The sequence below is a fragment of the Passer domesticus genome, unplaced genomic scaffold, assembly GCF_036417665.1.
Source record: "Passer domesticus isolate bPasDom1 unplaced genomic scaffold, bPasDom1.hap1 HAP1_SCAFFOLD_67, whole genome shotgun sequence".
NCBI lineage: Eukaryota > Metazoa > Chordata > Aves > Passeriformes > Passeridae > Passer > Passer domesticus.
The window spans coordinates 212,521-351,950 of record NW_026990168.1 but is presented as its reverse complement, the minus strand read 5'-3'; the positions used below and the strand labels follow the sequence as shown (position 1 = coordinate 351,950).

At 50.0% G+C, this 139,430-nt stretch overlaps 3 protein-coding genes and 5 long non-coding RNA genes across 16 annotated transcripts; 2 read left to right on the top strand and 6 right to left on the bottom strand.

Annotated features, from left to right (window-relative positions):
* Positions 1-4,492: 4,492 nt before the first annotated feature.
* On the top strand, positions 4,493-8,326 carry LOC135293072 (zinc finger protein 541-like). Its single transcript, XM_064407080.1, has 5 exons — positions 4,493-4,603; positions 4,938-5,026; positions 5,557-5,643; positions 6,503-6,618; positions 8,308-8,326. The coding sequence occupies exons 1-5, from the start codon at positions 4,540-4,542 to the stop codon at positions 8,324-8,326; spliced, it is 375 nt and encodes a 124-aa protein (XP_064263150.1). The 5' UTR covers positions 4,493-4,539.
* A 25,084-nt stretch (positions 8,327-33,410) lies between these two features.
* On the bottom strand, positions 33,411-55,337 carry LOC135293090 (serine/threonine-protein kinase PAK 3-like). Of its 2 annotated transcripts, XM_064407088.1 has the most exons (18): positions 55,183-55,337; positions 54,249-54,380; positions 51,298-51,432; positions 50,696-51,031; positions 50,279-50,410; positions 48,491-48,622; positions 45,536-45,670; positions 44,928-45,071; positions 44,288-44,455; positions 43,813-43,984; positions 42,151-42,214; positions 41,813-41,861; positions 40,934-41,046; positions 40,162-40,279; positions 39,236-39,335; positions 38,588-38,784; positions 35,370-35,507; positions 33,411-34,013 (listed from the first exon to the last, which is right to left on the bottom strand). In XM_064407088.1, exons 3-18 carry the CDS (start codon positions 51,388-51,390, stop codon positions 33,912-33,914), a joined length of 2,193 nt encoding a protein of 730 aa, XP_064263158.1. In that variant the 5' UTR covers positions 51,391-51,432; positions 54,249-54,380; positions 55,183-55,337; the 3' UTR covers positions 33,411-33,911. The 2 variants fall into 2 exon arrangements, with proteins under 2 accessions (XP_064263158.1, XP_064263160.1); XM_064407090.1 differs by lacking the exon at positions 48,491-48,622.
* A 4,885-nt stretch (positions 55,338-60,222) lies between these two features.
* LOC135293091 (serine/threonine-protein kinase PAK 3-like) lies at positions 60,223-66,557 on the bottom strand. 5 transcript variants are annotated; one of them, XR_010355225.1, is made up of 5 exons: positions 65,208-66,107; positions 63,126-63,243; positions 62,338-62,437; positions 61,690-61,886; positions 60,223-60,361 (listed from the first exon to the last, which is right to left on the bottom strand). XR_010355225.1 is itself a non-coding variant. In XM_064407093.1 (5 exons), the coding sequence occupies exons 1-4, from the start codon at positions 66,155-66,157 to the stop codon at positions 61,852-61,854; spliced, it is 285 nt and encodes a 94-aa protein (XP_064263163.1). In that variant the 5' UTR covers positions 66,158-66,557; the 3' UTR covers positions 60,223-60,361; positions 61,690-61,851. The 5 variants fall into 5 exon arrangements, 3 of the variants coding, with proteins under 3 accessions (XP_064263163.1, XP_064263161.1, XP_064263162.1); XR_010355226.1 differs by having other exon boundaries at positions 65,724-66,107; XM_064407093.1 differs by lacking the exon at positions 65,208-66,107 and adding an exon at positions 66,126-66,557.
* Positions 66,558-72,600: 6,043 nt separating this feature from the next.
* Positions 72,601-82,518, bottom strand: LOC135293080 (uncharacterized). The gene is made up of 3 exons (XR_010355212.1): positions 82,377-82,518; positions 75,973-79,004; positions 72,601-75,560 (listed from the first exon to the last, which is right to left on the bottom strand). It is a non-coding gene; the product is annotated as an uncharacterized LOC135293080 (long non-coding RNA).
* A 7,305-nt stretch (positions 82,519-89,823) lies between these two features.
* On the bottom strand, positions 89,824-98,529 carry LOC135293081 (uncharacterized). Of its 2 annotated transcripts, XR_010355214.1 has the most exons (3): positions 98,376-98,529; positions 96,258-97,052; positions 89,824-89,970 (listed from the first exon to the last, which is right to left on the bottom strand). It is a non-coding gene; the product is annotated as an uncharacterized LOC135293081 (long non-coding RNA). The 2 variants fall into 2 exon arrangements; XR_010355213.1 differs by lacking the exon at positions 89,824-89,970 and having other exon boundaries at positions 96,231-97,052.
* A 113-nt stretch (positions 98,530-98,642) lies between these two features.
* On the bottom strand, positions 98,643-101,503 carry LOC135293104 (uncharacterized). Of its 2 annotated transcripts, XR_010355240.1 has the most exons (4): positions 101,206-101,503; positions 100,527-100,651; positions 100,025-100,115; positions 98,643-98,726 (listed from the first exon to the last, which is right to left on the bottom strand). It is a non-coding gene; the product is annotated as an uncharacterized LOC135293104 (long non-coding RNA). The 2 variants fall into 2 exon arrangements; XR_010355239.1 differs by lacking the exon at positions 101,206-101,503 and having other exon boundaries at positions 100,527-100,868.
* A 699-nt stretch (positions 101,504-102,202) lies between these two features.
* LOC135293086 (uncharacterized) lies at positions 102,203-107,239 on the bottom strand. Of its 2 annotated transcripts, XR_010355220.1 has the most exons (5): positions 107,011-107,239; positions 106,132-106,271; positions 104,019-104,143; positions 103,796-103,886; positions 102,203-102,468 (listed from the first exon to the last, which is right to left on the bottom strand). It is a non-coding gene; the product is annotated as an uncharacterized LOC135293086 (long non-coding RNA). The 2 variants fall into 2 exon arrangements; XR_010355219.1 differs by lacking the exons at positions 106,132-106,271; positions 107,011-107,239 and having other exon boundaries at positions 104,019-104,165.
* Positions 107,240-138,127: 30,888 nt separating this feature from the next.
* On the top strand, positions 138,128-138,559 carry LOC135293102 (uncharacterized). The gene is made up of 3 exons (XR_010355236.1): positions 138,128-138,201; positions 138,290-138,370; positions 138,458-138,559. It is a non-coding gene; the product is annotated as an uncharacterized LOC135293102 (long non-coding RNA).
* The last annotated feature ends 871 nt before the right edge of the window (positions 138,560-139,430 follow it).

Genomic DNA, 139,430 nt, shown 5'->3' with positions numbered 1-139,430 from the left:
TGTTCCATTTTGCCTTCTTGTCTGTATTAAATTCCTGGAGGCAGTATTCCTTACATTTCCTTGGTGTTGGAAACTCGGCATTTGCCCTGAGAGAGCAATGGGGGCACATGAGTCCCCCCCAGGCCCAGCCCCTGGCTCAGCTGGCAGCACTTCCACAGGCGTGTCCCCATTACTGCCAATGAAATCATGGTGGAGCTTCCTCCTTTGATTCCTGAACATCTCAGCTGGGAGTGGCTGGGGAGGCTTTGCTGAATTCAGTGCATTGGATCTAAAGGAGTGCCCTTGTCTCACTGTACTTGCTGGGATAAAAGTAGTGGGTTGAGGCCATTTTGTTGCCCAGCAACATAACTTTGTTTCATTTTGGGGGACAGATGGACTTGAGCACCTTGGAGGACTTTTCTAACCTCTCTGATTCTAGAAAAGAAATATCCACATGTACCACAAAGACACCAGGAGTTCAGATTCAGTTTCTCTTTAAAGGACCAGGCTCTGAGCCTCCAGTAATGTCCTTAGCTAAAGCAGAGCGGCTGTGAACCTGATCCTCTCACTTCTCACAGCTTTGGTATTTGCGCCAAAGAAGAATCCAAGTCACTCTTTTACCGAGCCCAGCAAATGGCTCTGCCTAGCAAGGCTTTGGCAGCAGGGGCTGTGGAGGATGGCGAGGGGGCGAGGCAGGGGGGAATGGCCAGGCTGCTTCTGGGAAGCGACCAAAGCTTGCCCTTGCCTGCTGGAGCCAGTGCAGGTGGGATCTGGAGCCTACAAAGTATCTGCATTGCAGTGGGCCTTGTTCCATATGTTTTCCCAGCAGGTGGCTGGTGTGGGTGTAACATGCAGGCTGGGAAGGAAGCAAGATTTGTTTTTGCTTAAACCTTAGGCAGGAAAGCAGTACAAGTGGCTGGGTTTTGCCATATCTGGCACCTAAGTATTCAAAGAAAGGTGAAGGCCATTAGTGTGGAAAAGAAATTCTCTTGGTGTTCCTTCCTTAGAGGAATGCCAGAGTAGTAGAGATGAACATTCCCCCTTCTTCAAGGGAGCTGGAAGAGAGACCTAGAAATTCTGCATGACCTGTTGACTACAGCAATGCTGGTGCACTGCCCCAGTGTGTGTGTCCCCATCAGCTGCCCTGAGAAACATCCCGTTTCTCCAAGTTTCAGGGAAGGAGTGTTGAGGTGAGAGACCAGCTCAGCTGGCCAAAGGAGGGAAAACATCAAGTGACATTATTGGGCACCAGACAATTGAGAAAGGGGGCAGGATGAATGCCGCCACTTGGAGAGAAAGCTTTGCACTTGGTTCTGCACGGAACAATTTGCAAGCTCTAGCTCCTCTCAGAGCCAGAGGAAAGGCAGCGGCAGGAGTCCTTGTGGTTCTGCAGTGCAGGAAATGTGGAATGGGCCCTTGGACAGAGCCAGCCTCCACTGCCTGTTCAGCTGCAGGCACCTTACAGAGAAGCACAGAGGAGAGCCAGAGCTGTCCCGGCTCTGCTTTTCCATGTCCAGAGGACTGAGGGGAAAAGCCCCAATGGGGAGCTCCTCAGAGCAAACTTGCAGCAGAAGAAGTAGAAGGGGCAAAGGTGGCCTGTCCCTGTTTCTGTCCCATGGTTCCCCTGGGGTTCTGCATGGAATGTTGGGCTGTGCCCGTAGCAACTGCCCTTGTCTGCTGCTCCTGCGGCCGTTGGTGGAACACTGGTGGAGCAGCGCTGGAGCAGCAGCTGCAGCATCTGCTCCTGGGCTGTCCCTCAGCAGCCACCTTCTGCACTCGGCGCCACAGCTGGCCTCTGCAGCGACATCCTCATCTCCTCGTCTGCCGCCAGGCATCCCCACAGCACTTTGGCACTGTGCAAGGTAAGAAAATCCCCGTGGGCCCCCAAAGCACTCACAGAACGGCAGGAGGCTCCAGCTGGCTCTGCCACCAACCACCACAGACACGGTGCGTGGTCACTTTCCCCAGAAGAGGTTGCACATGAAAGCAGGCTGCAACTTCTCCAGGAATAATGCTGCCTCCAGGGGAAATACAGACCTTTCCATAGAGGACGTAGGGAGCTGTCACGGTGCACTTGTAGATTCTCCTTTACCGATCGCCTGATTAGAAGTTCGTGGCACCCATTTAAGTCCTAAAACTACGTTGTGGTGACCCCAAAACCAACTGGTCATTCCGAAGGAATTCAGGGGTTCAGTGTCCACAAATCCTGTTACGCCCTCACTCTGGTCACACCTGCTGCAAAGTTTCAAAAACCAGAAGGATGGGACTTCTCCTCTGGGATGCCTGCCCATCAGAGCATGCAAGGAGTTTGCTGGGCTTGTCCTGCAATACTGGCTTTCATCCTCCAAAATGATCTGGTTGCAGCAATTCTTTTGTACTCACATACTTACATCACTTCCAGACACTGGAACAATATTCTATTTTCATAGCTTTTTTGATTTTTTTCCACCTGCCTTGCATCTCTTTTCCAGAGAGATATTGCCATAGATTTGTCTGTGTTGTTCAATGTGTGTAGGGCTGGCTCTGCCTCACGGTCAGAGGCAGCTGTGAGATGCCCTCTTGAGTGGTGCTTCTCAGGAACACAATCACAGTGTCACAGCATTTTCTGGGCTGGAAGGGACTCCCAGAGATCATGGAGCCCAGCACCTGGGCCTGCTCAGGACAGCCTTAAGAATCCCAGCCTGTGCCCAAGAGCAGTGTCCAAAGACTTTTGGAGCTCTCTCAGCCTTGGTGCTGGGAGCCCTTCCCTGGGGAGGCACTTCCAGTGCCCAAGCCCCCTCTGGCTGAAGAACCTTTTCCTTCCATCCAACCCAAGCCTGCAGTAGTGCATCTTCCATGCATCCTCTTGGCTCTTCTCACTGACCCCAAGACTCACGGCACTCTAGTGCCTGCCCTTCAGCTTTCCTTCTTCAGGAAGCTGCAGACTGCTAGAGGGACCTGCCTCAGACATTCCAAGTGAAAAACACAGCAATGACACCTAATGGAGAGGAGCTGGGACAGAGGAGCTTGGGGTTTTCAGTGGTGAGGATGAGAAGCAAGGCTACCGACACATCTTGGCAGAATGAGTTTCATCTGGAGCGTTGTTTTGATCTCTTTCAGGTGGAAAGGAGAGGCACAATGAAGAGGAAAGCAAGAGTCCTCACTAAGCCGTGAGTTTTGGCCTAGGGTTAAAGGACAGCAAACTTGAGGGATGGCGAGCAGGACAACTGCTCCTTCAGAGTCACGGTGGGATTGGTCCAAGGCTGTGGCTGCACACCAGGTGTCTCTTGACCACTTGCCTTTCTTACGTCCACCTCCTTCTTCCTCTAGACACATCAATGTTGGCAGTGACTTTCAGGCTGAGCTCCCCGAGGTGCAGACCGGGCCGCCAAGTGAGGATGAAGAGCCTGCAACCCTGGTCTGGAAGCCCTTGGAGGAAGACGACCCTGACCTGGAAAAACCGGACAGAGGTAGCTGTCTAGCTTTCCTTCCACTCCTGAGATAGTCAGGCATGTAAAATGCTGGTTTTTGGGTAAAAAGGCAGCTTTTGGCAGGCTCTGCTTCTCTCCTTGTCATGCCCATCTTCCCTTGTGGAAGTGGTAGGCGTAAGGACAATGCTCTGCTTCTGCAGCCGAGCAGGAAAAAGAGCAACTGTGCTGCTATCGAAATGGTTCAGAGGCATGTGCCACTGGAAGAGGGGAGATTGGCCCCCACTCCTTATGACAAAAACTGCTTGGAAGGGAGAGGCAGCACTAGGTGGGCCCTTGCTTCAGCTGCCCCTTGCTTTGCTCTCCCTTTCGTGCTCTCCAAGCTGCAGGCTTTAGCTCTTGTGCTTTCCTTCTGCCTTGTATGGAAAGCCTTCCACTTTGCTGGCTCAAGACTGACTTTGGGTGGGTTTTTCTTGTGCTTGCAGTCAGAGAACTGTTGGACATGGCCAGCTCCCGTGGCCTTCCCGGGGCAGCAGCTCAGCTGGAGCTCACCCTGCACTGCCTGCACCAGGCTGGCGGCAGCGTTCCGGTAGGAAGTGGCTGTTTGGGTGCGGGCAAGAGTGGGCAGGGAATTGATAAGGCCCGGGCAGCGGGACAGCCTTTCTTGACTGCTCCTTGAAGAAGGGAGTTCACAAGCAGCAGAGCACTCGCTGCCTGCTGTGTCTCGTCCAGCTGCGGCAGGGCTGAGCCCAAATGGCTCCAGCAGGGACAAGATCTCTCCTGGAGGCAGCGGCGCAGGGTCCTGCAGCCTGCTGCCTTGAAAACCTCCTGGAGATCTGTGTTCTCAAAGACATTTTGAGGGACAATTCCCAGAAGCCGCAGTCAGCTGAGGCAATTTGGGGTGCAGGAGGAGCAAAATCATGGAGTTGGAGAGGAAAATGCTACCCTTGGGGAGCAGGAGCCAAGGGCTGGGCAGCAGAAACAAGGGACTGGGAGCAAAGCACAATCTTTGACCCATATGAGAGGCAGTGGCCTCAATCCTCAGCTGAAGAGGCAAAGCGGCTGAAAGCAGCATGGGTGGGGTTTGGCTCCTTTTTTGTGTTGTGGGGCAGCTCAAGCCTTTTTCCCTTGCATCTTGCAGGAGGCTCTGGAGATGTTGCTCTCGGGGGGGCCTCCAACAGCTCAAGACCATCCCTTGGCTGATTATCATTATGCAGGTAACCTAAGCCCAGCTTCTTCCTTCACTGACACATGCTGCCGTGCCCTTAATGGCCGTGTCAAGCATTTCTGCTTCAATTAGTTGTGCTTTGAACCAGCACAAGATCTCGCCTTCTCTGGGGATGGGGAAAGCACCAGCATCTACTCCTTCAGCTTGACTCGTTTTCCATGCTTTTTTCCCTGGGGAATGCCTGCTCTCGTCTTCATCACCTTCTGAGGGAGCAGACATGCACACACGTGAATGATGGCTGGTGCCAGCTTGCTTTCGGCAGCCAGTGGGATCTGCTTCAAGTGGCTAGAGGGATCAATTCAGCTGCTGCTTTTTCTTGCCAGGCTCTGATAGATGGACAGCTGAGGAGAAGGAGGCCTTCCAAAAGGCTTTCCACACCTACGGCAAGGATTTCCATCTCATCCAGAAGCAGGTAAAGCCACAGGACATACCTCACCTTGGCAGATCATCAGAAGGGACATGTTAATTATTGCTGGTACCAAATACTGCACCTATGTCCCTCTCTTCTCAAGTACCAAAACTGTTAAAGTAGTCACAGAACAGGACATGGAAGGCCTGCGTGAAAATGATGATCCTGCCTCTGCAGCCCTTCTCTCCAGGCTCTTTTGGAAGACAAAGCTCTGTTCTGTCAGACTTGTCTCCCAGGTGTGCTGTTGCTTCCACAACACCTTGTGCTGGGATAACTGCAGTGAACAGGGCAAAGAAGAACTCTGCTAGGGGGACTTGGTGTTGATCTGTGCATTATATGTGTTACCACGTAGCATAAGACTCGGTTTATTACATTGCATAATGCCTCTCTGACTCCTGCATATTGATTTCATTTTACACCCTCCTCAATTTTCTCCATGACTTTAATTCCTACTTTACTCTGTATTCTCATTGTTCTCCAATGCACCCTACAGGATGGCCATTTCAGATTCCTTCTTTTGCTTTTCACAACAGATCCCAAGTAAGACCGTGGCACAGTGTGTGGAGTACTACTACTGCTGGAAAAAAGAGCAGAAACTTGCCAGCAGCACTCTTGCTCAGGTGAGTGGGAAGAAAATCCAGACATGCCAGCAGGGTCAAGAAACTGGCAGAAGGGCACAAACCCTGCGGCAAGCCATGCCAGACACCGCTTTGCCTGGCTCCCTTGGTCCCACGCAGCAGAAGAGGCGCAGCAGGTGCTGCCCGGGGCTTGCTTGTGCTGCTGCCCTGAAATACGGAATTGTGGAGCATAACCTTGACCAAACGAAGCAGCACCGCCACCAAAATGGGCTTTGACTCTCTACAAATCGATTTCTCAAGGGCTGGCACCCTCAGATTCCTATCAGACCCTTCATTCCCCACTGCTTGCTAACATCAGCCATATGGGCCGCCTTCATGGAGATGCTGCCAAATTTTAGAGATCTTTTGTAGCACCCCAGCGTATCCTCAAGAAGGAGCTGCTGGTGCTATGGCACCTTTAATACTTTCCTTACCAGCAAACAGCAATTTGCTTCACAGAGAGAGACAGAGAGAGGGAGAGAGAGAGATTATTTTGGGTAGCAGAAAATGGGTAATCATGTGTCTTCACTAGTGTGATTGAATGTAAAATCCATGCCCTAGACATGTGGGGTGGAAAACCAGAGATAAATAGATGTTAGGCAGAGAGGTAGAAATAAGACATGTAGAACTAGAGATAGCCACGTATTTATCCCACCCCCTTAGAGCTGTAGGAAAGGGGAGTATTTTCCTCCAAGTGCTGGGTTGGCAGCCTGCCGCAGCCCACTACCATATCCAGCCCTTTTCTCAGCTCTTCGGGGTTTGGAAGAAATTGCTTAGGCCGATAGATTTTTGGGGTGGACGCTGTGAGCGTCTCAGCTTTCTGAGAGGAAGGAAGCACTGATAAGGATTCTTTGATTTCCAGACTGCGGGCAAACGGAAGAGGAGCAAAAGCCCTCCCAGGAAGGAGACAGGGGAGACCGGGAAGAGAAGCCGCAAGCGGGCTGGCAGCGCGGAGTGTCCCTGCTGCCAACCGCGCCAGCCGCCCCAGCCGGCGGGAGGCCCCTTTCCGTGCGGGCAGTGCCAACGGTGCGCAAGCTCCTCCTCCTTCTGCTCCCAGCTGCCCCTTTGGCCTAAAGCACGCTGACCCTTTCCAAAGGCACCACAGGGCAAGCTGAGGCCACTTGCAGGATCGCCCCTGGCAGCCCTGCTCAAGCTTACAGCCCACTTGGAACCCAAACAGCTTCGTTCAAACCCAGCATTCCCAGTGAAACCTTGCCATGCCCCAACAAGACACAGTTCGTACAAGCAGGAACACATGCATCAAAGCTTGCTTTGATGCTGCTGATCCAATTAAACCTAGGATCAAGCAAAAGGAGGAAGACATTTCAAAGAATTGAAACCAGAAAGATCAGACTCATGGTGCTGATCAATTTAATAAACACGTAACAGCCTGAAAAGATGGAAATTCATCCAAAAAGGGAGATCTCGGCGCTTGGCTTAATGGTGTGTGTGAAGTTAACAATGCATGGTTTGTTTCCTGTCTTCCAGGGAGTTTGAAACCATCAAGGAAAAGAACAAGCACAGGAGAAGACATCGCCCACGCAAGGATGCACAGCCTCTCCCCAAGAAGAAAAGGCCAAATTAGCCCTGCATTTGCCCCAGGCTAGCAAGAGTCAGGCGTCAAGAGGACTAGATAGAAATAAGATTGTTTTTCAAGTTTTTAGGATTCTTTATTCTTCTTTTAGTTTACCTGTTAGGAATCTCTCTGTTTATTAGTTAAGATACATTAGTATTTTAAAGATGTATTAGTAGTGTTAGATTTAGCAATAAATGTAAAAGGTTTGGTGTTTGTTATGCTTCAACTTTCCCCTTTTTGTCTTTGTTGAGGCACGATCTGTCTATATCATTAAACCAAAGTTTGTTCCATTTTGCCTTCTTGTCTGTATTAAATTCCTGGAGGCAGTATTCCTTACATTTCCTTGGTGTTGGAAACACGGCATTTGCCCTGAGAGAGCAATGGGGGCACAGGAGTCCCCCCCAGGCCCAGCCCCTGGCTCAGCTGGCAGCACTTCCAGAGGCGTGTCCCCATTACTGCCAATGAAATCATGGTGGAGCTTCCTGCTTTGAGTCCTGAACATCTCAGCTGGGAGTGGCTGGGGAGGCTTTGCTGAATTCAGTGCACAGGATCTAAAGGAGTGCCCTTGTCTCACTGTACTTGCTGGGATAAAAGTAGTGGGTTGAGGCCTTTTTGTTGCCCAGCAACATAACTTTGTTTCATTTTGGGGGACAGATGGACTTGAGCACCTTGGAGGACTTTTCTAACCTCTCTGATTCTAGAAAAGAAATATCCACATGTACCACAAAGACACCAGGAGTTCAGATTCAGTTTCTCTTTAAAGGACCAGGCTCTGAGCCTCCAGTAATGTCCTTAGCTAAAGCAGAGCGGCTGTGAACCTGATCCTCTCACTTCTCACAGCTTTGGTATTTGCGCCAAAGAAGAATCCAAGTCACTCTTTTACCGAGCCCAGCAAATGGCTCTGCCTAGCAAGGCTTTGGCAGCAGGGGCTGTGGAGGATGGCGAGGGGGCGAGGCAGGGGGGAATGGCCAGGCTGCTTCTGGGAAGCGACCAAAGCTTGCCCTTGCCTGCTGGAGCCAGTGCAGGTGGGATCTGGAGCCTACAAAGTATCTGCATTGCAGTGGGCCTCATTCCATATGTTTTCCCAGCAGGTGGCTGGTGTGGGTGTAACATGCAGGCTGGGAAGGAAGCAAGATTTGCTTTTGCTTAAACCTTAGGCAGGAAAGCAGTACAAGTGGCTGGGTTTTGCCATATCTGACACCTAAGTATTGAAACCAAGCTGAAGGCCATTAGTGTGGAAAAGAAATTCTCTTGGTGTTCCTTCCTTAGAGGAATGCCAGAGTAGTAGAGATGAACATTCCCCCTTCTTCAAGGGAGCTGGAAGAGAGACCTAGAAATTCTGCATGACGTGTTGACTACAGCAATGCTGGTGCACTGCCCCAGTGTGTGTGTCCCCATCAGCTGCCCTGAGAAACATCCCGTTTCTCCAAGTTTCAGGGAAGGAGTGTTGAGGTGAGAGACCAGCTCAGCTGGCCAAAGGAGGGAAAACATCAAGTGACATTATTGGGCACCAGACAATTGAGAAAGGGGGCAGGATGAATGCCGCCACTTGGAGAGAAAGCTTTGCACTTGGTTCTGCACGGAACAATTTGCAAGCTCTAGCTCCTCTCAGAGCCAGAGGAAAGGCAGCGGCAGGAGTCCTCCTGGTTCTGCAGTGCAGGAAATGTGGAATGGGCCCTTGGACAGAGCCAGCCTCCACTGCCTGTTCAGCTGCAGGCACCTTACAGAGAAGCACAGAGGAGAGCCAGAGCTGTCCCAGTGCTCTGGCTTTTCCATGTCCAGAGGACTGAGGGGAAAAGCCCCAATGGGGAGCTCTGCTTTTCCATGTCCAGAGGACTGAGGGGAAAAGCCCCAATGGGGAGCTCCTCAGAGCAAACTTGCAGCAGAAGAAGTAGAAGGGGCAAAGGTGGCCTGTCCCTGTTTCTGTCCCATGGTTCCCCTGGGGTTCTGCATGGAATCTTGGGCTGTGCCCATAGCAACTGCCCTTGTCTGCTGCTCCTGCGGCCGTTGGTGGAACACTGGTGGAGCAGCGCTGGAGCAGCAGCTGCAGCATCTGCTCCTGGGCTGTCCCTCAGCAGCCACCTTCTGCACTCAGCGCCACAGCTGGCTTCTGCAGCGACATCCTCATCTCCTCGTCTGCCGCCAGGCACCCCCACAGCACTTTGGCACTGAGCAAGGTAAGAAAATCCCCGTGGGCCCCCAAAGCACTCACAGAACAGCAGGAGGCTCCAGCTGGCTCTGCCACCAACCACCACAGACACGGTGCGTGGTCACTTTCCCCAGACGAGGTTGCACATGAAAGCAGGCTGCAACTTCTCCAGGAATAATGCTGCCTCCAGGGGAAATACAGGCCTTTCCATAGAGGACGTAGGGAGCTGTCACGGTGCACTTGCAGATTCTCCTTTACTGATCGCCTGATTAAAAGTTCGTGGCACCCATTTAAGTCCTAAAACTACGTTGTGGTGACCCCAAAACCAACTGGTCATTCCGAAGGAATTCAGGGGTTCAGTGTCCACAAATCCTGTTACGCCCTCACTCTGGTCACACCTGCTGCAAAGCTTCAAAAACCAGAAGGATGGGACTTCTCCTCTGGGATGCCTGCCCATCAGAGCATGCAAGGAGTTTGCTGGGCTTGTCCTGCAATACTGGCTTTCATCCTCCAAAATGATCTGGTTGCAGCAATTCTTTTGTACTCACATACTTACATCACTTCCAGACACTGGAACAATATTCTATTTTCATAGCTTTTTTGATTTTTTTCCACCTGCCTTGCATCTCTTTTCCAGAGAGATATTGCCATAGATTTGTCTGTGTTGTTCAATGTGTGTAGGGCTGGCTCTGCCTCACGGTCAGAGGCAGCTGTGAGATGCCCTCTTGAGTGGTGCTTCTCAGGAACACAATCACAGTGTCACAGCATTTTCTGGGCTGGAAGGGACTCCCAGAGATCATGGAGCCCAGCACCTGGGCCTGCTCAGGACAGCCTTAAGAATCCCAGCCTGTGCCCAAGAGCAGTGTCCAAAGACTTTTGGAGCTCTCTCAGCCTTGGTGCTGGGAGCCCTTCCCTGGGGAGGCACTTCCAGTGCCCAAGCCCCCTCTGGCTGAAGAACCTTTTCCTTCCATCCAACCCAAGCCTGCAGTAGTGCATCTTCCATGCATCCTCTTGGCTCTTCTCACTGACCCCAAGACTCAAGGCACTCTAGTGCCTGCCCTTCAGCTTTCCTTCTTCAGGAAGCTGCAGACTGCTAGAGGGACCTGCCTCAGACATTCCAAGTGAAAAACACAGCAATGACACCTAATGGAGAGGAGCTGGGACTTTTCAGTGGTGAGGATGAGAAGCAAGGCTACCGACACATCTTGGCAGAATGAGTTTCATCTGGAGCGTTGTTTTGATCTCTTTCAGGTGGAAAGGAGAGGCACAATGAAGAGGAAAGCAAGAGTCCTCACTAAGCCGTGAGTTTTGGCCTAGGGTTAAAGGACAGCAAACTTGAGGGATGGCGAGCAGGACAACTGCTCTTTCAGAGTCACGGTGGGATTGGTCCAAGGCTGTGGCTGCACACCAGGTGTCTCTTGACCACTTGCCTTTCTTATGTCCACCTCCTTCTTCCTCTAGACACATCAATGTTGGCAGTGACTTTCAGGCTGAGCTCCCCGAGGTGCAGACCGGGCCGCCAAGTGAGGATGAAGAGCCTGCAACCCTGGTCTGGAAGCCCTTGGAGGAAGACGACCCTGACCTGGAAAAACCGGACAGAGGTAGCTGTCTAGCTTTCCTTCCACTCCTGAGATAGTCAGGCATGTAAAATGCTGGTTTTTGGGTAAAAAGGCAGCTTTTGGCAGGCTCTGCTTCTCTCCTTGTCATGCCCATCTTCCCTTGTGGAAGTGGTAGGCGTAAGGACAATGCTCTGCTTCTGCAGCCGAGCAGGAAAAAGAGCAACTGTGCTGCTATCGAAATGGTTCAGAGGCATGTGCCACTGGAAGAGGGGAGATTGGCCCCCACTCCTTATGACAAAAACTGCTTGGAAGGGAGAGGCAGCACTAGGTGGGCGCTTGCTTCAGCTGCCCCTTGCTTTGCTCTCCCTTTCGTGCTCTCCAAGCTGCAGGCTTTAGCTCTTGTGCTTTCCTTCTGCCTTGTATGGAAAGCCTTCCACTTTGCTGGCTCAAGACTGACTTTGGGTGGGTTTTTCTTGTGCTTGCAGTCAGAGAACTGTTGGACATGGCCAGCTCCCGTGGCCTTCCCGGGGCAGCAGCTCAGCTGGAGCTCGCCCTGCACTGCCTGCACCAGGCTCGCGGCAGCGTTCCGGTAGGAAGCGGCTGTTTGGGCGCGGGCAAGAGTGGGCAGGGAATTGATAAGGCCCGGGCAGCGGGACAGCCTTTCTTGGCTGCTCCTTGAAGAAGGGAGTTCACAAGCAGCAGAGCACTCGCTGCCTGCTGTGTCTCGTCCAGCTGCGGCAGGGCTGAGCCCAAATGGCTCCAGCAGGGACAAGATCACTCCTGGAGGCAGCGGCGCAGGGTCCTGCAGCCTGCTGCCTTGAAAACCTCCTGGAGATCTGTGTTCTCGAAGACATTTTGAGGGACAATTCCCAGAAGCCGCAGTCAGCTGAGGCAATTTGGGGTGCAGGAGGAGCAAAATCATGGAGTTGGAGAGGAAAATGCTACCCTTGGGGAGCAGGAGCCAAGGGCTGGGCAGCAGAAACGAGGGACTGGGAGCAAAGCACAATCTTTGACCCATATGAGAGCCAGGGGCCTGAATCCTCAGCTGAAGAGGCAAAGCGGCTGAAAGCAGCATGGGTGGGGTTTGGCTCCTTTTTTGTGTTGTGGGGCAGCTCAAGCCTTTTTCCCTTGCATCTTGCAGGAGGCTCTGGAGATGTTGCTCTCGGGGGGGCCTCCAACAGCTCAAGACCATCCCTTGGCTGGTTATCATTATGCAGGTAACCTAAGCCCAGCTTCTTCCTTCACTGACACATGCTGCCGTGCCCTTAATGGCCGTGTCAAGCATTTCTGCTTCAATTAGTTGTGCTTTGAACCAGCACAAGATCTCGCCTTCTCTGGGGATGGGGAAAGCACCAGCATCTACTCCTTCAGCTTGACTCGTTTTCCATGCTTTTTTCCCTGGGGAATGCCTGCTCTCGTCTTCATCACCTTCTGAGGGAGCAGACATGCACACACGTGAATGATGGCTGGTGCCAGCTTGCTTTCGGCAGCCAGTGGGATCTGCTTCAAGTGGCTAGAGGGATCAATTCAGCTGCTGCTTTTTCTTGCCAGGCTCTGATAGATGGACAGCTGAGGAGAAGGAGGCCTTCCAAAAGGCTTTCCACACCTACGGCAAGGATTTCCATCTCATCCAGAAGCAGGTAAAGCCACAGGACATACCTCACCTTGGCAGATCATCAGAAGGGACATGTTAATTATTGCTGGTACCAAATACTGCACCTATGTCCCTCTCTTCTCAAGTACCAAAACTGTTAAAGTAGTCACAGAACAGGACATGGAAGGCCTGCGTGAAAATGATGATCCTGCCTCTGCAGCCCTTCTCTCCAGGCTCTTTTGGAAGACAAAGCTCTGTTCTGTCAGACTTGTCTCCCAGGTGTGCTGTTGCTTCCACAACACCTTGTGCTGGGATAACTGCAGTGAACAGGGCAAAGAAGAACTCTGCTAGGGGGACTTGGTGTTGATCTGTGCATTATATGTGTTACCACGTAGCATAAGACTCGGTTTATTACATTGCATAATGCCTCTCTGACTCCTGCATATTGATTTCATTTTACACCCTCCTCAATTTTCTCCATGACTTTAATTCCTACTTTACTCTGTATTCTCATTGTTCTCCAATGCACCCTACAGGATGGCCATTTCAGATTCCTTCTTTTGCTTTTCACAACAGATCCCAAGTAAGACCGTGGCACAGTGTGTGGAGTACTACTACTGCTGGAAAAAAGAGCAGAAACTTGCCAGCAGCACTCTTGCTCAGGTGAGTGGGAAGAAAATCCAGACATGCCAGCAGGGTCAAGAAACGGGCAGAAGGGCACAAACCCTGCTGCAAGCCATGCCAGACACCGCTTTGCCTGGCTCCCTTGGTCCCACGCAGCAGGAGAGGCGCAGCAGGTGCTGCCCGGGGCTTTCTTGTGCTGCTGCCCTGAAATACGGAATTGTGGAGCATAACCTTGACCAAACGAAGCAGCACCGCCACCAAAATGGGCTTTGACTCTCTACAAATCGATTTCTCAAGGGCTGGCACCCTCAGATTCCTATCAGACCCTTCATTCCCCACTGCTTGCTAACATCAGCCATATGGGCCGCCTTCATGGAGATGCTGCCAAATTTTAGAGATCTTTTGTAGCACCCCAGCGTATCCTCAAGAAGGAGCTGCTGGTGCTATGGCACCTTTAATACTTTCCTTACCAGCAAACAGCAATTTGCTTCACAGAGAGAGACAGAGAGAGGGAGAGAGAGAGATTATTTTGGGTAGCAGAAAATGGGTAATCATGTGTCTTCACTAGTGTGATTGAATGTAAAATCCATGCCCTAGACATGTGGGGTGGAAAACCAGAGATAAATAGATGTTAGGCAGAGAGGTAGAAATAAGACATGCAGAACTAGAGATAGCCACGTATTTATCCCACCCCCTTAGAGCTGTAGGAAAGGGGAGTATTTTCCTCCAAGTGCTGGGTTGGCAGCCTGCCGCAGCCCACTGCCATATCCAGCCCTTTTCTCAGCTCTTCGGGGTTTGGAAGAAATTGCTTAGGCCGATAGATTTTTGGGGTGGACGCTGTGAGCGTCTCAGCTTTCTGAGAGGAAGGAAGCACTGATAAGGATTCTTTGATTTCCAGACTGCGGGCAAACGGAAGAGGAGGAAAAGCCCTCCCAGGAAGGAGACAGGGGAGACCGGGAAGAGAAGCCGCAAGCGGGCTGGCAGCGCGGAGTGTCCCTGCTGCCAACCGCGCCAGCCGCCCCAGCCGGCGGGAGGCCCCTTTCCGTGCGGGCAGTGCCAACGGTGCGCAAGCTCCTCCTCCTTCTGCTCCCAGCTGCCCCTTTGGCCTAAAGCACGCTGACCCTTTCCAAAGGCACCACAGGGCAAGCTGAGGCCACTTGCAGGATCGCCCCTGGCAGCCCTGCTCAAGCTTACAGCCCACTTGGAACCCAAACAGCTTCGTTCAAACCCAGCATTCCCAGTGAAACCTTGCCATGCCCCAACAAGACACAGTTCGTACAAGCAGGAACACATGCATCAAAGCTTGCTTTGATGCTGCTGATCCAATTAAACCTAGGATCAAGCAAAAGGAGGAAGACATTTCAAAGAATTGAAACCAGAAAGATCAGACTCATGGTGCTGATCAATTTAATAAACACGTAACAGCCTGAAAAGATGGAAATTCATCCAAAAAGGGAGATCTCGGCGCTTGGCTTCATGGTGTGTATGAAGTTAACAATGCATGGTTTGTTTCCTGTCTTCCAGGGAGTTTGAAACCATCAAGGAAAGGAACAAGCACAGGAGAAGACATCGCCCACGCAAGGATGCACAGCCTCTCCCCAAGAAGAAAAGGCCAAATTAGCCCTGCATTTGCCCCAGGCTAGCAAGAGTTAGGCGTCAAGGGGACTAGATAGAAATAAGATTGTTTTTCAAGTTTTTAGGATTCTTTATTCTTCTTTTAGTTTACCTGTTAGGAATCTCTCTGTTTATTAGTTAAGATACATTAGTATTTTAAAGATGTATTAGTAGTGTTAGATTTAGCAATAAATGTAAAAGGTTTGGTGTTTGTTATGCTTCAACTTTCCCCTTTTTGTCTTTGTTGAGGCATGATCTGTCTATATCATTAAACCAAAGTTTGTTCCATTTTGCCTTCTTGTCTGTATTAAATTCCTGGAGGCAGTATTCCTTACATTTCCTTGGTGTTGGAAACTCGGCATTTGCCCTGAGAGAGCAATGGGGGCACATGAGTCCCCCCCAGGCCCAGCCCCTGGCTCAGCTGGCAGCACTTCCACAGGCGTGTCCCCATTACTGCCAATGAAATCATGGTGGAGCTTCCTCCTTTGATTCCTGAACATCTCAGCTGGGAGTGGCTGGGGAGGCTTTGCTGAATTCAGTGCATTGGATCTAAAGGAGTGCCCTTGTCTCACTGTACTTGCTGGGATAAAAGTAGTGGGTTGAGGCCATTTTGTTGCCCAGCAACATAACTTTGTTTCATTTTGGGGGACAGATGGACTTGAGCACCTTGGAGGACTTTTCTAACCTCTCTGATTCTAGAAAAGAAATATCCACATGTACCACAAAGACACCAGGAGTTCAGATTCAGTTTCTCTTTAAAGGACCAGGCTCTGAGCCTCCAGTAATGTCCTTAGCTAAAGCAGAGCGGCTGTGAACCTGATCCTCTCACTTCTCACAGCTTTGGTATTTGCGCCAAAGAAGAATCCAAGTCACTCTTTTACCGAGCCCAGCAAATGGCTCTGCCTAGCAAGGCTTTGGCAGCAGGGGCTGTGGAGGATGGCGAGGGGGCGAGGCAGGGGGGAATGGCCAGGCTGCTTCTGGGAAGCGACCAAAGCTTGCCCTTGCCTGCTGGAGCCAGTGCAGGTGGGATCTGGAGCCTACAAAGTATCTGCATTGCAGTGGGCCTTGTTCCATATGTTTTCCCAGCAGGTGGCTGGTGTGGGTGTAACATGCAGGCTGGGAAGGAAGCAAGATTTGTTTTTGCTTAAACCTTAGGCAGGAAAGCAGTACAAGTGGCTGGGTTTTGCCATATCTGGCACCTAAGTATTCAAAGAAAGGTGAAGGCCATTAGTGTGGAAAAGAAATTCTCTTGGTGTTCCTTCCTTAGAGGAATGCCAGAGTAGTAGAGATGAACATTCCCCCTTCTTCAAGGGAGCTGGAAGAGAGACCTAGAAATTCTGCATGACCTGTTGACTACAGCAATGCTGGTGCACTGCCCCAGTGTGTGTGTCCCCATCAGCTGCCCTGAGAAACATCCCGTTTCTCCAAGTTTCAGGGAAGGAGTGTTGAGGTGAGAGACCAGCTCAGCTGGCCAAAGGAGGGAAAACATCAAGTGACATTATTGGGCACCAGACAATTGAGAAAGGGGGCAGGATGAATGCCGCCACTTGGAGAGAAAGCTTTGCACTTGGTTCTGCACGGAACAATTTGCAAGCTCTAGCTCCTCTCAGAGCCAGAGGAAAGGCAGCGGCAGGAGTCCTTGTGGTTCTGCAGTGCAGGAAATGTGGAATGGGCCCTTGGACAGAGCCAGCCTCCACTGCCTGTTCAGCTGCAGGCACCTTACAGAGAAGCACAGAGGAGAGCCAGAGCTGTCCCGGCTCTGCTTTTCCATGTCCAGAGGACTGAGGGGAAAAGCCCCAATGGGGAGCTCCTCAGAGCAAACTTGCAGCAGAAGAAGTAGAAGGGGCAAAGGTGGCCTGTCCCTGTTTCTGTCCCATGGTTCCCCTGGGGTTCTGCATGGAATGTTGGGCTGTGCCCGTAGCAACTGCCCTTGTCTGCTGCTCCTGCGGCCGTTGGTGGAACACTGGTGGAGCAGCGCTGGAGCAGCAGCTGCAGCATCTGCTCCTGGGCTGTCCCTCAGCAGCCACCTTCTGCACTCGGCGCCACAGCTGGCCTCTGCAGCGACATCCTCATCTCCTCGTCTGCCGCCAGGCATCCCCACAGCACTTTGGCACTGTGCAAGGTAAGAAAATCCCCGTGGGCCCCCAAAGCACTCACAGAACGGCAGGAGGCTCCAGCTGGCTCTGCCACCAACCACCACAGACACGGTGCGTGGTCACTTTCCCCAGAAGAGGTTGCACATGAAAGCAGGCTGCAACTTCTCCAGGAATAATGCTGCCTCCAGGGGAAATACAGACCTTTCCATAGAGGACGTAGGGAGCTGTCACGGTGCACTTGTAGATTCTCCTTTACCGATCGCCTGATTAGAAGTTCGTGGCACCCATTTAAGTCCTAAAACTACGTTGTGGTGACCCCAAAACCAACTGGTCATTCCGAAGGAATTCAGGGGTTCAGTGTCCACAAATCCTGTTACGCCCTCACTCTGGTCACACCTGCTGCAAAGTTTCAAAAACCAGAAGGATGGGACTTCTCCTCTGGGATGCCTGCCCATCAGAGCATGCAAGGAGTTTGCTGGGCTTGTCCTGCAATACTGGCTTTCATCCTCCAAAATGATCTGGTTGCAGCAATTCTTTTGTACTCACATACTTACATCACTTCCAGACACTGGAACAATATTCTATTTTCATAGCTTTTTTGATTTTTTTCCACCTGCCTTGCATCTCTTTTCCAGAGAGATATTGCCATAGATTTGTCTGTGTTGTTCAATGTGTGTAGGGCTGGCTCTGCCTCACGGTCAGAGGCAGCTGTGAGATGCCCTCTTGAGTGGTGCTTCTCAGGAACACAATCACAGTGTCACAGCATTTTCTGGGCTGGAAGGGACTCCCAGAGATCATGGAGCCCAGCACCTGGGCCTGCTCAGGACAGCCTTAAGAATCCCAGCCTGTGCCCAAGAGCAGTGTCCAAAGACTTTTGGAGCTCTCTCAGCCTTGGTGCTGGGAGCCCTTCCCTGGGGAGGCACTTCCAGTGCCCAAGCCCCCTCTGGCTGAAGAACCTTTTCCTTCCATCCAACCCAAGCCTGCAGTAGTGCATCTTCCATGCATCCTCTTGGCTCTTCTCACTGACCCCAAGACTCACGGCACTCTAGTGCCTGCCCTTCAGCTTTCCTTCTTCAGGAAGCTGCAGACTGCTAGAGGGACCTGCCTCAGACATTCCAAGTGAAAAACACAGCAATGACACCTAATGGAGAGGAGCTGGGACAGAGGAGCTTGGGGTTTTCAGTGGTGAGGATGAGAAGCAAGGCTACCGACACATCTTGGCAGAATGAGTTTCATCTGGAGCGTTGTTTTGATCTCTTTCAGGTGGAAAGGAGAGGCACAATGAAGAGGAAAGCAAGAGTCCTCACTAAGCCGTGAGTTTTGGCCTAGGGTTAAAGGACAGCAAACTTGAGGGATGGCGAGCAGGACAACTGCTCCTTCAGAGTCACGGTGGGATTGGTCCAAGGCTGTGGCTGCACACCAGGTGTCTCTTGACCACTTGCCTTTCTTACGTCCACCTCCTTCTTCCTCTAGACACATCAATGTTGGCAGTGACTTTCAGGCTGAGCTCCCCGAGGTGCAGACCGGGCCGCCAAGTGAGGATGAAGAGCCTGCAACCCTGGTCTGGAAGCCCTTGGAGGAAGACGACCCTGACCTGGAAAAACCGGACAGAGGTAGCTGTCTAGCTTTCCTTCCACTCCTGAGATAGTCAGGCATGTAAAATGCTGGTTTTTGGGTAAAAAGGCAGCTTTTGGCAGGCTCTGCTTCTCTCCTTGTCATGCCCATCTTCCCTTGTGGAAGTGGTAGGCGTAAGGACAATGCTCTGCTTCTGCAGCCGAGCAGGAAAAAGAGCAACTGTGCTGCTATCGAAATGGTTCAGAGGCATGTGCCACTGGAAGAGGGGAGATTGGCCCCCACTCCTTATGACAAAAACTGCTTGGAAGGGAGAGGCAGCACTAGGTGGGCCCTTGCTTCAGCTGCCCCTTGCTTTGCTCTCCCTTTCGTGCTCTCCAAGCTGCAGGCTTTAGCTCTTGTGCTTTCCTTCTGCCTTGTATGGAAAGCCTTCCACTTTGCTGGCTCAAGACTGACTTTGGGTGGGTTTTTCTTGTGCTTGCAGTCAGAGAACTGTTGGACATGGCCAGCTCCCGTGGCCTTCCCGGGGCAGCAGCTCAGCTGGAGCTCACCCTGCACTGCCTGCACCAGGCTGGCGGCAGCGTTCCGGTAGGAAGTGGCTGTTTGGGTGCGGGCAAGAGTGGGCAGGGAATTGATAAGGCCCGGGCAGCGGGACAGCCTTTCTTGACTGCTCCTTGAAGAAGGGAGTTCACAAGCAGCAGAGCACTCGCTGCCTGCTGTGTCTCGTCCAGCTGCGGCAGGGCTGAGCCCAAATGGCTCCAGCAGGGACAAGATCTCTCCTGGAGGCAGCGGCGCAGGGTCCTGCAGCCTGCTGCCTTGAAAACCTCCTGGAGATCTGTGTTCTCAAAGACATTTTGAGGGACAATTCCCAGAAGCCGCAGTCAGCTGAGGCAATTTGGGGTGCAGGAGGAGCAAAATCATGGAGTTGGAGAGGAAAATGCTACCCTTGGGGAGCAGGAGCCAAGGGCTGGGCAGCAGAAACAAGGGACTGGGAGCAAAGCACAATCTTTGACCCATATGAGAGGCAGTGGCCTCAATCCTCAGCTGAAGAGGCAAAGCGGCTGAAAGCAGCATGGGTGGGGTTTGGCTCCTTTTTTGTGTTGTGGGGCAGCTCAAGCCTTTTTCCCTTGCATCTTGCAGGAGGCTCTGGAGATGTTGCTCTCGGGGGGGCCTCCAACAGCTCAAGACCATCCCTTGGCTGATTATCATTATGCAGGTAACCTAAGCCCAGCTTCTTCCTTCACTGACACATGCTGCCGTGCCCTTAATGGCCGTGTCAAGCATTTCTGCTTCAATTAGTTGTGCTTTGAACCAGCACAAGATCTCGCCTTCTCTGGGGATGGGGAAAGCACCAGCATCTACTCCTTCAGCTTGACTCGTTTTCCATGCTTTTTTCCCTGGGGAATGCCTGCTCTCGTCTTCATCACCTTCTGAGGGAGCAGACATGCACACACGTGAATGATGGCTGGTGCCAGCTTGCTTTCGGCAGCCAGTGGGATCTGCTTCAAGTGGCTAGAGGGATCAATTCAGCTGCTGCTTTTTCTTGCCAGGCTCTGATAGATGGACAGCTGAGGAGAAGGAGGCCTTCCAAAAGGCTTTCCACACCTACGGCAAGGATTTCCATCTCATCCAGAAGCAGGTAAAGCCACAGGACATACCTCACCTTGGCAGATCATCAGAAGGGACATGTTAATTATTGCTGGTACCAAATACTGCACCTATGTCCCTCTCTTCTCAAGTACCAAAACTGTTAAAGTAGTCACAGAACAGGACATGGAAGGCCTGCGTGAAAATGATGATCCTGCCTCTGCAGCCCTTCTCTCCAGGCTCTTTTGGAAGACAAAGCTCTGTTCTGTCAGACTTGTCTCCCAGGTGTGCTGTTGCTTCCACAACACCTTGTGCTGGGATAACTGCAGTGAACAGGGCAAAGAAGAACTCTGCTAGGGGGACTTGGTGTTGATCTGTGCATTATATGTGTTACCACGTAGCATAAGACTCGGTTTATTACATTGCATAATGCCTCTCTGACTCCTGCATATTGATTTCATTTTACACCCTCCTCAATTTTCTCCATGACTTTAATTCCTACTTTACTCTGTATTCTCATTGTTCTCCAATGCACCCTACAGGATGGCCATTTCAGATTCCTTCTTTTGCTTTTCACAACAGATCCCAAGTAAGACCGTGGCACAGTGTGTGGAGTACTACTACTGCTGGAAAAAAGAGCAGAAACTTGCCAGCAGCACTCTTGCTCAGGTGAGTGGGAAGAAAATCCAGACATGCCAGCAGGGTCAAGAAACTGGCAGAAGGGCACAAACCCTGCGGCAAGCCATGCCAGACACCGCTTTGCCTGGCTCCCTTGGTCCCACGCAGCAGAAGAGGCGCAGCAGGTGCTGCCCGGGGCTTGCTTGTGCTGCTGCCCTGAAATACAGAATTGTGGAGCATAACCTTGACCAAACGAAGCAGCACCGCCACCAAAATGGGCTTTGACTCTCTACAAATCGATTTCTCAAGGGCTGGCACCCTCAGATTCCTATCAGACCCTTCATTCCCCACTGCTTGCTAACATCAGCCATATGGGCCGCCTTCATGGAGATGCTGCCAAATTTTAGAGATCTTTTGTAGCACCCCAGCGTATCCTCAAGAAGGAGCTGCTGGTGCTATGGCACCTTTAATACTTTCCTTACCAGCAAACAGCAATTTGCTTCACAGAGAGAGACAGAGAGAGGGAGAGAGAGAGATTATTTTGGGTAGCAGAAAATGGGTAATCATGTGTCTTCACTAGTGTGATTGAATGTAAAATCCATGCCCTAGACATGTGGGGTGGAAAACCAGAGATAAATAGATGTTAGGCAGAGAGGTAGAAATAAGACATGTAGAACTAGAGATAGCCACGTATTTATCCCACCCCCTTAGAGCTGTAGGAAAGGGGAGTATTTTCCTCCAAGTGCTGGGTTGGCAGCCTGCCGCAGCCCACTGCCATATCCAGCCCTTTTCTCAGCTCTTCGGGGTTTGGAAGAAATTGCTTAGGCCGATAGATTTTTGGGGTGGACGCTGTGAGCGTCTCAGCTTTCTGAGAGGAAGGAAGCACTGATAAGGATTCTTTGATTTCCAGACTGCGGGCAAACGGAAGAGGAGGAAAAGCCCTCCCAGGAAGGAGACAGGGGAGACCGGGAAGAGAAGCCGCAAGCGGGCTGGCAGCGCGGAGTGTCCCTGCTGCCAACCGCGCCAGCCGCCCCAGCCGGCGGGAGGCCCCTTTCCGTGCGGGCAGTGCCAACGGTGCGCAAGCTCCTCCTCCTTCTGCTCCCAGCTGCCCCTTTGGCCTAAAGCACGCTGACCCTTTCCAAAGGCACCACAGGGCAAGCTGAGGCCACTTGCAGGATCGCCCCTGGCAGCCCTGCTCAAGCTTACAGCCCACTTGGAACCCAAACAGCTTCGTTCAAACCCAGCATTCCCAGTGAAACCTTGCCATGCCCCAACAAGACACAGTTCGTACAAGCAGGAACACATGCATCAAAGCTTGCTTTGATGCTGCTGATCCAATTAAACCTAGGATCAAGCAAAAGGAGGAAGACATTTCAAAGAATTGAAACCAGCAAGATCAGACTCATGGTGCTGATCAATTTAATAAATACGTAACAGCCTGAAAAGATGGAAATTCATCCAAAAAGGGAGATCTCGGCGCTTGGCTTCATGGTGTGTATGAAGTTAACAATGCATGGTTTGTTTCCTGTCTTCCAGGGAGTTTGAAACCATCAAGGAAAGGAACAAGCACAGGAGAAGACATCGCCCACACAAGGATGCACAGCCTCTCCCCAAGAAGAAAAGGCCAAATTAGCCCTGCATTTGCCCCAGGCTAGCAAGAGTTAGGCGTCAAGGGGACTAGATAGAAATAAGATTGTTTTTCAAGTTTTTAGGATTCTTTATTCTTCTTTTAGTTTACCTGTTAGGAATCTCTCTGTTTATTAGTTAAGATACATTAGTATTTTAAAGATGTAGTAGTAGTGTTAGATTTAGCAATAAATGTAAAAGGTTTGGTGTTTGTTATGCTTCAACTTTCCCCTTTTTGTCTTTGTTGAGGCATGATCTGTCTATATCATTAAACCAAAGTTTGTTCCATTTTGCCTTCTTGTCTGTATTAAATTCCTGGAGGCAGTATTCCTTACATTTCCTTGGTGTTGGAAACTCGGCATTTGCCCTGAGAGACCAATGGGGGCACAGGAGTCCCCCCCAGGCCCAGCCCCTGGCTCAGCTGGCAGCACTTCCAGAGGCGTGTCCCCATTACTGCCAATGAAATCATGGTGGAGCTTCCTCCTTTGAGTCCTGAACATCTCAGCTGGGAGTGGCTGGGGAGGCTTTGCTGAATTCAATGCATTGGATCTAAAGGAGTGCCCTTGTCTCACTGTACTTGCTGGGATAAAAGTAGTGGGTTGAGGCCTTTTGGTTGCCCAGCAACATAACTTTGTTTCATTTTGGGGGACAGATGGACTTGAGCACCCTGGAGGACTTTTCTAACCTCTCTGATTCTAGAAAAGAAATATCCACATGCACCACAAAGACACCAGGAGTTCAGATTCAGTTTCGCTTTAAAGGACCAGGCTCTGAGCCTCCAGTAATGTCCTTAGCTAAAGCAGAGCGGCTGTGAACCTGATCCTCTCACTTCTCACAGCTTTGGTATTTGCGCCAAAGAAGAATCCAAGTCACTCTTTTACTGAGCCCAGCAAATGGCTCTACCTAGCAAGGCTTTGGCAGCAGGGGCTGTGGAGGATGGCGAGGGGGCGAGGCAGGGGGGAATGGCCAGGCTGCTTCTGGGAAGTGACCAAAGCTTGCCCTTGCCTGCTGGAGCCAGTGCAGGTGGGATCTGGAGCCTACAAAGTATCTGCCTTGCAGTGGGCCTCGTTCCAGATGTTTTCCCAGCAGGTGGCTGGTGTGGGTGTAACATGCAGGCTGGGAAGGAAGCAAGATTTGCTTTTGCTTAAACCTTAGGCAGGAAAGCAGTACAAGTGGCTGGGTTTTGCCATATCTGGCACCTAAGTATTGAAACCAAGCTGAAGGCCATTAGTGTGGAAAAGAAATTCTCTTGGTGTTCCTTCCTTAGAGGAATGCCAGAGTAGTAGAGATGAACATTCTCCCTTCTTCAAGGGAGCAGAAAGAGAGACCTAGAAATACTGCATGACGTGTTGACTGCAGCAATGCTGGTGCACTGCCCCAGTGTGTGTGTCCCCATCAGCTGCCCTGAGAAACATCCCGTTTCTCCAAGTTTCAGGGAAGGAGTGTTGAGGTGAGAGACCAGCTCAGCAGGCCAAAGGAGGGGAAACATCAAGTGACATTATTGGGCACCAGACAATTGAGAAAGGGGGCAGGATGAATGCCGCCACTTGGAGAGAAAGCTTTGCACTTGGTTCTGCACGGAACTATTTGCCGGCTCTAGCTCCTCTCAGAGCCAGAGGAGTGGCAGCGGCAGGAGTCCTTGTGGTTCTGCAGTGCAGGAAATGTGGAATGGGCCCTTGGACAGAGCCAGCCTCCCGTGCTGTCGGAACCCAGGACATCTCTCTGGATGCCCTGGATGTCTCAAAGCCCTTACAGGAGCTCAGAGACCCTGTCAGGAAGGCAAAGACCCGTGGAAATTCAGTCTTAATTCATGGAGCAAATTGCTAACCTTATATGAAGAATTACAGGTCACAAAATTTAAGTAGCAATCACAGGGTGAAGGGAAAAATTTTGGAGCACTTTACAGGGGGGTTTTGATTCTTGTACAGGGGGTTTGGAATTCTGTATGTGGGGGTCAGGGGTTCCAAGATGGAAGGATTTGGGCATGCCCTGTCCTTCTTCTTTCTTCTCCCTGGCATCCATGTTCAGGATGATATTTGCTACATCTAATCAGACCATGCTTGTGCAACAGAAAAACAGGGGAAGTGTGGAGGATTTTGTGGACAGTTAGCTAGCTGACAAAGGTCACACTGCTATAATAGCGTTAGTTAAGGAATAAGGAGACAGGTATAGGAGCCAGCAGTCAGTGTCTAAATCAGGCACGGGCACTGTGCCCTTGGTGCAACATCAGGATGGGGGAGAGGATCGTTAGTTAGAAATATGAAGGAAAGCTGAGAACAGCTGCAACATAGTAGCCACAAGAATGCTAAGGTAGGCGTAGTTAGCTGATAAGTAACTAACCAATATTGAGCTTGTCTTTTGCAATATGTATTAGCCTCATTAACACCAATATAAATGTGTGTGCCTATCAATAAAGTTTTGAGATTTGCTGATCACTCATATTGAGTGCCGCATTTCTTCTTCCGATCTCAACAATTTAGGCTGAAAAAGACTTCTGAGATCAGGATATTTTGCAGCTTCTAATGGAACAGCTCATGGGATCAGATTGTGAAGCTGATGCATTTCTCAAAAATAATTTTAATTAAGCTGTTTGAATTTTGAATCAAAAAATCTATTTGGAGAACTGAAGGAAATGCAGTTTTGGCTTCCTGAGTTTGGTGGGGGAATGTGTGGGCAGCAGTGTCTCTTGTGTCAGTCAGTGCTCATTTAGCGTGTGAGTACAGGTGGGTCAGAACTTGCTTCCTCTGGCACCCAACACACAGAAAGCTCACAACACCCTTCTCCCCCAACAGCTCACTGATTTGAAGTTTACAGCTCCTCTCTTTTTAAATTTAATTTTAAAATTAAATATCTTGAAATGTATTGGCCAATGTAATAAAATTTCAGCAGTAGCCATGCATGAGTGCAAGAAAGAACTCCCAAAAGAACTCAGGGAAACTTTAAAGTTAGCCACAAAACTGAAAAATAAAAATTTCAAGCAATGCTTGCTACAAATTCTCTTGTTTTGCTACTAGTAATTTAGAGACTCATTTGCTGTTTCCTAAAATATATGAGAAACTACACAAGTAAGGGCTTTGCAAAATGGAAGTTCTGCCAAAGCATCATCAGTTGTGTATTTATATCCCTGTGTGTCTGCAAAACTGGGGAGTCAGGATTATCATGCCTGTTTCAAGCAGGACATAAAACTTACCCTGAGTTCTTAGTCAATATCTGGACCTCTGTATGTGTTGACAGTGGATATAAGAAGTGCTGATGATCATGCAGAGGAATAAAGTTGTTCTAAATTGGGGTTAGAAATGACTCCTTCACACCCCCTTTCAGTGTTTGGTATCAAAAAAGAATCTGGTAGAAGATCTCTTTGCTCATTCTGTCCCAACAAACCACAAGAAGAGAAGCTGTTTTTAACTAGATGACATATTTAGTAGTTGCCTTGCCAACAATTGTTTTTCCTTTCAAACTGGAAATAGTTTTTTGTTCTGAAATAATGATCTTTATTATCTGCATCATTCTTTTTTTCTCTGAAGCTGGTCCCTTTTTCGTGGAAGTTTATTTTTGTAAGGCTTTTCCAGATTTAGGAACTGCATTTGATGACTGATAGGATTTTTTTTTTCCTTTGCTTTCTGCCAGGTAGCAGCAGCTGTATACTTGGTAATTAACTTACTCTGCTTTTGCTTAACCACTGTGCTTTGACTGTATTCTGGCTGAGGAGGGAAAATGCTGCATTTTTCTCCTGTTTGTTTTTTGTGTTCAGTCTACAAAAGCCAGTTTTACCAAGCCCTTGAAACAGACAGAATATTTAAATAGAGCATCAAAGTAAAAGGAGGGTTGTAGAACTGCTGTCAATAATTCTTTTTTTCCTCCCCCCCGCTCTGTGTTCACTTTTTCTGAACATGGTCATTCTGGACAGTATTGTAAGAGCACAGAGGCAACAAAAAGCCAATGGTTACTATCGTTTCAGTGAATGGAGCCAGTTTTACTTGGCTGAAGGTATTTTCTAATTCCTGTCCTCTTGCCTAACATTCATGAAAGGCCTTTCTGAACGCATTAAAGTCCTGACTGTTTATTAAGTTCTGTTTTATCGGGCCAGGCTTTTATGAGCCCTTAAAAGGGAACTTAATACACCCAAGGATAGCTTAGCTATTACCTTTGGAGGCAAATAATGAGCAGGATGGCTTCTGCTGCAGTGTTAGAAACAAAAAGGTTTAATAAAAGGAAAAACAATAAACAGAAAACCCGATCCAGGTACAGTGGTTTGCCCCTGGTAAAAACACCTTCACAAAAGCCTCGTGGTTTCTTTGTCCTCTCCTTTTCTACCTTATGGCCCAGGCAGGACCTTTTGGCTTCCATCCAATTAGGTGACCCCAAGGTTTTACTGAAGTCTCTGGGGTCCTATAAGGTGTCTTTTCACCTGATCGTTGGGAGAAACTTCTGGGCTTCCTTCCTTTTTTGGGGGACAAAGGCTAGTTTGTCCCTCTCTCATTGGGGGCATCCCCCTACACTCCTTCAACTGTTTTCATATAACATTTGATTTCTTTTACCTATAAAAGCACAAGGACCATCTCTGATGTTTTTAAGTACATCCTTATGCCCAGGGTTTTATTGCCACTGTGGTTGACTTACATCTGTGGAGAAGCACAACCACTTTCCTTATGCTTTGTCCAGAGAAGCTGTGGCTACCCCTGGATCCCTGGCAGTGTCCAAGGCCAGTTTGGATGGGGCTTGGAGCAACCTGGGACAGTGGAAGGTGTCCCTTCCATGACAGGGGTGGCACGGGATGGGCTTTAAGGTCCCCCTAACCCAGTCCCTGGTTCTGTAATTCAGTGACAAACAACACCTGTAACCATGGGCAGAGTTGGATACATTTGAACTTCAGCAAACAAAGCAGCAGCCACAGCTTCCTCGTGCTTTGCTATGGCAAATTAATTGGAATTGAGGAGGAAGTGATTAGATGACGTTTGCAGGAAGCTGCAATATGTCTGTGGAAATCTAGTGGATGGTGGTGAGGATGAACTTGTGTTATGATTAAATAGACACTTGAAAATGTGCAAGATTGCTGCTATTTCATTAAATGAGCAGCTGTCGCAACTTTGTTATTTTAAAGCTCATTACAGTGTTTAAATTTGATTTTTATTTTTTTTTGTCCATATGTGGCTTCTTATGTTGTGAGATTGTAATGTCTTTTGTGTGAAACTTGCTGTGTCCTGCCCCAATACTTTGTCAGGTCTGTGACAGCCGATTTGGTAGCTGTGAACAGCTGTGAACCCGACTGAAATTCCTGTCACTTGAGGGGCTCAGGAGGAAGAATACTCAGCAACAGCCTCCCCTCCACCAGGATGAAGCACCTGCACAAACGTCAGCCAAGGAGAAATTGCAAGAGATGGCCTTTGCAGTATCTGACACATTTGCTTTTGCTTAGTGTTTAATATTGAAGCCTGAAATGGGTAGAAGAGGTTCTGCAGAGCATAGGGGCTGACAGCAGCATCCCCAGGTGGGTCTGTGCATTTTGGCAGAGTCAAGCTCCAGCAGCAGGGGGCTCCCAGAGCAGACAGCAAAGGAAAGGTGGCTTTGCTGCACATTCTCCAGCTGGAAGCAGAAGGAAGAAGGGAAGGGAGTCCCTGAATTCTGGAAGGCTTGTGGCTGGAAGGGACCCTGCCCGTGGTTCCATCCAGGGTTAAGATGCCATGAGGGAGAGGTGTCTGTCCCCCAGTGAAGGCACAAATGAGACCATAGGAGAACAAAACCAGATTTTATTTGACATGGATTTTATTGAACAAGAAATGGGAGTTAGGGAGCTAGAAATAAGAAAGAGGTCTTGGAGAGCGAGAGCTGAGAAGATGATCAGTTGGAAGTAGATACTTTTTGAAGTCCTCTCCTGCCTTCTGAGATTCTAGAAGATGTGCGGATGTATATTTTTATTTAATATTCTTATTACTATTCCTTCTTCTTTCCCTTCTTTCTTCTTCCCCTTCTTCTTAAATGCTACTCTTCTTTCTTCTTCTTCATCTTCTTTATAATATTCTTCTTATTCTCATTCTAATTAATCTTATTCACTTCTTATGCTTACTATAATTCTTATGTTTTAATATTCTTATATTAATTACTATTTTTTCATCTTCATCTTCTTATTCCTATTCTCATTCTTCTTATTAAACTTATTATTTTTATCCTGTTCCTTTGTCTTCCTCTTATCTACTACTACTACTTCTTCTTCATCTTCCTATCACTTTTTTTTTTTTTTTTTACTACTACTATTTATTAAACTCTTAAACTATTTCTTAAATGGGAATAATGGTATCAGTCCAAGTCCTGCAGTCACATCCATGGAGCAACATCTCTTGTTTGTGGCATTCTTCAGGGATACAATCCCAAAAGACCAGCATGGAGTCCTTTCGGGGTGAGAGGAAATGGCCATTGATTTCCAGGGGAGGTTCCAATTCAATATCTGAAGCAATTTTTCTCTGACAGAGGGGCATTGGAAGAAGCTGCCCAGTGAGGCGGAGGAGTCACTGTCTCTGAGGCGTTGAAGAGTTGTGCAGATGTGGCCCTTGGGGACGTGGTTTTGCGGCGATGGTGGTGCTGCCAGGGTGCCAGTGGCCCTGGATGACCATCAGGGTCTCTTCCCACCTTGATGACTCTGTGGGATTCACTGCTGAGCGCCCTGGCTCCAGTCGTGTCCCACGCGTGCTGTGTGGGGCTGGCCACTGTGGTGACTGTGGGTGTTGGGGAGATGCCCCCAGGCCGCTCCAGGGCTGCCGGGGCAGCTGAGGCTGCGGGGCCATGTCCAGGGCTCCCTGGGCCCCGGGCCGGCCGCCATCTGCAGGCCCGGGCTGGGCAGGCGCGGGCGCTACTCCTGCGGCTGCGGCGCCAGGCAGCAGCAGCGGAACAGCGCCCGCAGCGCCCGCCTGAGGCGGCCGGGCCGCTTGCTGAGGGCAGCCGGCTGCTGCCTGGGGGCCTGCGCTCCCGGCTGGGGAGCTGAGGCCTCGAGAGGGCTGAGCGGGGCAGGCTCCGGGCTCTGCGGCCCTGCCTCGGAGCCCTGCTGGCCCTCGGAGGCTTCGCTGTGCAGGGAGGGAAGCGAGGCGCACGGTGACTCCGGTGCCCGGCTCTCAACCCAGGCCTCCAGAGGGAGGGGCACTGGCAGCTCGTCTGCCTCAGGAGCTGACAGCCTTTGGGCGCTGCCTTCTGCTTCGTACGGCTCGAGGACGCTGACTTTGTCCCAGTCGTCCTTGTAGTCCTCCCTCAGGAAGGGAGTGGGCCTGAAGCTAAAGTTGCTCATGCTTTCATGGCTGTCCTGGGTGAGGTCTGCGCCGCTGCTGTTGTCTTCCTCCGTGGAAACGTCTTGGAGGGCTTTGAGCTCTGGCTCGCTACAGTCTTCCCACTCGGAAGAGCTGCTGACCTCTCCTTGGGACAGCTCTGGCTCTGCCTCACCTTGATATTCTTGGGAATGCTCAGTCTGGGGGTAGTATTCCCAGTCTTCATCATCCCCAGCTGAGGTCCAGTCCTCACTCTCTCTCTGAGCCAGCTGGTACAGCTCTTGCTGTGCTCTGTCTCCCCAGGCCGCCCTCACAGCCCCCTCCCACTGGTGCAACTCTTGGGGACTCCCAGCTCTGCGTGGCGGCGCTGCCTTCGCTGCCATTACTTGTACCAACTGGTACAATTCACAGCCTGTCGCTCCTTCCCAAAGGCGATACTCTCGAGCCCCAGTGTCTCCCCACTTGTCATCTGTGTCAGGTTTGTTCTCGTCTTCCATGATGACAAAGGGCCTCTCCTCCTCCTCAGTGCCTGACTGTGGCCAGGCTGAGGCACCCACTGCCCCAATCAGGTGCCCGCTGAGGGCCTGGTCTTGCCCCCAGCTGGGCAGGGGGCTGGGTGATGGGAAGCAGTTGAGGTTTATCTTGTTCACTTCCATCTCTGCAGTCCTGTAGCATGGACAGATCCCGGGAGCCGCTTCCTTCTGCAAGAGTGGCTCTCACGGGACTGGGCACCCCAGGGCTCTGCACCCCTTATATACCCCCAGCTATGGTGGGACCCTCTGATGTCACAATGGTCTGTGGGCACCGTCATGTCCTGCATCATCAAGGGCTCTCTGATGTCACAATGGTCTGTGGGCACCGTCATGTCCCGCATCATCAAGGGCCCTCTGATGTCACAATGGTCTGTGGGCACTGTCATGTCCCACATCATCAAGGGCCCTCTGATGTCACAATGGTCTGTGGGCACCATCATGTCCTGCATCATCAAGGGCCCTCTGATGTCACAAAGGTCTGTGGGCACCGTCATGTCCTGCATCATCAAGGGCCCTGTGTCACAAAGGGCCACACCCAGCGCCCCATCCACAGCGGAGCCCACTGGAAACTGCATGGAGGAGCCCCCGGACTTGGGCACTTGTAGTCCTTGGTGTGCCCAGGCCCCTCCCGCAGTCCCACAGTGTGCCCACTGTGCCATGGTCCCACTTGACAGCCTGACGTGCCCCCTGCAGAGCCCTGGCTTTGGAGAGTGGGCTACTCTGGGCACCAGCCATTGGCCAGATGGACACAGCCAGGGACTTGTGGGCAGTGGCTCCATGTGCAGCTGCAGGCTGGGGATGGGGGGTGTCCCTCAGGGCTCTGCCTTGGCCCTGGGGCTCTTTTGTGGCTTCCCCAATGGCACAGGCAGTGGATCAATCTCCCCCTCAGCATGTTTGCAGGGGATGGGGGAGCTGAGACGGGCAGGGGCACCATGGCAGGATATGGCCATGCACAGGAACCTGGACAAGCTTGAGAAGTGGGAGACAACCTCATCTGACAGCTTCATGAGGTCCCACAAGGCCAAGTGCCAGGTGCTGCAACCTGGCCCAGAGCAATTCCTGAGTCCCGGATTCATCCGGGGCAGAAGAGACCTTCAGATGTGTCCATTTGGTGCCGGCTCCCTGGCTGCTCCCAGCACCTCCAGAACCAGCACTTGGCTGGGTTTGGGCCTTTCCCATGCCTACTTCCCGCAGGGCTGGCCAGAGGGGAGCACCCCCAGCCTATGCCTCTGCCCCCCAGCCCCTGTGGGCTGCTGTGGGTGGGAATGCTCCAGAGGGGAATGTCCTTGCAGCAGAAAGTGCCAGAGAGAGCCCAGAGCCAAAGAGTCTCTCTCCTGTAGGCACTGCTTCTTCATTGCATTGAAATATTTCCAGGGCTGGAGTGGGCTAATGGGTGTTCCTCATCCCACCCAAAAAGAAGCTGATGGTTGGCTATTATTTGAGAATTTCTCTCAAGTTGAGCCTGGCAGGGGGTTATTTACCTGGAGAAGCTGCTACAATAAATACCCTGATGCCTCCCCCAGGGTCTGTGTGTTTCAACACTCTTGGCCTTTCCAGATGTAATAATCACAGAACTGAGGTCATTTGATATTACAGAAAGGTTAAAAAACTATGCATGGGAAGGTCATAACGAAAATTTCTAACTAACAAAAACTGGTTTGCCCTGCAGCCTTGAACTCATGTCCTTATACCCTTCCCAAAAGAAAACCTATTCACTGAAGATGCATCATCATCCCAAAAACATGTTGAAATTAGGCTCATGATTCTCTCAGGGAGCTAGGAGGTCATATTTTGCTGCAGCCAAAAGGTTATTAGAAAAAAGAATGAAAGCTGTTGGTGCTAGGTGGTGTTAGTTCTGGTTTGCATTTGTTCCAGTTAATTTCTTGGGTGTTGCTGTGAGCTGGAAAAGGAGCAGGGTTGAACACCAGAATAAAAGAGAGGTAGGAGAAGAGGAGAGGGGACAGAAAAGTAGGCTGTCAGGAGAGAATGTAAGTTGCCTAGCACCCAGCCAAAGGGGAAGGGGACAGGGATCACCCAAGGCTGTGAAAAGCAATGAAAAACAGCATTGTGTTGGTGTGTGTGTATGTTCAGCTCTCAGGAGACAGAGATACACAGCCGGCTCAGTTGAATCCTTATTTAAGAAGAAGGTTCTTGTTTGCTTTAATGACTTTGTCTCCACTTAATGGTAACTAAGAGTTTGTTTATTTCTAACACCTCTCTCCAAGCAGCTCAGAGCTGCATTACACAGTGCTTGCTGTGCTCCAGAGAGCACAAAGCAGGCTGGCCTGGTGGCCCTGAATATTTCTGCAGAACACTCTGCATTTCACACCTTTGCTGTGGCTCAGGGCAGAACTGCAGGCCTGCAGGTGCTTCCTGGCAGAGCTGTGGGAGGCAGTGGCTCCTGCAGATGGGAGCTGCCAAGCTGTCAGTGCCTCAGGCTGGCCTGGCTTGCCCTGGCACAAGTGCCGTGCCTGAAGGACGCTGCCCTGTGCTCCAGCCTGCCCAGCAGCCCGGCTCCCTGCGCCACTGCCCAGAGTGCTGCACACACTGCTGCCCTTTGCCAGGAGTCACAGGGCAGCCGGCAGAAGAGTAGGAATCCTCAGCCAGGCCACCGGCCCTGGGCTGCCCCTGGCCTTCCTCTGCTCCTGGGCAGACTCCAGACGGCCAATGCCTCCAGTCTGGGCTGTGCCCAGCACGGCTACGCTTCCCCTCGGGAGCAGCCAGCTGCCACCTGGGCTCTGAGAGCAGAGGATTCGCCCGCTGCCAGGAAGAGGCACCCAGGGCCCGGCTGCTGCCTCGTGCAGCTCCAAGGGCCTCCTTCCAGCCTGCCTCTGCCCAGGCTCAGGCTGCTCCGGGCTCTGCCAGGCCTCTGCTGGGGCTGCACCCCGGCCAAGGCCGGGCCCGCTCTCACCTCACAGGCGCTGCCAGCTCTGCACCAGAGGAGACCTTTCAGAGCCCCCTCTCTGATCCTTCTGCTTTCTCACTTGAGCAAGGCTCTCCTTCCGCCAAAGAGATTGCACTTGGGGATACAAATCGAAGTGGCAGGAACTCGAATGCTCCTGAGTCACAGCAGAGAGCCTGTATCCACATAGACTATTTGGGCTGCCCCATTTCTCCTTTGTTTTTTCATGCAAATGCCATTGCCCTTTCTACCTCAAATAGAGGTACCACAGCTGACCAAAACCAGACAAGTGGGTCATATTCCAAAAGCAGCATGGTCTGGAGAGGATAAATGAAGATGAGCATTCCCCAATTTGACACCATGCCAAAGACACTGTAGGGGTGACTTCCACCTTTAAGAAACAACAGACAATTTACAAGGAAATCATGAGCTTATTCACAGAGTGAGAAGGAAGGAAATTACAAGGAGAGTTGTGGTTTGAAATATTTTATTAATTTCAAATCCTACTTGGCAGACCTATTACACAATCATACCCTAACCCTAGCCCCCTAAGACTAGTTGTAACCCTAACACTAAACCTAAACCTAAACCTAGTCATAACACTAACTCTAACCGTAACCGTAGTCCTAAACCTAGTCCTAAGCCTAACCCAAAGCCTAAGCCTAATCCTAAACCTAAGCCTAAACTTAAGCCTAAACTTACGCCTAAACTTAAGCCTAAACTTACGCCTAAGCCTAAGCCTATGCCTAAGCCTAAACCTAAGCTTAAATTTACGCCTAAATCTAAGCCTAAGCCTAAACCTAAACCTAAGCCTAAGCCTAAACCTAAGCCTAAACCTAAGCCTAAATCTAAGCCTAAGCCTAAACCTAAGCCTAAACTAAGCCTAAACCTAAGCCTAAGCCTAAACCTAAGCCTAACCCTAAACCTTACCCTTATCCTAACCTACAATCCTGCTCTAAGCTTGTTGATAACTAAGTGGTGCTGATGTCTTGTCTTGTCTCTTTCCTCTTCTTCACTGCAACAAGCAGTGGCACCAGGCTGGACACAGGCTCAGCAGATGTTACAAATGGATGCTGCACCAAGGAAAACAGAAAATCAAGAGAAGTCAATGAACCATGATGTTCCAAGCTCAGTGCTTCACAGGATTCACAGGGCTCCTAGAAAGATCCAGAAAGATGTATCATCTGCACCTCAATCATCATGTGTAGGACCTTGCCATCACAGGCAAACCTGGCCCAGAATCCCACTCATCCATTTATCCAGGTGTCTGCATCTTGCTGGGATTTTTGCCCTGCCAGTGCTCTAGAAATGGTGCTTTCAGTCCTTGGAGTTTCTTCTTTTCAGGAAACTCCAAAGCCTCACATTGGTCCCTCTCTTTGAACAACAGGCACTGGGCTGATTCCCACAGGGAGACAGAGCAGTGTCTACCTTTCCATGCCCTGCCCCTCCTGTGCTGGATGGCACCTTCCTTCCCAGCAGGGACAGCCCAGTGGCACTGGCTGCTGCACTTCCCTCTCTGCCACACAACCTGGCAGTAACCCTGGGGCAGTTCCTGTCTGCTTGAGCGTGCCAGGCAGCAGATGGGGCTGGGACAAGTCCCTCTAAGCTCTCTCTGTTTGCATGCCAGAAACCACGAAGGGTGGGCTGGGGGCACAAACCAGGGCCCCTCAGAGGCTCACAGTGAGCCCCCCACAGCCCCTCCTGCCCACAGCCAAATCTCTGACCACTCGGCCAGGCCTGGCTTCCTTGGGTTCCTGCACCACCTTGGCATGTCTCTGTGCCCTGCATTGCTCTACTTCAATTCTTTTGCCATTGGATAAAATGGAGCACCCCACCAAATTACAAATCAGGGCAACAGAAGCAGTCAGAGGACAGAGCACGTCTCTTCTGAGGACAAGCTGAGACACCTGGAGTTATTCAGCCTAGAGGAGAACAGGCCCCAGGGAGACTTCATTGCTATGTTCCAGTATTTCAAAGGGGATTCTCAGGAAGTAGGGGACACCTTTTTTAACAGTTGCAATAGGACATGAGATAATATTTATAATATATAATGGGGGTTGAGTCAGATTAGGTCTAAGGAAAATCTTGTTTACTCGGAGCATGTTGCAACCCTGACACAGATTGCCCTTAGAGATGGCAGGTGCCCCATCCCTGGGCAGGGATGGGGCAAACATTCCATGGTAGGTGGGAAGCGCTCTGAGCAATGTGATCTCTTTAAAGATGTCCCTGCTCGTTGCAGGACACTTGCACCTGATGACCTTTACAGGGCCCTGCCAGCCCAGCCCAGTCTAGGACTCCTCACCATTTTCATTTCAAGAGCACCAAGAGTGGAGTTGAGGAGGAAGGGGCTCATCTGATGCCTTGGACTTCCATAGAGGAGGAGCCCATCCCTCGCACCCTGTTTCACCTGCAGCCCCTTTGCATTTTACCTGCAGGAGCTCCTTGGCAGACCAGCGCCGCGCCTCGTCTGCCTGCATGCAGATGCTCAGGAAGTCACGCAGGCAAGGTGAAAATAGGTTGGGCTGATACAGCCTTGGTGTCCCTCGTATGTCTATCACGAGTCGAGGCTGGGGAAAAAGGAAACACGAGGCTCCACCTGCTCCTTTCCCATCTGTAATTGCTGTGCCTGAGCCCATTGTTTAAGCTCCATTCTGCAGTGGCAGTTTCTGCCCAGGCAGAGACCCAGAGATGACTTTCCTTCACCAACCAAAAGCCCAGACCCTGATGCAACCACAGCTTTTCCAACATCCCTCAGATCTTGCCTTGGCAGCTGATTTCATTGACTGACCTAGTTAGTGGGAACTACATCACCAAAAAGCATGTTTTGTTTCTCTTATGATTCACACCTGCCTGGCAGGCAATTTGGAAGGGGGAGTTTGCTCTATCTATACTATTTCCAAGAATTATTGCATGAAAAGAATCTCTGCTGTGTTTGTTGGTCCCTTGAGCACAGCTGCCATAAAACAAAAATCATCAAGTTGGTTTTTTTTTCCTCCTCTTGAAAAAATGCAGATGCAGAATTGATCTAAAATAGACAGAAATAATGAAAAGAGGCCTTGGAGTCTCCATGAATATGCCTGTGTCGCAGGTTAAGAAGGAAGTGAGATTTTTAGGAGGTTGTGGTCAAACCAATCACTGCTTGGATTTGAATATTGGCATCTGGTTTGGCCACTGAAGGTATGGATGCCTCTGAGAACCCAGGGGGTTAAAATCAGAAAACTGCCAGCAGAACTCTCTTGGTTCTGGCCCGTGAAGGAGGTCAGAGCTGGGGCTGGCTGGGGAGGGGAAGCCCTGCGGCCGGGTGAGGGAGGCCGGAGCCTTGGGCAGAGGAGGGGGGTGAAGGCCTTGCAAGATGGAAGGGTGGAGAAGCCCTGAGAAGCATTGGGCCCCCTCCAACAGCCCCTGGGAGAGAGACAGAGAGAGAGAGCCAGTGCCTGTGATGCCTTGGGGTCTGATATTGTGCTGGCAGCACGGCCGGCCAGAAGTGGGGGATGTGGCACTGGGAACCAGTGTCCGTGGGAGTTCTGGGCAGACAGAGGCAAAGATTTTAAACCCTTTCTAGAATAATGGAAGCCTTACAAATACTGATTCTCCTGAATTTGAATGAGGAGAGAGAGATGAAGCAAGAGAAGTTGGACGTGAAGTTGGTGCACATGAAGAAAGTCAGAAGAAGTGAGAAGAATCCTAGGTTAAGAGATGATGGACTGGCCTTGGGCTGGACTTTTTTCTTGTATGGCCATGGACAAACCCATGTTTTTCCTGTGACCCAGAGACTGCATTTAGGGGGAGGTAATGTCTTGAAGCCAAAGAGAGTGGTGCAGTGAAGCAGTGGTGTGAACTGAGACGGCTGAGGAGGGCATGGAATGCCCTCTGTCTCTAGTGAAGAGGAAAATCTCTGTTCACGAGGCCCCTCAGCCCCAGGGGGTGAAATCTGCGGGGGACTGGTGTCCCGAAGCTGAGAGACTGCTGCTTTTTTGGAACTGGATGAGGCATCCTTAAACGGGGAACCCTAAAAGCAGTCCTGGTCCATGTGCAGTGGTGAGAGCACTGAACATAGAGGGAAAAAGTCACGAGGGCAGATGTTCTCTGAGCGGTGCCACGAGTGATATGAAAACATAAGAGGTTTCAGTTGTGTTCCTGGGGGAAGCCTATGGGGCAAGGGGGGACTCCTCTCTCCCTGACAGACTTGAGAGTTGACTACTGAAGGGGTGGTGATGGACTGAAAGTTGGTTATGTGAGAGATGGTGACTGGGTGGAAATCTAAGGTGTTATTTCATGCTGTGGAGGAAATGGGGGGAAGAGGAGGAATGTATTTAGAGGGTTTTCATTCTTAGTTCTGTGTCTGTTCCTTTTTAGATATTGTAGTTAATAAAGATTGTTTCCTTTACTCCTAAGTTAGAGCCTGCTTTACTCTGTTCCTGATCACATCTCACAGAAGCCACTAGAGAAAGTATATTTTCATGGGGGCACTGGCATTGTGCCAGCCTCCAACCATGACACAATAGTAAGAGCTCTATGCTGTGGCACTGAAATAAATGGTGACCAAAGAGACTTTCTTGTTCAACCCAGAGGAAAATTTCCTTCACTTTTCCCACACCACCAGAGGTCACAAAGAGGGTTTTATCCTGTCCCTCTGCAGCTGAGCTCAGCCACTGGACATGGTGGGGAGCTGGAGTCCTCACTGCCATTAGAACTGTGCAGCCCAGGGATGGCCCTGCTCCTGTGCTGCAGAAACACAGCACCGGCGCCGACTGCCCACGGTGGATCCCAGCCCAGGCACCTGGCTGCAAGCTCACCAACTTGTTAAAGCACCAAGAAACAGCCAAGGGTTGGCATACAATTCCAACTGCAGTCAGAGCAAAACACATCCTAAACTTCTCCAGGCCACCCACCCACATGACTAAACAATGGACAGATGATTTGAAAGCCTGAAGATTTTGAAGACCCACAGGATTTGGAAAAGATGCTACAGAATGGAAGAAAATTGATGTGCTTTAGTTAATAAAGAGCAAAGCAAGCAGAACTGCTTGGACATTGCTTTGGTGGTTTCTTTTTCTTTCTGTTTTTTTCTTTTTCTTTTTCTTTTTCTCTTTTTCTTTTTTCCCTTGTCCTTTTCTTTTCCTTTCTTTCCCTTTATTTCTTTTTCTCTTCCTTTTCCTCTTCCTTTCCCCTTTTCTCTGACTTTTCCCTTTTTTCTTATCCATTTTCTCTTCCTTTTCAATTTCCTTTTTTCTTTTTCTTTTTAACTTTTTCCATACAATTGAAACTAGGATGATTGAACCTCCATTTTGAAGGATATTTATCACACATCCAACCATTCCACTGAAAAATTTTTGTCCTTCAGAGACAGAGCTCCAACATTGTTCAAAAAGCAAATGAGACATGTCAGGCATGCCTGGAGGCCTAAATGGCAGGTTCCTGAACTGGTTAGGTGTCTGAACTGCTTAGGTTTCTGAACTGCCACTTCCCTTCTGATGGAAAGGGAAATCCAAATCTACAGCAGATGCTGATGTGCTGCAGGGACATTTTTAGGAGGGGATCTTGGTGGAAGTGGTGCCAGCAGATGGCAATGGGATTTTGTCCAATGGCACACAGAACACGGGACAGGTGAGAAAGACAGCGGGATCAGTGAGCATTTGCTCCTTACCATGCCAGAAGTTTCTTTCCAGTAAGGAACTTGTCGTTCCACCATTTCAAAGCCCACGATTCCAAAAGACCATATGTCCACTTTGGGGCCATATGGTTGACCTGTCACCACTTCAGGCGCCATCCACCCCGAAGTGCTGGCCACGGAGCTCTGTCTACTCTGCTCAGGAGTGAGCTCAGCAAAGAGGCCAAAGTCAGCTGTGGAGAAAACAACAAACATCAAAGCCAGCTCCAATTAGGAAAGCAAGGAAAAGAATTCCCCACTCTCAGTCTAAGTATGCACTGTGTCGTCTGCTGGAAATCCGTCCCTGCTCTATTTCCTCAGGGCTTTAGCCAAGGAAATAAGGAATTGTCCACTTAAAAAAAAAAAAAAATCATTTTTTTACACTACCTCCAGCAGTGGCCTTTCTTTTCCTGAAGCTTGAGACTTATAGCTCCCTCCCTCTGGAAGGGACACACACAGAGCAACACCACTCTTGACTGCTGGTGGTTCCTTGTCATGCCTCTGAGCACATTGCAGCCATGTCACCAGCTCACAGAGGGGTCCCTGCACTGTCACCAGCACCATTTCTGGGGAGCTGGCAGCCACTCAAAAGCAGTCCCACACCCACATCCCTGGAATGCTGCACCTGACCAAGAATATACTGACCCAGCTTGACAGAGCCGTTGGTTCTGAGAAGGATGTTGCTGCTCTTCACATCTTGGTGGATCACATGGTTGGAGTGAAGAAAATCCAGTCCTTGCAGGCACTGAGAGAGGAAACAGAAACAGGAGGGCAAAACTAAGTGATGTGATTTCATCACACAATAAAGGAAACCGCTCTAAAAGATTCCCTTTCCCCAGGGGAATGGGGAGTGATGGCAGAACACAGTCCCACTGAGAGGAAGAGCTTGTTGCAACACTTGCAGAGCAGGACCTTTCCTAAGGAAAGGCATGTCAGCCTTTGAAAGAGCAACAGCACCTGCTGTTGTAGACTGTCCCCTGCAAACCAGCCAGGATGACTGCTGCTGCAGGGGATGTGCTCTCTCCAGACAAGGGTTTGCCAAGAAATAAAAAACCCCTGGGGTGTGAAGTGGATCACTTTTGGGTGGGAGGCTGCATGACAAAGGTTTTATTGCTCTCCTCAGTGCAGACTTGGAAGTATTACATCAGTCACCTTCCTGAAACAAACACTAATTTGTGTGACTACTATCCTTTTCAGTTGAGGACTGTGAGAAATTAGTGTCTTTCTCCTTGCCATTAGTTTCAAATCCTGCCCCCAGCACCTTTGCTTTTACAGGCAAGAAATGCAGTGCAGACAGGCTCAAGGTAAAGGTTTAGAGAGGCAAGGTGGGGAACAGCAAATACAAATATGAGGCAGAGCCAGAATACAACAGCAGGAGATAAGAGTACAGGAACACAGTACAGTGAGTGCAGGGGCACTGGCAGGCATTTCACTTGAGATGCTTTTGCTTGCCCCTAGCATAGCAGCAACAACACAAACAAAGCATTATGCATGAAATCACCCCAGTTCCAAGCCCCTGTTTCCCAGACAATCCTGCCCAAGCCCTCGGCAGCACAGATGGGATTGCTGACCTCCCGACTGACGGCTGCAATCTCTCTTTCAGACATGTGAATCTCATTAATGACATCATTCAGGGAGCCTCCATCCATGTATTCCATAACCAGCCAGAGTTCATCACCCAGAAGGTAGCTGAAAGAAGGAAACAAGGGCATGGAGATAAACATGCATGGCTTCGTTGCTCTTTGGAAACAACAATGGTTGTTTCCAGGTGCCTTTGTGATGACAACAGAATCAAAGGAATGGACATTCCCTCTAGGCTCTGCATTGTTTGCAGTCTGTGCAGTCTCAAGGAGAAAGGCACAGCTGTGAAAAAGGAGATGGCTTAAATGGCCAGCAAGCAAAAAGTGCAGTTTAGTAAAAGCCCAGATAAAAAACCTGTTACACATGCTATTTCTGGAAATAAGCACCTAGTCTTCCTGGCATGGATAGCATAGGAAAAGGGACAACAATCCAAGGGAAATCCTCTATAGATGGTTTATCAGAACTTAAAAGGTGCTGAGAAAAATTTGAAAAAATTGAGCCTCAAAAGAACGTGGAGGCAGTGAACGTACAGGGTATTGAATTGGTAAAGTAGGGCTGACCCACATTTTGAAAAATTTTCAAACTGTGTTTGCCAGGGTAGATTAATGCACTCTCTTTCCATCCACTGGAGATAAGTAGAGCAATAATAATTAAACAATAATTAACAGCTCTATTTTCTGCCAGTGACCACAGTGGGTTTTTAACTGTAAACAAATGTAGTCTGTAAACAAACGTTGCAGGGATAAAACAACAACCACTCACCTCTTTAAATAATTCACAATGTTTGGGTGCTTATTAATTTTCATGACCATGAGTTCCTTAAAGGTTACTTCCCTTCTGATCAGTTCTTGAAGATTTATTTTCTTTATGGCCACCTAAAATGATGTTGAAAATCAGTAACAGTAAAAATTGGTTTCATAAGAACAACTTCTCACATGGAGTAAGTGATTTTGGAAGGACACAGCCAAACTGCACCAAACCGCCTTGTGATTAGACTTTTTAATGGGATCAGACATCCCAACAGCCCATGTCTCTGCTGCCTTGGGGGCCAGTTACAGGACATGTGAGGCCACTGATGTTTTACCTTGACCATTTGGTAACAATTATGTCTCAACCATCACCCACAAAGCTCTGACCACACTCTCTGCTGCTTTGGATGGGATTCAGAAGAAGTAATCCAGGCCTTGATACTCTGTGGATACATCCTGGGCTATGGGCAGAGCTTAGGGCTTTTAGGGACGCCTTGCAGATCTCTCCCTACGTGCAGCTCCCAAGTGCAGCACTGCAGGTGGCTAAGGAACTACCAGGAACTTTCAGATGTATTTGCTGGAAATGCCAGAAATGAGAATTCAGGACTCTGAAGCTGTAGCCCCAAAGGGCAGTGAGGTGCTCTAAGGCACCACCTTTGTTTTAGCCATGGAGGGCGAGTGAGCGCGTCCTTCTCTGAAAGGAATCGCTGCCCTCCGTGCCTTCCTTCTGGCAGCTGAGAAGGACAAAGCCCCAAATGTATTTTGCAGGCTGGCACCAGTCTGTGCTTCTTGTGCCTTTTCAGCACAGCTCTACCCAAAGCTCCAGCCACAGCTCACAGCAGAGGGAAAGCCCTTGAGTGCAGCAGAGTCTGCGGCAGCTGTTGGCATTTACCTCTCCTCCTGTGGCAGTGTCCAGTGCTTTACAAACATCTCCAAAAGTCCTAGAAACAAAATAGCAGCAAAGAAAGAGAAGCCATTTAGATCTTGCAGTGAAAGCCAGCCCACACAGGAGATCTCAGCTGTAAATGCCTAAGACCTGCAGGACACTGGAAACATGGAGATGTCTTTGACAATGCCTTCTGACCACATTCACAAATTCTGATCAGCACTGACAATCTAAGCCCAGTGTCTGAACACGTTGGTAGCTTGTCTGAATTCACACATGATAGCTATTCCACCAGCAAAAATCCTGCTGCATAGTTTTGTAAAATCAACATTGCTTGGACTCACCCACTGCCAATATATTCCAGTTCCGTGTATTTCATCATGGGATTTTCCATCTTCACCATTCTCCCTGGGGGAAACAAAATGCAAAATGCTCACTTGAAAGCAGAGATCCCGCTTTCTAAGGGATACAAAAGGCAGTCCCACTGCCTGGGGCTCTGAGCCCTCCCTTTGTGGACAGATGGCTAACAAGAACAGGAACAACAACAAGAAAGCAGATGTTCTGCAGCGCAAGTGGCTGGCACAGAGACTGATTTTCTAGCATCCTTTGAAGAGAGAGACCTCTTGACAGTGGACACACAGGGAAGCACAGGGAGATAGATTCAGAGGAGACAGAGACCAGAAGAAAACAGATACCAAGGCAAGAAAGTTTGTCATCTACAAACATTAAGGAGACCTTGAACCAATAGCGCCTTTGTTTGCTTGAGAAAAAGCACTGTGAGATTCAACAAAAGATTTCCTACTTGCTAAGATTAAATGCACCTTAACATCTAGCATCAATTCCTCTGAACAGATGCCAATTTCAGAACAGTAGGAATATTGCAAGTGTTCTCATCTTTTCCACCTTGCAGCAGTTTGCCAGAAGAATGCCTCTGTGTTTGTAAACCAGAGCAGCTCGTGCTATAACCAATCCTGATGGGACTTTCAGCATCAGGACCCTCACCCTTTATGAGCAGGCTGAGCTCAAAAACGCCCTGGCCTGTGCCCCCGTGAAGAACCACACTGCTTCTCTTCACCCTGACAGCGCGGATCAGTCGCTCCCATTGCACTCGCCCTCTCGGCACTGCACACATCCCCATCTTCCCAACTCGGCACGGCGGGCACGGGCAGAGAGGACAGCAGTGCTCCTGAGGCGCCAGCGTGACACAGACAGCTGCCAGAGGAGATGCTGACCCTCTCCTGAGGCCAGGCCGTGCGATGCAGAAGCCGGCCCAGACGAGGGGCTGCTGCCCCAGGCAGCTCTGTGCTGCAGTGCTGGGCAGCAGCAGGACTCTCCCAGCTAAGGAAGGCTCCAGCCTCTGCAGTCCCACCAGCCCTCAGGGACAGGGCAGCTACCACAACAAGGCTGGCAAAGCCCAAGCAGGAGCACTGACAAGCAGTGGGAAGAAGCCACAGGCAGCCTGAGCCCCGTACAAGCTGTTGCCCCCATTCAGGACACAACAGGATGGGCTTTGAGATCAGACACAGCGAGGTGCAGATCAATGCCCTTCTTGTCCCAACAGGTGATAGTAGACCCAGAATCCACTGGGCTCTGCTCTCAGCCCCACCAGGTCTTATCTGAGAGCACAGCACTGGCAGCTGTTGTGGGCAAGGAGCAGATTAAATGCCTTGTGCTGCAGAATCACAAAGGGCTTGATGTGTTTTCCGAGAGACTGATCTGAGCAGGGCTTGGGCCAATGGGTAGCACTCAGCAGTCACAGCCTTCTGCTGATGCAGGAACAATCCCTGCTTCTGCCTTCAGCCCAGAGGGAAGCCCAGTCTAAGCTGCCCTCAGAGGCAGCAGGAACAGCCAGGCGCTCTCTCGCTGCCTCAGAGCACTGCCAGCACTTCCCGTGGGCAGTCCTAAATGTCCTTGTGACACCAAACTGCGGAGGACCCTTTGGTACAGCTATGCTGACACGTGCACACAATACACTGTTGCTCAGACAAGAAAGACAGCAGACGTACTCCATTGCTCCAGGGAGTCATCCTCGATCCGCTGTTGCTGAGTGGCAGCTGGGTCAGCACAGGAGGTGAACCAAGTGCCCCAGCTCCACTTCTCCGGCTGGAGAGCAAAGGCTCCTTGGGACGGTGCTGCTGCTGCTGCTGCAGCAGCTTCACTGACAAAGCCGGTGTAGATCTGGGACAAAAATGAATTTATGTCAGAAAGGTGGCTGGCAGAGATTGCCCTGAGATCCCATTTCAAATGCAAGCCCTTAGGAAAGCTGCTGTCAGCCACATGCAGAGCTCTTCAACTGGATTGGTTTGGCTGTCCGCTTGTGAAACCAAATGGTCAAAGCCAAAGGTTGGTTTATCTCGAGTTCATGGCCAGTTTCATGTTCTGAAGGATGACTGCAGCAATGACCACTCCACTTCCTCCCAAGGACTCCTTTCCCCCTCTTAGGCAGCAGACACATTGCAGCTCCTTGTTCTAATGTTCTACCTCCTGCTGTGGAATTGTCTCTTCCTCCACCATCCTCGGGATGTGCTCATCCTGCAGCATCTCTGGTTGGTTTGGTTCCTGGGCCTCACTCCAGCCTCGGGGCTCTTGGTCTGCTGTCATTTGCTGGAACATTTTGTAGTCTGCCAGGTCGGATGTCAACACATGCACCTCAAGACAAACAGAACAAAGCAGAGACAAAACAGTCAGAGACTACAGCTTGTCCCTGTCAGCCAGGAGTCATCCACTGTGAGGAAAGGGAAAGAACAGGAAAGAACAGGACAGGAGCAGATTCACAAGGGATACAGATAGCCTGTGGCTTGTATTCCAAATCTATCTGAGTGACCATGTACACCATGTACACCTGCAAAAACCCAAGAAACAAGGGGACCTGGAAGAAGTCACCAGGACTTTTTTTTGATGACCTCTGAGCAAGATGTAAAAAGGACTAATCCCACTGTCCAAGTCAACATCTGAGATTCAGCAGACCAGGAAGTGTCCTTCAGAGCAGCTGTGATAGAGGCCTCAGCAGGGTGGCATTTAAGAGGCATCACCCCACCCCTCCCCTGCTGGGCAGAGGAAAGGCAAGAATGGCAGGAAGCACCAGTTTGGTGACTGCAGAGGTTATTGCTATTCCACTCACTTTCTCTTCTAGAGGCATTCTTTCCTGAAGGATGGGTTTAAATTTCTTTATGATGATTTCAATTATTTCTTCTTCCCCCTTCTTCCTTGCCTTGTTCCTAGCCTCAGTTTCCTGAAGCTCTGCCGGCATCTGTTTGTAAATGTTCTGTAGAGAACAAGAGAGAGGATGTCTCATGAGTGGAGTGGCTGCCACTATTTCTGGTTTTGTTGATCATTTCTGTGCTGATGGAGATTCATCTCCTCTTGAATTCTTCTCATCTCATCTTTTTTCCCTCCTCTTCACTGCCATGATGGCACTCTGAGCTTCGGGCAGCTCTGCTTGGGGCTCTGACTTGATGTTCTGTGCACACAAATGCACAGCAAGTGACTGGGAGTTGCCATCAGGCTCAGCTTTTTCCTCTTGCAGCCTCAAAAGCACATCTATTCAGGCACTTCTTTCTGCTTCCCTGCCCACCTCTGCTTCCACTCCTGTCCCTGTGCTGATCTCTGCAGATTCCAAGGCTCTGTGCTTTCAGTGCCTGTGGGAGTCCTGGCCTCCTCAGGCCCAAGAGCTCTGTTTTATGACCCTCTTCCTGCCCTTCCCTCTGTCACCTGGCCAGTCAGGCTTACCTGGCCATTCTGCTGTGGCTCTTCCACCTGCTGCCTGAGCTGCTCTTCCTGCTCTCGGGCTGGGAACAGCTCTCCCTGAGCCTGGCATGGCATCTCTGATAAAGCAGCCTCGTCCTGCTCTTTCTCTACAAGGACCTGCACAGAAAGCAAGAGAAGATGGCTTTTGACTTGCCACACGATATTAGTGAGCCAAGACTCAAAGGCTGATGGGCTCACACATTCCCAAAGCTCTGTGCTGATGCTCTCCTGGGTCATTCTCTGCCCATGGGGAGGCACAGATTCCAAAGTGAGCCTGGCACTACAATCAGGGGCCATCTGGCACTGAAGCTCCAACAGCCTGTCAGGCAGCTGACAGGGAAGGTGTGGCATTCCTCAAGGCTCTGGTGAGGGCCTCCCTCTGCTTCTGCCATGTCCTCTTTGTCTTTCAGTCGTGACTGACACCCAGCCATGTCCCACAGCTCCATCCTGGCTCTGCAGGTGGCTTCCTGGCTGAGCTCAGCCCTTGTGAGAGACACTTCTGCAGTTCATGTTCTCCTCAGGCCTGCACCATCATTCCTGCCTTTCTGACATCTACACTCTTGTTAGAAATCCTGTCATTCAGGAGACAAGGATGCGTGCAAAGATCCTCTGATGGATGTCACAGAGCCTCTATGGTCACCTCAGTTATATGGAAGAGGACCAAGGTGTTTCTTCTCCCTCTTTTGTCAGCTGAGAATTCTGACCAGCAGTAACAGAGACTCTCATAAGGCCCCATTAACAAATGCACTTACACACCCCTGGGGATGCCAGTGAAGGAAACCGTGTGTCATGTAATGCATGTATGAGCAGAGTCACCAAACACCACTGAACCATGGAATTGTTCCACCTCTCTAGGACAGGCAGAAATTTGAAGAATTAACTGGGGACTTAAGGGCAGAAAAGACCAGAGGAGGAAAACAGCTCTGAGGGGAAAAAACACCACATCTGGAGGGGGAAACATCTCTGCCTGCTCAGAATCGGTTGACAGAACATGTCACTAATCCTCTCCTGAAAGTGATGCTTTAGGTGAGCTTTGCACCTCCGACATCCTTTGTGCCAGAGCTGGGAAAATTCAATTATGTAAATGTTACATAGATAGACAGATAGACAGATAGAAACATAGACAGATAGATCTCATTACTATAATCTCTCTTTACTGTCCTCTCTGCTGCTGCACACATCAACACTTGGTAGCCAGTGCCCTGCTCAGCAGCAATCCTGAGATTGCTGTCCTGTTGCTTCAATAAACCACACTCTTGGAGAATCTGGAGTGTGTAAGTCCTTATGGAAAGTGATCTGATCCAGAGCATTGCACTGGGAACTGCACTCTTTGTGCATCTGTGCTGGAGAAAGTTCTTCTCTTGGACTCGACCACACTGACAATTCTAAAGTGGCTGTAATAAGACATAAAGCCCAGCCCCTCCCAGCTCCTCTGAACTCTCAGGACCAGCAAAATGCAAAGGTATTGATATCCTGCTAAATTCCCAAAAACAACACACACTGATTCACTGGGCTGCAAAAAGGCACAGGCACTGATAACCTCAAACTGGTCTGTAATGCCATACTGTCTACCCTGGAACCACAAAAGCTTCTTCTGCACCAAGGTGCCTGCACTGAAGGATGACTTCACAAGTAAAAACATTATATTCTCCAAAAGTGACACCTAGGAAATCAGAATTCTAGCAGATCCAGTCCAAGTACCATAAAAGGACAAGAAATAATGAGGAAATGTGCCATAGAAGGGAGAAAAAGAAAATGTGACAAGACTCGCACTCCAAGCAAAACAAAAAATAGAAATTAAAAAAAAAACCCAAAAAGTCATACCTGAAAGTGACTAAAGTATTTGGAAGCATTGAGGAAAAGTTGAAGGTCCCTCAAGAGCCTCCAGTTCTCCAGGCTAAAGCTCCCTCAGCATCTCCTCCCTGGGCTCCTGCTCCACACCCTTGCCCACCTCCCGTCTCCTTCTGTGCACACGCTCCAGCCCCTCAAGGACTTGCTGCTTCACAGGGCCCACAACTGCACACAGCACTCACTGCAGCTGCGGCCGCAGCGCTGCCCAGCACAGGCCGGCGCTCACTGCCCTGCTCCTGCTGCCCCTCTGCTGCTCACACAGCCCACCATGCCCTTGGCCTTCTTGGCCACCTGGCCACAGGCTGGCTCTTGCTCAGCTGCTCTGGACTGGCAGCAGCCCTGGCTCCTTTTGGCCCATGCAGCTCCCTAGACACAGAATTGCCCATTTGACCTCAAATACAGCACCCTCCATTTCTAGATGTCCTTCCTCTTTGGAGCGACACAAGACAGCACTCAAGGACTTGCAGCTTCGCCCCCACTCCAGGCTCTAAAGCACTTTCCAAAGCTCTAGACTTCATTCCAAAGTGCATCAACAGAAACTTGCCCCTTCTGCTTTTTGCCTCACAGGAAGGCTTTGCAACTAAGCACTTTGTTTCTTTGGCCACACGGGACAAGAATGGCCCGCCACAGCTTCATGGACAACACAATCTTCTCCTTGGAGCTTATCAAAAGCCAAAAGACAGCTGGCCCAAAAGACTTTGTAGAACTGAAGAATTACTCAAGAAAACTGCAGACCAGTTTCACAAACCAAAGACACCTTTCCAAAAAGGGAAAACAAAGAAACAAGCCCTGGGACCTCCAGCACTGCCACATGCACCCTTGGCCTTAGCACTGCCGGAGCCCAGAGACAGAGCTTGACTGAGCCAAGCAGCCACACGCTCAACCGGAGGAGGCTCCAGCCCTTTGGTGCCAACACATGACAGGTCAAAGGCCAATTTCTAGCTGTCACTACCTGCAGGAAATGGCTAGGTCCTGGCAGGACTCCAGCACTCAGCATCCTCAGCCAGCAACAGCAAGTGCTGGCTGGCCCAAATCTTGCAGCTCTGCCTTGCACTAAAGACAGCACCACGCACAACTGGAACTTACAGGCTCGGAATATTCAGGCTCTGGTGTGACCGGCAATGGAGGCTCACGGTCATATCCCTCAATTTGCTCCTCTTTGGCTTCTTCTACAGGAGCAGAGGGCGCCAGAGGAGAGATGGCTGTTGGTTCAGTCACCTGTGGCAAGAGAGAAGCATGAGGGACAGGCCGTCACCGATCATTTAGAACCTCATTTCTTTTCAGATGTACCACCACATCTACTATGCAGAAATGATGAGATTTAGTAGAGATGGAATTCTACGTCACACCGACGAAATTATAACAGGCCAATTCAACCGAGCTCTCTATGGATAGGAAGTTGATATTCCTCTCTGGCTGCTATCAGCAAGCCACATCATCTCTGCAAAGCAGAGCTTTCCATTCTTGAAAGCTCTGAAATGGAAAAGTAGGAAAGCGACAGCAATGCCTTTTGCTACTGCTGCTACAGAGGTGGAAAACTAAAACTGGATCACACTCTCACCAGAGCCAGAAAAGGGCAGGGAATGTTGTGCAGAAGGAGCTTTGCTTGCTGGAGAAGGAGAAAATGAACAGGGCTTCCTCTCCTAGCAAACCAACAAGGCAACAAACCAAGAAAGCACAAGATGGAAGTGTCACCCGCTTTGGACACTCCAGCGTCCAAAGCACTTGGATGCACTGAGGGCGTGTTTGACAGGGAAACAGCCCTTGTGCTCAGCACTGTCATGTAGGGATGGATAGATGGAAGTCTGCCTGAAGGTCCCTCACCAGCCTCCCTTTGTGCAGACTAAAGCTCCCTCAGCACCTCCTCCCTGGCCTTATGCTCCAGACCCTTGGCCAGCTCCCCTCTCCTTCTGTGCACACGCTCCAGCCCCTCAAGGACTTGCTGCTTCACAGGGCCCACAACTGCACACAGCACTCACTGCAGCTGCGGCCGCAGCGCTGCCCAGCACAGCCCGACGCTCACTGCCCTGCTCCTGCTGCCCCTCTGCTGCTCACACAGCCCACCATGCCCTTGGCCTTCTTGGCCACCTGGCCACAGGCTGGCTCTTGCTCAGCTGCTCTGGACCGGCAGCAGCCCTGGCTCCTTTGGACCCACACAGCTCCCAGAATTGCCCATTTGACTTCAAATACTGCATCCAACATTTCAACATATCCTTCCTGCTCTGAGCAACACAAGACAGCTCTCAAAGACTTGCACCTTCACCCCCACCCCAGACTCCAAGGCACTTGCCAAAGCAGCAGACGTCACTGCAAAAGTGATGCACAGAAACTCACCCATTCTGCCTTTTGCCTCACCAGAAGGCTTCACAACTACGCGCTTCCTTTCCTTGGCCACACGGGACAAGAATGGCCCCCCCCACGGCTTCATGGGCAGCACACTCATCTCCTTGCAGCTTATCAAAAGCCAAAAGGCAGCTGGGCCAAAAGAGTCTGTATGAGTGAAGAACTCCTCAAGAAAACTGCAGAATACTTCCACAAGCCAAACACACCTTTCCACTTGGAAAAATAAACAAACAAATCCCTGGGACCAGCGGCTCGACCACGTGTGCCCTTGGCCAATGCACTGCAGAAGCCCAGACATAGAGCTGCACTCAGCCAGGCAGCCAAAAGCCCACCCAGAGCCCCCAGCTCTTTGGTGCCTCAACATGACAGGCCAAAGGCCAATTTCCAGCTGGCACTGCCTGCAGGAAATGGCTACGTCCTGCAAGACTCCAGCACTCCGCCTCCTCGGCCAGCAACAGCAAGTGCTGGCTGCTCAGAAACTTGCACCTCTGCCTTGCCCTAAAGACAGCACCACCCACAACTGGCACTTACTCTCTTGGGATGATCAGGCTGGGCTGTGACCACGGCTGGAGTCTCGTGGTCATCTTGCTCATTTTGCTCCTTTTTGGCTTCTTCTCCAGGAGCAGAGGGAGCCAGGGGAGAGATGGCTGTTGCTTTTGTCACCTGTGGCAAGAGAGAAGCATGAGGGACAGGCCGTTACCTACCATTTCTAACCTCATTTCTCTTGGCATTTACAACCACAGCTTCTAAGGAGAACTCGTCAACTGTGTTAGCAATGGCATTCTCAGTCACTCCAATCCCATTAAAACGGGCCAATTCAACAGAACACTATATAGCTACAAATTGGATTTGCCTCCTTGGCTGCTATCAGCAAGCAACATTGTCTCTGCAAAATGGAGCGTTTAATTCTTGCAAGATGTCAGCAGGGGCTGTCCCTCCTTCACTCACTTGCTTTTGCAGAGCCCAGGGGAGGCGGTTAAGTTTCTCTCTGATGATTTTCATTTCTTCCTCCAGCCTCTTCTCCCTTGCCTTGTCCCTATCCTCTGATTCCTGCAGCTCGGCCTGCACATCTTCCTTGATGGTCTGTAAACAAGAATAGACACGCTGTTTCATGAGTGTAGTGACTGCCACTCTTCCACGTACCTGTTTTTGTTGATCGCCCCTGTGCTGATAGTGATTCATCTCCTCTGGAATTCTTCTCATCTCATCTTTGTTCCTCCTCTTCACTGCCATGATGGCATTCTGAGCTTCGGGCAGCTCTGCCTGGGGCTCTGACTTGATGTTCTGTACACACAAATGCACAGCAAGTGACTGGGAGCTGCCATCAGGCTCAGCTTTTTCCTCTTGCAGCCTCAAAAACACATCTATTCAGCCACTTCTTTCTGCTTCCCTGCCCACCTCTGCTTCCACTGCAAACCTCCTGTCCCAGTGCTGATCTCAGGCTCTGTGCTTTCAGTGCCTGTGGGAGTCCTGGCCTCCTCAGGCCCAAGAGCTCTGTTTTATGACCCTCTTCCTGCCCTTCCCTCTGTCACCTGGCCAGTCAGGCTTACCTGGCCATTCTGCTGTGGCTCTTCCACCTGCTGCCTGAGCTGCTCTTCCTGCTCTCGGGCTGGGAACAGCTCTCCCTGAGCCTGGCATGGCATCTCTGATAAAGCAGCCTCGTCCTGCTCTTTCTCTACAAGGACCTGCACAGAAAGCAAGAGAAGATGGCTTTTGACTTGCCATACGATATTTGTGGGCCAAGACTCAAAGGCTGATGGGCTCACACGTTCCCAAAGCTCTGTGCTGATGCTCTCCTGGGTCATTCTCTGCCCAAGGGGAGGCACAGACTCCAAAGTGAGCCTGGCACTACAATCAGGGGCCATCTGGCACTGAAGCTCCAACAGCCTGTCAGGCAGCTGACAGGGAAGGTGTGGCATTCCTCAAGGCTCTGGTGAGGGCCTCCCTCTGCTCCTGCCATGTCCTCTTTGTCTTTCAGTAGTGACTGACACCCAGCCCTGTCCCACAGCTCCATCCTGGCTCTGCAGGTGGCTTCCTGGCTGAGCTCAGCCCTTGTGAGAGACACTTCTGCAGTTCATGTTCTCCTCAGGCCTGCACCATCATTCCTGCCTTTCTGACATCTACACTCTTGTTAGAAATCCTGTCATTCAGGAGACAAGGATGCGTGCAAAGATCCTCTGATGGATGTCACAGAGCCTCTATGGTCACCTCAGTTATATGGAAGAGGACCAAGGTGTTTCTTCTCCCTCTTTTGTCAGCTGAGAATTCTGACCAGCAGTAACAGAGACTCTCATAAGGCCCCATTAACAAATGCACTTACACACCCCTGGGGATGCCAGTGAAGGAAACCGTGTGTCATGTAATGCATGTATGAGCAGAGTCACCAAACACCACTGAACCATGGAATTGTTCCACCTCTCTAGGACAGGCAGAAATTTGAAGAATTAACTGGGGACTTAAGGGCAGAAAAGACCAGAGGAGGAAAACAGCTCTGAGGGGAAAAAACACCACATCTGGAGGGGGAAACATCTCTGCCTGCTCAGAATCGGTTGACAGAACATGTCACTAATCCTCTCCTGAAAGTGATGCTTTAGGTGAGCTTTGCACCTCCGACATCCTTTGTGCCAGAGCTGGGAAAATTCAATTATGTAAATGTTACATAGATAGACAGATAGACAGATAGAAACATAGACAGATAGATCTCACTACTATAATCTCTCTTTACTGTCCTCTCTGTTGCTGCACACATCAACACTTGGTAGCCAGTGCCCCCAGCCAGCAACAATCCTGATATTGCTGTTCTATTGCTTCAAGAAACCACATTCCTGGGGAACCTGGACTGTGTAGGTCCTTATGGAAACTGGTCTGACCCAGAGATTGCACTGGGAACTGCACTGTGTGCATCTGTGCTGGAGAAAGTTCTTCTCATGGACTCAACCACAATGGCGCTGCTGAAGTGGCTGTAACATGAAATAAAGCACAGCCCCTCCCTGCTCCTCTGATCTCTGAGGACCAGTTGGAATGAAAGGCCATTGATATGCTGCTCAATTCCCAAACAAAACACACTCTGATTCTCTGGGCTGCAAAAAGGAATAGACATTGATAACCTGAAAGTGATCTCTAATGCCATACTGGCCGGCCTGGAACGACAACAGATCCATCGGCACCAAGCTCTTTGTACGGAATGATGTCATCTCATGAAAAACGACTTAATTCTCCAGAAGCGACATAATGGAAATTAAAATTCTAGCTGACCCACTACAAGTACTGTAAAAGGGCAGAAAACATGGTAGGAAAAGTAGCATGGTAGGGAAAAAAAGAAAATGAACAAGCCTCATCCTCCAAGAAAAGAAAAATTAACAATTTATAAAAAGGGAAAAAAAGTAAATGCCAAAAGTGGCTAAAATATTTTGATTGAGTGAGGAAAATCTGAAGGTCCCTCACCAGCCTCCCTTTGTGCAGACTAAAGCTCCCTCAGCATCTCCTCCCTGGGCTTATGCTCCACACCCTTGCCCAGCTCCCGTCTCCTTCTGTGCACACGCTCCAGCCCCTCAAGGACTTGCTGCTTCACAGGGCCCACAACTGCACACAGCACTCACTGCAGCTGCGGCCGCAGCGCTGCCTAGCACAGGCCGGCGCTCACTGCCCTGCTCCTGCTGCCCCTCTGCTGCTCACACAGCCCACCATGCCCTTGGCCTTCTTGGCCACCTGGCCACAGGCTGGCTCTTGCTCAGCTGCTCTGGACCGGCAGCAGCCCTGGCTCCTTTTGGCCCATGCAGCTCCCTAGACACAAAGCTGCCCATTTGACTTCAAATACTGCATCCAACATTTCAACATATCCTTCCTGCTCTGAGCAACACAAGACAGCTCTCAAGGACTTGCACCTTCACCCCCACCCCAGACTCCAAGGCACTTTCCAAAGCTGCAGACTTCACTGCAAAAGTGATGCACAGAAACTCGCCCATTCTGCCTTTTGCCTCACCAGAAGGCTTCACAACTACGCGCTTCCTTTCCTTGGCCACAGGGGACAAGAATGGCCCCCCCCACGGCTTCACGGGCAGCACAATCATCTCCTTGCAGCTTATCAAAAGCCAAAAGGCAGCTGGGCCAAAAGAGTCTGTATGAGTGAAGAACTCCTCAAGAAAACTGCAGAATACTTCCACAAGCCAAACACACCTTTCCACTTGGAAAAATAAACAAACAAATCCCTGGGACCAGCGGCTCGACCACGTGTGCCCTTGGCCAATGCACTGCAGAAGCCCAGACATAGAGCTGCACTCAGCCAGGCAGCCAAAAGCCCACCCAGAGCCCCCAGCTCTTTGGTGCCTCGGCATGACAGGCCAAAGGCCAATTTCCAGCTGGCACTGCCTGCAGGAAATGGCTACGTCCTGCAGGACTCCAGCACTCCGCCTCCTCGGCCAGCAACAGCAAGTGCTGGCTGCTCAGAAACTTGCACCTCTGCCTTGCCCTAAAGACAGCGCCACCCACAACTGGCACTTACTCTCTTGGGATGATCAGGCTGGGCTGTGACCACGGCTGGAGTCTCGTGGTCATCTTGCTCATTTTGCTCCTTTTTGGCTTCTTCTCCAGGAGCAGAGGGAGCCAGGGGAGAGATGGCTGTTGCATTTGTCTCCTGTGGCAAGAGAGAAGCATGAGGGACAGGCCATTACCTACCATTTCTAACCTCATTTCTCTTGGCATTTACAACCACAGCTTCTAAGGAGAACTCGTCAACTGTGTTAGCAATGGCATTCTCAGTCACTCCATCCCCATTAAAATTGGCCAGTTCAACACTATATGGCTATGAATTGGATATTCCTTCCTGGCTGCTATCAGCAAGCAACATTGTATTTGTAAAACAGAACTTTTATTTCTTGCAAGCTCGGAAATGGACGAGTAGGAAAGAGCCAGTAACGCCGTTGCTATTGCTGCAGCAGACAGGGAAAACTACAACTGGTCAGAATCCCATCCAGTACTGGAAAAGGGGAGGAGATGTTGTGCAGGAGCCCCATTGCTGGCTGGAGAAAGAGAAAAAGAACAGGGCTTCTCCTCCTGGCATACCAAAAACACCTACAAGCCCCAGGATGTAAGTGAGCCACTCCAGTGTCTAAAGCACTTGGATGCACTGAGGGCAGGTTTGGCAGGGCAACAGCCCTTGTGCTGAGCACTGTCATATGGGTATCTATGGAAATTCTTCAGTTCTCCTTCTTCAGATTTCTGAGACTGAAATTAGGAAATATCCACTTATCCTTTTTTTTGTTGTTGTTGTTGTTGAAGCCATGGGAATTATTTTTTATTTTCTTTGGGCTTTTCTCCACAGATTTTCTTTTGGCCATCCCTTCTGGCGCTCTATACTTTTCTGTCACTAGCCAAGGTGACAGCTTGCTCCTGAATTTTTAAATAGGAGGAACTTGAAATCTCCCTTTCTCACTCACCTCAGGATCAACTCCGCTGAATACATGTTTTATGTGACCTGTAGTGGGCAGGGAAAATGAATCAGATGCTGTGAGAAAAGTTCCTGAGCTGGTGAATCCCACATAAGAGGTCAAGCCAAACAGAGATTATTTTCCCTTTCACAACATCTCTCCAGGAGACACATTTCATTCACAAAGCCACCAAGAGATCAGGACAATGTTCTTGCTTGTTCCTACACTTCGACCTCTTTAGCCAGCAAAAGAATACAAACACGATCAAGAAAATACAAATTCTTCCTTAATACTCAATACTCCTGTTCTAGTAAACACTTAAAATAGCTTCTAAAATCCTCTCCTTCAGTTGCTTTTTTAAAAAAAATCAGTTGCATGCACTAATTCTCATTAACTTGCTGTAAACAGTTGCCCAGTAAAGCTTCCCCAAAATTCCTCTGAGCTTTGGCTGTTCTATTGTGAAACAGCACAGCAGCAGCTGCAGGGGTCAGGAGGAGACACTCACTGGTTTGGAGTTTGCACTTCATTGCAAAGGGAATCACTCTTTTAGCACTAGGTAAAGGGTCAAGTTAGACAATCAAATTCTTTCATGACCAAATTTAGAAAGAAAGAAGCTTTCCCTGAATTCTGGGAACAACTGCAACTGGGAAGAACTGAATTTTTAGAGGCCTTCTGAGGAGTTCTCCCAGTCTACAGTTTCAAAGCTGTCTTGCTTGTCCCAGCAAACTGAGGAAATGACAGACCCTGTTGCCACAGACTCTCCCTGTTGTCACTGACCAATACATTCTTTCTCTTTCAAGGGTCAAGTTCCCCCCTTTAAACAATACACTTTTCTTCATTGTCTTGTCAACCTGCTCAAACATGGATCAAATATGGCAGGGCCTCGGATCTCGGGTTTCCTGCTGTCGGGATGATACAAGTGTCCCTTTTTCCCAGCCCGATGGTTGAAGGAAGAGTCGGAATTCTTTGGCTCTGATTCCCAAGATGGTTCATTATCTAATGTCTAAAATACTTTCTCTCAGACTCGCAGAGGTCTGATCTGCAGGTCTGTCAAGGGCACACTGCCCTGCCCTGAGGCAGTGCTATCTCTTGATACTAAAAACTACATGTACTTTATTTACAGTTATTTTCTAATACCTATCACCTATGTTAGATTATCTACTTCTACTCTAAACCAATCCAAAAGTGCCAGCATCACCCAGAACATGGATGTTAGGAAGGAGAAAGAAGAAGGACAGGGAACGCCCAAATTCCTCCATCTTGGGACTCCAAACCCCTGTTCTAAAAATCCCAAAGTTCTACTTTTCACCCTGTGACAACTACTATTATGCTACTTCAACTTCTGTGACTTGGGATTCTTCGTACAAGGTTGTTAATTTGCTCCATGGCTTAAGATCAAAATCCCAAGTGTCTTTGGCTTCCTGACAGGATCTCCGAGCCCCCTGCCAAGGCTTGAGCCATCCAGGGCACCCAGAGGGATGTCCTGGGTTCTGACACTCCAACAAGACTCCTGCTCCTGACACAGTCATTTAGGAAATATTTCAATCTTCAAATTCGCCTCTGCTAGTCAAGAGACTCCTAAAAACACTTTCTTCCCTCTCAATGCATTCCAGCTGCTTTCTTAGCAGGACCTCTCTCTTTATTCTCAAGGCTAAGATAGCCACTTGCACACATGAATCACTGCAATGGGGGAATACAGGGTTCAGCACTGCCCATTAAAGCTAAAGGAATTCACAAGACTAAGCCCTATTTGTTACACTTAATACCTCTCCTTCCTTTTCTGGGAATCAAACACAAGCATTTCATCAATACAACCTGCAAATACTCATGCTGAGTGAAACCACATTGCTGTGTCAATAAAGCAGCTGGGACTCAGTTTCTTCATACAGGGAAAGTCAATTCTTTATTCATATAACACATTTTTATACGGTTTTCACAGCCCTCATGTTCAATTCCAACTGGCTGGTAGTTTCCTTGCCACACCATTCATTGCTTAGAAGATGTTTTTGTGTGTACGTGCTAAGACTTTCTCTTTTACTCAGGAGTTTACATTTTTCCTTTGTGGACTCTCATGGGTCAGATTTCTTGTTTATTACAGATGCAAACTGTTTTCTAACTACAACAGCTTGCTGTGCTAACTGCACTCATTCTTATGATTTTTCACATGGGAAGTTAGCTAGCTGCACATAGAAGACATAACAGGCCAGCTGGTAATTGAGCAGAGCAAGGCCTGATTTTATAAGGCCTTTCTTTCCTAATACCCCTACCTGTGTGCAACACATGGTGACTTTCTTTCAGAAATTAATCAGGAAAACACAGATTGCCTGCTGAAATTATTCTGCTCTTTTCCAAATCAGTTCACTACTCAAGTACAACCTCAGGCACATCCCCAATTCCCTCTCTCCCAGCAGCTCAGAGCAGCATTGCACAGCACTTACTGTGCACCAGAGAGCACAAAGCAGGCTGGCCTGGTGGGCCTGAATATTTCTGCAGAACACTCTGCATTTCACACCTTTGCTGTGGCTCAGGGCAGAACTGCAGGCCTGCAGGCGCTTCCTGGCAGAGCTGTGGGAGGCACTGGCTCCTGCAGATGGGAGCTGCCAAGCTGTCAGTGCCTCAGGCTGGCCTGGCTTGCCCTGGCACAAGTGCCGTGCCTGAAGGACGCTGCCCTGTGCTCCAGCCTGCCCAGCAGCCCGGCTCCCTGCGCCGCTGCCCAGAGTGCTGCACACACTGCTGCCCTTTGCCAGGAGTCACAGGGCAGCCGGCAGAAGTGTAGGAATCCTCAGCCACGCCACCGGCCCTGGGCTGCCCCTGGCCTTTCTCTGCTCCTGGGCAGACTCCAGACGGCCAATGCCTCCAGTCTGGGCTGTGCCCAGCACGGCTACGCTTCCCCTCGGGAGCAGCCAGCTGCCACCTGGGCTCTGAGAGCGGAGGATTCGCCCGCTGCCAGGAAGAGGCACCCAGGGCCCGGCTGCTGCCTCGTGCAACTCCAAGGGCCTCCTTCCAGCCTACCTCTGCCCAGGCTCAGGCTGCTCCGGGCTCTGCCAGGCCTCTGCTGGGGCTGCACCCCGGCCAAGGCCGGGCCCGCTCTCACCTCACAGGCGCTGCCAGCTCTGCACCAGAGGAGACCTTTCAGAGCCCCCGCTCTGATCCTTCTGCTTTCTCACTTGAGCAAGGCTCTCCTTCTGCCAAAGAGATTGCACTTGGGGATACAAATCCAAGTGGCAGGAACCAAATGTTCTCGAGTCACAGCTGCAGGCCTGAATATGCACAGGATGTCTTGGCTGCCCCACTCCTTTGGTTTTCCTGCAAATGCCATTGCCCTTTCTGCCTCCACTAGAAATACCACAGCTGGGCAAAACCAGGCCAGTGGGTCATATTGCAAAGGCAGTGTGGTCTGCAGAGGATGAATGAAGAAGATCCGCCCCACTTACAAACCATACAAAAGAAGCCTGAAGTGTGACTCAGCACCAATAAAAAACAAGAAAATGCTGTGTTTCTGAAGGGGTCAGAAGGAGGGGAGTCTTCCAAATGAGTTGATGTTCCAGAAACTTTATTTAAATCCAATCCTAATCTATAATGCTATTCTACAAAACTCTTCAACAATCCTACTCTACAATCCTACTCTACATTTCTAATCTAAATTTCTTATGAAGTTAACATCTTGAAATTATTGTTAAATTCTCATCTCCTAATACTTATTTTTCTTCTTCAATGAAATGATGAGTGGTGCCAGGATGGAGGCTGGTTTGGAGGATGTTACAAATGGATGCTGTACACAGGAAAAAGAAACAACAAAGAAGAGTGGTGAACCATGAATTTCCAAGCTCAGTGCTTCACTGGCTCCATGAGGATTCCTCTAGTTCCTACAAAGACCCACAAAGTAGAACAATGGGACCATCTGCACCTCCATCTTTATATGCAGGACCTTGCCACCACAGGCAAACCTGGCCCAGAATCCCATTCATCTGTTTATTGTGATGTCTTCATGTTGCTGGGATTTTTGCACTGACAGTGCTCTAAAAATGGTGTTTCTGCCCTGAGGTTTCTTCCTTTCAGGAAACTCCAATGAATCACATAGGTCCCTGTCTTTGAACAACAGGCACTGTGCTGATTCCCACAGGGAGACAGAGCAGTGTCTACCTTTCCATGCCCTGCCCCTCCTGTGCTGGATGGCACCTTCCTTCCCAGCAGGGACAGCCCAGTGGCACTGGCTGCTGCACTTCCCTCTCTGCCACACAACCTGGCAGTAACCCTGGGGCAGTTCCTGTCTGCTTGAGCGTGCCAGGCAGCAGATGGGGCTGGGACAAGTCCCTCTCAGCTCTCCCTGTTTGCGTGCCAGAAACCTCCAAGGGTGGGCTGGGGGCACAAACCAGGGCCCCTCAGAGGCTCACAGTGAGCCCCCCACAGCCCCTCCTGCCCACAGCCAAATCTCTGACCACTCAGCCAGCCTGGCTTCCTTGGGTTCCTGCACCACCTTTGCATGTCTCTGTACCCTGCATTGCTCTACTTCAATTCTTTTGCCATTGGATAAAATGGAGCACACCACCAAATTACAAAACAGGGCAACAGAAGCAGTCAGAGGACAGAGCATCTCTCCTCTCAGGAAATGTGGAGATTGGTGGAGTTATTCAGCTGTGTGAAAAACAGGCCCCAGAGAGCCACTTGTTGCCAACTTTCAAGACTTTGGATTGTCAGAGTAGGTCGAAGGAAGAAATTGTTTACTCATGGCATGGTGCCACCCTGGCACAGGTTGCCCCAAGAGCTTGTAGTTGCCCTGTCCCTGGAACCATTCCAGCTCAGGTGGCAAAGGACTCTGAGCAATGTGATCTCTTTAAAGATGTCCCTGCTCATTGCAGGACACTTGCACCTGATGACCTTTACAGGGCCCTGCCAGCCCAACCCAGTCTAGGACTCCTCACCGTTTTCATTTGAAGAGCACCAAGAGTGGAGGTGAGCAGGAAGGGGGCTCATCTGATGCCTTGGACTTCCATGGAGGAGGAGCCCATCCCTTGCACCCTGTTTCACCTGCAGCCCCTTTGCATTTTACCTGAAGGAGCTCCTTGGCAGACCAGCGCTGCTCCTCGTCTGTCTGCAGGCAGCAGCTCAGGAAGTCACGCAGCCAAGCCGAGAGGAGCTTGGGATGCAGCAGCTGCGGGGTTCCTATTGAGGCTATCATGAATTTAGCCTGGAGAAAACGGAAACACGAGGCTCCACCTGCTGCTTTCACATCTGTAACTGCTCTCCCAGATCCCACTGTTTAACCCCTGTTCTTCAGTGGCAGTTTCTGCCCTGGCAGAGACCCAGAGATGACTTTCCTTCATCTACAAAAAACCCAAACCCCAACGCAGCCACAGCTTTTCCAACATCCCTCAGATCTTGCCATGGCTGCTGATTTCATTGACCTACTCAGTGGGAACAACATCAACAAAAGCACATCTGCTTCTCTGAGGATTCACACCTGCTTGACAGGCTTTTTGGAAGAGGGACTTTGCTATACTAATTCCAAGGATTAATATATGAAAGGCATCACTGCAGTGCTTGTTGGTCCCTTGAGCACAGCTGCCATAGAACAAAACCCATCAAGATTTTTCTCCTGTTCTTGAAACAATGGTAATTGGAAGGAAAGAAAAGAAATTCATCAGTTAATCCCCAGGTAAGGCAACTAACACCTACAATCTCATATTCCACACAGACAAATTAAGATGCCTGCAGAAATTATTTGGGATGAAAATGCCTGCTTGGGCGCACAGGAAACACCTGCAGCTCTGTGTCTCAGCAGTCTGAAAATTTCAGCTTCCCTTATGCAGCAAAAGAAAAGCTTTTCATGGTCAGAAGAAGGAGAGGTGCCATCCCTATGGTCACTCTCTGCTCCTTTGGCTACTCAAGTCAATGCATTAATGATAGGCCCATCCCAGAAAGTGCCAGGATACACTGGGAGGTTTTGGCAGGCTCTCCACATCACCAGGTGATGGCTTGGTGACATGGAGAATGTGGCTTGAACTGTGAGAGAAACATGGTCACTGAGTGTTTCAGCAGCACTGCACAAGAAGCAGAAGAGACTCTGTGGCCTCTACACCCTCCTGCCCAGGTTTCAGGCAACCTTCCCAGCAAGAAGAAACTGCACAGGGGATGCAGTCCCTCTCTGAAAACCACAGTTTTAGAAACTCTGTTTGGTTTGGGTTTTCTTCCTTCATTTCTGGAAGGATAAGAGTAGTTCTAAGATTCTTGTTTCATGTTATTGGGGCCATCTACAGAGACAAAAGAACTGGAACCACTTATAACCCAAAGGCAAGTATTGCCTGAGAATGGAGTTTGTTTGCATGTGGTAAGGCTTGAATTCCCCCACTCATGCAACCAAAACTACAGCAGATGCTGATGTGTTGCAGGGACATTTTTAAAAGGGCACCGTTGTGGAAGTAATGCCAGCAGATGGCAATGGGATTTTGTCCAATGGCACACAGAACATGGGACAGGTGAGAAAGACAGCGGGATCAGTGAGGATTTGCTCCTTACCGAGGCAGGACTCTAGTTCCAGTAAAAAGGTTCTTCTTCCACCATTTCAATTCCCACAATTCCAAAAGACCATATGTCCACTTTGGGGCCATATGGTTCACGTGTCACCACTTCAGGCGCCATCCACCAAGCAGTCCCTGCTAACAATCTCCGTGTATTCTTCTAAGGGGTGAGTTGAGTAGAGAGGCCAAAATCGGCTGAGGAGAAAGCAAAACAACTGTTGTTATTTTATTCTGTGCAATTAGGAAACCAAGCAATAGAATTCCCCAGTGGAAGTTTGAGAATGTGCTGTTGAATCTCCTGGACAACTGTCCCTACTCTGTTTTCTCAGGTCTTTAGCCAAGGATATATGGCATTGGTGACTTAAAAAATCCTCACATTTTTTTAAACTACCTCCAGCAGCGGCTTTTGTTCGTTGGAAGCTTTAGACCTGTAGCTCCCTCCCTCTGGAAGGGACACACACAGAGCAACACCACTCTTGACTGCTTGTTCCTTGTCATGCCTCTGTACACATTGCAGCCGTGTCACCAGCTCACAGGGAGTGTCCCTGCACTGCCACCAGCACCATTTCTGGGGAGCTGGCAGTCACTCCAAGCAGCCCCACACCCACATTCCTGGAATGCTGCACCTGACCAAGAATATACTGACCCAGCTTGACAGAGCCATCGGTTCTGAGAAGGATGTTGCTGCTCTTCACATCTCTGTGGATCACATGGTTGGAGTGAAGAAAATCCAGTCCTTGCAGGCACTGAGAGAGGAAACAGAAACAACATGGCAAAAACTAAGTGATGTGATTTCATCACATAAGAAAGGGCACAAAGAATCAAAAAGATTCCCTTTCCCCAGGGGAATGGGGGATAATGGCAGAACACAGCTTCCTTTGAGAGGAAGAGCTTGCTGCTGCAACACTTGCAGAGCAGGACCTTTCTAAGGAAAGGCGTGTCAGTTTTTGAAAGAGCAACAGCACCTGCTGTTGTAGACTGTCCCCTGCACACCAGCCAGGGTGACTGCTGCTGCAGGGGATGTGCTCAGAAGCAAACAGCGCTTTGGCTGCACTCCTATCCTTTTTAGCTGAGGACTGAGAGAAACGAGTCTCTCTCTCTTCCTTTGCTGTTCCTTTCAAATCCTGCCACCAGCACCTTTGCTTTTACAGGCAAGGAATGCAGTGAAGACAGGCAAAAGTTTAGAAAGCAAGATGGAGAAGAGCAAATACATGAGGCAGAGCAAGAACACAACAGCAGGAGATAAGAGTACAAGAACTGAGTTCAGTGAGTGCAGGGGCACTGGCAGGCATTTCACTTGAGATGCTTCTACTTGCCCACAGCATAGCAGCAACACACAAACAAAGCTTGGCACATAAAACCTCTCCTGTTCTGAGCCCCTGTTTCCCAGACAATCCTGCCCAAGCCCTCGGCAGCACAGATGGGATTGCTGACCTCCCGACTGATGGCTGCCATCTCCTCTTCAGACAGGTAGCTCTTGCTGATGACATTGCTCAGGGTGCCTCCATCCATGTACTCCATAACCAGCCAGAGTTCCTCACCCAGAAGGTAGCTGAAAGAAGGAAACAAGGGCGTGGAGATAAACATGCATGGCTACGTTGATATTTTCTTTCCAGGTTTCTTGTTTCCAAGTGCCTTTGTGACCAGGACAGAATCAAAGGAATAGACATTCCCTCTAGGCTGTGCATTGTTTACAGTCTCTGCAGTCTCAAGGAGTAAGGCACAGCTGTGAAAAAGGAGATGGCTTAGATGGCCTGCAAGCAAAAAGTGCAGTTTAGTAACAGCCCAGATAAAAAACCTGTCAGGCATGGTGCTTCTGGAAATAAGCACCTAGTCTTCCTGGCATACATAGCAATGGCAAAGAGGGGAAAGGATCTAAGGGAAATCCACTTTAGGATGGATCAGCATTGAAGAAACTTTAAAAAATCAATCCTGAAAAACTGTGGAGGCAGTGAACTTCAAGGGTATTGACTTAGTAAGATACAGCCAATCCAGCTGATCCAGGTTTTGAATAATTTTTAAACTATGTGTGCCTAGGAAGACTCATGCAAACATGATGCCATCTCTTCTCATCCATTGGAGATGAGTAGAGAAATATTCATAAATAATAATTAACAGCTCTACTTTCTGACACTGACCAAAGTGAGTTTTTAACCTCTCATGTTTGCCGTATATAAATGCACATTCGTGGAATAAGACCATGACCTGTCACATGTCTAAAGAATTCACAACACCATCCTCACCCTTTCTATCATTTCATCATTTCAGGGCACATGGGATAGAAGAGGAAAAGAAATGAAATGTGACCATGGCAGTGAGTTAATGGGGGGAGTTCTGGGGCACTGATGTGCAAGGAACTCCAGATGAAATCAGCACCTTGGCCAAGAGTCCTCCTCAAGCATGAAATGCATCTCCTGGACTATCTGTGGCCTTAGTTTCCCCAGGAAAAGGACAATATCTTGGTACTCTGAAATTCCAGCTGCTGCCTGTATATATTTAGACTGGTACAAGTCCAATTCCAAATAAAATTGAATATAACTGCACAGTTTAAGAGGCACTTCCTCAAGCAAGGAAAAACATCCCTCCCAATAAAAAGAAAAAGAATTCCTGATGAACAAACATCCATCTTTTCCCATGTGGACTGTAAAGCACCAAAGCATGTCAGTGGACACCCTCCATGTGCACAGGTTTGAAGAGAGATCTCTGCCCCCTGAGGCAGACCCACGTGGTGGTTGCACGCAGCATCCTTGCCTCACACCAGCCAAGCCTCAAACCAGGAGAAAATAGTTCCAAGTGAAGAAAGAAGTGCTTGGGCTGATGACTCTCAGGGATGACAACAGCCAGAGGCAAGAGGGGATGATGGCACAGCATGGCCCACGTGGTGATGGGTCCTGGGGTCTCCAGAGTCATGACAGGGTTCCTCTGGCCCTCGTACCCCACTCTGCAGGGACAGCAACTCCAGCTCCTTCCTGAGATCACTGCCACCAGGGGCCAAAGCCACCCCCAGCTGTGCCGGTGTCCCCAGAGCAGGACCAGCCCCAGAAGGAGGCAGGTCCCTCTGTCCAGGGCACCAGCCCCAGACCCTCTGCTCCCACCCACGGCAGGCGCTGCTCACCTGGGCGGCCCCGGCGGGCCCTAAAGAGAAAGGCCCCAGACCCTGAGGAGTCTCCCCACCTCTGCCAGAGGCCCCCCTGCCAGTAGCACCAGCAAGGCTCCTTCAACCCCTTATTTTAGAGAAAAGAAAGAAATTGTTGTTGTTTCCCCCACAGAGTCTCTGGGCTCTGCTTCCTCAGCCTTCCCCTTGTGCCCCACCACGGGTGGCACCCATGTCCTGTGGGGCACAGCCTTAGGCCCAGGGCCATGGGCGCAGCACCTTTTCCCACAGGGAATCCAAGGCTCCACTCTCTCTGCATCTCTCTGCATCACATCTTGTTGTTGTGATGTGTTTTCATTTTCTTTATTTGGTATATTTTATTGCTTGATTTGTGGTTTTTTAATCCGTGTTTTTCTCCCCACCTTTGGAGTAGCACAGGTTCCCCATTTTGTATCTTATGTTGCTAAATTTAGACTCGCTCCCTCATTGTTATTCAGCTTGGTTAACTGTCTTCTTGTTTGTTGCCTGGCCACTCCCTGCCAAATCCTCAATCCCTCCTGTCCCTACTCTTTTCCCCCCAACACCTTCCCTGCTCCTTCCCTCCTCAGATGTCAATCCTTCCCTAAGCCTGCCTTTTTCTCCAGAACCTTCCTTGTCAGTTCTCTATCCTTTGAAACCCCATTGGTTTACTTAAACCTTTCCCCTCCCTTCAGATCCTCTATTGTTTTACAGATTGTATTTCCCCACCTTGTGTTCCACCCTCAGTCCTCTCGATTGGTTAACAATTGTATTCTCCCCCAAGACCGTCCCTGTTTATAAGTTATTGCCTGCCCTTGGGTCAGGGTCTTGGGACCTTGGACTTGGGGAGTTTACCATCAAATAAAGCTACCCCTGTTCTGATTCCAAGACCCGTGCTGCTTTGTTCATCTGTGCCGAACCTCCGCTGGCAGCTGGAATTCTGCAGCGTCTGCCGGGGGATCTGTCACACCCCTGTTCTCTCTGTCGCTGGGCCGGGGACACATAGCCTCTACACCGCAACATCTTGTCCCTCAAGAGAGTCAACAGCCCCTCCCAGTTTGAGATCAGCAGCAGCCTTGAATTGGGGCATCCCAATCTTTGAAAAATCCCAACCTTCTCCTCCAGCCGAGCTTCCAGCTGTCCCTCACTTGGTCAGTTCCCATGAGGTGTCCCACAACAACACAGGGAGGCCCACCCCACAAGACCCTGCTGGCAGCCTGGCTGCCCTGATTCAGACACATTTTCCTTTCTTCCCACAGTTCTGCAGCTTGAACAATGGGAAGGGGCCCTTGTTTGGTCAGCAGTGAAGTGTCAGACTGCACCTTGCTGGCACAGTGCCCTTCTCAGGCTTCATGATTCAGGTGGGGAGGACAATTCAGCACAGGCAGGAGGAGAAAAGTTGAGCTGCACTCCTGGGGCACCATTTGTGTATTTGCAGATTTCCTTTGTTCAGGGGCCTACGTGCTGTCCTTGTCACCTCAGGGGTGCTGCCAGCATGGAGGCCTGGTCTTGTCATTGTGCAGATGAAAGAACTGCTGCCAAAACAAAAGGCAGAGAGAATTCCTTCCTGGGTTTGGAGCCCCCTGGACAGGATCCATTCTACTGAGCAAGCAAGGCTGAACAGCCCCACAGCCCTAAACACAGCTGCAAAGTGTCCTTGTGCCCATCACCCTCGATCCAGCAGGGCTGCAGAGAGGACAAACTCTGAGCTTTAAACCAAAAGGGGCAAAACCTTGTACAGGGCCTGGCCTGGAAGGCCTGGATGTGATGGCCTCTCCCAGGGAGAGAGACCAGAGGCCCTGTGAGTAGAGACCAGGACTGTTCCCAGGAAACCATGGCAAGGTGTCAGGAGCAGGCATTAGAGACAGGGCCAGGGAGATGTGATGCAGGTGGCTGAGGAAGAGCATCATGGAAATGTAGAAATTGAAACTAGGAAACAGGATTTCCTTTGTTCTCTGACAACATGGGCCTGCAGGGATGGAAGGCCTGCTGTGTCATCAGAGTGTTAGAAATGAACTTTAGATACACTTAAATGAGAGAGACAAAGTAGTGGAGGCAGAAGAAATCAGTTTATTAGTAGCAATTCACCTGAGCTGCAGGTATGCCCTCTTTCCCCCAAGAGCCAAACACACACACCCTCCAAAAAAGGACTACATTTTATCCCCTTTCCTGGCCAGGGGCGATCCCTGTCCCCTTTCCCATTGCCTGGGTACTTGAGAATTTCTGTTCTCTCCTCACCACCTACTTTGCTCTCTCCACTCCTCTAATCCTACTTCCTTTTTGGTCAGGTCTTTAACCTGGTTGTTTTCCCAGCTCACAGCAACACCCAACAAATTAACTGGAGCAAATCCAAACCAGAAATGACAACACACAGAACCAACAACTTTCATTTTTTTACCTAATAACCTTTTGAATTCAGCAAAATATTACTTCATCTCTGACAACAGGGTGGAGAAATCTGATGTCACCAACCTGTGGATGGTGACATCAGGCATTGCTGGATTGTGACCTCACCTTCTCTCCCTGCTTATCTTGAGGTTCCAAGGAGTTTCAATGCCTTTTGTGCTGCCACAGGGGTTGGAGGCTGGTGTCAGAGAGCAGTGGGCTGTGACATCACAGGGGGATGTATTGTGACATTGTGCCCCTCAATTCCAAGGAATACTTTTGAAAACTACCTCCCAAAGTGAATCTTTCTCCAAGCAGATGGACTGGCAAAACCCCTCAAGTAATAATACAGATTTGTACTCTCACAAATTTGTTTTTCCTCCTAAGAGCTCCGAAAACCTCTATTTTTTTCTGATTTTCTTCCTTTCTTAGAATCTGGGAGCAGAAGACAGGAATACTTTGGCCTGTTGGAAAAATGCCATAGCAATGTGCTGTTGATTAGGCATGCTCTTGTCCTTACCGTAAAGAAAAGACACTGAAAAACTGAAATATCAGGGATTTTGTGGGAGCAGATAGGAGAGACAAAATCTGTTTCATTCTTTAAAGTTGTCTGGAATAATTCTGCAAGTTTGCAAAGTGCACAGAGATGCAGTCACTAGAATGAGGCCATTACTCTCATCTGGCATCCCTAAGCCTTTGCCTCAGTTTTCAGACAGTTTGTAAGTGAGGGATACATGCAAGATTTATCTAATTAGTAAAGGTAAAGTTTCACTTAAGGTTTGATGTGTGGGGATGTCTGCAGTCCCAGAAGGCATGCTGAGACCAATTTCTTTCGTTTCATTCCCTCACAGCAAAAAATAAAGGAAAAAAACCGATGAGGCTCTTTCTGTGCCACGCTGTGGCAGCTCTACCCTCTCAGCCTTTGCCTTGAGCCCTTTGGTTCTTTTCCCTGAGCCCTGATCCCCTTCCTCAGCCAAGGGCCCCTGGAGCCCTTTCCAGGGCTGCAGGAAAAGCTCCCTCAGCCATGACCACAGAAGAGCTTCTGGAAGTGTTTATTGTCTCTTGCTGTCTCTTAGTCAGAACTGGTATGGATCAACTTGGAGCTGTTAAGGAACAAATTTTCAGGGACTATTCCTCTTCAAATTTGTTTTGTTCTAACCCAGAAGGAAGACAAAGAGGAGGTTCTCTGCTGGTGCTAAGTTATGCTTGCAATTAGTGTAATAGTAGTCATTAAGTTGGGGGAAGCAACAAGTGCAGTTCAGCGAGCATTTAACAAAATACAAGTTAGGACCCAGCCCTAAAGATGCCAGAGTTGATGCAGTTTCACAGAGTGGTTTTGCCCAGGAAGTTTGTCTTGTTTGCTGTTTCTAGGAACACCTCTACTTCCCTGCTGAAGATCAGCAGAACCGTCTGGGAGCAGGGCAGCTGCCAGCAGTTTTAAATTGAGATGTGATGACCATTTTTCACTTAGGCTCTGTCACCTTTGGCTTAGATAGAAGAGGCTTTCCTTCCTTTTCATAATGCGTATGTAGTGGGCCAAATTTTCTCTTTCCTTTTTATAGAAATCCTCCTAGAGTTGAGATGGAGCTGGGTGAGAGCCAATGAAATTTTGAATTGCCACCACAGTTGCTTCTATTGACAATTTACTAATGGTGGTGACTTGTCTTCATTCTCATCACAAGTGACATGTTGAGAGACCAAATATGAGTCAAAGAACTATATTTTATTTTTTTAATGAAAAAAAAAAAGTGGTGTAGGAAAACTCCTATGGATGTCTAATTTTTCTCAACATAAACTTCTACGTATTTGAAATCTTGTTAACTTTCCCAGCTCTGCCTTGGGAGGTTTTAGAAGTATTATGATCTGGCTACATTTTTCAGATTTCATAATAAGGAACTAAAGAATCCTAACAGAAAACAAAAAATGTCCCATGAGGAATGGCTCCCTTCACCTTCCCCAACTCCTTTTTGCCTGCAATGCTGTCACCGCAGCAGCAGTGCCATCGCGGCAGTGAGTCTGAGAGGTGGCAGCTCTCTGGCCCACACGGTGCTGCTGGCAGAGCCGGCTGCTGCCTACTCAAGGCTCAGGCAGGCCCCTGAGCTGCCGAGCTGCACGGCCAGAGCCATCTCGATGCTGCAGTGCAGGCCAGAGGCGCCGCTCAGCCGGAAGCTGCAGGACTTGCCGGAGGGCAGCGCCGTGAGCTGGCAGTGGCGCGACTGCGGCAGAAGCGGCCAGGCCGCCAGCACCAACATCTGCACCCAGCGGGTGACTTTCTGCAGGTCCAAGTAGGAGCCCGTGCAGAGGGTGTCCAGCAGGTACCACTCCTGTTCCATGGGCAGCTGGCCACCAGCGGCGTGCAGGAAGCACGTGTGCCCCAGCAGCTGCTCCCCGGAGCACAGGCACTCCAGCACCACACGGATGTGCCGCTTGGTGCTCTCCAGGCTGAAGGAGTGGCCGGGGGGTGGCCGCAGGATGACCAGCGTGCGGTAGGTGCTGCTGCTCTCCTGGACGCTGCAGGCTGCAGGGTTGGTGTCCGTCCCGGCAGCTGGGTGCAGCTCCGGCATGAAGCTCCTCCGGGAGAGCACTCGGCACACACCGAGGAGCTCGTCCACCAGCTCCTGCAGCACCTTCGTGCTGGGCAGGCCCTGCTGCAGAATCACAGAACAGCTGGGCTTGGCAGTGACCTTTAGGGACTGTCCAGTGTGATCCCACAGCAATGAGCAGGGCCATTCCAATGAGATCGGGTTGCTCACAGCCCCCTCCAGCCTTATCCCAGATGTGCCCATTGGTGATGGGCTGGGCACAGCCAAAATGCTGCCACCCCTGTCTGCACCCTTGTCCTTCTCATGCTCACTCACCTTCTCCTTGCTGCTGAACTTCACCCTGACAATCTTCATCTTGCTGCCGGATTCCTCCTGTGTGCTTTTCCTGGTAGAGCCACACTTCCATCTCGTGACCAGCCAGAAGGCCAGAGAGAGCAGAGGCAGCCACAGCAGATGCCATAGAGAAAGGAACAGATTTTCCACGATGGAATTGTTGCCATCAATTTCCTGCAGGAGCCGAGTAATTTCCTGCAGCAGATACTCCTCGCGCTCCTGCATGCATTTAGCTTCATTCTTTTCAATTGCTGGATTCCCCTTCTGCCCAGCTATGGTCAGCCAAGGCAGCCACAGCAGCTGCCGTACAGAAAGGAGCAGGCTTTCCATGATGGAATTGTTGTCATCCACCTCCCGCAGGAGCCGAGTCATCTCCTGATGCAGAAATTCCTCGCGCTCCCGGATCCGCCTGATTGCATCCTTATCAATCTTCATGTCAGCTTTCAACCCACAAGGGGTGAATAACAGGGCCAGGATGAAGGCCAGTGTTGGAGACATGGCCTGGTGGGAGAAAGGGGGCTCAGCATGTCTGGCTGGGAGGGACCAGGGGGCTGGTGACACCTGCAATGTCCCCAGAGCCTCTCTGGGCACCTGCCACATTGAGAGCCACAAGCCCCACTTCCCTCAGCTCTGGGGTCAAGTGCCCCCTGCCCTGAGGGTCCCAGCTCTCACTCTGGCTTTAAATCCCCAGGGCATCTTTCCCAGCCCCCATCCAGCCCAGCATTTTCCCTGAATGTGCACTCACTGGCTGCCAGAATCCAACTGCCCAGAGCTGCTCCTGACACAGAGGTCAGCGTGACCTCTCCTCTCTGATGTCACAGCCAGCAGAACCATGTCACTCGGCTGCCAAGCTGGCTGTGCCCCTGCTCACAGCTCCCACTGTGACCCCTGCCCTGGCATGTCCCAGCCCCCAGAGCCACACCTGCCAGGCCACGAGCCCCAGCCTTGGTCCCCACTGCCGGCCTCAGTGGCTCCTGGCCATCCTCACCCTGAGTGCAAAGCCAGCCCCAGGAGCCCCCCAGGACGCTCTGGATCCAGGCTGAGACACCCTCAAGCCATCACTGAAAGGGACATGGATGGGGACTGCAGCTGGATCTTCCAGTGCTCACCACCCCTGACTGTGCTCCAGGTGAACCCAAACCTCACCTGCAGCAACTTCAGAAGTTTATAAGACTTTGTGTTCTATATGTGTGAATTTCATGCAAAGATATATACCAATGTGCAATTGCTCAAACACATTCAAGTCATCTAATAATTTTATTTTTTTTTTAAAGGCATAGCTTCTTCTATATCTATTTTTGTGAGCTTTTAAGAATGCTTTCAGTTTTCAAAATTCTGTTATATTCTAACAGCACAACTGTGTCTCCTTTTTATAAAGGTAGTCAGAAGATCCAAGTAAATTTGTCTTAAGAATCACAAGTCTTTAAAGCCATTGGAAAGCAGAGAGGGAAAACCCTCTAACAGCCTTACTAAAAGGATGTGTAACTAAATACAGTTTTGTCTCTCTGTGTACTCTGGACGTAACAAATCCGTGAATTGAAATTTTCAAATACTCAGTGCTTACTAACTCTTTCAGCCTATCACAATTTAATTTTTTCTTGCCAATGTATTCTATTTACAGGTTGTTCTCTGAAAAATTACCTCTGAGGGAGCCCTGCTCACCCATGAAGCCTCCTGGAAACCTTACTCCCCACCAGCAAATAAATGGTGCCATGGTCAAAACACCCTGTGACTTGGGGAAGCCTGCTCTGCTAGCACCTAGCATTACTGTAATTCGTGATGAAAAAAATTAAGCACAACAGATTTGTCCATCAGTTTAAATCTGGCTGCAGAAACAATATTGATTTTTGAGGCAGAAAAAAGAAAATAGAAGCCTCAATATTGGTCCCTGGGGTTAATGCTGCAAAAACTTAAAACAAATGCTAAGAGAATTGAAAGTGCTCGCTCAGTAAGCAAACCAGTGCTCCCTCCTAAGCACCGAGTGAGCTGCTACCAAATGCTAATAACACCAAGCATGTAACACTCTAAAACCAGCAGCAACACACTTTTCACTGCTCGCCCATGGACACAGCTGCCACAACTTTGAAAGGATGTACTGCTTCAAATTTCTTCACACCCAACATCCATCCACATAAACATCCAGAACTGAGGGAGCAAGTAAAGGACTTAAAAGTTGAGAAGAACCCAGATGCCATCAATGAACTTTTCAGACAATGGGGGTTGACAGGATAGGTTTCATCGTTTGTTAGAGGAATTTTTCGGGTTGAAATCATTGTTTTTACTCATGTTTCCCTGTTTAGTTAAGTGTCTGCAGAGATCCACTGGGGAAGTCTTCATAGTAAGAAAAAACACGGGAGTTGTGGAATGCTCTGACTCCTCCCCCTCAAGGAAGATCATATCACAGAGTTTTCCCCACCTAGGCTGATAGAGAAGACTTAACCCCTGACGCTCTGCAGCACTTCTGCCAATCCACATCAGATTGCCTCCCCCACTGGCCAGCTGACACCGCCCACCCCAATTATTCATCCCTCATCCCCCCTACAGGTTGCTGCCCTTGGCCCTGCCCTGTGCCCGCCCCTGTGCCCTCAGGTCATTGGTCACTGACCCCACACTGAAGTCCTGCAGACCACATGGTTTGGTCTTTTGTCTCTGGTCCCTCTGGTGTGCTGGATGCAGTAAAACCCTTGCTGGACTATGCCATGCAAAGACCCTTCCTGTCTTTCCTGCGCTGAGCTGTCTGTGGTGTGTGTGTGTGCATGGACTGGAAATGGCTGTTCTCGTGGCCTTCCTCAGAGCGGCTTCTGAAGGAGACGCCTCCAAGAAGGTTGCAGCATTTCTACCACCCTGCAGCGCTGCAACACTAAATAAATACACAAAAATAATTTTTTTATAAATTGTTACACTGGCGATGTCAACATACAAATATCAATTTAAGGTTGCAACACAAATTTTTTCCTACTATCATGCAATGTAAATATATACAAATATCAAATACAGTTAAAAAAACCTAATGTACTGAAACCTCTACAAACACTAATTAGAAACAAATATCAATCAAAGCTTAACAATTAAATTTATTACAAATTACTACAACTGAACAGCCCATATACAAACAGAGGAATATCAATTTTCCTCTCTAAATAACCCTAGGCCTAGAACTAAATGAACATAATTTCAGAACTGTACAAATCCATACGCATTTCAATAGAAGTAAATACACCACAACAATGTGCAGTGTAAATATATATTGTGTTACATATGACATATAGTAAGACATATGTAAACATATTCTTAAGAATGCTATCTATAAATACAAATATCAGTGTACCAATAGAAAAATCCATCTAACTGTAACAGTGGAACTATACTGCAGCGGCGGCTGACCTCAAGCCAAATCCCGGCAGGCTGCGGCCAGCACTGCCTGCAGCACTGGAGCACTCTCCTGATCCCAAGTCGGGTTTAGAGAGCGCCTAAGGCTTTCAGCCTTTGGGCGACGAGGACCCGCAGTAGCAAAAAGGTGAGAGCTGCTGACCCACAGGAGATCCACAAGAGACGGACTTCAGAGGTAGTTCAGTCCAGTTTATTAGCACCAGGGGAATCCACCAGCTGAAGGCAGGGCTAAGGGTCTGACAAGGGTTTTTTAAGGAGGAGTGGGTGCATACAAAGACAGTGGTCAACAACCAATAGAAATACAGGTAGGCATGAGGTGATGTTGAGTGACACAGTATGTAAACCAATAACGGAGGATCTGGGGAGGAGCCCTGGCCCCTGAACCAATCACTCGATGCCCTAGGTGGAAGATTCTAGATGGAAAGGTTGGGCCACCGAGTGACGGACAGGGTACCAGGGAGGGAACAAGGGAAGGATACATGGGTTGTTAGGGGAGACGGGGAGGAGAGATACTAGATAGATGGGGCGATCAAAGGGAGAGAGGGGATCAGGGCAGAACCATAATAACTGTAGGGGTATGTGGAACAAAACAAATATACAGCTCAATAAAACAATGCATGACAAACACAATACAACATCTCCCTCTTTTTTGTTTAAAAAGAAAAGAAAAGAAAAATATATGAGACTTAATAACTAAAGTTCAAATCAGAACTGTGATTTTCTGGGTCAAGATGACTGGGAGGAATGGACGCCCAGTTCTTCTACTTCCAGATTTCCTCCTTCTAGTTGCTCTTCTAGTTCTTCTAGTTCACATCCTTCCTCCTCAGCCATCACCCGGTTAACTTGCAAGGGGAGAATAACTTATAAATTAATCTCTGTAATATTTTCCAAACTATAGAAGTGGCAACTAAAATTACTAACAAAATGAAAAGAACTAAAAGTATAGTTTTTAAAACTGATCTAACCCATCCCGAGAGTCCCCATCCCGAGAAGATGTTCCCCAGCCAGTCTGATGTGTCCTGCTTGATCTCATGAAGCAAGTCTCTCATCTCGCTGATGGATTTCCTGGCGTCCTCAGCTTTAGATGACAAATTCAGGCAGCAGAGCCCCTCAAACTCCTTGCATCGGTGATCGTGCAATAGGAGCAGGAAATCAATCGCTGCGCTATTCTGGAGTGTAGCCCGCCTTGTTATTTCCTCATCTGAGAGGAGGTCACTGAGGATGGCTGACGTTAAATTGGCTTGTTTAGCCACCCAACACTCTAGGTGGGCCAATTCACCTAGAGACTTCGCGATGGACACCCACGGCAAAAAAACTGTCCATGCGACACCTTCTGGAATTGACCAATGAGTAATTTCGGGGTCACACTGTGAGTCTAAGTCTTTCAGGTCTCTCTTAGAACGGGCCAAATTATGTGTGACAACTTTAGCTTTCCAATTGGTAATTTGGGTATTGTTGGGGGTAAACAGTGACAGTCTCCCAAAGGAACATGGGCCTCCTGTCAGGCGAGAGGGGATGCCTACCCACGCTCAGTCTCCGCAAATAAAAAAGACTCCACGGGGGAGGGATCTAGGGTATTCATCAAAAGTTGGGGCAGTGGTAATATGGGCAACTGTGGTGCACCAATTTCCCACTGTGTACTCATGATTGGGTTGGATCACGGGGAAATAGGGTTTTCCGGTGGGGTCAAGGGAGGACATAAACTCAACACAAATGGAGGCAACAACGGAGCCGAGCAACTTAAATTCAATAGGTTCAGATTTTGAAATATTTAATTTAGAAACAAAACGTCGCCAGATGAGGTTGGGATTGGAGCCGGGGGAGCGCAGGACTTTATACTGGGCAAGGGGTTTTAGGGAGGAATCGAGGAGGGTAGGGAACTCATCTGTATTAAAAGGGATCCCCACAAGGGAGGTCGACAAGGGGTCTGCTGCTGAGGTGGACGTCAGACACAGCTGGTCTTGGCCGAGGGCCTTGGCGAGTAGCTTCCACACCTTCTGTTTTGGCTGGGGAATGATCCACGAGTTGGATGGTAGAAGCGTGGACCAGAAGATGATGAAGGTGACAGTGATGGAGACTGGGATGGGGTTCATCGGGCTCATGTTTCTATAAAAGGACAAAAAAAGGTGCGTTAGGGTAAATCAAAAAGGTGGTTCAGCCCCGGAAGGATGTCTAAATCATCAGAGAAGGGTTTCCGTCTCCTCCTCCATCAAGCCTCTTCGACTTGCGCCACAGCTTCTGACTGAATGGATTTTTTTGGCAAGAATGGTTTGACCCATTTGGAGGGAACCCACTTCAAACCTGAAGGAGTGGACACGCAAGCGTATCCCCTCCCCCAGGTAATCAAGTCGAAGGGTCCCTCCATTTTCCAGGTCTCAGGGTCCTTTATGAGGACGGGTGGTTTGGCCCTAAGGTGCAGTTGTTCGTTCTGCCCGAAGTGTCTCACGATCGGAGGATTTAAATTATCATAAGAACAATTCAGGAAGTTGATAATATAAAGTGCCTTTGCGAGGCGGACCTGTGGGGACTCCATCTTCATCGTCGAACTTTGTTGATGTACTACTCTTTTCAGACTCTGATGGGTCCTTTCCACCACAGCTTGACCTGTCGGGGAATATGGGATGCCGGTCTTATGCTCTATTCCCCATTGCTGCAGGAAGTTCCGAAATTCCCTGGACTTATACGCAGGGCCGTTTTCGGTTTTGATAACTTTTGGGATGCCCAGCACGGAGAAAGCGAATATAAGGTGTTTCTTGACGTCAGATGCTTTCTCCCCTGTGTGGGCAGAGGCACAGACTGCACTAGAGAACGTGTCTACTGACACGTGGATGTAGGAAAGTCTGCCAAACTCTGCATGATGTGTTACATCCATCTGCCACACCTCGCAGCTGCTTAGACCTCAGGGATTAGTGCCCAAACTGAGTGATGGTAATTGATGTGATTGGCACTGGGGACATGTGGCCACAATCGCTTTGGTCTGTTCGCAGCTGAGTTTGAATTGGCGAACCAGGCCAGGCACATTTTTCAGCTACCTTCTGGGTGAGCACCTCTGGCTGGTTATGGAGCACATGGATGGAGGCACCCTGAGCGATGTCATCAGCAAGAGCTACCTGTCTGAAGAGGAGATGGCAGCCATCAGTCGGGAGGTCAGCAATCCCATCTGTGCTGCCGAGGGCTTGGGCAGGATTGTCTGGGAAACAGTGGCTCAGGACAGGAGAGGTTTCATGTGCCAAGCTTTGTTTGTGTGTTGCTGCTATGCTGTGGGCAAGTAGAAGCATCTCAAGTGAAATGGCTGCCAGTGCCCCTGCACTCACTGAACTCAGTTCTTGTACTCTTGTCTCCTGCTGTTTTGTTCTCACTCTGCCTCATGTATTTGCTCTTCTCCATCTTGCCTCCCTAAACTTTTGCCTGTCTTCACTGCATTCCTTGTCTGTAAAAGCAAAGGTGCTGGTGGCAGGTGCAGCGGCGGCTGCTGGCTTCCTCAATGATGGAATGTCCCAGCTAGCTCGGCCAGCACCGCCGGCAGCACTGGGGGCACTCTCCCACAGGTGAAGCTTTCCCGAGGAGGGCGCCTAAGGCTTTCGCCTTGGGGACAGAGGATCCGCAGAGACGGAGATGTTGTAAGGTGGCTGCAACCCGCCAGAGGAAGAAGAAACGGAGGGCTGACAGTAGTGTCAAACAAGGGAGGTTTAATGCAGGGTGGGGTGTCTGTCGAGGACTCGACTAACCTCGAGCCTGACAAGGGATTAAATACAGAGCCGGACAACCAATTAGAAGCGAGAACTGGGGAGGGGAAATATGACTAACAACCGTGGGAATCCAATGGGGGCATTCCTAGGGAGTGGCCCTGGCCCTTGAACCAATCACAGAACTATTTTCCCAGAAGCTTCTGGAAAGAAAGGGGTGGTTCCCTGTGACGGACAAGGGCTCAGGGCAGGGTAAACATTGTAACATTAAAGAACTGGGAGGGGAAAGGGGAGGAGAACAGGGAGACAGACAGGGCGATCAAGGGCCCCTGGAGAAGGAGAGAGAGAGAGGACCGGAGCATAACCTACAGAACTATGATAACCAATATACAACTTAACATAATACAAAATTTTGAAAAATTAGCAGACCACTACATCTCCCCCTTTTTTGTTTAAAAAATCAAAAGAGGGAGGAGGGGGATGTAGGAAATTAAACGCTGTCCTCCGACGAGGAGTCTGATTTAATTAACTCTTGAGGGTCCGCGGAAACTTGCATATCTTCATAATCGTTGATGTTTTGATGATTTTCTTCTTCTACGAAGGCGACTCGGTTGACGGAGGCAGTGGAGGTTAGCTTGATTAAAAGTCTCTTTAAGATGGTCCAAACTAATGAAACTGAAACAATGACTATTAAAATTACAAACAATATTAATAAAACACTTTTTAAGACAGAAGCTGCCCAGCCCGATAGACCCCATCCTTCAAAAAGGTCCCCCAGCCAATCAACCGTCTTTTGTTTAACTTTGTGGACCATGTCTTGAATGTTCTTGATGGAGGTCCTGACATTTTCAGCACGCGATGACAAATTCAGGCAGCACAGTCCCTCAAACTCCTCGCAGTGGTGGTCATGCAACAGTAATAGGTAATCAATTGCCGCACGATTCTGCAAGGTTGCTTGCCTTGTGATTTCTTCATCTTGTAGGAGTTCACTTAAGGCTGAGGATGTAAAATTTGCTTGTTTTGCAACCCAACACTCTAGGTGGGCCAATTCACCTAGAGATTTGGCAATGGAAACCCAAGGCAAAAAGATGGTCCATGCCACACTTTCAGGTTGCGACCAATGGATAATTTCGGAGTCGCAGGTGGAATCTAATTCTTTTAGGTCCCGAGGGACTCTCACCGAATTGTTTGCGACTTTCATTCTTTGCCAATTAGAAATTTGAGTTTTGTTGGGGCTAAACAGCGACATCCTGCCGAATGTACATGGACCTCCTACAAAAGAAGAGGGGATGCCAGCCCAGGCTCTGTCTCCGCAAATCATGAAAAATCCTTTTGGGATGGAGCGGGGTTGTCTCCAAGGGGTAATGGACATAGAAATTTCAACAACTGAATTGCACCAATTTTCTGCTTTGTATTCAAGTCCAGGATGATAAGCGGACTTTTCCGCACCGGGTTCAGGGAATGGCAAAAACTGAAAACATAAATCGGCCGCGGAGGAGCCTAACAACTTAAATTCCTGAGGTTCTGACTTACTGATGTTTAACTCTGTCAAGAACCTTCTCCAGCTGGCATTTGGGGAAGAACCACGGGTACGTTGAATTTTATTATCGAAAGAGGTGAGGGATGTATGTAGGGGTTCAGGGAGGCCAGCTAGAGAAACCGGGATCCCCACAAGGCAAGTGGAGAGAGGGTCGGCTGCCGAGGTCGTGGTAAGGCACAGATGGTCTTGGCCGAGGGCGTCAGCAAGAGTTCTCCATACGTTTTTCTTGGGCTGGGGGACGATCCAGGGACTTGTAGCTGGAAAGATGGTCCACAGGATCAGGACATGTATGATGGTGAGCAACATCTTCAATGGGTCTTCGGGCTAGGAATGAACAAAATGACATGTAATTAACTTAAGAGGATTTTGCTCCGGGGAGAAGGTCGAGGTCTCCCTCGAACGGCCTCCTTCTCCTCCTCCAACAGGCTTCTGTTACCTGGGCCAATGAGACCTGGGATTTGGATTGAGTGGCGGTGTAAGGCCGGACCCACCTTGAGGGAACCCACTTGGGACCTGAGGGGGTGGATACACAAGCGTATCCTCTCCCCCAGGTGATTAAATCAAAGGGTCCCTCTGTCCGCCAGGTCTCGGGGTCCTTAACGAGAACTGGCGGTTTTTGTTTCGGCTGCAGGGATTGATGGTGGTGAAAGTGCCTAATGACTGGCGGATTTAAATTGTCGAAGGAACAATTTAAGAAATTGATAGTAAACAATGCTCTGGCTATACGAACCTGGGGGGACTCAGTCTTCATTGCCTCTCGTTGTTGCGCAAGGACCCTCTTGAGGCTCTGATGAGTCCTCTCCACAATAGCCTGACCCGTCGGGGAATAGGGGATGCCGGTCTTATGCACTATTCCCCATTGCTGCAGGAAAGTCTCCAACTCCTTGGATTTGTAACCCGGGCCATTATCTGTTTTTAATTCTTTTGGGATGCCCAGCGAGGAAAAGGCTAGCAGTAGATGTTTGATGATGTCCTTTGCCCTTTCCCCTGTGTGGGCAGAGGCAAATACTGCGCCCGAGAAAGTGTCGACAGACACATGTACAAACTTTGTTTTGCCAAATTCCGCGATATGTGTTACATCGGACTGCCACACTTCGCAACTCTGTAAGCCCCGAGGGTTCGCCCCAGATGGAATGGAGGGGAGTTGAAAGGACTGGCAGTGGGGGCATGTGGCCACGATGGCCTTGGCCTGGTCACGGCTTAGATGGAATTGGCGGACCAAGCCAGGCGCATTCTGATGAAAAAGCTGGTGGCTGATTTTCGCCTGGCGGAACACATCAGGAGTTGGGGCCATCTGGACAGGCGCAGCAAGAGCATCAGCTCTCCTGTTGCCCTCCGTGATGAACCCCGGCAGGTCGGTATGGGATCTTACATGCATAACATAATACGGTTGCTCTCGGTGGGAAACCAACTGTACTAATTCGGAGAGCAAGCGGCTCAAAGATACATTGGAAACTTCTTGCAGGATTGCATTTTCTGCTCTGACAACTACACCGGCTACATACGCAGAATCTGTAACCAAATTGAATGGTTCAGGGAACCTCCTGAAAGCTCGGACGACAGCGTCCAACTCAGCCACTTGAGGTGAACCTTCCACCTGCTTAATGTCGGCTTCCCACCGCTGAGTTTGGGGGTTCTTCCAAGTAATGACTGACTTGTGAGAAGCCCCGGACGCGTCAGTAAAAACTGTCAGAGCCTTCAAGGGGGTTTTACTCTGAACCGATTTTAGAGAAAAGCTGAATTCCGAATTGAAGAATTTGTGCGCAGGTGGGTGAATAGAGATTTGTCCGGTGTAACTGTCGAGCGCAAATTGTAATTCTTCGTTTTCCTGCAACAAGTGTTCCAGCATGTTTTTTGTAAAATGCCCAATGGATAGTCTAACCTGAAGGTATATGCATGTAAAATCCTGACCTGCTAGCTCCCTGATTCGAAGGCGAGCCTTTCGGATCAGTTCCGCTAACAGCTCTTGTGGCCGCGTTATTCTTTTGGATCTGTGATGGCTAAGGAACACCCACTCTATGATTAAGAGGGGGTCCTTAGCCTTTCGATCCTCTTTGGTGGGAGCCTCCCACTGGAAAATGAGTCCATGGAGGTGCGGCAGTCTTCCGAGAACGATGAATTGGAATGGCAAGCCAGGCACACAGCGATGTGCCTGTCTATTGGAGATGGATTTTTGGATTTTCTCGAGCGCAATCTGTGCCTCTGGGGTGAGGGACCTTGGAGAACTGAGCTCTTCTCCCCCTTTCAATAAATTGAAAAGGGGGGCTAGGTCTTCCGTAGGAATTCCTAGCCAAGGCCTCACCCAGTTCAAGGATCCACACAGTTGCTGGACATCTGCAAGGGACCGAATTGAATTCTTGATTTGAATCTTTTGAGGTGTTATGGTGGTTTTGTCAATTTGCAGGCCCAAGTACTTCCAAGGTGGCATCCTCTGAATTTTGTCTTGTTGGAGCTCGAACCCTGCAGCAACCAACGCATTGGTTGTGAGGTCGAGGCTATGGACAAGTTCGTCGTCTGTCGGAGCACACACGAGTATGTCGTCCATATAATGGTATATTATCGCATTTGGTGCCGCGGCCCTCACCGGGGACAGCAAGGAAGCGACATACCACTGGCAAATGACTGGGCTGTTCTTCATGCCCTGTGGAAGAACTCGCCAGTGGTATCGCTTCCTTGGGGCTTCTCGGTTGATGGTCGGAACCGAGAAGGCAAAGCGTGGCGCATCATCCTGGTGGAGTGGAATTTGAAAGAAACAATCTTTTATATCAATAACTGCCAGATTCCATTCTTTAGGTAGCATTGTCGGGGAGGGCATCCCTGGTTGGAGGGGACCCATCTCTTCTATTACTTCATTAATTTTTCGGAGGTCGTGGAGGAGCCGCCACTTGTCCTTATTGGGTTTCTTGATGACAAAAACTGGTGAGTTCCACGGCGAGGTGGTCTCAACTAGATTACCCTTGGACAGCTGCTCATCCACGAGCTCCTGGAGCGCCTTCAATTTCTGTTTGGAAAGCGGCCATTGCTCTACCCAGACCGGAGAATCGGTTTTCCAATTGAGTTTCTGGGTAGGGCGCTCCTCAATGGCCGCAACCCGAAAAACCTGGGGAGCCGGTGGAAGGTCAATTTTGGCTCCCCATTGGGATAACAGGTCCCGTCCCCACAGGGGCTCTGTAAAATCTAAAACAAACGGGCGCACAGAAGCCAATTGCCCGTCAGGCCCCATAATTTGGACAATGCCTTTAGACTGTTTTGCCAATTGAACGCCACCCACACCTTGGATGCGTCCTGCCACGGTTTGCAATTCCCATTGCGACGGCCACTCCCTAGAAGGAATGACCGTCACATCTGCCCCGGTGTCCAGAAGCCCATTAAGGAGCTTCTGGTCCCCACCCTTTTGCAGACTGCAGGTGATTCTTGGCTTGTCTTGGCCTAAAACTTGGGTCCAGGCTACAGATGGAATGCGTGTATGAATTTGAGGTTTTGGAGAACCTGGGACCCAGGGCCACTCAGGGACAGGTATAGCTTGAGCTACGATCTGACCCCGAGGCAAAAAGGTGGGTGGGCTGGTGGAAAAAACGGCAATTTCAAACTGTCCCGGGTCGGTTGCCAAAAGACCCGGGACTATAGTGATCTCGTGTGGTGTGTACTTGGTGTCTCCGACAACGACAAACCTGCCACAGATTCGCTGCCAGGTACCTGGTTCCTTCGGGCTGACGGTAACCGAAACAATGTCGGAGTTGGTAAGATGAAGCGGCTCCGTCAGTTGCAGCCGAAACGGTGAGTGGATGGAAAAAGATGTTAAAATCGGCCTTGACACCGCCTGGAAACAAAGAGACAAATTGGGATTAGTTAAAGTCAAATCCGGTGAAACATGGTCATCATTGGCAACAGGCCCGCCTGTCTGGAGGTTTCCCTCCTTCTCTCCCTCCCCGCCGGATGATATTTTTGGGCCTTCCCTACTTTTGTCTGAGCGCGGGGAGGAGGCGCGCTTCGCTATTAGTTTTTTCGCTGGGGGCCAGGTGTCCCCTGAGGCTGCGATCTTCTTTTAAATTCATAAAACTCCTGCCTCAGGGGACATTCTGGCATCCAGTGTCCCAACTTGCCACACAAGTGGCAAGGATTTTGCTGTCTCCGCTGCGATCCTGGGGTAGGTGGATTGGTGGTAACTGCAGCAGTGGTTGAAACAGGAGAGCCGTCTTCAAAGTTGGTAAAGGCGACTCGACGTTGGGCAGGTGTCTTCTGGCGAACATCTGGGTCTTCTTGGCTAACGGTGACCTTTAGCTCACAGATGTCCACCATTTGCTGAAGCGTAGGAGGGGAGTCCATGGGCAGGCTGAGGATAGCGGCTTTACATGCAGAGTTGGCGTTGGATCGGGCCAACTCTGTAATCATCCCCAGCCTGGAGGACTCATCCCTGACCTGCGCCTCAATTGCCCGCCGCAGCCTCTCTACAAAACTTAAAAACGTTTCATTAGGGTGTTGGAATATTTGTGCAAACGGGGTTGTGGGAACCGCGGTCGCGCGCATAGTGAGAAAAGCTGTTTCTGCTGCTTTCGCCCCCTCTTTTAGTGCAGCTGATGGAATGTGCCACGCCTGCGTGGCCCCATCTGCCCAGGGTCCTGTTCCGCACAGGTGGTCGTTGGAAATCATTGCTCCCTGCTGGTCTACAGCAGTTGCTCGATTTTCCCAAAGACGGGGTAGTATTTTAGAAATTTCATTTTTCCAACGGGATTCCCAAACTAGGAATTCAGTTGGGTTGAGCAAACATGAGAACAACTGCCTAAGATCAGCAGGGACTACCACTGAATCCGAGAGGGTGGCTCTGAGCAACCCCCGGAAGAATTCACTCTCCCGGGAGTAGTCCTTTTGAGCTTTCACCAGCTCTCGGATTACACTGTGCGGAAGAGGAGTCCATTGGGGCTGGGTCCCCCCATTCACCCCCGGCAAGTAATTAACCGGAGCCGCTATGATGTTAGGCTGCAGCTCCAGCTTCCGGGCCTCGGCCCCCCCCCCAGCCCCCGATGGACCGTGGGAACCGGAAGGAGGACCGTGTGAACCGGAAACCAGGGTGGAGTGGGAGGAGCCAGGGATGGGGGCGGAGTGCAAAGATGGCGTGGACTCCGCCTGCAAGGCGTGGTACGAGGGAGGAGGGGCGTCCCCAGGAAGGGCAGAGACCAGGGGCGGAGCGGAAGGCGGAAGGGAGTCAAAGAAGGAGGGGTCTTGGGAGGGGAGGGAACGGAAAGGGTTATGACGGGACAGGGGAATGGGAGTCTGGGAAGGGGAAGGCTCCTTGGCGGGAAACGCCACGTGGCGTCCGCCATTTTGTGGTGTCAAGGAGCCATCTTGGGAGGTAAGAGAAGGGACAGACTGGGGGACAAGTGGGGAAGGAGGGGAAGGGGGTAGGTTGAAACTAACTTTCTTCAAACCGGGGGAACGGGTGATTTTGGAAAAACGGGGAAGGGGAGAGCCCCGAGGAGTCTGGCCAGGACTCCTCGAGCGGGGGGATTGGGATTCCTGAAGAGAGCCCGGGCGATGGTAATTGCCCAGCGCGGTGCTGTCGCGGGCTGCTCCCTTCAAGATCCCTTGCCTACGGGAAGAGGGCGAAGGAGAACGGGTTTTAGGGAGACGGGGAGAAACAGGGACTGAACTCGAACCAGGGACATTAACATCCAACAAACAACTTTTGTCCTTTGGTTGCCCTCTTTCTCCCTTCTGGGACTGTAAAACCTTTTTAATTTGAAGAGCCCAGAACATAACTCGCTGCATTGAGGAATCCCCCGTCTTCGCCAAATCTTCTAAGATTTTGCATACTCTTTTCCAAAAGGCCAAATCTTTAATTTGTTCGGGGGAAGCCTCTGGGAATTGGGAGGATAACCAAAGGATTAATTTACGAATTTCCTTCTTTTTAACCTTATCAAAACCCCCATTTAACAGGATTCCCAAAACATTATTAAACAGTTTCTTCTGGGCTGTCGACAAGTGAGCACCCATTGCCAAGTGATGTTAAAGACAGCCCTAAACCCAACCTCTCTCGGAAAACGCGAAACAAAAGGAAAGGGAGGGTCTCAACCGCGCCTTGTCGCCGGATAAAACCGGCAAGTTCTCTGGCCAGAGGAAAAGGGGAAAAAGGCTGGGCGAAACCAGCGAAATAACCGGTTAAAAAGGCAAGGCGGGAGGGGGAAAGGGTAGGGATAGGGAGGGAAAGGGAACGCAAAAACTCACGGAAGGTTGAAACCCGAACGAAAATCCAAGAGAGGTGGCTCCTGCGGCGGGACCGACTCCGGGGTGTTCGGAGCTACCGGCCCCAATCCCTGGGGAGCGCCGCCCACAAGCGTGGGTCTGCTCACCCGAGGGTAGCTTGACGTCCCAATGGGATATACCAGAAAGTCCGACGGGTTGTGCCCGCTGGTCCCTGGAATCCTCGTCCGCGGGGTCCGGAGGCTGTCACGAATCTCTTCCGGGCCCCACGTTGGGCGCCAAACTGCAGCGGCGGCTGCTGGCTTCCTCAATGATGGAATGTCCCAGCTAGCTCGGCCAGCACCGCCGGCAGCACTGGGGGCACTCTCCCACAGGTGAAGCTTTCCCGAGGAGGGCGCCTAAGGCTTTCGCCTTGGGGACAGAGGATCCGCAGAGACGGAGATGTTGTAAGGTGGCTGCAACCCGCAAGAGGAAGAAGAAACGGAGGCCTGACAGTAGTGTCAAACAAGGGAGGTTTAATGCAGGGTGGGGTGTCTGTCGAGGACTCGACTAACCTCGAGCCTGACAAGGGATTAAATACAGAGCCGGACAACCAATTAGAAGCGAGAACTGGGGAGGGGAAATATGACTAACAACCGTGGGAATCCAATGGGGGCATTCCTAGGGAGTGGCCCTGGCCCTTGAACCAATCACAGAACTATTTTCCCAGAAGCTTCTGGAAAGAAAGGGGTGGTTCCCTGTGACGGACAAGGGCTCAGGGCAGGGTAAACATTGTAACATTAAAGAACTGGGAGGGGAAAGGGGAGGAGAACAGGGAGACAGACAGGGCGATCAAGGGCCCCTGGAGAAGGAGAGAGAGAGAGGACCGGAGCATAACCTACAGAACTATGATAACCAATATACAACTTAACATAATACAAAATTTTGAAAAATTAGCAGACCACTACATCAAACTGCAGCGGCGGCTGCTGGCTTCCTCAATGATGGAATGTCCCAGCTAGCTCGGCCAGCACCGCCGGCAGCACTGGGGGCACTCTCCCACAGGTGAAGCTTTCCCGAGGAGGGCGCCTAAGGCTTTCGCCTTGGGGACAGAGGATCCGCAGAGACGGAGATGTTGTAAGGTGGCTGCAACCCGCCAGAGGAAGAAGAAACGGAGGGCTGACAGTAGTGTCAAACAAGGGAGGTTTAATGCAGGGTGGGGTGTCTGTCGAGGACTCGACTAACCTCGAGCCTGACAAGGGATTAAATACAGAGCCGGACAACCAATTAGAAGCGAGAACTGGGGAGGGGAAATATGACTAACAACCGTGGGAATCCAATGGGGGCATTCCTAGGGAGTGGCCCTGGCCCTTGAACCAATCACAGAACTATTTTCCCAGAAGCTTCTGGAAAGAAAGGGGTGGTTCCCTGTGACGGACAAGGGCTCAGGGCAGGGTAAACATTGTAACATTAAAGAACTGGGAGGGGAAAGGGGAGGAGAACAGGGAGACAGACAGGGCGATCAAGGGCCCCTGGAGAAGGAGAGAGAGAGAGGACCGGAGCATAACCTACAGAACTATGATAACCAATATACAACTTAACATAATACAAAATTTTGAAAAATTAGCAGACCACTACATCAAACTGCAGCGGCGGCTGCTGGCTTCCTCAATGATGGAATGTCCCAGCTAGCTCGGCCAGCACCGCCGGCAGCACTGGGGGCACTCTCCCACAGGTGAAGCTTTCCCGAGGAGGGCGCCTAAGGCTTTCGCCTTGGGGACAGAGGATCCGCAGAGACGGAGATGTTGTAAGGTGGCTGCAACCCGCAAGAGGAAGAAGAAACGGAGGCCTGACAGTAGTGTCAAACAAGGGAGGTTTAATGCAGGGTGGGGTGTCTGTCGAGGACTCGACTAACCTCGAGCCTGACAAGGGATTAAATACAGAGCCGGACAACCAATTAGAAGCGAGAACTGGGGAGGGGAAATATGACTAACAACCGTGGGAATCCAATGGGGGCATTCCTAGGGAGTGGCCCTGGCCCTTGAACCAATCACAGAACTATTTTCCCAGAAGCTTCTGGAAAGAAAGGGGTGGTTCCCTGTGACGGACAAGGGCTCAGGGCAGGGTAAACATTGTAACATTAAAGAACTGGGAGGGGAAAGGGGAGGAGAACAGGGAGACAGACAGGGCGATCAAGGGCCCCTGGAGAAGGAGAGAGAGAGAGGACCGGAGCATAACCTACAGAACTATGATAACCAATATACAACTTAACATAATACAAAATTTTGAAAAATTAGCAGACCACTACAGGCAGGATTTGAAAGGAACAGCAAAGGAAGAGAGAGAGACTCGTTTATCTCAGACCTCAGCTAAAAAGGATAGGAGTGTAGCCAAAGTGCTGTTTGCTTCTGAGCATATCCCCTGCAGCAGCAGTCATCCTGGCTGGTTTGCAGGGGACAGTCTACAACAGCAGGTGCTGTTGCTCTTTCAAAAGCTGACATGCCTTTCCTTAGAAAGGTCCTGCTCTGCAAGTGTTGCAGCAGCAAGCTCTTCCTCTCAGTGGCACTGTTTTCTGCCATTATTCCCCATTCCCCTGGAGAGGGAATATTTTTGATTCTTTGTGCCCTTTATTTTGTGATGAAATCACATCACCTGTTTTGCTCTCCTGTTTCTGTTTCCTCTCTCAGTGCCTGCAAGGACTGGATTTTCTTCACTCCAACCATGTGATCCACTGAGATGTGAAGAGCAGCAACATCCTTCTCAGAACCGACGGCTCTGTCAAGCTGGGTCAGTATATTCTTGGTGAGGTGCAACATTCTAGGGATGTGCGTGTGGGGCTGCTTGGAGTGACTGCCAGCTCCCCAGAAATGGTGCTGATGACAGTGCAGGGACACCAGCTGTGAGCTGGTGACACGGCTGCAATGTGCTCAGAGGCATGACAAGGAACAAGCAGCCAAGAGTAGTGTAGCTCTGTGTGTCCCTTCCAGAGGGAGGGAGCTACAGGTCTAAAGCTTCCAACGAACAAAAGCCACTGCTGGAGGTAGTGTAAAAAAATGTGAGGATTTTTTAAGTCACAATGCCATATTTCCTTGGCTAAAGACCTGAGAAAACAGAGCAGGGACAGTTGTCCAAGAGATTCAACAGCACATTCTCAGACTTCTACTGGGGAATTCTTTTGCTTGGTTTCCTAATTGCACAGAATTAAAATAGAAACAGTTATTTTGCTTTCTCCTCAGACAATTTTGGCCTCTCTACTCAACTCACCCCTGAGAAGAATACACGGAGCTCGTTAGCAGGGCCTGCTTGGTGGATGGCACCTGAAGTGGTGACAGGTCAACCATATAGCCCCAAAGTGGACATATGGTCTTTTGGAATTGTGGGAATTGAAATGGTGGAACAAGAACCTTTTTACTGGAACCAGAGTCCTGCCTCGGTAAGGAGCAAATCCTCACTGATCCTGCTGTCTTTCTCACCTGTCCCATGTTCTGTGTGCCATTGGACAAAATCCAATTGCCATATGCTGGAAGTACTTTCAGCACAGTGCCGTCCTAAAAATGTCCCTGCAGCACATCAGCACCTGCTGTAGTTTTGGTTGCATGAGTGGGGGAATTCAAGCCTTACCACATGCAAACAAACTCCATTCTCAGGCAGCACTTGCCTTTGGGTTATAAGTGGTTCCAGTTCTTTTGTCTGTGTAGATGGCCCTAATAACAGGAAGCAAGCATCTTAGAACTACTCGTATCCTTCCAGAAATGAAGGAAGGAAACCCAAACCAAATAAAGTTTCTAAAACTGTGGTTTTCAGAGAGGGACTACATCCCCTGTGCAGTTTCTTCTCGCTGGGAAGAAACCCTCTCTCAGGAAGCTTGCCTGAAATCTGGGCAGGAGGGTGTAGAGGCCACGGAGTCTCTTCTGTTTCTTGTGGAGTGCTGCTGAAACACTCAGTGACCATGTTTCTCTCATAGCGCAAGCCACGTTCTCTATGTCACCAAGCCAGAACCTGGTGATGTGGAGAGCCTGCCAAAACCTCCTGTTAGTTTCCCGGCACTTTCTGGGATGGGCCTACCATTAATGCATTGACTTGAGTATCCAAATGAGCAGAGAGTGACCATAGGGATGGCACCTCCCCTTCTTCTGACCATGAAAAGTTTTTCTTTTCCACATAAGGGAAGCTGAAATTCTCAGACTACTGAGAGACAGAGCTGCAGGTGGCTGCTGTTTGCGCAAGCAGGAATTTTCATCCCAGTACATTTCTGCAGGCATCTTAATGTGTCTGTGTGGAATGTGAGATTGTAGATGTTAGTTTTCTTCCCTGGGGATTAACTGATGGATTTACTTTCTTTCCTTCCAATTACCATTGTTTTCAAGAACAGGAAGAAAAGCTTGATGAGTTTTGTTCTATGGCAGCTGTGCTTAATGGATGAACAAGCACTGCAGAGATGCCTTTCATGTACTAATCCTTGGAATTAGTATAGCAAAGTCCCTCTTCCAAAAAGCCTGTCAAGCTGGTGTGAATCCTCAGAGAAGCAAACATGCTTTTGTTGATGTAGTTTCCACTGAGTAGGTCAATCAATGAAATCAGCTGCCAAGGCAAGATCTGCAGGATGTTGGAAAAGCTGTGGCTGCATCGGGGTTTGGGTTTTTTTGTTGGTGAAGAAAAGGCATCTCTGGTCTCTGCCTGGGCAGTGACTGCCACTGAAGAACAGAGGTTAAACAGTGGGATGTGGGAGAGCAGTTACAGATGTGAAAGCAGCAGGTGGAGACTCATGTTTCCTTTTTCTCCAAGCTAAACACCTGATAGCCTCAATAGGGACCCCACAGCTGCTGCATCCCAAGCTCCTCTCGGCTTGGCTGTGTGACTTCCTGAGCTGCTGCCTGCAGGCAGACGAGGAGCAGCGCTGGTCTGCCAAGGAGCTCCTGCAGGTAAAATGCAAAGGGGCTGCAGGTGAAACAGGGTGCGAGGGATGGGCTCCTCCTCCATGGAAGTCCAAGGCATCAGATGAGCCCCCTTCCTCCTCACCTCCACTCTTGGTGCTCTTGAAATGAAAATGGTGAGGAGTCCTAGACTGGGCTGGGCTGGCAGGGCCCTGTAAAGGTCATCTGGTGCAAGTGTCCTGCAATGAGCAGGGACATCTTTAAAGAGATCAGATTGCTCAGAGCCATTTGTCACCTGACCTGGAATGGTTCCAGGGACAGGGCAACTACAAGCTCTTGGGGCAACCTGTGCCAGGGTGGCACCATGCTGCAAAGAAACAATTTCTTCCTTCGACCTACTCTGACTTGATCCCCTATGTGTTTGAAATTTTTCACCCACATTCTATTGTAACTGGCCCTGTTCAAAAAAGTTTTCCCCCACTTTCTTCAAAGCCACTGTGAAATCTTGGAAAGTGGCAATAAGTGGCTCCCTGGGGCCTGTTCTTCACACAACTGAATAACTCCACCTCTCTCAGTTTTTCCAGAGAGGACAGGTACTCTTTCCTCTGCCTGTTTCTGTTGCCCTGATTTGTAATTTGGTGGTGTGCTCCATTTTATCCAATGGCAAAAGAATTGAAGTAGAGCAATGCAGGGTACAGAGACATGCCAAGGTGGTGCAGGAACCCAAGGAAGCCAGGCTGGCTGAGTGGTCAGAGATTTGGCTGTGGGCAGGAGGGGCTGTGGGGGGCTCACTGTGAGCCTCTGAGGGGCCCTGGTTTGTGCCCCCAGCCCACCCTTCGTGGTTTCTGGCCGGCAAACAGGGAGAGCTGAGAGGGACTTGTCCCAGCCCCATCTGCTGCCTGGCACGCTCAAGCAGACAGGAACTGCCCCAGGGTTACTGCCAGCTCGTGTGGCAGAGAGGGAAGTGCAGCAGCCAGTGCCACTGGGCTGTCCCTGCTGGGAAGGAAGGTGCCATCCAGCACAGGAGGGGCAGGGCATGGAAAGGTAGACACTGCTCTGTCTCCCTGTGGAAATCAGCACAGTGCCTGTCTTTCAAAGACAGGGACCTATGTGATTAGTTGGAGTTTCTTGAAAAGAAGAAACTCCAAAGACTGAAAGCACCATTTCTAGAGCACTGGCAGGGCAAAAATCCCAGCAAGATGAAGACACCTGTTTAAATGGAAGAGTGGGATTCTGGGCCAGGTTTGCCTGTGATGGCAAGGTCCTGCACATAAAGATGGAGGTGCAGATGGTCCCATTGTTCTACTTTGTGGGTCTTTGTAGGAACTAGAGGAATCCTCATGGAGCCAGTGAAGCACTGAGCTTGGAAAGTCATGGTTCACTGTTCTTTGTTGTTTTTTTTTTTCTTTTTCCTGTGGACAGCATCCATTTGTAATATCAGCCAAGCCACCCTCCATCCTGGCACCACTCATCATTTCAGTGCAGAATAAGAAGAAGAAGTAGGAGACAAGAATTTTGCAATCACGTCAAGATGTTATCTTCATATGCAATTTAGAGTAGAACTGTAGAGTAGGATTGTAGAGTAGGATTGTTGAAGAGTTTTGTAGAGTTGAATTATAGATCAGGATTGGAATGAAATAAAATTTCCAAATCATCAACTCATTTGGAAGAATCCCCTCCTTCTGACCCTTCAGAAAACTCAACGTTTACTTCTTGTTTTTTATTGGTGCTAAATCACACTATGGCTTCTTTTGTATGGTTTATAAGTGGGGAAGGATCTTCTTCATTCATCCTCTCCAGACCACACTGTGTTTGGAATATGACCCACTGGCTTGTTTTTGCCCAGCTGTGGTATTTCTAGTGCAGGCAGAAAGGGAATCAACATTTTAAGGAAAGACCAAAGGAGTGGGGCAGCCAAGACTTCCTGTGCAGATTCAGGCCTGCAGCTGTGACTCGAGAACATTTGGTTCCTGCCACTTGGATTTGTATCCCCAAGTGCAATCTCTTTGGCAGAAGGAGAGCCTTGCTCAAGTGAGAAAGCAGAAGGATCAGAAAGGGGGCTCTGAAAGGTCTCCTCTGGTGCAGAGCTGGCAGCGCCTGTGAGGTGAGAGCGGGCCCGGCCTTGGCCGGGGTGCAGCCCCAGCAGAGGCCTGGCAGAGCCCGGAGCAGCCTGAGCCTGGGCAGAGGCAGGCTGGAAGGAGGCCCTTGGAGCTGCACGAGGCAGCAGCCGGGCCCTGGGTGCCTCTTCCTGGCAGCGGGCGAATCCTCCGCTCTCAGAGCCCAGGTGGCAACTGGCTGCTCCCGAGGGGAAGTGTAGCTGTGCTGGGCACAGCCCAGACTGGAGGCATTGGCCGTCTGGAGTCTGCCCAGGAGCAGAGAAAGGCCAGGGGCAGCCCAGGGCCGGTGGCCTGGCTGAGGATTCCTACTCTTCTGCCGGCTGCCCTGTGACTCCTGGCAAAGGGCAGCAGTGTGTGCAGCTCTCTGGGCAGCGGCGCAGGGAGCCGGGCTGCTGGGCAGGCTGGAGCACAGGGCAGCGTCCTTCAGGCACGGCACTTGTGCCAGGGCAAGCCAGGCCAGCCTGAGGCACTGACAGCTTGGCAGCTCCCATCTGCAGGAGCCAGTGCCTCCCACAGCTCTGCCAGGAAGCGCCTGCAGGCCTGCAGTTCTGCCCTGAGCCACAGCAAAGGTGTGAAATGCAGAGTGTTTTGCAGAAATATCCAGGGCCACCAGGCCAGCCTGCTTTGTGCTCTCTGGAGCACAGCAAGGACTGTGCAATGCTGCTCTGAGCTGCTGGGAGAGAGGGAATTGGGGATGTGCCTGAGGTTGTACTTGAGTAGTGAACTGATTTGGAAAAGAGCAGAATAATTTCAGCAGGCAATCTGTGTTTTCCTGATTAATTTCTGAAAGAAAGTCACCATGTGTTGCACACAGGTAGGGGTATTAGAAAAGAAAGGCCTTATAAAATCAGGCCTTGCTCTGCTCAATTACCAGCTGGCCTGTTATGTCTTCTATGTGCAGCTAGCTAACTTCCCATGTGAAAAATCCTAAGAATGAGTGCAGTTAACACAGCAAGCTGTTGTGGTTAGAAAACAGTTTGCATCTGTAATAAATAAGAAATATGTCCCACGAGAGTCCACAGAGGAAAAATGGAAACACCTGAGTAAAAGAGAAAGTCTTAGCACGTACACACAAAAACACCTTCTAAGCAATGAATGGTGTGGCAAGGAAACTACCAGCCAGTTGGAATTGAACACGAGGGCTGTGAAAACCGCATAAAAATGTGTTATATGAATAAAGAATCGGCTTTCCCTGCATGAAGAGACAGAGTCCCAGCTGCATTATTGACACAGCAATGTGGTTTCACTCAGCAAGAGCACTTGCAGGGTGTATTGATGAAATGCTTGTGTTTGATTCCCAGAAGAGGAAGGAGAGGCATGAAGTGTAACAAACAGGGCTTAGTCTTGTGAATTCCTTTAGCTTTAACGGTCAGTGCTGAACCCTGTATTCCCCCATTGCAGTGATGAATGTGTGCAAGTGGCTATCTTAGCCTTGAGAATAAAGAGAGAGGTCCTGCTAAGAAGGTAGCTGGAATGCATGCAAAGGGAAGAATGTGTTCTTAGAAGGCTCTTTACCACCAAAGGAGAACTTGAGGAATCTGATATTTCCCAAACCACTGTGTCAGTAACCAGAGTTATGTCCGAGGCGCTGCCATATTTGATCCATGTTTGAGCAGGTTGATAAGACAATGAAGAAAAGTGTATTGTTTAAAGGAGGGAACTTGACCCTTGAAAGAGAAAGAATGTATTGGTGAGTGGGTGGGCAGTTCAGCCTTGAAAGGGGAACAATTCTTCATGGAACCCTTGTTGGCAGGGAGTCATGGAGTATGGTGAGCCATGGTGGCCTCATCTTACACGCCGGCCGTGTGTGAGCTGATGCTGTAACTGGGAAAATCCCACTCCTGAGCAGGAGATAGAAGGCCTGGTCTGGGGTGGAGGGGTGAGAAGGATGAGATGCACACCGCTTTGATCCAGGGGATGTCCTGGAAGTGCACTGCCTACCTGTGCCTCCTACCGAGCACCACGCTCCAGCTCCTTCTCCTGCTCAGCGGATGTTTGGGAATCCAGGGGTTGGTATGTATTATTTGCTACTGCAACTAATGGAATAAGTTTGCTTTGCAAGCCCAGTTGTGTCTTAGGTTCTTTTCTGCATGGGTCTCCTCCTGAAGCTGTGGCAACGACCACCAGGGACCCACAGGACACTCCTACTCTGATGGCAATAAATTCTGAGAAGAGGTTTAAATATGTCAAATAAAGTGGAGTAATGTTTAGCCTGTGAGTTTCAGCAAAGTATTGAATATGTCTTAGTTCCATGGATACAAACTACTACGTCAGATTGCTGGGAGTGCATGTGTTAAGGAAGTGATTCCCTACCCAGCACTGAAACAAAGTATTGCTTTCTTTCTAACCCTGAGCTGGCAGCAGGGATCAGGCCCTGCTTGGTGACTTTCATTTTGTCAACTTCTGTTAGCAGGTAAGAAAGGTCCCAATGAAACCTTTCCCAGCTCTTTCCCTCTGGTTTCTCTTTTTAGGTACCAAAGCTCTGTGCCATGGGTGGTTTGGACGTCTGTGGGCAATGCAGCTCTGTTCTGGTTTGAAAGCAAAACTAGTGAGAGACTCCAAGTCAGAAATACAATTTATTAGGAAAAGGGAAAAAAATCCCAAAATGCATGCAATAATACAAAAGAAAAACCATGGGCAGAGTCAGAATACAACCTGAACCTCTGCTAGTTAGGGTGGTGGTAGCAGTCTAGATGAAATGGTCTTGTTGAAGTGCTGATCCCATAGAAAAGATCTGGTAGATCTTCTCTTCTGGAAACCACTTGGCTGGGGCCCCTTGTTCTGTCCCAGATCCCAAATGATATCCAGGTGGGGATGCTTAGCTCCTCCCCGCTGGGGGGAGCATCTCACAATGGGCTGATATCATTCTGAGTCATGCAGTGGGTCCTTGATTGCCCATTAAACATCAATGTCTCCTGGGGGGAGTTATCTCTGAGTCATGGGGAAGGGCATTGATGGGCCCATTAACAGGAGATAAGGACAAAACAATGCCCCTCCTGTTTTCAACAGCTCTTGAGGATGGGAATAGAATATATCTTTATACTGTAACCTAGAAAACTCCAAATGAAATGGAATTTGCTTGGCCCATGGAGGTCTTGCCCCAGCAGCAAGACTGTGAGAACAAATCAGAGTCTAAAAGAGAAATGAGTAAATTTTGTCAGGAAAACTCACTGAAATAGCCAAAAGCACTTCCCCTTGCACTACTAAGAGGAATTCCAGAATTCCAGTGGCTTCTAAAGAAAAAGTGAGCTCATAGAAAATGCTCTTCGGAATACAATACCAAATTATAATCCTTTCTAGAGAAGGTCTTATTATAGGAAATGGTAATTTAAATCCCTTTTTATCATCCTTGTGAAAAGTGCTCTCAATCTTTCCACAAATTTATGGTTTGACCATTCCTGATTGCTTTGGACACTCAGCCACATCCTCATCAACCTGGGGACTGTGTCTTGTGTCAGAAAGCAGAGCAACAAGCCACCTAAAGAAAAGTGGAAAGGACCATTTGAAGTGTTCCTAAGCACTCCTGCAGCAATAAAAGGGGATGGGATCAGTACATTGATACACCTGCCCCCAAGGGAACCAACCCCAACATATAAGGGACTTGGGGGAGGGAATATAGATGAGAATTTGAAGCCTCAATTTGTTAAAGCATGGAAATAAAACTTTCTAATGCAGTGTAGAGTGAGTTAGAAGAAATTCCATCAAGGGAAAGATATGTCATGAAGGGGTAACCATGAAAAGTCCTCAGTCTCAGCCCAGCCTGGCCAGCAGCACTCTGGCACGCTCTGTCAAGCAGCAGCAGCCAGCAGGCCCAGGGGAGGCAGCCCAGCACAATTCACCCCATGCCCCCCACGGCAGCGTCCCTGGGGCTGCTGCACTGCAGAGCTGGAGGAGCACCCCCTGAGCCAGGCAAAAATGGACCCAAGTCTCAGGGTTTAGGAGGTGACATTTTCTTCAACTTGGCTTGAAGGAGAACAGAAGGGCAACAACGGCTCAGGTGTTCAATCACAAAACACCCCAAGGGCTCTCAGGTACAGGGACTCAACATTGTTGGCTTGGAGACAATGGAGGAATTTGTAGAATGCTCTGCAAGGAAGAAAGGGGCATTCCCAGCCACCTTTGAGTGTTCCCAAATATTATCCTCCCTCAGACAATTTCATATCCTTTCCCAAGAGAAGGTTATGGTCTTGTTGCTAACATGTCCTCTTTTTCAGCTGAATAAATAAATGGCAAGAAATTTAGGAAAAGAACTAGACATCAAAGTCCCCACAGGTCTGTGCAGGAATCAAGATCTGTGTCTCTCTAGAAAGACAGGTTGTGACTGACTAGTTTGGAGAAATCTACGAAACTGATAGCGATCCTGAAGGGACACTGGAACGGAATTTCTCTTTTTAAACCTATTGTAGTACCTTGCCTCCAACACTTCTCCATGTCTTTTACAAAACTCTTACAGAGATCTGGATCTTCCCTGGCTCATGACAAGGTGAGGCCATGATCTCCAAGCAGTCCTGAGAGCTGCTTCAGCTGACAGCTTAGAGCAGCCCATGTGCACTCCTCTGCAACCCTCCACAACAAGGTCATTTGGGGTGGAGGTTGTCCTCTATGCCTTCCACCCCTTAAGGCAAAGACCTTAAATTCAAAAGAAAATCAGAAAACAGGCTTATTCTTATCATAAAGAATTTCCATTCGCTACAATATTTTCTTAAATTGTGCACAATTTCATAATAGAGGTACTGGGCTTCCATTCTCTACTGATAAGTTTCATTCAGTTTCATTCATTCAGTTTCATTCATTCAGTTTCATTCATTCAGTCTCATTCAGAGCTAAGTCTTGAAGAGAATATCTGACCAGAAGAAAGATTCTCCAAATATGATAAAACTGATGATAAGAGAAGGAGTTAACAGTAATGCAACTTCTTTACTGCTAAAGTTCAAGACTAAATTCTCTAATCTTAGACTAATTAATCCTACATTTTTAACAAATAATCATCTCCTTATTACTAACTTGAGGAAACCTAAAAACATAATTTTCTTTCAAAATAAAACAGCTGGAGCTCATAGATGTTCCTTTGCTGAAGCAGAAGACTGGTGCCAGGACTCCAGGACTTGCTGCTTGCCAAATTCAGATATTCATTGCTGAATGTGGGACAGCTTTTTGTGGAGCTACTGGCACCTGCTCTTCATCTCGGAGTAGCTGGGGCTATCCTATGAAGGAGAAATCAAAAGAAAATTAGTGTGTGCCAACATTTCTGCAGAGTTTAGAATTTCATGACCTTTCCTACAAAATAGCCTTGAGGTACACTCAGCTAGTCCAGTCTGGCTTTATTCATGTAGAACAGTAAAAATACACTCAGTTTATCTTTTGAGCTATTTTTCTCTGTGAGCCACCACCCTTGAGGGAACTTGGCAAACTGAGGCTGTTATAATGCAGACCAAAAAACAAACTCTAGACAAGTCAGAAACGACAACAACAAAAACCCAAAGCACATCAGCTCCTAAGGAGGGCAAAACTCATTAATGCTCAAAGCCACCGATGGGAGTCAAACCTTCTTGATTCCCTTCTCCCTCAAATCGACAGGTATGAGGTTTATCAAGCTCATGATCAAATCCAAGATGAAGTGGCAATGAGAATAATAGATGCCACTTCCCAGAACTCTCACACCAATGCTTCTGCTCCTCTGGGCCTTAAGGTCTGGTTCTTATTGGATGACAAAGTCTCCCTCCACAGGAAATGAACATTTCCAAGCATCCTGAGATTAATATTTACAAGCCACACATCTTTAACAAGTAGAAATTCAGTAGCAGGACAGACAACAACTTGTGCTAGAGATGCATCCCAGGCCAGCTACACCTGACTGGTGTGTTGGACAGGTTTGAAAAGAAAACTACAGATGCCTTTCAACATTTTGAGAGGCACCAGAGAAGCAGTAGCCTGCACTACTGGCTTCTGCCCAGTGACATTTGCTGGCAAGAGCCCTGGCACAGGCCTCACTGCACTGCTGCCCTGCAGGGCCAGACCTGCCCTCAGCCTGGCACGGAGCATCCCTGGCTGTATCCAGTGTGAGCCGGGGCCCTGCCGCGCCTGCTCCAAAGGCCGCAGCTGCCCCAGAGCCCCAGAGCTGCAGGAGGCCTGGCTGCCCCTGCCAACATCACTGCCCTGACACAAGCTGCCAGCAATTTCCAGGGCTTTAGACCACACACACACTTCTCCCTCCTCTCCTGGAAATGCCATGAGGGGATGCAGCAGCACTGCTGCAGCTGAGCCTGTGCAGCTGCACTGCAGGAAGGAAGGGCCCGTCCGGGCCTCACCCACCTTGGTGTTCATCTCAGCACTTCCCCCCACCTGGCCCATCTCCTCCTTTACCTTTCTATCTCCCTAGTTCACAGTTACTTTTAAATAATATCTGTAGTATTAATTCTGAAATATGGTCTTCCTTGCACCAAAATTCGAACAGAGGCTTCTCTTAATAATCAAATTTTACTCCATCATTGTCCACACTGAAGTTAGGAAAAGCAGCACATTAATACCTTCATTGAAATCCAAGGGACACTACTGCTTCAGCCTCCCCAGCTCTCTTCACATCTTTTTGGACATGGTAGTCCTCTACACAAGTGTTGGCATTCTAGAACTCCAACATTTGTCTTTTTTTTAACCTAAAAGGTGCAGGGGAATGGAGCCCAGACTTGGAGGCAGGGTGCTGGCTTTGACATCCCATTCTACGGGGATGGCTCTGACATCCCCATAGAATGGGATGTTAAAGCCAGCACCCAGGAAGAAGAGCGGCCACCAGCTGCTGCCTGGAGGTAACAGGGCTACTGCTCAGTTCTCTGCTTCTTGCTCCTCACAGGACTGATAAAGCCAGAAGCCCGAGGCCGTTTCTGCAACAAAAACAAAATAATTCATTCTTCTATGATCACAATCAGGTTTTGCTCTCCATTCTAAAAAAGCAGCATCTGTGAATTGGCAAAGTTTTAAAATGCAGCATTTGAAATTAAAAATAACTGTCAGACCTGGAAGACCTGCAGGTAAATATCTGCTCTGCTGCATTCCTACTTTCTCATCTTAGCACTTAGCAAGTCCTTCTCCAAGTCTACTGCTAAAGGGCTTTGGGAAGTAGATGCTCCCTTCAGCAGCTCCAGCAAAGCCTCCCCAAAATGGGGATGCCAGGTAAGTTTTGTCTAGGTCCCAATTACTGCTTGCACACACCAGGAAAAGACTCAGCTTTTGCTATCAAACACCCACATAATTTATTACAGAGGAACCTGGCTGTTTTAGAGTTTTATGCATTAAAAACAAGATTAATGCTTCACTATTACAACCCCTGAGTACAGGATATTATGGTTGGTTGTGAATTCTCATCAGGATGAACACAGACACCAGTCACATGTCCAGAAACTCTTGTGCATTTAGCTACAGCTGTCTTAAATCCAGCAGGCTTACCCACTCTGCAGACTCAAAAGCTGTTGGCTAACAAGTCTTTAAACTTGTACAAGAGAGTTTCACAAGTGGTTACCAAGGAGCCCTTGATGTTGCTCAGGGCCCTTCAGTCATCTCTCAGCTCCTCCCAAGGAGCTTCTCAAAGGTGCTGCCTCACGAGCCACAACACACGGCCACAAGCTCCCCACAGGCACAGCAAACCTCAGGGCCAGGGATGGAGTAGAACAGGACAGCCGTGCTGTGCCCAGGCAGAGGGAGGGAGGAGAGAAATTAAGGTAGAGGAGGGAGTGAGGGAATAGCACCATTCCGTAGGTGCTGTGTTGTCCAGCCATGTGGATAGTGCAGAGCTGGGGTCAACAATGAGAGTGACAGAGAGACAGAGGGAGAAGAGAGCAAGAGGGCCCCATCTGCCCCAGCCTGGTGCAGCCTCTTATGCACAGGAGATTTTTCATGCAGTTCTGTCACACAAGCAGAGCCAGCCCTTTGAGCCCTTCTCCAAGGATTGAGTTGAGGGTGGGGACTGAGCTCAAGTCTCCAGGCAGAGCAGAAAGTTGGATCAGGACAATGCTGCTCCACCCCTGCTGGATCCTCTCTTCTTATCACAACCTTGGAGTCACACCAGGCTGAGGCAAAACATGCCCAGGCCTGGTCCTGCACATTCCCATCACAGCTTCTACATCACCAGCAAGTCTGCTAAAATTTACTATACAATGCAGAATGTTAAAAATGCACAAAATACCTGAGCAGGTCTTGCTGGAGCATCTGTCTCAGAAGGCCTTGGAGATGTTGCTTGGCTGCTGCTGGTGGGGTTCTGAGATGGAGCTGATTTTCTGTATGGATGGTCCAAGAGTTCATGTTACAAAGCCTAAATATCAACTGTCATAGTTCTTTCCTTGCAGGGAAAACAGACCTTCAGTGTCAGGACTCAAGGGAAAAACATGAAGTAGAGTTGAGGGAGCTTTAGGCAGGACATCAGGAAAACATTCATGGCCCAGAGGGTGTTTGAGCACTGCAACAGGCTCCCCAGGCCAGTGGTCACTGCAGCAAGGGCTCAAGAACAGTTTGGACAACTCTTTAGGGCACAGGGTGTGATTCTCGTGGTGTCTGTGCAGGGCCAGGAGTTGGATTCCATGACCCTGATGGGCCTCTGCTGGTGCAGCATATTCTAAGAATCTAGGCTTCATTTCCCAGGGCTTTTTTTCTGAAAAGGCTCTTTTCCTTCCCCAAGTGACTGAACTTACCTAGAAAGTATTAACTTCAAACTCTTTCTTTCGATTTTACTGTAGCCAGGCCAATCAGTCTGAAGGGTTTGAAATAGATGTTCCTTCAGACTGAAGGAATTCTCCTTTGCATTCAGGTTGGCTACCTACAGGCAGATGTTCAGGAAAACAAATCTTCATTACACCTATATGCAAACTACAGAAATCTAAAGGAGCTACTTCAGCTGGGATGGCAGAACATGGCTCTCCTTATGTTGTGAATGTCTGCAGGGTGAAAAAGCCCTGCCACTGCCCTGGGCAAACACAGCAACAAACTTTGCAGGTTCAGGGAATGAGTTCTTAAAAGTCACCCTGCGATCAACTAAAACTGTATCCATGTTGAATTTGAGTCCTTTGCCTAGGCTCCAAAACTCTTTTCTTAGCTAAAGAGGAAATAATCCTATTTAATATAATAATGCTTGCATAATTCAGCAACAGCACCATTCAGGTGCATGGGGAATATTTAAAAAGGAAAGAAGGAGCTACGGCATCTTTCCATGGGTGTGCCTCTGATGAAAGCCTATCAGAAAGAAATACCAATTGAACTTATCTTGAAGGAGTATTGGAAAAGTCTCTAATTTGAACAGTGAGGAAGTAGTAAAATTATGAACAGCAGAACAGCATGATGGAAGAATTGCTGGCACAAGCTCCACGATCTCACCTGCTGAAGGATGTTTCCAAGGGAATTCTTGTCCTTTGGCCTGACTCCATCTCTCTGCAGCCGAGCAAGTAACTCTGGCTCCTTGTAATCCCTCAGAGCAAGCAAATGAATCACCCTGTCCCTGTAGGGTCGGCCGTAAACAGCAGTGCAGCCGCTCCAGTCGATGTCTGCAAGTCTCACAGGCACCATCCTCTTCTTCTCAGGCACAGGACCTGGATTGTTCTGTTGGGCTCCTCTGACCTCTGCTTCTTCTCCTGAAGTGAGGGAAAACCAGAAACAAAGAGTTCAAATTGCAGGTTTGCAGAAGGCAAGGTAGTTGATTCCAAAGGATGCACCAAGAATGTTGAACCTCTATTGGTGGGGCATTTGCAAATCTAAAAGAATCCAAATAGTAAAGCATTAAAAAGAAACAGTTAGCAAAATGCCTTGTAAAGGACTGATACTGAATGGGAGGTTTTCATGAAAACTTCTTTTTAGGCATGGTGCTTTTATATGATTTCCCCAATTTGTAAGCTCAAGCATTGGCTATGTCAAGAATGGCATGGACAGTGGGAATATGTGCACTCTCAGCAAGTTTGCCAGCACCAGAGGCATGGGATGCCATCCAGAGGGACCAGGACAAGCTTGGCAAGTAGGGCCCTGGGAACCTCATTGGTTTCAACTAGGCCAAGTGCAAAGTGCTGCATCTCTGGGGTTGGGACATGCCCTGGCACTGAGGCACGCCTGGGGATGAAGGTGGGGAGGACTTGGAGGTGCTGGTGGATGAGAGGCTGGATATGAGCATAAAAACCTATAGATATCCAGTAAAAAAATGAAATGGAAGCATATCTAAAAGGGGTCCATCAGTTTAATACCCTTGGCACTTGGATTGTGTGACTCCTTTTCTGCCTGGGTCCTGAGCTCTCTGCTCTTCTCTTTGGCTTTGATCATGGCAAACATTTCATAAAAATCCAAAGGATGGGATTTTTTTACCCTCTCTCATTCTGTTTACTCACCTTTGGACTTAGGAGTCTTCCCCTGCACCCTGGCAGACACTGGGAATCCAGAATGTGTCAGAACCTTATTTTTCAGTTGTACTTCAGGGGTGGAGGCGGAAATGGATCTGACACTTGGAGACAGCTTCAAAATTGAACAGGATGTGGAAGGCAGGTCCAAGAAAGGCGAGTGGCCACCAGCTGCTGGCTGGACATCACTGGGCTCTTGGTCAATCCTCTGCTTCTTGCCCATCACAGAACTGAGAAAGTCAGAAGCCAGAGGCCGTTTCTGCAAAGATGATCCCGATTAGTTTTGCTTCCATTCTGAACAAACAGCATTTCTGAACTGGCAATGGTTGAAAACACACCTTTCTTACCTAAAACAGCCTTTCAAACAAGGAGTGCTGCAGCTAAATATGTTCTCTATTTCATCCCTACTGTCTCACCCCAGTATTCAGCAAGTCTTTCTCCTAGTCTATAGCTCAAAGGCTTTGGGACAAAGACACTCCCTTCAGCACCTCTATCAAAGGCTTCCCCAAAATGGGGAGCTCAGGCTGGTTTTATCTTTCTCCCTGTTTCACCTTAGACACACCAGGAAAACACTCAGCTCTTGCTGTCACACACCCACACGATTCCCCAAAGCAGCCCCAAGGAGCCGCCGGTGCGGTGCCGATCGCAGCGTGTCCAGAGCAGAGATGATAACAACAGAGAGAAGCCCCAGTCTGGCTGCAGGTCTCATTCCTGGTGTTCTCCAGAGGAAACCCTGGATCACAGCCTATTCCCTACCGAGCAAACACTGCTCCTATCCGTGTACATCAGCAGCTCAGAGCAGGAGTGCCAGACACGGCTCCGTGCCTGCCTGCTGACAGAAATCCTGTGGGCAAGGAGCCAGGACATAAGAGGATGCTGGGCCCTGCAACATTTCCTGCTCTGGCTGGGAAAAGAGTAGGGAAAAACAGAGCTGTGTCCTCCCTCCTCTATTTAAAGAGTATTTTTAATCTTTAGGAAACTAACTTTTCATGCAGTGTTTTCCAAGATTCTTTCAAAAGGTTTGCCTTGCCCTCTTGTATTGGTAAGAAAACAGACCATGTTCTGATTTTAAGCCTGACAAGTCTGAGGTATTCCATGATGATTCAGAGTCCCCTCCTCTCACATGGGATAGTCTGAATCAAAATGGGAGCCTAAATACTGCTTAGGACAGAAAAACAAGTTTCCTACAAATGCCTCACTACGGGAATTTGTCCTTATTCTAGACTTCCCTAAGATTTCTCTTCAAACAGTAGCACTGGCATGACCGTGCATGTTTTAAGGACTAGAGGTGCCATAACATCAAGAACCCTGCACAGACACAGCCAGGTACCAGAAACATGTCCACATCTTGTCCTTAGCAGAGTTTCCTATGCACCATGAGAAACAAGTCATGTGTGCAAGCTTGTTGCAGGCTTTGACATTGCAACCATCTGGAAAAGTATACAGGAATCCCATTGGAAGTACATGCCTCAGGTTCATACAATATAAAGAGAGCACTACTGCTTCATATCACAGCTTGGGCACCAGGAGCAAGTGGGATAAAACATCATTCATGGTAGAGAATGTTTAAAAAATTCACAAAATACCTGAGCAGTTCTGGGTAGAGTATCTCCTTCAGAAGGTCCCAGAGATGGTGACTGGCTGGTGCTGGTGGCATTTTGAGATGGAGTTGGTTTTCTGTAAGGATGGCCCAACATTTCAGGTTACAAAGCAAAACTATCAACAGTCATCATTCTTTTCTCACAGGGAAAAGAGACCTTCATTTCCCAGAGGGTTTTTTGAAATGATTGTTGTCCTGACTGAACTTACTGAGAAAGGGTCACCTCCAATGTCTGTCTATCTCTTTCAGTGTAGCCAGGCCAATCTTCCTGGATGTCTTTAAAGAAATGTTCCTTCAGGCTGAAAGAATTCTCATTTGCATCCAGGTTGGCTACCTAAGGACAGACATTTAAAACATAAATGTTGATTTCAGCTAAAGGCAGACTACAGATGTAAAACTGGTCCTGCAAAGCTAAAGCAAAGCTGAAAAGAAATCATGCACCAGTTTTCCTGGACTTTTGTTCAATGTGAAGAACAAAGGAGCTGACATGTAAGAGGTAACAATATTAAAGAGGTGTGGTCCATTTGGGCTCTAGAAATTTGGAGATAAATAAATGCCAAAGTGCTGCAAGCATGGAGGAAATGGATGCTATGAAAACCTCTCCCTGCACCAAGGATCCAGGTTTTTTAGTCTTTAACACAGCTTTGAGAGTCAAAGTCCCCTATGCCAGAACTCTCAACCTTCACCATTTGAAATACAAGGAGAGGCCAGGCTTTTCCTTTCTGTTTCCTTTTCTTTTGAGTAAGACCTGAAGAACATCATCTCCATGGGCAAATCCATATTTTTCCACCCTCAGGAGGACACTGGCTACCCTCTTGTTTCACCCAGCTGCATTGCCATGGCAGAGCACAGCCTGGGGCTCTAATGGGGCATGCTTTCACCATCCCGTGAAGCTCCACAGGATGCTGGCATTTGTCTCTGCAAACAGAACTGCTTTTCTTTCTCAAGTGCTTGCTCAGAGGAAACTACAGCTTCCTATGGAACACTTGTGGGAGATAACCTACCTAGAGCTACACTTCAACAGCTAAAAAGTAACCAAGATACCCAGAATCAGGAATTCACTTATTAAAAGCGCAACTAAGGCTGTGTTGGAAGAAAAGGAAGGCTGTGAGTGTAAGAGTTCAGCAAGTTCACCCTACTGGTTTTTCATCTATACCCAAAAAAAATGTCACCTCCCTGTGAAGCTAAGAATAATGTGAATAATCGTTTTCAGGATGAAGTGCTGAAGTTCACACAGCCCTTTCAGAATGCAAACCAGTACCTTGAGGCAGTTCACACTGCAAACAAGAAAATACTCTTTCAAAATCTCCTTAAACATTGACAAGAAGAAAAGGGAAAGGAGAAAATTTTTTCACCTCTTACCCTCTAAGGAGCTGAGCTTTGAAATCCTATAATCCCTTCTTTCATAGCTAAAAAGGAAATATTGCTACATGATATGCTACCTAATTCTTGCATAATTCAGCAACAGCCTACATGGATAGGGAATATTGAAAAAGGAAGGAAACAGCCACTGAATCCTTCCCTCAATGTGAATTGTAGGAATGATCAAGAAATAAAGTGATAAAGAAATACCAGTGGAACTAAACAAACACCTGGAAAAGTTACTGAAAAATAATAGGTGCCAAGGAATTTGAAGACTTGATACACATGACAACAAAGAACCCCTGTGCTCAAAGTTGGGCTACCACCTCTATCATGGAGTATTTGCCTGAAACACCCTCCCCTGGAAAGCAATCCCCACAGATCCCAGCAGCAGCCAAGTACCATTGAGTGGCCACCAAATCCTTCAAGTGAAATACTGCCCTAGGCAACTACCAAAATTCTCTCCTCTGAAACTTGTCTCAGAATATTTTAAGGACCTCAACTAAGTTTTTCATCCTCTTGAGAGTTTCACCCTGTAGAGTTAGTCCATGAAGCAGTTAAAGAGTGGAAGGAAAAGAGAGAGGATTACAAAAAGGCACGAGAAGCAAGAACATTACAAAGAATTTATCATTGCCAGCCATTCTAGAAAAACAACAACAATGCCTCCCAAGTTTGGAAGGTTTCTTTCTTTCTTCAGATGGACTTGCTGTTGGGGAGAAACTGGGTAAAGCTGATGGAAAAATCTAAACCAGGAGTATTTGCTAAGCCTCTCATTAGTTTCTAATTGAAACCCTGAAGTAAGACAGCTGAGAGTTAGCATTGCTGGCAGCGACTCCAGGATCTCACCTCCTGAAGGATCTTTCCAAGAGATTCCTTGTCCTTTTGCACAACTCCCTCTCTCTCTAAGTGGGAAAGCAGCTCTGGCTTCTTGTAATTCTTCAGAGCCAGTAGATGAATCACCCTGTCTCTGATGGATCGTTGCGAAACAGTCCTGAAATTTCTCCGGAAGAATTTGGCAGGGTTCGTGGGCATCGTTCTCTTCCTCTCAGGCACAAGATCTGGAGAGCTGCATGGGGCTCTCCTGAGCTCTGGTATTTTCACTTCAGTAAAGGAAAAACAGAAAAAGAGTTGTCAAATGGGGGGTTGGGAGAAGGCAAGGAAGTTGATTCAAAAGGATGTACCGAGACTGCTGAAACTCTGTTTGTTCAGCATTGATAGATCAGTTTTAAGAATCCAAGCAGTAAAGCATTAGGAAGAAACAGTCCTTAAAAATACCGGGTAAAGGAATGCTATTGGAGGGGTGGTATTTATGAAAAATTACTTTTATGCATGGTGCTTTTATATGATTTCCCCAATTTGTAAGCTCAAGCAGTGATCTATGTCAAGAATGACATGGACAGTGGGATTAAATGCACCCTCGGCAAGTTTGCCAGCACCAGAGGCATGGAATGACATCCAGAGGGACATGGAGAGCCTTGGCAAGTAGGGCCCTGGGAACCTCATTGGTTTCAACAAGGCCAAGTGCAAAGTGCTGCATCTTTGGGGTTGGGACATGCCCTGGCACCGAGGCACACTTGGGGATGAAGGTGGGGAGGACTTGGAGGTGCTGGTGGATGAGAGGCCAGGTATGAGCTGACACCGTGTGCCGGCAGCCCAGAAAGGCAACTGTGTGCTGGGCTGCACCAGGGGAAGCATAGCCAGCAGGTCGAGGGAGGGGATATGACACACCAGGCACTGCTTTGAAACCAGGAACTCGTGCTTGGTGTCCGATGGAGACTCTCCGAGTCCGGTGAGACATCCGGGAGCTTTGTCTCTTCCATCACACACACAGAGACTGACCTTTCTTTACACGCTCCTTCAATCTTTAAATGTAGGTCAAACTTTTAATGCCTTTCTCCACTTCCTGGTCCTTGGACCATGCCTCTTTGGTATTTGCCTGCAAACCTAATTACACAGACATCACACACTTCAATTACTTAGAACAAGGTAAACATGCCAGTTATTGAGTGGGGGCACTGCTAGTGTTTTCAGAAGTTCAATCTGATGTATGTACAGAAACTTCCCACAGCATTCAAGCAAAAGACCTCCCAAAATGATACCCCTGAATGACTTCTAATGAAAATTACCTGAAACCATAACCAAGCATCAAGATTAAAATTAGGTAAGAGTTCTTCACCACAGGGTGGTCAAGCACTGGGACAGGCTCCCTTAGTGGGCTCATGGCACCAAGTCCAGCAGAGCTCATGAAGCATTTGGACAAGGTCCACAGGCACCTGGTGGGATTCTTGGGGACAGAGCTGCACTTGCATGTCCTTGTGGACTAATATGGACTAAGCATTTAAATTTTAAATTGTAGAATTATGTGTTGAATTTTAACCTTTTACTTAGGAAACCTCTGCCAAGGTACAAAGGGCATAGGAAAATGCAAATTTCTGAAGCTTCTTGCTATTGTGAGAGTCTGTCCAAAACTTCCCTCATTTTTTGCCTCTCGATCGTCATGAAAGCCAAGACCACCGGGGAAAGGGAAAGATCCTGTTCTGAAAATCCAGGTCTGTCTGGTCCACCAAGCCAGATTATTGCCTATGGGTGTGTTTGCTCAACTCATGGAACACTGCACCCAAGAAGGGGCAGTGTGCTCTCCTTCGCCTGCATCACCTAGCAACGCTAGTGCTGGAATTTCTCCACCCTTCTGACTTGGCTGGACTTTCTCTCTGGAATGACCTTCCCGGAGGTCGCCACAAAAGGACCCTCCATTCACCGCACATCAACCACCATGACAGATGGACTGAGATGGGAGAGGGCTCTCCCCTCAAGGACTGGGACATGCGACTCCTACATGGAAAAGCTCCCCTCTTCTTCCCAAAAGGACTGAGACTGAAATCCCTACCGTAGGGTGAGGGAAGGCGTGCGTGGGGACCAAAGCAAGTTTTGCAAGCGACCACTGGACCGAGAACACAGTGGTTCCTGCCTACAACATCTGCTGCTGACGACGCCTGCTCCTGATGGACTACTGATGGACTCCTTGTACCCTTTATCAATAGACTATTTTGAAATGTGTCCCCTTCCCCCATTTCAAAAGGACTATAAAAAGGTTTAGAGCTGACTGATACCCTGGAGATCTCCCCTGACGTGAAGACGACAGGCCTCTTTGTCGACCGGACTTCGAGGGACGTTGTCATCCGCACCTCTGGTAGCTATATACCTCCTTGCCCTCCCTCTCTTCTTTTTCTTTTCCTTATTCTTTTCCCTTTCTTAATTCCCCTTCTCTCTAACCCATCTTTTCTATGACTATTTAATAAAAGTACATGTATTTTGATTTTACTGCAAATCCCCTTGTTGTGTCAGTTTTTGCACCCTGAGATCAGTGAAAAAGAACCTACACGAATCACGTCCTTAGGACAGATCGTGTCACCTATGAAGGACAATACCAGTGTAATAAATAGGGCAGGAGATCTTTCTCCTTTTTAATGTCTTTATTTAAAAAATTCAGCTCACGTTGGGGAGAAATGACAGGTCACCCGCACCCCCGCTGCTCCCAGGAGTGGCACGGAGGAGGAGGATGATGCAGCTGTGCCCGCTGGTATGCAGGCAGAGCTGGGGCTTCCGTCCTCGAGGGAGTAGTGGGAATTCCGCTTCTTTGGTCTAACATTCCAGGTCCTCTTTCTAGCTGACATCCTTTCAGGTTAGGGTGAGGAGTAAAAAGGATCTTAGCAGATACTGGATTAACTTCCTCATCTTTAGACATTACTTAGGTTTCTTAATTCCACGTCGACTCATTGTTTTTAGGGGTTTTTTCCCGGAAAATTGCAAAATTTGGTGAAATGCATTCTCATCTGCATACTAGCTCTGATGTCACCCCCCCCACCCTGCTACCTGCAGGCTCCTGGGAAGCAGCAGGGGGACAATTGCGCTTGATTTCTAACCATTAACAGGTAATTGAAGAAAAACTATTAACAAGAGGTGATTGCAACATGAAGCTATCAACAACAAATAGTCAACATTTCAACTCACAACAACTGGCCCAACCGGTTTAACTTTGCAGCCTTAAAAAAAAATGGATAATTTGTTGGGGCGAACACCCCAGGTGTGGAGACACGAGGCTTGACTCCATTTCAGAAGCCTGATTTATTATATATTCTATTAAAATAGTACATTAAAATTATACTAAAAGAACAGAGAGGAAAAAATGACCAGAAGGCTACAAAGAAGAAGAATAGAATAGAATAGAATAGAATAGAATAGAATAGAATAGAATAGAATAGAATAGAATAGAATAGAATAGAATGCATAACAAAAATCTTGCGACTGCTCACAGGCTCAACACAGTTGGCTGTGATTGGTCATCAAGTGAAACCAATCCACATGGACCAATGGAAGATGCACCTGTTGCATTCCACAGCAGCAGATAGTTATTGTTTACATTTCTTTCCTGAGGCCCTCAGCTCCTCAGGAGGGGAAAAATCCTAGGAAAGGATTTTTAATAAAATATCATAGCTACAGATAACTTTTTTACTCATAACACCAGGAGAAGACCAGGGAATGCAGGAAGGCTAGACTAAGGAGCTCCTCTGTCTCCAAGCTGATCCAAACCAACAGACGTACTCAGATAAGCACCAGGGGACCACAGTGCACGCACAAAGGAGAAAAGTTCAAAAGTTCAGTCATGACCAAGACCACAGCCTTCGGCCTCAGAGACCACCAAAGACCCCAGTGTGACCACCACAGGAAACAACGCGTGCCCAGAAGGGCGTGGATCTCATCGCCATGGGAGGGGAGGACAGGCGGGGCCAGGGGTTGAATGTGCATGAAGAGATTGTGTAATGCATTGCATATGGAACAGGTTTGTGAACAAAGATGTGGCTCGGACCAGGGCTCGGGGCACAAGTTTTCACGAGAGCCATCTCACTTGTGCCAGGCCCTGACACGCATCCCCACTTCATAACTACATCAGTTTGTGGAGTGGCGCTACAGGACATGAAATGTAACAACGCAGACACGCATCTCTCCAAGGTAGAAAAGGGGGCAGTTGAATTTCTGACTCCAACACTTACAGATTTCCAAAAGTGACAGTGGATTGGAGGGTGAAAGTGCCACTTCTCCAATGACACTGGACAAACCAACAGTCCATCAAAGTTCTCCTCCTGCAGAAAAGAATGCATAACAATACGTTATTTGCATAACGTGTGTGAGAAAGTTTGTTACAAGAATGTAAACATCAGAAGGTTTAGAAAAACTTGTCCTAGGGTGAGGTTATGATGCTTGCATCCCCAATCGTGTGTTCTGTTAATGCTGGATATTACGTACTGTGCCTTCACGACTGGCCCTGAAGAGCAAGGTTTGTTTTGGTTTGTTATCAGCCTGCTCCCCCACGGCTGGCAGGACAGACAGACAGCTCAGTTCATAATGCAGCTTTTGCTTTTTGCTTTGCTTGCTGTTGCTTGATTTGCTCTTGCTTCTGCTGTGCTCCTGCTTTGCTTTTGCTTTTTGGCTTCTGCTTGTTAGTCAGTTTAGCTAAGCAGTACAGATTTTTCCCTGGACTGTTTTTCCTTTCCCTTTTTGAAACCACTCACACCTGCTCCAGACTGGGACCTGGGAAACACCGAGAGTTTGCATCCTGTGGCCTGCAGCAGCTATCCCCAGCGCCAGAGGGAGCGACAGCAGAGCCACCACTGCCAGGAAAGACTTTCTGAATTTGTCATCCTTTTCAGATGGGTGAAAGCATTGTCATCTGGTATTGTTCATTTTGTGTGCTGGGGGTGTTTTGCCTGTCAAATAAACAGGTTCTTTCCACTTCTCTGCAAGGAATCCTACCCGAACTGCTGGGGGGAAGGGGCCATGTGGGGTTGCTTTCTGGGGGGCCCCTTTGGAGGTTTTCTCCCAGAGTGACCCTAATCCAGGACAGAACATTAAAAACCAGGGCGACAGTGGAGTCCATTTATTCTGCATATGGCTTCACTGTGACCAGCGGTGGGAAGGGAAGGGAAGGGAAGGGAAGGGAAGGGAAGGGAAGGGAAGGGAAGGGAAGGGAAGGGAAGGGAAGGGAAGGGAAGGGAAGGGAAGGGAAGGGAAGGGAAGGGAAGGGAAGGGAAGGGAAGGGAAGGGAAGGGAAGGGAAGGGAAGGGAAGGGAAGGGAAGGGAAGGGAAGGGAAGGGAAGGGAAGGGAAGGGAAGGGAAGGGAAGGGAAGGGAAGGGAAGGGAAGGGAAGGGAAGGGAAGGGAAGGGAAGGGAAGGGAAGGGCTGTGTAGCCTCAGGGTCCGACAGGGCTGGTGAGCAGCCCCAGAGACACAACAACCCAGGTGCAACCAGACTTGATTTCCAGGTCGAAACACTCGGCATAGCTGGCCTGGACTTCCCTGTAAGGCACGTGGGGGATTTGGAGTCCCCCGTAAGGTGCACGACGGGGTGGGGCCCCTTGTGACACACCCAGGGATATTTTAGGTTTCCTCTGAGGCAGGGAGGGCAATGGGGTCCACTTCAAGTCATGCAAGGGATTTGGAATCCTGTGTGAGGCATGTAGAGGGTTTGGGATCTCTCCCAAGGTGTGCAGGGTGCTGGGATCTCTCCTGAGGCACATGTCGGGGTCCTGGGGTCTCATTTCACATGTAGAAAGGGCTGTGGACTCTCGTAAGCGTGCAGGTGCTTTGTGTCCCTCCTGCTGTACACAGTGGGGCCGGAGTGTCTGCTGAGGCACGCAGGGGATGGGGACCTCCGGCAGTCCCTCCCGGGCCCGTGCGGCTCGGGGCTGCCGCGGCCCAGGGCCAGCCGCCGTGCCGGGATGGCGGTGGCGAGGCGCCGAGGCGGAGCTGCCCCGCCGGGTCACGCTGCACCGGCACGGCACGGGCGGTGCTGAGCGCCGGGCAGTCGGCACCACCAGCCCAGGGGCCACAGCCCCGGCCCTGCCTCTTTTGGGGCCAGGCACAGACAGCCCCGTGGGACGGGCACCGCTCAGTGCCTGAGGGGACGGAACAGATGCCAGAGGAGCCCCAGGAACCCTGTACAGGGCCCTTGCGTTGCCCGCCCGGCTCCCCCGGGCCTGTGGCCATCCCGGGCAGCAGGGGCTCGCTCTGGGCTGTGCTCTCCCCGGCCAGCGGGGCTCCGGGCCAGCACCCGGCTCCTGCCACTGCCCTGAGAATGCTGAGGGGCTTTCGCGGCGGAACTGAACTTGACAGGGACAGAATTCATAGGAGACTTGTTCTGGCCTTTTACAAGGTTAACTGAGAAACAACTTAAAATCCCAGGCTAAATCGTCTGCTTTAACGCGTGGGGATTCCTTCAAGACCCTTCCTAATTCCCGTGGTGCCGGGCCGGGCCGCGTCCCAGCGAGCACCAAGACCCAGCAGCTCGATGGATGCAGCACGGCTGGCACCAGGGAAATGAGTCAGTGTCCCTACAGCTGCCTGCTCTGCCTGCACGGCTGTCACACAACAGCAATGTTACAGAAGGAACAGGCATTTTTACATCCTCACGACCGTGTGATCTTTGGTCCTGGCGGTGGATCAGAGAGAAAAGCCAAATGTGACAGAGTAAACGTGACTCTAGGAGAGGGATGCCTCAGCAGCGGGTCTGGGGACCTGTGGTGCCAGCCAGTGGCCCGGCACTTGGACACAGCAGCAAGACCCCAGACTATCACACTTCACCTGGGAGGGTAGAAAAGCTCAGGGGTTCTTTGTTCAAGGTCCTCCAGAGGCACCAGCTGAAGCTGCCACAGCTCCACCTTGATAAAACTGTTTAAAAAGATCCAGAGGTCTGACACTCTGCTGTGGAGGACATTCCACATGTTATATTTGCCCAATTATCCAATTTTAAAAGAAGCCACAAAAACAACCAAACAAAATGAAACGAAACAGCAATTTGAATTATGTAGCTTAATATATATACAATTGAATACATTCAAAATATTGACAGTATCATTTGCTGGAAGTAACGAATAATTTGGTCCTGATAATAGCGTATAAGCAAAAATAACCATGCGGGGTATGCGTGGGGTACGGAGTGCAGGGCTTTTGGACCCCCGTCACCTCACGTACTAGCGTGTCAAGCCAAAATTCCCCTTTTTATGCTGTATGTCATTACCATCTCCTCCCATTTTCAATTCATCACACTTGTATCACTGCCCTCATCATCACCTTTACCACGCATGCTCCACACTTCTTTAAGTAAGTTGTACCACTGTTTGGGGATATTCTTTGAGGAAGGCCTCTCCTCTTCCTCCATGTCCTGTAGTTCACCTTTTGGATTACACATGCGCACCAAGCTGCTACAGTATAAGCCAATACTGTGTTCTAACATTAAAGCAGTGGATCTCATATAATCAACATTTTCCTGGTGTCCAACCAAATTCTCCTCTCTTCCACTAAATTTAATCATAGTTATCTCTTGCTTCCTCCTCTTCTGAACATCTGCAGGAGACCTGTAGGGAGAGGGATAAACCCTCCTCTCCCTTTCTTGCTTGGCATTACACCTTTAACTGTTTTATTATTTCCAAATATTAATTACTTTATTAATATTGATTACTCTTTCAAATTTGTCAGCATGAATCATATCTATTTACCACACACAGTTCTCATCTTTTGGGCATTTAGGAGCTTTTCATTTTGCTTTGCACCCAAGAAAAATATACCCCCAAATGTGCACAAATAGCTCTTTTCGCATATCCTCCTTTTCAGCTGGTTTTTCCATTTTTCTCTGCTATCTTGTCCTCATCTTTCCACAAGTCCTGTGTCTATTCAAGTCCAGCCTGGGACCGTGCACGCCTTTGCTTTAGTTCTGTAGTGATTTATGCCCAGCCATCCTGCCAACCACACCCATTTCAATGTTGCAACAACCTAACTCTGGGATGCAGTATGTGAATCACACTCTGCTGTGTGAGCTGGCAGAGCACCAGAGCAGGCTCTGAAGAAGGGGCATTCGGTACATTAGTGAAGTGAGTGCTGGAACCTGGGCTAGCTCTTAGAACTCCGGCACTACGGCAGGAGTCGGGAACTGCCTCGCTATGGGGATTTACCAGAGGCAGAACCTGTAGTGCCACTTGCTCTCCAGTGCCAGACACAAGCCACGACAGGGACGAGGCACAGGAGAAAGGAGGAGGCGTCCCGTCTTCAGGTTCCGCAAGGAACACCTTAGTCCAGGCGAAGAGAACAGGATGAAAAGCCCCTAGCTGTACTGCCCAAGGGGTTTTGTACACATACAAGTCATGGGGTGGATGCAAACAATGAACCAATAGGGAATGCTCAGGAGAGGAGTGAGGGGATTACATCAAGTGTCTGGGGCCAGTTGGGGTAGGAGGGTGGAGAGGATGGGTCACAAGGGCCAATGGGGCTCCCAGGAGTAGGGGAATTCCAAAGGGGAGTTGCAGTCAGGGATTGGCCCAAAGGTTTGGGAACCAAGGGGCTGGGTTGCCTTGACAGGCAGGGAAAGAGCTGGAACAAGGGGTGGGGAAGGGCACGAGGGACAGTTTGGAGGGAGGGTAAAACCCACAGGTGAACCAAGTCAGGAAAAAAAATGGGGGATAACAGAGCCCTTAAACAACACTTAAAATGAAATCAATAAAATAAATTTGAACTGCAACAATAAGAGCATCTTGAGGGACGCAGCCTGACCAGCAATGTCAGCAGGCAAAAGAAAGGTTTTGCTGAGCAATGGCCCTTTGATGAAGCAAAACATTTACAATCAGGGCAGTCCATTCATGCGGACGGGCGCACACTCTGGGGGTAGAGCTGAGGCCATGAGGTCACAGCAGGGCTCTGGGGTCACAGCAGGCTGAGCTCTCAGCAGGCCCTGAGGTCACAGAGGTGCCAGAGGTGCCAGAGCCCCGTGGTTGCAGAGCAGCCCAAGGAGCCAGCACTCAGTCCCTGAGCACAACTGTTGCGGCAGCAGCGGCGGTGGCAGCAGCGGTGCTGACGTTGGGACAGCGGTGTCGGGACAGCGGTGGCAGCAAGAGCTGCGGGACTGGCGGAGGACAAGGCACCATGGCCCTTGCTCTGCGCCTCCTACTCCTGCTGCTCCTGGCCGTGGCCCTGCCTGCCAGGGCTGCCCAGGCTGCTCCGCTGCAAGCGCGGCGAGCAGGTGAGCCGGCAGCCTGGCTGCCCTTTCCCGGGACAGCGCTCCCGGCTCCCTGGGAAGCGCTGGGGATGGTTTTGCCCAGGGCTTTTGGGAGGGTTTCCTCTGTGGGAGGGAGAGAGACCCCACGGGCCCTGGGCTACTCCAGCCACCCCTCCAGAGATGTTGCAAAGGGCCTGCAAAGAAGTTGGAGAGTGACCAGGAGCCAGCCCAGAGCTCCCCAGGCCCCTGTGCACCTTTGGCCATGTCCATTCACATCTGGCTCCCACAGCCTTACCCAACACCCCTGCATTGCCCAGTTCCCTGTGGCAGAAGGGGATCCCAGCACACCATGGAAATGGTTCTGGTCTCTGCTCCCTTCTAGCCTGGAATCGTGACATGGGTTTTCAGGAAGTCCTGATGAATGATGGTTTGAAGTTCCTGGAGGATGCTGGAGGCAAGTTTTCATTCTGCCTTTCCTTAGTGAATAATAAGGGTCAGTGCAACAGAAACTCACTTATAAACCATTTCCCTTAACAAAATCTTAAGATTAAAAGAATCTGGAAACCTTGCCCTGCTCCCTTCTGGATCCCTGAGGGATCCCACAGGATCACTGTCAGTGGGAGGAAGGAGCATTTAGCTTTCAATCTTCCTCCCGTGTGCTGTGCCAGTGTGTCCTTCCGTGTGCTCTGTGCAGTCACAGAGAAGAGCAGAGAGGGAAGGGGCCGGGCCCAGGGCTGTGCCCCGGGGCTGAGCCTTGTGGGCAGCCTGAGGATCTCCTGCAGTGCCACAGGAGCTCTTCTGTCCTGCCTTTCTTTGCAGCTGAACCTGCCGGTGAAGGTCCCACATCCAGGACTGAGGCTCTGGGAGATGCTGAGGGTAGGTCAAGGCCTTTCCCCTGAGAGAGCTGCCAGCTCAGAGCCCAAAGCTGGGCCAGGGAGGCAGCGCTGCAGGTGCCAGCACAGAACCATGCATGTGTGTGCCCGCGCCCTGCACGATCCCCTCACGGCTGCTGCGGCTCAGTGGTGCCCGTGCAGATCAGCAGAGATGGCAGAAGCTTCTGTGGCTGTTGAGTTACAGGTGTGTCTGCAGGGAAAACTTCTCAAGCTCCAGGGCTGGATGCTTGGCCCCAACCCAGCTCCCATGGCAGGGGTGAGTAGTGTGTCCCTGCTGACCCCACAGGCTGAGCCCTGCTTTTGTGGGATCCATTCCTGGGAAATGGAACTACTTTCTCTTAAGGTCCTCCGACAGGAGAAACCAAAGACATGGCAGGCAAGAAATTCCAGGACCCATTAGAAATCATGTGGCAAATGCTGAAGGAACGTCTGCAGAGAAGACAAGGTGGGTGCATTTCCCTCATTCTTCCCCTGGGTCTCAGCAGCTGGGGAAGACTTTGGCTGCACATCTAGACACGCCGTGCCTGGCACAGCTGGAAGGGATCCATGGCAGCCTCACTGCCCCGCTGCTGCTTTCACGCCCTGCAGGGCTGTTTCCCAGCCTGGCCTGGCTGCAGCTTCTGCCCAGCCTCTGCAGGAAGGCATTTGGCATCAGCTGACAGACAGCCCAAACTGGACCACCGGACATGCCCACCCTCAGATCCCCTGCACTTCCTGGTGTCCAGGCAGATCAGATGTTGGGGCTCTTTGGGGAAGGAAGCAGCCTTGGGTTGTCCCAAAATCCTGGGTGTTTTCTGATCCTTATCCATTCCTTTCACAAGTGATGCCTCCTGAAATTGTCCCCTTCCCCATTCCCAGTGAGGAATGTTTCCATCTGATCCAGCTGTCTCTTTTCCATTTTCCAGAAATGAAAGGAGAGCCTGTGCAGAAGGAAGCATTTCCCAGAGGAAGCAGTGGTTCTGTGCCAGCCTCTGCTGCAGGAAGGGAGGCCATGCCAGGCACAGACACAGGAGGTAATTGCTGTGCCTCTGGGCCTGAGCCCTGCTGAGGCTTGAGCTGCCCTCTCTGCTGCTTGGCAGTGCGGGCACAGCCTGGACTAGAGCGGCACAGCCCAGGGGAATTATCCCGAGCAGGCTCAGGGCACTCGGGTCCTGAGCAGTCCTGCTGGGGTCCCTCCTTGGGAGACATGTCCTGAAACCTGGCAGCGACTGCACGGGGTGCCCACGGTGGGGAAAGGACAGAGGGGGAGAGCAAGGCTCCAGTGTGTCCTGAGAGGGCCTGGCTTGTTGCCCTTGGGATCTGGGGGGTGTCCCCACAGAAGGAGGGCAGGAGGGACAGAGGGAGGTAGGGAGGCATAGCTGTGGCACTGCCTGCTGCAGTTTGCCCCAGGGCTTTAGGGAGGATTTCCTCTGTGTCTGAGGGAGAGAGCCCCAGGGCCCTGTGCTGCTCCAGCCACTCCTCCCTGGGATGTTGCTGAGGGCAGGGAAAGGGTGTGGAGAGTGACCAGGAGCCAGCCCAGAGCTCCCCAGGCCCCTGTGCACCTTTGGCCATGTCTATTCACATCTGGCTCCCACGGCCTTAGCCGACCCCCTTGCAGTGCCCAGTTTCCTGTGGCAAAACGGGATCCCAGCACACCCTGGAAAGTGTTCTCATCTGTGCTCCATTCTAGATGAAGTTGCTGGGAAGGCTTCTCCATCAGCTTGGATGAATAAAGTTTTGAAGCCCTTGGAGCCTCCTGCAGGTATGTTCTCAGTGTGCCACCAAGGAAGAATTGTAGACAAGCGGGCAGGAACCAGGTGACAGAAGCTTCTGTGGCTGTTGTGTTACAGATGTATCTACAGGGAGGACTTCTCCAGCTTCTCCAGCTCCTACCTTGGATGCTATACGCAAGCCCAGCTCCCATCACAGTGGTGAGTAGTGTGTCCCTGCTGACCTCAGAGGCTGAGCCTTGCTTTTGTAGGATCCATTCCTGGGAATTGGAAATATTTTTCTCTAAGGTACTCCAACAGGGAAAGTCCAAGATACAACAGATAAGATGTCCCTGCAACCTTCCAAACAGATGCGGCAAGAGCTGAAGGAACCCCTGCAGACAAGAGAAGGTGGGTGCATTTCTCTCATGCTTCCCCTGGGACTCAGCAGCCGGGGGCTTTGGCTGCACATCTGGACACGCCATGCCTGGCACAGCGGGAAGGGATCCATGGCAGCCTCGCTGCCCCGCTGCTGCTTTCACATCCTGCAGGGCTGTTTCCCAGCCTGGCCTGGCTGCAGCTTCTGCCCAGCCTCTGCCGGAAGGCATTTGGCATCAGCTGACAGGCAGCCCAAACTGTAACACACCCTGAGATCCCCCACTATATCCAGCCCTGCAGATTAGGAAAAGGGTGGCTGTTTGGAGGTGGAAGTGCTCACATCATGCCACTGGAATCTGGCCATTTTCCTGCTCCATAAATTTCACAAATATTACCTCTGATGCCACCGCCCAAGTGGGGAACAGCTCCATCTGATGCAGCTGTCTCCCTTCCTTTGTCAAGAGATGGACATAATGCTTCAGTGGAAGTTGGCATTTCTTGAAGGAAGCACTCCATCTTCGGTGCGAGCCCCAGCTGCAGGACGGAAGGCAATGCCAGACACGGGCACAGGCACAGCAGGTAATTGCTGTGCCGGGCTCAGCCCTGGCCGGGGCTGTGTGGCAGCAGCTCTTCCCCCAGGGCCTGCCCTTGCCCGGCCCTGCAGCAGCCAAAGCTGGAGGTGCCTCGGCTTCCAGGCCTCTGGAGCTGGTTCAGAGCCCCGGGGAAATGGGACTGGTGCAGCAACGTCCCTGGCGCTGCAGCTGCTGCGGAGCTGGCCCTGAGTGCCCAGAGGCCCAAGGCACAGGAGCAGCCCCGAGCGGGAGCCCTGCCGCCAGCCCAGGGCCAGAGCCAGCCCTAGCACACAATGGAAACAGTTCTCATCTTGGTTTGCTTCCAGACTGGGATGCTGGGAATGATTCTGCATTAGCCTGGCGCTCTGAAGTTGTGAAGCCCTCCGAGCATTCTGCAGGTATGTTCTCACTGTCCCACCAAGGCGTAATGTTTGACTGACTGGTCAGGACCAGGTGACAGAAGCTTCTGTGGCTGTTGTGTTACAGATGTGTCTGCAGGGACGACTTCACCAACTCCTACCCTGGATGCTGCACAAAAGCCCAGCTCCTATGGCAGGGGTGAGTAGTGTGTCCCTGCTGAACCCTCAGGCTGAGCCCTGCTTTTGTGGGGTCCATTCCTGGGAAATGGAACTACTTTCTCTTAAGGTCCTACGACAGGAGAAACCAAAGACATGGCCGGCAAGAAATTCCAGGACCCATTAGAAATCATGTGGCAAATGCTGAAGGAATGTCTGCAGAGAAGACAAGGTGGGTGCATTTCCCTCATGCTGCCCCTGGGACTCAGCAGCCGGGGGCTTTGGCTGCACATCTGGACACGCCGTGCCCGGCACAGCGGGAAGGGATCCATGGCAGCCTCGCTGCCCCGCTGCTGCTTTCACATCGTGCAGGGCTGTTTCCCAGCCTGGCCTGGCTGCAATTCCTCCCCAGCCTCTGCAGGATGGAATTTGGCAGTAGCTGATAGGGTGCCCCAACTGTACTGTGGGCCTGAGATCCCCTGCCATTTCCCAGTCTCTGAGAAGATCAGGCGGTGCAGCTGTTTGCACAAGGGAGTGCACTGGCCCAGCCCCAATTACCTGGGCTTTTTCCTGATCTTTACCTGTGACTTAGACAAGCATTGCCTCCTGAAGGTGCCACCTCCCCAGTGGGGAATATTTCCATTTGATCCAGTTGTCCCTTTTTTCCTTTTTCAAGTGATGGACCAAAAGGCTGTTCAGGAGGAGGAACACTCAGGGAGAAGCAGTGGCTCATTGGCAGCCCCTGCTGCGGGAAGGAAGGCGATGCCAGACACGGGCACAGGCACAGCAGGTAATTGCTGTGCCAGGCTCAGCCCTGGCCGGGGCTGTGTGGCAGCAGCTCTTCCCCCAGGGCCTGCCCTTGCCCGGCCCGGCAGCAGCCAAAGCTGGAGGCGCCTGGGCTTCCAGGCCTCTGGAGCTGGTTCAGAGCCCCGGGGAAACGGGACTGGTGCAGCAACGTCCCTGGCGCTGCAGCTGCTGCGGAGCTGGCCCTGAGCGCCCAGAGGCCCAAGGCACAGGAGCAGCCCCGAGCGGGAGCCCTGCCGCCAGCCCAGGGCCAGAGCCAGCCCTGGCTCCCGACTGGGCAGGGGCTGCGCTGGGTCCTGACAGGGCCTGAGCCTGTCCCCTGGGGCTGGGGGTGCTGTCACGGGGCAGGGAGGGCCAGGGCTGGCGTTGGCTGCTCAGGGATGGCTTTGGCCTGTGTCCCTGGCAGCAGCCACTGCCCAAGCAGCTGCGCTGCCCCCGGGCTCTCCTCCCGGCCTGCTGGGCTTTGTTGGCTGGCACAGCCTGTGCCAAGGGCCGGCAAGGTGCCTGCAGGCCCCAGCTCTGGGGGAAACAGAGAATGTCCTGCCCGTATCCACCGTGCTGCCAGCTCAGCAGTGCAGCACAGCACGGGCTCACGCTCCCCATCGCTCCCACAGATGCAGCCGGCACCACAAGACCTGTTACCGATGCCCAGGATGGCCTCGGAAGGGGTTTCTGTCAGGGAACAGGCTGCTGGCTAGGGTTACTGGGAGGCGTGCTTTCTTTGGAGCTTGTCTTCATGTTGGGCTGCTTTGGAACCGGGTATTCCTGGAAGAGAAAACAGTGAGTGTTTTGTTGCTCTCCCCCTCAAACAGCTTCTTTTGAAAGTCTAACGTGGTCAGGGAACATTCCCATTGAGACTGCAGTGGGGTTGTGGCCAGTCCATGATTGTCCAAATAACTCTGCTGAGGGTTCTGCTGCTGCCCAGTGCTTCCATTGGCCTCTCAATTGCTGGGCCTTGTCCTGGGGGGCCCGCTGGGGCTGCAGCCAGAGCTGGCTCCCACTGAGTCTGCCTGGCCAAGAGCAGCCCCAGGGGCACGGGGCAGAGGCAGAGGGAGGTGGGGAGGAGAAAGAGCAGGGCCGAGATTGCCCTTGAAAGGCAGAGGCGCTCTGGGGCCCGCTCCTGGCCAGGGACCCTGCCCAGAGCCGTGCCCTGCTGGCCGGGGCCTTGAGGGGCAGCTGTCCAGTGGGGCCCAGCTGTGCCAGCAGCTCCAGCCGTGCTGGTGAGCCTTGCCAGCTCTGGGCCCTGCTGTGCACGAGGGTCCCTGTGTGCCACTGGCAGCTGGGGCCTCAGCCACCTCCTCTCTGCACAGGAGCGCCTCGGGACAGGAGTTGGAAGACGGTGGCTGCACCTCACACCGACAGCGTGAGCAGCTTCTCCAGCAGCAGTAACGGCCTGGACAGCCCTCTCAAGTGTTCTGTGAAGAGGACCCCAGAACAACCGTCGACAAGGAAGCCTCTTATTGCCCCGTAGATCCCACTGCCACCTGCTCTCCCCATTGGCCTCCCCAAGCTGCCTTCATTCCTTTTTTTATCTCAGTCTGTCCCATCCCAGCCAACCCGAGTTCCGCTAGGGACCCCAGGACCAGCCCAGCACCTTCCAGCACCTCCTCAGACCAACACATCCCTTCCCCTGCCCCTGAGCCCCCTGGCCTTGCCCTCTAGGCAATACTGAAGGTGACACCCCACCCCACCCCACCCCACCCTCCCCCCCCCTCCAACTCCCGCTTGCAGGGTAGGCAATGGCCCATTCCTGTGTTGAAATAAAGAGATGGATTTGTGTCCTAGTTTGAAAGCAAAACCAGTGAGAGGCTCCAAGTCAGAAATACAATTTATTAGGAAACGGGAAAAAAAACTAAAATACATGCAATAATACAAAAGAAAAACCACTGACAGGGTCAGAATACAGCCTGACACCCTGCTAGTTAGGGTGGTGGTAGCAGTCCAGATGAAATGGACTTGTGGAAGTGGTGATCCTGTCGAAACAATCTGGTAGCTCTCATCCTCTGGAAAAGCAGTGGGTAAGGGCGGCGGTTCCTCTGGGAATCCAGTGGAGAGACTGCTTGTTGTGTCCCAAAACCCAGATTATATCCAGCTGGGGATGCTTAGCTCCTCCCCCATGGGCAGAGCATCTCACAGTGGGCTGATATCATTCTGCCTCATGCTGTGGGTCCTTGATTAGCCATGAAACAGAAATGGCTCTGGGAGGGAGTTATCTCTGAGTCATGTGGCAAGACATTGATGGGCCCATTAACAGGAGATAAGGAAGAAACAATGCCCCTCCTGGTTTCAGCAGCTCTTCAGGATGGCATTAGAATACATCTTTACACTGCAACCCAGGACAAGCGGTCACCCCAGTGTCCAGATGGCAGCAGCAGCAAAGCCCACCCAGCACCAGCACTGACTGAGCTCCATGCCCAGCAAGAGCCGTGGATGCCCACGGTGTGGGCAGGCAGAAGCCAGGCAGGGGCTGCTGTTGAAATGGAGGTTTTGGGGGGTTCAATTAAGTTAGCAATATGGACTAAGCATTTAAATTTTAAATTGTAGAATTATGTGTTGAATTTTAACCTTTTACTTAAGAAACCTCTGCCATGGTACAAAGGGCATAGGAAAATGCAAATTTCTGAAGCTTCTTGCTATGAAGGACAATACCAGCGTAATAAATAGGGCAGGAGATCTTTCTCCTTTTTAATGCCTTTATTAAAAACATTCAGCTCAGGTTGGGGAGAAAGGACAGGTCACCCGCACCCCACTGCTCCCAGGAGTGGCACGGAGGAGGAGGATGATGCAGCTGTGACCGCTGGTATGCAGGCAGAGCTGGGGCTTCCGTCCTCGAGGGAGTAGTGGGAATTCCACTTTTTTGGTCTAACATTCCAGGTCCTCTTCCTAGCTGACATCCTTTCAGGTTAGGGTGAGGAGTAAAAAGGATCTTAGCAGATACTGGATTAAGTTCCTCACCTTTGGACATTACTTAGGTTTCTTAGTTCCATGTTGGCTCATTGTTTTTAGGGTTTTTTTCCTGGAAAATTGCAAAATTTGGTGAAATGCATTCTCATCTGCATACTAGCTCTGGTGTCATCCCCCCCACCCTGCTACCTGCAGGCTCAGGTGAATCAGCAGGGGGACAATTGCGCTTGATTTCTAACCATTAACAGGTAATTGAAGAAAAACTATTAACAAGAGGTGATTGCAATGTGAAGCTACCAACAAGAAACAGTCAAAACTTCAACTCACAACAACTGGCCCTACCTGTTTAACTTTGCAGCCTTAAAAAAAAAGGACAACTTTTTTACACATAACAGTCCCCCCTTTTTTTCTTTGATCAGGCTGAAGCTTAAGCTTGCATCAACTTGCAATTTTTGGCTCATTAGCATAGAATTTCTTATAATTTTTATATTGATTATAAAATTCCTGAGCACTTTGGTGATCATAGTTACTCAATTTCATTCCTTTTTTTGGTTTTTTTCAGGTTAATTTCTTTAGAGATCCGTAGGTTATTCTGTACGGCAGATGTCACTATTTTAAATAAGCAGGGAAATAAGAAGAGCAAACTAACATGTGTACACACTGTGAAGAAGGCTTTAGTTTTCCAACCTCTTTTGAAAGTCCATGGGTTATCCCACAAGTGGAATCCAGTGCAGGAGTCCTTTCTTGATTTCTTACATATGCTAGTTTTCTTATTTCGTTTAAGATGCTTCAAACGACTGCTACAACTAATTTGATTTGATAAATTACTGTTTTGGTTTAGGTGAGTTGGTCATTAATATGATTAAGAGCTAATGCGGTCTGATTAGATATTATCTCTAATACTGCTTGTAGCTTCATAATTTTGTTTACTATATATTGCTTCTTCCATTTGTTTTTTCTTAAATCGCTGTATATAGGAACTGTTCAACTTGATCCAGATTCTTTGGGTAATATAAAGAAAGCTTGTTTTATAATCCTAATGATGCAACTGCCAGACCAGTCTCTTGGCAATTTAGTGGATGCTGTAGTAGCATAGATCCAAAACAGGTGTTTAGGGGTCTCCCGAAATGTATGATTAGTTTCTGTTGGGCCCTCCCAATATTTAGAAATTTCTTTCATTCTCCAAAAGAGGTTTATCTCTTTTTTATCATACTCATAAAGTCTATATGTTTTATTGTAAATGCACTTGTTCTCTTTTTTCTTAACAGGCCAAATTCTATTTGGATCTCTTGGGATCCACCGCGTAGCAGAGTCTTTTACTGCTAAATACCTTTTACAAGCCATTCTTCCTACTGGCGTACTGTACCCCTTCCTTTCCTCAACATACATTCTTCTCTTATTAGATTTTTACTTGGGGGTGTTGCTAAATGGTCTTGTTCTCTTCTTGCTTTTACTATTTCTTTTCCTCTGACCAGATTTACCAGGCTTGCTTCAGTAGCATCATGTTCAAAGTACCACCAGGCCTCTTCTACAGGGTGCTCTGCCAGGAGTTGCTGCCTAGAGGTGGCGGTGTTCCGGGCCATCCAATAGATTTTCTCATTCTCTTGATAAAAGATCAACTGGGAGAGGTTAACACAATTACGGCTTAAATTGGTGTGGACTCTCAACAAAGAACTTACTTCTTCTTCCTCACAGAGGGGTTGGTAGTACTCACTGCACGGCTCTCTTGGGCTCCCCAGAGCACCACTAGCAATGAAAGCCATTATTACTACCCTTCCCAAGAGTCCGGTATGGGTCATCTTGCACAGCCTGCCCACCCGGCCTTGCTTCTTGGGGATTTTACTAAGGAGAAGTTCCCAAGCTCTTTAGAGTCTCTTCTATTTGCTTCCCTGGTTAAACCTCTCTTGATCTGTCCTTACTGATTTGGTCTCTCTTAGGGGAGTACTCTGCAGAAGATTAACCCTCAGTCTTTGGTACTAAGTTGGGAGGACTTCACCAGAATTACCTATTAACAATTTTTAACTTTTACAAATCTCTTAAAACACTTTAGGATATGTTATGATTCTAAACTCTTTTCTTATGCAGTTCATCAGTCTTTTTGGCTCTTCCTTTTGAGTGTCAACTTTAAGTCTTTTGGTCCTTTTCCAATGGTATACTCAGCTGAATTAACTCCTGATGTGGCTGAATCCTGTCCTGAGTTAGGGGGTGAGGGTGGTGTGGAATCTGATCCAATACCAGAGGGAAACACTGACCAATCTTGTCCAATGCTGGCGGGTGGGACTGGTCCTTTAATTCTCGTGATGTGGGTCCAAGCCTTTTCTCTGGTCCGCACAGCTGAATTAGCGATGAGGAGTACCTGAAAGGGGCCTTCAAATTTAGGCATTAATGGTCTACTATTGCAGGATTATTTCAAAACCCAATCTCCTGGGTTAATGTTACGTGCTTTTCTGTCAAGAGGGGAGGTTTGGGGGAGGTATCCTCTTTTTCTAAGTCCTTCCAGGGTTCTTCCAATGACTTCTAAATATTTTCTGGTAGCTGCTTCTTCTTCCAAATAGTCTCCTGTGCTCCAGGGTGTTAACAAGAATGGCAGTCCAAGCATCATTTCATAGGGTGAAATCCCTATATCAGACCGGGGTCTTGTTCTGATGCGCAAAAGCATTAGGGGCAAACACTTTAGCCAATTCATTTTTGTTTCTTCGATCAGTTTAGTTAATACTAATTTTTGAGAGTTTTGTTCATCCGTTCCATCCTCCCAGAACTCTGGGGGTGCCACGGAGTATGTAATCTCCATTTTATTCCTAAAACTTCAATTATATTTTGCAATGTTTGGGCCACAAAATGCGGACCTCGGTCTGAGTCTATGGTATTCACCATTCCATATCTGGGGATGATGTTCTCCAAGATTACCCTTGCCACAACCTGGGCTGTTTCCTTTTTTGTCGGGAAGGCTTCTACCCAATGGGTGAGATGATCTACTATAACCAGTAGATGCTTCTATCCTTACTCTGGGGGCATCTTAGTGAAATCCATCTCTATGCTCTGGAAAGGCCTGAGAGTCAATTCCCTCCCTCCAGCTGCTACCTTTTTCATAACCTTCTGGTTCACTTTTTGGCAAATTAAACAGCCTTTTCTAATTGCTTCTGCTAGGTCATATACACTTATGCACAAGTTATTTCTTAGGAAATGATCACATAGTCCTTGGACTCCTCAGTGACTTAAATTATGTGGTCCTGTTAGCACTGTCCCAGCAAGTGCTTTGTTTAGGAACACCCGTCCATCTGATCTTAACCACTCCCCTCGCTGCCCTTGGTGCAACTTTAAATCTTTTATAGCCTTTACTTTTTTTTTTACTAAATATAGGTTCTTATCTTCCTCCCTCCTCAGGCATGGTTTCTGCTTTAAAACTTCTACCGGATCCCCTGGTTCTAAAGCTGCTTCCTTTGCTCTCCTGATCAGCTAGCCACGGTTTCACAACTTTAGGCTGAACAGTTTTGGGGGTCCAGTTGCTCCACAGTACCAGCAGCGCCTTTCGCTCAAAGGGGCTTGAGGCCTCTCCATTCCTCCTGTCCCTGACGGTACTGGCGTTTCCTTGCCTGCTCCTGGTGGTGGACTCTCCCACTCTTTTGTTACCTTGGATTGTAGGATAGAGTTGCTTGCCCCCCACATTTCCTCTAGCTATAGCGACCATGATACTAGCCTTGGCCTTTGCTTTTTCTTCTTGCCTCCTTAAATATACCTTCAATGCTTCTTTCAATAACTCATTAATGTCCTTCTCTGGCCAATCTTCAATCTTTTCCAGTTTTCTCTGTTTATCAGGCCAAGATGTAGTAAGAAATTGGACCTTTAGTAGCACCTGACCCTCCTTGGTGTCCGGGTCTGTTCTGGAGTACAACTGGAAGTTCTGCTTTAGGCAATTAAGCCAAGTAGCAGGAGTTTCATCCTTCTCTTGTGCACTCTTGAATGCTAATTTTGTATTAGTTGCATTGGGAACTGATTCTCTGATTCCCCCTGATTATCAAATACCTGTACTCTATCATGGCCTTCCTTGCTTCCTTCCTCCTGATTAGGGTTCCAATTGGGATCCACTAGTGGCAATTTTTCTGCACCTGATGGCACTTGGGGCCCTGGATGATTATCTTTGTCCCAAATTCTTATGCTAGCACCTCTAATAATTCGGAACTCTTCTGGGGAAAATAATATATTTAGAATGGAATTCATTTCCCCCAAGTGCAGATATTTAGACCTAAGAATTGATCCGCTTGGTTTGCAATACCCACAGGGTCTTCAACTAAATTCCCTAACTCCCTCTTGAATCCTCTCACCTCAGAAGCAGTTAGAGGAGCATTCACAAAACCAACACCTCCTGCTACTCCTCCCATAGGAACTTCTCTAAGGGGAAAAAGTCTCTCTACCTTGGAGGTCATGGATCGGGTACCGCAGTGTGGCCCATCTTCAGACACAAAATTACTCATTTGAGGGCTATTAGCATTAACCTGGACCTGCTGTAGGCCAACAGCTGTATCTGGTGATAAGAGGTTACCAGGTAAGGAGGCATTTGTCTCCCAGTTAGGAGGAGGTGGAGGGACAGCAGTAGGAGGGGGAGAAGAGCTTGAGTGCATGTTAAGTGGAGCTGGAGAAGGGGTGGAGGGTGCAGCAGCTGAAGTAGGCACTAGTGGGGGTGCAGAAGCAGCTAAAGGAGTCGAAGGGGGTGGTGAGGGAATGGCCCCCATGGCCGCCGGGGGGAGAGACGGATCTGCTATTTGAGGTGCCCGAAGGAGAGGGTTCTAAGGTGGAGGGGCATCAGGAGGCAAGTAGTCCAGGGGGTGCCACCTTTTACTAATCTCTTTAATTCCAGCATCCCCTCCTTCATTCCCCTCTTTTGTCCTCTGCACCTTACAAATTCGCACTCCTTCATCCTCGAAAGCACTCTTTAACCAACAAGCTACATATAATAATTGCTGGGGATCAGTATCCTCTCGAGCTGTCACACACTGACTCAGCTGTTGACACATCCACTTGTCTTTTGTCCCACACCAGAGCCATCCACCTTGCACATCCAATTCTGGCCACGCTTCTGAACAGTAGTGAATCATCTTAAATTTATCTAAGCCCTCTGTGGCCTCTATAGAGTCCCATCTCTCTAACAGTTCACCTAGGGGAATATGGGGAGTTATATTCCCCAGTCTCTGGCCACTTTCCTTACTATTACACCCTTCCATTTTTTCGGGCCTCAAAAATTACAAAGGTGCTTCTGCTACTGACAGGCAGCTCAAAAGTAAATCCTATTTGTGAAGTCCCAGCCTCCTCTGCCGAAACTCCAATATGCCTGACCCTTTTCGTCAGGACTTTGTTGAGACCTCGGCCTCCTTTGCCAAGACTCAACAAAAAAAACCTCAAGACCCTGGCCTCTGAGGCTGAGTTTGCCTGACCTCCTTTCGTCAGGACTTCGTTTGCCTACAGGACTTTTGGACTTGCCCAAATCCTACTCAGGACTTCTGAATTTGCCTGACGTCCCTTGTCAGGACTTAAAACAAAAGTATGGCCTGATTTTTAGTTTGCCTGACTTCCCCCTGTCAGGACTTACATTACCAGAGCTTTAAAAAACTCGGGATAGGCTTCCTCTGCCAGACCTTGTGCTTTGACTTCCGTCGTCAGGACTTAATAACAAAACTGCCTGATTTTCTAAATTGCGTAACTTCTTTCATTAGGACCTGTATCAGGGCTTTTGGGATGCGTGCCACTCACCTACTATTTCCTCCCCATGCCCCGAGGGGGGTCCTCTTTACCCCTTTGGAGGCGCCTCAATCACCAATTCCACTCGCTTCCCCCTGTTCCCGGCCGGCCCCCTGGCGGGGGTGCGGAACCGCGGTACTGAGGGGTCCTCACTCGCTTCGAGGGGCCGAGCTGCCGGCTCTTGTCTCACTCACACACACTCGCTCGCCTCCCTCTCCTGCCGCCGGATACTCTCACCAGTCCGGCGCTGCTCCCTGTCACTGTCCCAAGCCGATCTTCTCTGATCCTGAGAGCCAGCTGTCCTGCAGGTCCAGGGCGGGCGGCCGTCCCAGTCCTGGTGTCCTCTTCAGGTGTGGATCTCCTGGACGAGACCCTAGCATAATAAATAGGGCAGGAGATCTTTCTCCTTTTTAATGCCTTTATTTAAAAAATTCAGCTCAGGTTGGGGAGAAACGACAGGTCGCCCGCACTCCCGCTGCTCCCAGGAGTGGCACGGAGGAGGAGGATGATGCAGCTGTGCCCGCTGGTATGCAGGCAGAGCTGGGGCTTCCGTCCTCGAGGGAGTAGTGGGAATTCCGCTTTTTTGGTCTAACATTCCAGGTCCTCTTCCTAGCTGACATCCTTTCAGGTTAGGGTGAGGAGTAAAAAGGATCTTAGCAGGTACTGGATTAAGTTCCTCACCTTTAGACCTTCCTTAGGTTTCATAATTCCATGTTGGCTTCTTGGTTTTAGGGGTTTTTTTCCTGGAAAATTGCAAAATTTGGTGAAATGCATTCTCATCTGCATACTAGCTCTGATGTCACCTCCTCCTGCTACCTGCAGGCTCCTGGGAAGCAGCAGGGGGACAATTGCGCTTGATTTCTAACCATTAACAGGTAATTGAAGAAAAACTATTAACAAGAGGTGATTGCAACATGAAGCTATCAACAACAAATAGTCAACCCTTCAACTCTCAACAACTGGCCCAACCAGTTTAACTTTGCAGCCTTAAAAAAAATGGATAATTTGTTGGGGCGAACACCCCAGGTGTGGAGACACGAGGCTTGACTCCATTTCAGAAGGCTGATTTATTATATATTCTATTAAAATACTACATTAAAACTATACTAAAAGAACAGAGAGGAAAAAATGACCAGAAGGCTACAAAGAAGAAGAATAGAATGGAATGCATAACAAAAATCTTGTGACTGCTCACAGGCTCAACACAGTTGGCTGTGATTGGTCATCAAGTGAAACCAATCCACATGGACCAATGGAAGATGCACCTGTTGCATTCCACAGCAGCAGATAGTTATTGTTTACATTTCTTTCCTGAGGCCCTCAGCTCCTCAGGAGGGGAAAAATCCTAGGAAAGGATTTTTAATAAAATATCATAGCTACAGATAACTTTTTTACTCATAACACCAGGAGAAGACCAGGGAATGCAGGAAGGCTAGACTAAGGAGCTCCTCTGTCTCCAAGCTGATCCAAACCAACAGACGTACTCAGATAAGCACCAGGGGACCACAGTGCACGCACAAAGGAGAAAAGTTCAAAAGTTCAGTCATGACCAAGACCACAGCCTTCGGCCTCAGAGACCACCAAAGACCCCAGTGTGACCACCACAGGAAACAACGCGTGCCCAGAAGGGCGTGGATCTCATCGCCATGGGAGGGGAGGACAGGCGGGGCCAGGGGTTGAATGTGCATGAAGAGATTGTGTAATGCATTGCATATGGAACAGGTTTGTGAACAAAGATGTGGCTCGGACCAGGGCTCGGGGCACAAGTTTTCACGAGAGCCATCTCACTTGTGCCAGGCCCTGACACGCATCCCCACTTCATAACTACATCAGTTTGTGGAGTGGCGCTACAGGACATGAAATGTAACAACGCAGACACGCATCTCTCCAAGGTAGAAAAGGGGGCAGTTGAATTTCTGACTCCAACACTTACAGATTTCCAAAAGTGACAGTGGATTGGAGGGTGAAAGTGCCACTTCTCCAATGACACTGGACAAACCAACAGTCCATCAAAGTTCTCCTCCTGCAGAAAAGAATGCATAACAATACGTTATTTGCATAACGTGTGTGAGAAAGTTTGTTACAAGAATGTAAACATCAGAAGGTTTAGAAAAACTTGTCCTAGGGTGAGGTTATGATGCTTGCATCCCCAATCGTGTGTTCTGTTAATGCTGGATATTACGTACTGTGCCTTCACGACTGGCCCTGAAGAGCAAGGTTTGTTTTGGTTTGTTATCAGCCTGCTCCCCCACGGCTGGCAGGACAGACAGACAGCTCAGTTCATAATGCAGCTTTTGCTTTTTGCTTTGCTTGCTGTTGCTTGATTTGCTCTTGCTTCTGCTGTGCTCCTGCTTTGCTTTTGCTTTTTGGCTTCTGCTTGTTAGTCAGTTTAGCTAAGCAGTACAGATTTTTCCCTGGACTGTTTTTCCTTTCCCTTTTTGAAACCACTCACACCTGCTCCAGACTGGGACCTGGGAAACACCGAGAGTTTGCATCCTGTGGCCTGCAGCAGCTATCCCCAGCGCCGGAGGGAGCGACAGCAGAGCCACCACTGCCAGGAAAGACTTTCTGAATTTGTCATCCTTTTCAGATGGGTGAAAGCATTGTCATCTGGTATTGTTCATTTTGTGTGCTGGGGGTGTTTTGCCTGTCAAATAAACAGGTTCTTTCCACTTCTCTGCAAGGAATCCTACCCGAACTGCTGGGGGGAAGGGGCCATGTGGGGTTGCTTTCTGGGGGGCCCCTTTGGAGGTTTTCTCCCAGAGTGACCCTAATCCAGGACAGAACATTAAAAACCAGGGCGACAGTGGAGTCTATTTATTCTGCATATGGCTTCACTGTGACCAGCGGTGGGAAGGGAAGGGAAGGGAAGGGAAGGGAAGGGAAGGGAAGGGAAGGGAAGGGAAGGGAAGGGAAGGGAAGGGAAGGGAAGGGAAGGGAAGGGAAGGGAAGGGAAGGGAAGGGAAGGGAAGGGAAGGGAAGGGAAGGGAAGGGAAGGGAAGGGAAGGGAAGGGAAGGGAAGGGAAGGGAAGGGAAGGGAAGGGAAGGGAAGGGAAGGGAAGGGCTGTGTAGCCTCAGGGTCCGACAGGGCTGGTGAGCAGCCCCAGAGACACAACAACCCAGGTGCAACCAGACTTGATTTCCAGGTCGAAACACTCGGCATAGCTGGCCTGGACTTCCCTGTAAGGCACGTGGGGGCTTTGGAGTCCCCCGTAAGGTGCACGACGGGGTGGGGCCCCTTGTGACACACCCAGGGATATTTTAGGTTTCCTCTGAGGCAGGGAGGGCAATGGGGTCCACTTCAAGTCATGCAAGGGATTTGGAATCCTGTGTGAGGCATGTAGAGGGTTTGGGATCTCTCCCAAGGTGTGCAGGGTGCTGGGATCTCTCCTGAGGCACATGTCGGGGTCCTGGGGTCTCATTTCACATGTAGAAAGGGCTGTGGACTCTCGTAAGCGTGCAGGTGCTTTGTGTCCCTCCTGCTGTACACAGTGGGGCCGGAGTGTCTGCTGAGGCACGCAGGGGATGGGGACCTCCGGCAGTCCCTCCCGGGCCCGTGCGGCTCGGGGCTGCCGCGGCCCAGGGCCAGCCGCCGTGCCGGGATGGCGGTGGCGAGGCGCCGAGGCGGAGCTGCCCCGCCGGGTCACGCTGCACCGGCACGGCACGGGCGGTGGTGAGCGCCGGGCAGTCGGCACCACCAGCCCAGGGGCCACAGCCCCGGCCCTGCCTCTTTTGGGGCCAGGCACAGACAGCCCCGTGGGACGGGCACCGCTCAGTGCCTGAGGGGACGGAACAGATGCCAGAGGAGCCCCAGGAACCCTGTACAGGGCCCTTGCGTTGCCCGCCCGGCTCCCCCGGGCCTGTGGCCATCCCGGGCAGCAGGGGCTCGCTCTGGGCTGTGCTCTCCCCGGCCAGCGGGGCTCCGGGCCAGCACCCGGCTCCTGCCACTGCCCTGAGAATGCTGAGGGGCTTTCGCGGCGGAACTGAACTTGACAGGGACAGAATTCATAGGAGACTTGTTCTGGCCTTTTACAAGGTTAACTGAGAAACAACTTAAAATCCCAGGCTAAATCGTCTGCTTTAACGCGTGGGGATTCCTTCAAGACCCTTCCTAATTCCCGTGGTGCCGGGCCGGGCCGCGTCCCAGCGAGCACCAAGACCCAGCAGCTCGATGGATGCAGCACGGCTGGCACCAGGGAAATGAGTCAGTGTCCCTACAGCTGCCTGCTCTGCCTGCACGGCTGTCACACAACAGCAATGTTACAGAAGGAACAGGCATTTTTACATCCTCACGACCGTGTGATCTTTGGTCCTGGCGGTGGATCAGAGAGAAAAGCCAAATGTGACAGAGTAAACGTGACTCTAGGAGAGGGATGCCTCAGCAGCGGGTCTGGGGACCTGTGGTGCCAGCCAGTGGCCCGGCACTTGGACACAGCAGCAAGACCCCAGACTATCACACTTCACCTGGGAGGGTAGAAAAGCTCAGGGGTTCTTTGTTCAAGGTCCTCCAGAGGCACCAGCTGAAGCTGCCACAGCTCCACCTTGATAAAACTGTTTAAAAAGATCCAGAGGTCTGACACTCTGCTGTGGAGGACATTCCACATGTTATATTTGCCCAATTATCCAATTTTAAAAGAAGCCACAAAAACAACCAAACAAAATGAAACGAAACAGCAATTTGAATTATGTAGCTTAATATATATACAATTGAATACATTCAAAATATTGACAGTATCATTTGCTGGAAGTAACGAATAATTTGGTCCTGATAATAGCGTATAAGCAAAAATAACCATGCGGGGTATGCGTGGGGTACGGAGTGCAGGGCTTTTGGACCCCCGTCACCTCACGTACTAGCGTGTCAAGCCAAAATTCCCCTTTTTATGCTGTATGTCATTACCATCTCCTCCCATTTTCAATTCATCACACTTGTATCACTGCCCTCATCATCACCTTTACCACGCATGCTCCACACTTCTTTAAGTAAGTTGTACCACTGTTTGGGGATATTCTTTGAGGAAGGCCTCTCCTCTTCCTCCATGTCCTGTAGTTCACCTTTTGGATTACACATGCGCACCAAGCTGCTACAGTATAAGCCAATACTGTGTTCTAACATTAAAGCAGTGGATCTCATATAATCAACATTTTCCTGGTGTCCAACCAAATTCTCCTCTCTTCCACTAAATTTAATCATAGTTATCTCTTGCTTCCTCCTCTTCTGAACATCTGCAGGAGACCTGTAGGGAGAGGGATAAACCCTCCTCTCCCTTTCTTGCTTGGCATTACACCTTTAACTGTTTTATTATTTCCAAATATTAATTACTTTATTAATATTGATTACTCTTTCAAATTTGTCAGCATGAATCATATCTATTTACCACACACAGTTCTCATCTTTTGGGCATTTAGGAGCTTTTCATTTTGCTTTGCACCCAAGAAAAATATACCCCCAAATGTGCACAAATAGCTCTTTTCGCATATCCTCCTTTTCAGCTGGTTTTTCCATTTTTCTCTGCTATCTTGTCCTCATCTTTCCACAAGTCCTGTGTCTATTCAAGTCCAGCCTGGGACCGTGCACGCCTTTGCTTTAGTTCTGTAGTGATTTATGCCCAGCCATCCTGCCAACCACACCCATTTCAATGTTGCAACAACCTAACTCTGGGATGCAGTATGTGAATCACACTCTGCTGTGTGAGCTGGCAGAGCACCAGAGCAGGCTCTGAAGAAGGGGCATTCGGTACATTAGTGAAGTGAGTGCTGGAACCTGGGCTAGCTCTTAGAACTCCGGCACTACGGCAGGAGTCGGGAACTGCCTCGCTATGGGGATTTACCAGAGGCAGAACCTGTAGTGCCACTTGCTCTCCAGTGCCAGACACAAGCCACGACAGGGACGAGGCACAGGAGAAAGGAGGAGGCGTCCCGTCTTCAGGTTCCGCAAGGAACACCTTAGTCCAGGCGAAGAGAACAGGATGAAAAGCCCCTAGCTGTACTGCCCAAGGGGTTTTGTACACATACAAGTCATGGGGTGGATGCAAACAATGAACCAATAGGGAATGCTCAGGAGAGGAGTGAGGGGATTACATCAAGTGTCTGGGGCCAGTTGGGGTAGGAGGGTGGAGAGGATGGGTCACAAGGGCCAATGGGGCTCCCAGGAGTAGGGGAATTCCAAAGGGGAGTTGCAGTCAGGGATTGGCCCAAAGGTTTGGGAACCAAGGGGCTGGGTTGCCTTGACAGGCAGGGAAAGAGCTGGAACAAGGGGTGGGGAAGGGCACGAGGGACAGTTTGGAGGGAGGGTAAAACCCACAGGTGAACCAAGTCAGGAAAAAAAATGGGGGATAACAGAGCCCTTAAACAACACTTAAAATGAAATCAATAAAATAAATTTGAACTGCAACAATAAGAGCATCTTGAGGGACGCAGCCTGACCAGCAATGTCAGCAGGCAAAAGAAAGGTTTTGCTGAGCAATGGCCCTTTGATGAAGCAAAACATTTACAATCAGGGCAGTCCATTCATGCGGACGGGCGCACACTCTGGGGGTAGAGCTGAGGCCATGAGGTCACAGCAGGGCTCTGGGGTCACAGCAGGCTGAGCTCTCAGCAGGCCCTGAGGTCACAGAGGTGCCAGAGGTGCCAGAGCCCCGTGGTTGCAGAGCAGCCCAAGGAGCCAGCACTCAGTCCCTGAGCACAACTGTTGCGGCAGCAGCGGCGGTGGCAGCAGCGGTGCTGACGTTGGGACAGCGGTGTCGGGACAGCGGTGGCAGCAAGAGCTGCGGGACTGGCGGAGGACAAGGCACCATGGCCCTTGCTCTGCGCCTCCTACTCCTGCTGCTCCTGGCCGTGGCCCTGCCTGCCAGGGCTGCCCAGGCTGCTCCGCTGCAAGCGCGGCGAGCAGGTGAGCCGGCAGCCTGGCTGCCCTTTCCCGGGACAGCGCTCCCGGCTCCCTGGGAAGCGCTGGGGATGGTTTTGCCCAGGGCTTTTGGGAGGGTTTCCTCTGTGGGAGGGAGAGAGACCCCACGGGCCCTGGGCTACTCCAGCCACCCCTCCAGAGATGTTGCAAAGGGCCTGCAAAGAAGTTGGAGAGTGACCAGGAGCCAGCCCAGAGCTCCCCAGGCCCCTGTGCACCTTTGGCCATGTCCATTCACATCTGGCTCCCACAGCCTTACCCAACACCCCTGCATTGCCCAGTTCCCTGTGGCAGAAGGGGATCCCAGCACACCATGGAAATGGTTCTGGTCTCTGCTCCCTTCTAGCCTGGAATCGTGACATGGGTTTTCAGGAAGTCCTGATGAATGATGGTTTGAAGTTCCTGGAGGATGCTGGAGGCAAGTTTTCATTCTGCCTTTCCTTAGTGAATAATAAGGGTCAGTGCAACAGAAACTCACTTATAAACCATTTCCCTTAACAAAATCTTAAGATTAAAAGAATCTGGAAACCTTGCCCTGCTCCCTTCTGGATCCCTGAGGGATCCCACAGGATCACTGTCAGTGGGAGGAAGGAGCATTTAGCTTTCAATCTTCCTCCCGTGTGCTGTGCCAGTGTGTCCTTCCGTGTGCTCTGTGCAGTCACAGAGAAGAGCAGAGAGGGAAGGGGCCGGGCCCAGGGCTGTGCCCCGGGGCTGAGCCTTGTGGGCAGCCTGAGGATCTCCTGCAGTGCCACAGGAGCTCTTCTGTCCTGCCTTTCTTTGCAGCTGAACCTGCCGGTGAAGGTCCCACATCCAGGACTGAGGCTCTGGGAGATGCTGAGGGTAGGTCAAGGCCTTTCCCCTGAGAGAGCTGCCAGCTCAGAGCCCAAAGCTGGGCCAGGGAGGCAGCGCTGCAGGTGCCAGCACAGAACCATGCATGTGTGTGCCCGCGCCCTGCACGATCCCCTCACGGCTGCTGCGGCTCAGTGGTGCCCGTGCAGATCAGCAGAGATGGCAGAAGCTTCTGTGGCTGTTGAGTTACAGGTGTGTCTGCAGGGAAAACTTCTCAAGCTCCAGGGCTGGATGCTTGGCCCCAACCCAGCTCCCATGGCAGGGGTGAGTAGTGTGTCCCTGCTGACCCCACAGGCTGAGCCCTGCTTTTGTGGGATCCATTCCTGGGAAATGGAACTACTTTCTCTTAAGGTCCTCCGACAGGAGAAACCAAAGACATGGCAGGCAAGAAATTCCAGGACCCATTAGAAATCATGTGGCAAATGCTGAAGCAACGTCTGCAGAGAAGACAAGGTGGGTGCATTTCCCTCATTCTTCCCCTGGGTCTCAGCAGCTGGGGAAGACTTTGGCTGCACATCTAGACACGCCGTGCCTGGCACAGCTGGAAGGGATCCATGGCAGCCTCACTGCCCCGCTGCTGCTTTCACGCCCTGCAGGGCTGTTTCCCAGCCTGGCCTGGCTGCAGCTTCTGCCCAGCCTCTGCAGGAAGGCATTTGGCATCAGCTGACAGACAGCCCAAACTGGACCACCGGACATGCCCACCCTCAGATCCCCTGCACTTCCTGGTGTCCAGGCAGATCAGATGTTGGGGCTCTTTGGGGAAGGAAGCAGCCTTGGGTTGTCCCAAAATCCTGGGTGTTTTCTGATCCTTATCCATTCCTTTCACAAGTGATGCCTCCTGAAATTGTCCCCTTCCCCATTCCCAGTGAGGAATGTTTCCATCTGATCCAGCTGTCTCTTTTCCATTCTCCAGAAATGAAAGGAGAGCCTGTGCAGAAGGAAGCATTTCCCAGAGGAAGCAGTGGTTCTGTGCCAGCCTCTGCTGCAGGAAGGGAGGCCATGCCAGGCACAGACACAGGAGGTAATTGCTGTGCCTCTGGGCCTGAGCCCTGCTGAGGCTTGAGCTGCCCTCTCTGCTGCTTGGCAGTGCGGGCACAGCCTGGACTAGAGCGGCACAGCCCAGGGGAATTATCCCGAGCAGGCTCAGGGCACTCGGGTCCTGAGCAGTCCTGCTGGGGTCCCTCCTTGGGAGACATGTCCTGAAACCTGGCAGCGACTGCACGGGGTGCCCACGGTGGGGAAAGGACAGAGGGGGAGAGCAAGGCTCCAGTGTGTCCTGAGAGGGCCTGGCTTGTTGCCCTTGGGATCTGGGGGGTGTCCCCACAGAAGGAGGGCAGGAGGGACAGAGGGAGGTAGGGAGGCATAGCTGTGGCACTGCCTGCTGCAGTTTGCCCCAGGGCTTTAGGGAGGATTTCCTCTGTGTCTGAGGGAGAGAGCCCCAGGGCCCTGTGCTGCTCCAGCCACTCCTCCCTGGGATGTTGCTGAGGGCAGGGAAAGGGTGTGGAGAGTGACCAGGAGCCAGCCCAGAGCTCCCCAGGCCCCTGTGCACCTTTGGCCATGTCTATTCACATCTGGCTCCCACGGCCTTAGCCGACCCCCTTGCAGTGCCCAGTTTCCTGTGGCAAAACGGGATCCCAGCACACCCTGGAAAGTGTTCTCATCTGTGCTCCATTCTAGATGAAGTTGCTGGGAAGGCTTCTCCATCAGCTTGGATGAATAAAGTTTTGAAGCCCTTGGAGCCTCCTGCAGGTATGTTCTCAGTGTGCCACCAAGGAAGAATTGTAGACAAGCGGGCAGGAACCAGGTGACAGAAGCTTCTGTGGCTGTTGTGTTACAGATGTATCTACAGGGAGGACTTCTCCAGCTTCTCCAGCTCCTACCTTGGATGCTATACGCAAGCCCAGCTCCCATCACAGTGGTGAGTAGTGTGTCCCTGCTGACCTCAGAGGCTGAGCCTTGCTTTTGTAGGATCCATTCCTGGGAATTGGAAATATTTTTCTCTAAGGTACTCCAACAGGGAAAGTCCAAGATACAACAGATAAGATGTCCCTGCAACCTTCCAAACAGATGCGGCAAGAGCTGAAGGAACCCCTGCAGACAAGAGAAGGTGGGTGCATTTCTCTCATGCTTCCCCTGGGACTCAGCAGCCGGGGGCTTTGGCTGCACATCTGGACACGCCATGCCTGGCACAGCGGGAAGGGATCCATGGCAGCCTCGCTGCCCCGCTGCTGCTTTCACATCCTGCAGGGCTGTTTCCCAGCCTGGCCTGGCTGCAGCTTCTGCCCAGCCTCTGCCGGAAGGCATTTGGCATCAGCTGACAGGCAGCCCAAACTGTAACACACCCTGAGATCCCCCACTATATCCAGCCCTGCAGATTAGGAAAAGGGTGGCTGTTTGGAGGTGGAAGTGCTCACATCATGCCACTGGAATCTGGCCATTTTCCTGCTCCATAAATTTCACAAATATTACCTCTGATGCCACCGCCCAAGTGGGGAACAGCTCCATCTGATGCAGCTGTCTCCCTTCCTTTGTCAAGAGATGGACATAATGCTTCAGTGGAAGTTGGCATTTCTTGAAGGAAGCACTCCATCTTCGGTGCGAGCCCCAGCTGCAGGACGGAAGGCAATGCCAGACATGGGCACAGGCACAGCAGGTAATTGCTGTGCCGGGCTCAGCCCTGGCCGGGGCTGTGTGGCAGCAGCTCTTCCCCCAGGGCCTGCCCTTGCCCGGCCCTGCAGCAGCCAAAGCTGGAGGTGCCTCGGCTTCCAGGCCTCTGGAGCTGGTTCAGAGCCCCGGGGAAATGGGACTGGTGCAGCAACGTCCCTGGCGCTGCAGCTGCTGCGGAGCTGGCCCTGAGTGCCCAGAGGCCCAAGGCACAGGAGCAGCCCCGAGCGGGAGCCCTGCCGCCAGCCCAGGGCCAGAGCCAGCCCTAGCACACAATGGAAACAGTTCTCATCTTGGTTTGCTTCCAGACTGGG

Coding starts and splice junctions, on each gene's coding strand:
- LOC135293072 (XM_064407080.1), top strand. CDS start 4,540: ATGTTGCTCTCGGGGGGGCCTCCAACAGCTCAAGACCATCCCTTGGCT. Junction 4,604..4,937: donor GGCTGATTATCATTATGCAG/GTAACCTAAGCC, acceptor TTTTCTTGCCAG/GCTCTGATAGATGGACAGCT. Junction 5,644..6,502: donor CCAGCAGCACTCTTGCTCAG/GTGAGTGGGAAG, acceptor TTTGATTTCCAG/ACTGCGGGCAAACGGAAGAG.
- LOC135293090 (XM_064407088.1), bottom strand. CDS start 51,390: ATGCCATGCCAGGCTCAGGGAGAGCTGTTCCCAGCCCGAGAGCAGGAA. Junction 40,280..40,933: donor ATTGTGAATTATTTAAAGAG/GTGAGTGGTTGT, acceptor TCCTTCTTTCAG/CTACCTTCTGGGTGATGAAC. Junction 34,014..35,369: donor CTGCCAAGGAGCTCCTGCAG/GTAAAATGCAAA, acceptor TCCTTGGTGCAG/CATCCATTTGTAACATCTGC.
- LOC135293091 (XM_064407091.1), bottom strand. CDS start 65,114: ATGCAGAGAGATGCAGAGAGAGTGGAGCCTTGGATTCCCTGTGGGAAA. Junction 63,244..65,064: donor TGGATTCCCTGTGGGAAAAG/GTGCTGCGCCCA, acceptor TCCTTCTTTCAG/CTACCTTCTGGGTGAGGAAC. Junction 61,887..62,337: donor CGATGGCTCTGTCAAGCTGG/GTCAGTATATTC, acceptor CTTTCTCCTCAG/CCGATTTTGGCCTCTCTACT.